The sequence below is a fragment of the Halichoerus grypus genome, chromosome X, assembly GCF_964656455.1.
Source record: "Halichoerus grypus chromosome X, mHalGry1.hap1.1, whole genome shotgun sequence".
Lineage (NCBI taxonomy): Eukaryota > Metazoa > Chordata > Mammalia > Carnivora > Phocidae > Halichoerus > Halichoerus grypus.
In genome coordinates, this window is record NC_135727.1 from 16636848 (window position 1) to 16779044 (window position 142197).

General features: G+C 48.3%; 3 protein-coding genes, 1 long non-coding RNA gene and 1 other non-coding gene across 20 annotated transcripts; 2 read left to right on the forward strand and 3 right to left on the reverse strand.

The window, feature by feature from the left end:
• Positions 1-11893: 11893 nt before the first annotated feature.
• LOC118527981 (small integral membrane protein 10-like protein 2A) lies at positions 11894-14120 on the reverse strand. The gene is made up of 2 exons (XM_078065035.1): positions 13402-14120; positions 11894-12526 (listed from the first exon to the last, which is right to left on the reverse strand). Exon 1 carries the CDS (start codon positions 13999-14001, stop codon positions 13765-13767), a length of 237 nt encoding a protein of 78 aa, XP_077921161.1. The 5' UTR covers positions 14002-14120; the 3' UTR covers positions 11894-12526; positions 13402-13764.
• Positions 14121-28584: 14464 nt separating this feature from the next.
• On the reverse strand, positions 28585-55131 carry ZNF449 (zinc finger protein 449). 2 transcript variants are annotated; one of them, XM_078064280.1, is made up of 5 exons: positions 55078-55131; positions 52339-52787; positions 50352-50556; positions 31985-32098; positions 28585-31786 (listed from the first exon to the last, which is right to left on the reverse strand). In XM_078064280.1, exons 2-5 carry the CDS (start codon positions 52690-52692, stop codon positions 30903-30905), a joined length of 1557 nt encoding a protein of 518 aa, XP_077920406.1. In that variant the 5' UTR covers positions 52693-52787; positions 55078-55131; the 3' UTR covers positions 28585-30902. The 2 variants fall into 2 exon arrangements, with proteins under 2 accessions (XP_077920406.1, XP_077920405.1); XM_078064279.1 differs by lacking the exon at positions 55078-55131 and adding an exon at positions 54655-55029.
• A 450-nt stretch (positions 55132-55581) lies between these two features.
• On the forward strand, positions 55582-61770 carry LOC144380419 (uncharacterized). 4 transcript variants are annotated; one of them, XR_013444556.1, is made up of 3 exons: positions 55582-56927; positions 58184-58302; positions 59089-61770. It is a non-coding gene; the product is annotated as an uncharacterized LOC144380419 (long non-coding RNA). The 4 variants fall into 4 exon arrangements; XR_013444554.1 differs by lacking the exon at positions 55582-56927 and adding an exon at positions 57098-57758 and having other exon boundaries at positions 58802-61770; XR_013444555.1 differs by lacking the exon at positions 55582-56927 and adding an exon at positions 57098-57758 and having other exon boundaries at positions 58805-61770.
• Positions 61771-68009: 6239 nt separating this feature from the next.
• On the reverse strand, positions 68010-119825 carry ZNF75D (zinc finger protein 75D). 12 transcript variants are annotated; one of them, XM_078064274.1, is made up of 10 exons: positions 119573-119825; positions 117578-118104; positions 115984-116176; positions 115181-115272; positions 114720-114846; positions 75807-76011; positions 73256-73291; positions 72792-72949; positions 70154-70270; positions 68010-69867 (listed from the first exon to the last, which is right to left on the reverse strand). In XM_078064274.1, exons 2-6 carry the CDS (start codon positions 118022-118024, stop codon positions 76004-76006), a joined length of 867 nt encoding a protein of 288 aa, XP_077920400.1. In that variant the 5' UTR covers positions 118025-118104; positions 119573-119825; the 3' UTR covers positions 68010-69867; positions 70154-70270; positions 72792-72949; positions 73256-73291; positions 75807-76003. The 12 variants fall into 12 exon arrangements, with proteins under 12 accessions (XP_077920400.1, XP_077920401.1, XP_077920402.1 ...); XM_078064275.1 differs by having other exon boundaries at positions 72792-73126; XM_078064276.1 differs by lacking the exon at positions 72792-72949.
• LOC118550671 (U6 spliceosomal RNA) lies at positions 95114-95220 on the forward strand. Its single transcript, XR_004924691.1, has one exon. It is a non-coding gene; the product is annotated as a U6 spliceosomal RNA (small nuclear RNA).
• Positions 119826-142197: the final 22372 nt, after the last annotated feature.

Consider the following 142197-nt stretch of genomic DNA (forward strand, 5'->3'; position numbering starts at 1 on the left):
ACCTAGGGCACCTAACTCCAGATTATAGTGCCGGAAGGCTGTGCTCTCTCTATGAAAAGCCCCCAAAGCCTAGAAGAGTCAAGACATTTGCACTACATTATAATATGATTCTGTAGTTACTATTGAGCTTTCACATAATTGGGGTAATTATCTGAATAGAATTTCAGAAAATTCTTTCCCAGGTTAGGAAAAAAAAGCAGAAGACAAAAGATTCTAAGCAATACTATTGTATGCTGAAAGGCAGTGCGGGAGTGTGGTCTGAAAACCATGTCGACAAGGGTGTTATGAGCTTATGTAAAATCCTCCAGGCCAAACATTTTGAGAAATAGATGAGAAAAATTTTGAAAAGAAAAAAAAAAAACATTAAAACGAAGTTTCCTACTGTTGGCCAACATCTATTCCCTCTTCTGAAAGTGTCTAATTGGTATGATTTTTTAAATTTTTTTAGAAAAGGTTTTTATTTATTTGAGAGAGAGAGAATGTGAGAGAGAGCACAGGGAAGGGGGCGGGGGCAGAGGGCGAGGGAGAAGCAGACTCCCTGCTGAGCAGGGAGCCCAATGTGGGCTCTATCCCAGGACCCTGGGATCATGACCTGAGCCGAAGGCAGCCGCTTAACCGACAGAGCCACCCAGGCGCCCCTTGAATTGGTATTTTACCTGCTTAAAATCAATTCACTTACATATTGTTTAGGATTTGTGCTTTACAGCTTGGTGTGCTGGACAAATCTCTGTTCACTTACTACCACCTAGTTTTTCTGGGCTTCCTTTTCCTCATCAGTCCACTCTTGTGGTCTAAGACAGGGCTCCACAGTTCATAAGAGCTTTCCCATTTATTATCCAAACTCACAGCCCAGGAGTTAAGTAGGCTTGAGTGGAGCTGAAGTTTAGAATCACTGAAGCACTTAACCACGGTTCCTCAAGTACAGGAATCCATATCTGGTTCCCCTTTCCATCAAGCTTAAAGGCACCAGGAAGTAGCACAAAACCAGGTGAAGAATCACTGTATGCTTAAGGAAAAGGGGGAAAAAAACCCAGTGGGATTATCTTGATCATCATTAAACCAATATTTATCAATCACTGGTTACGTGCCAGTCACTGTTTTAAGTGCTGGGAATAGGGGCGCCTGGGTGGCTCAGTCGTTAAGCGTCTGCCTTCGGCTCGGGTCATGATCCTAGGGTCCTGGGATCGAGCCCCGCATCGGGCTCCCTGCCCCGCAGGAAGCCTGCTTCTCCCTCTCCTGCTCCCCCTGCTTGTGTTCCCTCTCTCACTGTGTCATTCTCTGCCAAATAAATAAATAAAATCTTTAAAAAAAAAATAAGTGTTGGGAATAAGTGGGAGGTAGGACAGATAAGGACACTGCCCTCCTGGGGTAAACATTCTCTCGTTGAGAGACCACCAAGAAGCAGGCGGGGCACAGGGTGGTCAGCAACACCTCTTTGAGATGTCATGTTAGGTGGAAGTCCAAATGTCAAGAAGGAGGACCCATGAGATGATCAGGGTGAGCTTCTCCATCCAAAAGGGACAGCTCCTCCCAAGGCACATATGGGAGGATCACTGGCAGAGCACAAGAGAACAGCAGAAGGAAGGGACCTGCTGCGTGGTCTAAGTGCCAAATCCTAGGGCTTAAGGCAGGGGAAGAAACGTGCTTTCTGGTGTTTTGTTTTGTTTTGTTGATTCAATTAATTAACATATAATGTATTATTGGTTTCAGAGGTAGAGGTCAATGATTCATCAGTTTTATATAATACCCAGTGCTCATTATATGCTTTCTGTTTTAAAAAACTCAGCCTTGCCTGCTGTGTATAGGACAGAGGGGCAAGCGTAGAAGCAAGCAGGCTTCCAGGTTGGAGGCTGTCGCTGTCCCCCAGGCAAGACATGAGGGCAACTTGGACTCAGGAAATGCTCTAGGAGATGCCTGTAAAATGCCTTTCCTTGCCTGCTCCATTTCCTCCCCTCTATGCCTTCTGACCATCTTTCTGGCATAATTTTAACTGCATTTACTCTATTGCTTTGCTTAAAACCAGATTTGAAAGATTGAGGGGAGGGATGCCTGGGTGGCTCAGTCGGTTAAGCATTGGACTCTTGATTTCGGCTCAGGTCATGATCTTAGGCTGTGAGATGGAGCCCCAAGTCCCACACCACGCTCAGTGGGGAGTCAACTTGAGATTCTCTCTCTCTGCCCCTCCCCCCACTCATGTGCTCTTGCTCTTTGTCTCTCTCTCTCTCCCTAAAATAAATAAATATTTAAAAAAAAAAAGATTGAAGGAAAAAAAGCTTTCAAGATTAAAAACAAAAGGGCTGGGGGGCTCAGTGGGTTAAGCATTTGCCTTCAGGGCCTTGTTCCTCTTCAGTGTCCAATAAATATTATTAGTGATGATGATCAAACCAAACCAAACCAAATGAAAAGCAACAGCAAAGGAACATAAAGATTATCTTTGGTTTCCGAAACGCTGGGAGTCCCAATTCTTCCCACTACATAGAAGGCCAACTCGAGCGCCTGGCGGGGCTGGACACACCAGTGGGGAATAAGCGGGCCGGGTGCGGGGAGCTCTCAGGAACCAGGAAACTGCGATGCAGGACAAGGCGTGCTTCTCCCCCGCAGGCCAAGTCACAGGAATGAACAGAGTCGGGGCAGGGATGTGGCCGGGCTCTTGTGCTTCGGGGCTCCCAGGGGCGCTGGCGAGACAGACAGACAGACAGACGGCACCAAGAGGCTCCTGCTGTGGCTGCTGGGGCCAAACGGCGAGGCGCGCGAGGACGCAGGCCGTTCCCAGCAAAGCCGGGCGCAGAGGGGACCCGGGAGCGTCGGGGACGTCCCTGCGGCCCGGAGCTGCAGGCCCCCCGTCGGAGTCACAGGCGGCTGTCTTTCCCGAAGCCGGACACACGCGGGCGGATGGAACCCCCTCCGTCTCAGGTTCTCCTTTCTCTCCTTTCCCACCCCTGCTGCGCCCCCACCCCGCCCCGCCCCGCGGCCCCCGAGCGCTGGCGGAGGAGGGGGACCGGACAGGGCGCGGACACGGCCGAGGGAAGGAGTCGTCTCCGGGGCCCGGCGCGCGGTGGACGGCGCTCCCGGGGTGCAGGGCGCCCCCGCAGCTGTGCCGTACGCGGCCCTTGCTCGGTGCCCGGCAGCCCCGCAGCGCGGCGGCGTCTGGTCCCCGGGACAGCCTGCCGGGGGCACGCGGCACATGCTGCTTGTCGCGGCCACGAAGCTGGGGCTCAGGGAGGCCCGGGGCTCTTCCCACGGCCCCTGGGGAGGGGTGCAGCTGCTGGGCCCAACGACGAAGTCCGTGGCCGTGACACCGACACGGGGCTGCCTTTTGGCGCCGTCCGGGACACGGAGCAGCCTGAAGGACGAGCTACGAAGGAAGGCTCGGAGCCAATAAAGACGAGTCCTCCTTTACCGACGGCTGCCACGTGTCGGGCTCCGGGCTCGGCGTTCCGTCCTAGACGTGCGTGGCTTCCCCGACTGCGCACGGGACCTCGGAATTACGAATCCCCGTGCACACGAAGAAAGTGAAGGGCAGACAGCAAGGATGAGGGGCCTGGCGCCCGCTCCTAAGCCGAACAGCCGGGCTTCCAACCCAGCTGCTTCCCCCTCCCAAGCCTGCGGCAGCCGCCCGGCGCCGCGATCCAAGAAGGCGCTGACCATCTCCCGGTACTAATGGTGTTCGGAACAGACCCCGGGGACACGGGGGCGCCCTGCTCCCCCCGCCGTGTTTGAGCATCACGGTTGGAGCATGCATGTCAGCCGAAGCACATCATCCGTTCACGGGTCTTTGCTCAAGATCTTGCACCTCGGGTACCTCGAAAACCTGTGTGTCTGATCCTCGTGGTCGACCCATTTACAGGAAGCTAGTTCCGCCCAAGCTGGACGGAAGGCTCTTTGCTCCGCCCCGGTCTGGCCTGCGCTGTGGGAGCAGCGCCACCTGCTGGCGACTCCCCTGAACTACACCAGACAGCCCGGCGGGGGCGTTGCTCGGGCCTTCCGCGGGAGGGCCGGTCGGCCCAGCAGGGCAGTTTTTGATAAGGGGGAGGGAAGGAGGTCTTGGGGCACAAAAAGGCGGTGGGGGGTGTGGGTGTCAAGGTGAGCGTGCAGGGCATCTGCGTTAGCCGTTTCGCTGTGATTCCCGGGGTGACAGGGTCTGACTTTTTCTCAAATTTGACATCGGGGAGAAGCCCGCCCAGCCGCTGAGCTGAGAACTGCAGTCCCTGCAGGGGCGTAGAATGTGGTTTCGTCTCTGACATCTTTCTCATGGTTTTGAGTTACTTTTTGTATGTGATGCGAGCTTAGGGTCAAGTTGCGTTTCTATGGGCATGCTTTTCCGATGTTTCCAGTACTATTTCTTGAAAATATTATCCTTTCTCTATTGGATTGCCTTGACGCTTCCGTCCAAAGTCCATCCTCCGTGTAGTTCTGAGTATATTCTGAACTCTCCGTTCTGTCCATTGATCTCTATCTTTCTGCAAGAGCACAAGGCCCGGATGATGGCTGTAAGTCTTGAAACTAGGTAGTCAAAGTCCTGGAACTCGGTTGATTTTCAGAAGTGTTGGGCTGTCCTCAGCCTCCTGCATTTATGTGTAAGCGTTGGAATCACCTTGGTAATCTCCTTCAGAAGTCCTGCTGTGAGCTTATTGGGAGTGCCCTGAATCCATACGTCGGTTTTGTCGAGTTGACCCATAGCAATACCGAGTCTTCAAATCTATGAGCATGATACAGCTCTGCATTTACATTTGTTCTTTAATTTCTTTTGAGGTTTTCGCGGTACGGGTCTTGCACTTCTTTGGTCAAATGTATCCCCAAGTACGACTCTTTGTACAAAGACCTACAAATGGCCAACAAGCAAATGGAAAGAGGCTCAACATCCTTAGTCATTAGGGAAATGCAAATTAAAATTACACTGAGACACTACTTCACACCCACTAGGAGGACCATCATTTAAAAACAGGAAAAGAACAAGTATCGGAGAGGATGTGGGGAAGTCAGAAGCATCATCCATCACTAGCCGAAGACAGTGGTGCGGCCTCCGTGCGGAACAGTGTGGCGTTTCCTCAGGAAGTTCAACAGGGGATAACCATGTGATCCAGGAATTCCACTCCTCGATATGGACCCCAAAACTCGAAAGCAGGTGTTCAAACAAAACTTGTTCATGAATGTTTACCGTAGCAGCACTATCCATAAGATCCGAAAGGTAGAAACAACCCAAATGTCCATCAGCGTGTGAATGGCTAAACAAAAGTGGTCTATCCGGACGATGGAGTAGAATTCACCCGCTCAGAAGGAACAAAGTGCTGACACGGGCAACCATCTCTCCGAACCTCCAAAACCTTTTGCTCAATTAAAGAAACCAGACACAAAAGGTCACATATTGTATGATTCCGTTTTTATGAAACATCCAGAAGAGGCATAGAGACAGAAAGCACATTTTTGGTTGCCAGGGGCAGGAGTAGGGAAGGAATGGGGAGCGAGAGCTTAATGGGTATGGTGTCCCCACTGTGAGGTAACGAAAATGATCTGGAACGTGACACCGGTGACAGATGCGCAATATCGTGAATGTGTTCCATGCCACTGGGTTGTAGCCCTTAAGTGGTTAAAATGGTAAATTTCATGTTCTGTGTATTTTGCCACAATAAAAATCAATCGATCATATATGTAGGGATTTGTTTATACTCTCTCAGTCTGTTCCACTGATTTATACACTTATCTTTGCACCGACACCACACTGTCTTCATTACTGTGGTTTATACTAAGTTTTGAGATACGTATGGTAAATCCTCAACTTTGTTTTTCAAAATGTTTTAGATATTTAAAGTCATCTACATTTCCACATACATTTTGGGATCAGCTCGTCAATTTCGACAGGAGATTAAGCTGAGATTTGGATAGAGTTTGTGTTCAATCTCCAGATAAATTTGGGGAAGATTGCCATCTTGACAATATTTAGTCTTCTAAACCATGAAATGTCTCTATCTATACCCTCTTTTAAAAAATATTTATTTATGTATTTATTTATTTATTTATGTATTTATGTATTTATTCGAGAGACAGAGACCAAGTGAGCACGAGCAGGGGGAGGGGCAGAGGCAGAGGGAGAGAGAGAATCCTCAAGCAGACTCCCTGCTGAGCACATACTCCCACGCAGGGCTCATCCCAGGACCCTGAGATCATGATCCGAGCTGAAATCAAGAGCCTGCCGCTAAACCAACTGAGCCACCCAGGCGCCCCTCTATCTAGAGCTTCTTTAAACTTTCCCAGGAGTGTTTTTGAAATTATTTTATTCCATTTTTGAATTTTTGTTGCTAGTATATAGAAATGCAGTTGCTATTTTAATATTGATCTTGTGTCCTGTGGCCTGTGCCAGATACACTTACGGGTCTACTGCCTTTTTGTCTATGTGTATTTCTTGGGATTTTCTCCATATACGATCATCGGTGAATAAAGATAGTTTTATTTCTGCCTTTCCAATCAGAATGTTTTTATTTGGCGGGGGGGGGGGGGGGATGAGGAGTTTATTCCACAGGCTAGGATCTCCTCTATAATGTTGAATAGAAAGGGCAAAAGTGCACATCCTGCATTGGTCCCGATGTGTAGAGAAAATCTTCATTCTTTCACCATTGAGTGTTATGCGCACTATAAGATTATGTAGACACGCCTTACTAGGTTGAGAAAATTCCTTTCCATATACCAATTTTGTTGAAAATCTTTATCATGGACGGGTGTTGGATTTTGTCAAATCTCTTTCCCGCACCTACTGTAATGGTCAGGTTTCCCCCTGCTTATGTTAATATGGAGTAAAACATTGACTTCAAGATGTGCAACCAACGTTGCGTTCCAGAGAGAAATCCCACTTGCTCCTGGTATGTATCTCTGGGGTGTTTGGACCAGGCCCTACCTGGTCTCCCCACTTAGGCAGAGAAAAGAGAATGGCACTGTCGGGGGCGAGGAGCATGTTCTAGGGCTGGAGCCTTGCTCAAAAGCCTTCCACGACAGGCTCTTATCTTCCCAAGGACCTCACCGAGGAGCCCGCTGTCCCCCTAAAGCACACACGGGGGCACCCGCCCCGGCCCATTGCTCTATGGCCACCATATTGGCTGTCTCACCCGCGGTGGGAGGAGACCGGACCTCCTTGCCTCCACCTCTTCAGGGCGCACGAGCCTGTCTGCTGCCTCCCCGTTGGCTCGATGGTGGCAGGGGAGGGCCCTACATGGCCCGCGCTCCGAGGTCCTGAGCCTGGGGCTCCTGCCGGCTCCTGCGAGGGCAGCAACGATCCTCGGAGGGTACGGAGGCCGAGGCACAGAAGCAGGAGGTGCGGGCCCTGAGAGGCTGCTGTGACCACAGAGCATCCACGAGGCCGAGGCTGTGAGCCAGGCAGGCCCTTTGCTTTGTTTTGTGTGGTGGGCCACCCAGGTGGTGGTGACCTCGGGACCTTGCTCAGCCTTGGGACCAGGGCTGTGGCCGTCTTCCAGAGGAAGGTGGACTCTGCAGCAGGGGACTGCCTGAGGCAGCTCGGTGCCCTGCCAGGGGTGTCTCCGTCCCTCTGTCCCCCGCGCAAGGATCCTCTCCAGAGGGGCTCCCCCACTGCTGCTCCCGGCTGCAAGGGTGGCTCCATCTCGTGGGCATGGGAGGCCGTGTTCCCAAGTCCCCGGCAGCTGGGTCTGCATCCAGCTAAGCCCCAAATTCTCCTGACCCACCGCAGTGGTGACAATGCCCGCAGAGAAGCCTGGGGGGGGGGGGGGCTTCTCCTCCCCTGCATTTCCCCAGCAGCACCCCCAGATTCCTCCCTGAGCTCCCGTTTGCTGGATCCCACTGATTTGAGGGTGCATTTGATTGCGTTTCCCAAACACGCGTGTATCTGAAGCCAAGTGGCCAAGTCCTGGGTCTGTCGCTGGTAGGAGGACACGGGCCACACTGAAGTGGCTCACCTTTGTATCCTGAAATCCTGCCCCAGAGTCTGGCACTGAGGGGGTGACTCAGGGGACAGTAGGGCAGGCATCGCTGTGTCGGGGGCACCGTGAACACTGAGAAGGTTCGCTGCGGTGGCCGGCGGGCCTGCTCCGAAGCATGGATCTAAGAGCCCTTGTCTGTGCGGAGCATTCCCGCCACGTGGTCCTCAGAAAACCCCGCAGGGAGGCGGGAGTGTCGTCGGGTCCCTGTTACAGCCGGGGCAGGGGGACACGCGCAGGGGAGATTGGGCACCCGGCTGGTGTCGCCCAGACCCCGAGGCCCGGCAGCCATTCCCTGCCGTGGGGCCCCCGCCTCTGGGGCGCCTCCTTCTGCAGGGTGAGTGCACGGGGGGCTCCGGAGCGGAGAAGGGTCCCGTCTGTGGTCGGCGTCATCCTCCCAGCAGTGCCCCGGCCTTCCTGGTGCCCGGATCGGCCCGCAGCTCCTCTGCCCGGGAGAGTGAGGCCCGCAGGGGAGGCCGAGTCTCAGTGGGCTGGGCCGTGGAGAGCTGCTTCTTAGTCTCTCCTCTCCCTTCCTCCATGGGGGGGGCAGTGCCCCGAGGGGAGCCAGGAGGGGGGCTGCAAGCCCGCCCAGAAAGGGTGCAAAGGTGGCCGGGGGAAGCCAGGGCCCGCGGGAGGAGGGGGCGAGAGCAACCCACAAAGGCTGTCCGGCCGCAGCCGAGGGTCCCCAGCACGACGGTGGGAAGCAGCCAAGAGACCGAGGACAGGGCGGGAGGGCTCCCCAGGTGGGAAGCGAGCGGCAAACCCGGACGGGTGGAGACAGAGGGGATCCTGGGCTGACCCCTGTGCTCCGGATGGGAACAGCACGGACCGTGTCCTCTCCTGGTTTGCAACAAACACAGGAATGAGATCTTCTAAACTCTCGAGTTTCTCCAGTAAGAGGGGCCGCAGAACCTTGGAGGAACGGCTGGAGCAATGGCATTTCCCATTTGCAACAAAATAAACCGGAGAACCACACATGGAACATGGCAAAGAGGGGCTGTCGACCCTGGGAAAGCCTGGGCACCGGGGAGACGTGCCGTCCAAGCCCCCCGCGGGCAGCTGGAGTAGGGAGCGTGGGGAGGAGGGCGCCGAGCCGAACCCAGGGACGGAGCGCTGCGGACGGGAGGGAGGCAGGGGCACTGCGCCAGGGAATTGACCCGAGAGGCCTGTCTGGGCGGCTGCCGCATGGGGACGTGCCCACACACCCACCTGCCAGAGTCACGGGTCTGTACGGAGGCCCTCACTGGGTGCAGTCCCACATGCTGTCCAGACGGGCCCAGCCACACCTCACTCTCTCCAGGCTGCGACCTGGGGACAGCTCCTCGTGGGGCGATGGTGGGTGGAAGGTCCACTCCAAGGACAGGGCAGGAGGTGAGGAGCCTCCACTTGCTCAGGTCAAGCTTGCGGCTGATGCGGGGCCCAGAGCCTCGCCATGACCTCCTCCGAAGGTGGCCGTGGGGATGATGGGGAGGTTCCGGGAACAAAGCAGGCGGCAGGGCCCCGGACACTGGGCAGGCTCTCCACACCTGCCAGTTCCCTTCGCTGGCTTTCCTCTCCTCATAGAGACGATGTGCTCCGGGTGAGGCCGGAATAAACGTTGGGCAGCCACCGACCGCTGAAGGGCCACGGCCACACCGAAGGCTCCCTCCTGGCGACGCGAGAGTGCCCGTGGCCGGCCTGGGGCCACACGGTGGTCCGTGGAAGAGCTGGGCTCAGGAGGCCGCCCTGAGCCAGAGCGGAAGCTGCCTGCCTTCCTCGGTGGCACGGAAGGGTGGTCCTCCCTCTCCAACGTGCCTGGGGCCCCGAGCTCCGGTCTGACCCTCCCCTCATGGTGGCACCAGGCTGCGTGATCCCTGGGCTGGGTTTGGGACCAACAGGGACTGAACGCGACCATCTGGACAAAGCGGGGGGAAGCTCAGGGTGCTGGCAGGGACCGGGGTCCATCCCTCTGGGTGGCAGGTGCCCGAAGGGTCTGTCTTGTCAGGGTGCTTTGACCCCTGGACGTTCCCAGCGGGTGGAGCACACCCAAGGCCCTTACCCCAGGCTGTGCTCCTCAGGGGACCATGACCCTGCATCCTCAGGAGCCTCCTCCCCGCGGACTGTGGGCCTTCCTTCTTCTACCTCAGCCACTGAGGTCCCCAGGCGCCCTCCACCCCCCCTCTGCCTGCCTGCCCGCCCTCAGCCCTACAGCCCTTGGAGCCCATGGCCAGGCTTCTCTGGGGAGTCACTAGGCTGGGGCTCTGAAGGGACAGTTCCGGTCTCGGGGGGCCGCGGGGGGGGAAGGACAGCAGGCTTCCAGTCCCCATGGTTTTATCTTTTCCAAAACTGGGCGCCCACCTGGCTGGCAGGGAAGCAAGGGGGACCTCGCCACCTGCTGTTGTGGACAGGTCTCCAGGTGACCCAAAATGATGTGCAGGGAGCCTCTTTCACCCCCCCCCAGCCCACCCTCAAAAGAGAGAAGACCTAGGTATCAGGTCATCCAAATAAAGGTTGTGAATGGGACAAATTGCCACCTCTCTGGCCAGGCCCCTGCCGCCACCTTCTCCAGGGGCCCTGGCCCCGCAGGCCTCCACCCCTGCAGCCTTCCGCGGCCCTCCCAGGTGACTTCACAGCCGACCCCCCTCCTCTAAGCCTACCGCACCACACCAGAAGAGGAGGCCTCCAGTTTTCTTTTACTTTATTGAACTCAGGGAGGGTTTGTTTTTTTAACTTAGAGTGACAAGATTTGACAACACCAGGAACGAGACCATTCTCTGAGCAGCAGGTGCTGACCAGTACAGTTAATCACACACAGCAAAGTGACAGTCATCTCCAGCCCGTGTCTCGGATTCTGTAGAAGCTCTGCTGCCTGGAAAACAGACTGCAAATAAATAAAGTGCATCGAGAGCCTGTCAGGCAGCCAGGGCCCAGTGCGGGCAGAGGGAAGGTGGGGTGGGGAGAAGCTTGCTAACTACTCAAGGCCAAACCGGTCAGAAAAGCAGAGGCAGGACCACAGGCCGAAGAAGGGCAGCCCCTGCCCAGGCCCTCGGGGGCTGTGCGGAGACTTCCGGGCCCCCGGGGCAGGGCAGGCACTGACCGGGGCGCCCCGCAGGGCAGGGGTCTCGGGCCAGGGCCCTGAGGCTCCCCCCACCCCCTCCCTGTGGGCAAGAAGTGTCACAGGCCCCAGGCAGCTCCAGCTGAGCCACAAGGCCGCAGCTGGGGAGCAGGTCACCCCAAGGGTGAGACGGGGCCTTGCAAGGGGCACATCTGCGGATCAGCCCCAGGGAGGCCCCGCGTGGCTCTCACACGCTGTCCCCGGACATCTGTGGACGGAGTCGGCAGGCCGGCAGGCTCCCAGAAGTGGGCCTGGGTGGAAAGGGTTGGGGTGCGGGAGGCGCCACCGGGACCGGGGACCCCAGGACACTTGGCACAAGGCAGGAAGCCATCGCACCCTGTCTGTGGGAAGCTGCAGGGGACACACGGCGGCCTCATCCGGCCTCGGTCCCCGGGGTGAGGCGGGCACAACTCTTCACTCAGGACCCGGCCTCCAGCGTGGCGGCTGAGGAGGGCAGGAGGTGTGACACTGGGCCACCGTGTCCCTGGGGCTGGCCAGCCTGCTTGGGTTTTCAGTCCCAGGAATTCGGAGCCTGGGAGCCGAGAGCAACCAGTGACAGAGCGGCCGTGGGACCGGGGTCCTTCCTGGCCCGCCTCGGGAACCACGCCTGGCCATCCTGGTGCGCCAGGGAGCCGCACACCTGGGGCCTCCAGGGCCACTTCAAGCCCATCCAGAGGAGGTTCTCCTGTGGGATCCTGGGCTTGGAGCTGGGGCGGGGGACGCGAGCCTGGGGACAGACAGATGAGGTCGTGCGTGGGTCCCAGCCCCATCCCAGGTTTATCCCTTCACCCTCCTGGTTCCGTCCTGTCCCCAGCAGCCACGCCACCAGCCCACCCCCACCCTGCCACCCAAACTGAGAGGCTTGTGCCACTCAACTGCCGAGGAGCCCTTGGTCCAGCCTGGGGTGGGGCGGCAGGGGAGGCCAGGCTCTGTGGGTAAAGACCTCCACTCCGCAAGGCGTTCTAGGACTCTCTCCTGTGTCCATCTCAGCGCTGACGGTCTTCCCTGTGACCTCCCACACCACTCCAAGAAAAGCCAGTTTCCCACATTCCCTACCCTGCACCTCTCTCTCTCTCTCCCCCTAGGTCCCCCAGGGGGGGCCTTGAGCTCCCCTTCCCCACCCCACCCGTGCCAGGTTTTCTCAGATTCAGCCCCACCCCTTCTTATCTGTAGGACAAGGACACATCTCTCCCTGTCCCAGAGCCAGCTTTTCCAAGCATCAGGTGGGGAGAACAGAAGGCCCTCAAAGTGTTGCTAGGAGATGCAGAGCTGAGGTGACAGGGTGGCGTCCTTCCCCATGCCAGAACGGGACCACTGGCTACCCCAGCCCTCGGGGCCTCTGCCTGGAAGGTCCTTTCTCTCCTCCTGGGCCAGGCCCTTTGCCCAGCTGCTCCCCTGGCAGCTCCGGGGCCAGGGGCGGCCCCTGGGCACGGATTTGAGTCTCTTGACAAGGTCACGGAAGGGGTGGGTCACCACCTACAAACCCCGGTTCCTGAAAGACAGAAAGAGATGGAGACTTCACAGTGGCCTCCCCACGGAGAGTGGGGCCCGTGCGCCCAAGGGCTGCCTCCTCGCAAGCCGCTTCCGCACCCGCTCTCCCCACCCCAGCCTGAGAGCTGCCCCGGGCTCCAGGAGATCCCCACTTCCCCGGCTCCTCTGGGCGCACGGGGGCTGCTGCCGGCGGCATTCAGTGGCACCGGCAGGGCAGCCGTGGGGGCCGGAGGGCGGGCGGCTGCGAGGGCGCGACAGCGAGACTGTGGGGGCAGGGACAGGGCGGAGCGGCCTTCCCCCTCCCCCGGGTCTCCAAATGTCCAGGCGCCCAGCGCCGGAGGGCGCCCCCAGAGCGGGAGGGGGGCAGTGGGCACAGCAGGAGCAGGTCCAGAGCAGTCCCCCGGCCCCCAACACAGGGCGGGAGGCAGTTCGGCCACGGGCCGGAGGGAGATGCCCAGAGCCCAGGGGCCTGGGGGCTTAGAAGGGGCCCGACCAGGGCTTTGGCCAAGAACACAACCACCCTCCCTGTCTGGCCCCCCAAGGGGGGTGAAGGGTGGCAGCATCTTTTCCTTCTAGAGCCTTCCCCGGCGCCTCCCCAGCCCATCCCCTCCACTCCCTGGGGTTCAGGTGGCAGCACCAGGGCCTCTGGGGAAAGCGGGGCGGGGACGGGCTGACCCTCCGAGATGCCCGGGCCGCCGCCGCCCCTCACCCCCGTCTGGGAATGAGGACCGGGGAGTCCGGGGCGCCTGCGGCCCCCCGCCTGGCCAGCTCAGGGGCTGGCTTCCAGGGCTCCCGTCCCCAGTTCCCCCTGTCCCCGAGCTGTCACGGCAAGCGCCGCCGCCGGCCCGCACGCACGTCCAGCCTCCGGCCTCTTACCTTGCGGACCCGGGCCAGTCCAGCCCCTGCTGCGGAATTTGTCCTTGCTGCTTCCCGGGCTCTGGCCGACGTGAGGCAACAGGTCGGCCGCACTCCAATCGGGTTTTGTTCTTTTTTCTTTCCTCTCGAGCCCGACGGAAAGGGTCCGTTTGCAGAGTTTCTGTGCAATAGGTCACCCGCCGCGCCGCGGGCTGGGAGGCGGGCGGCTCGTGGCCGGGGCCGGGCCGGCTGGCCGGCGTCCTCCCGCGCAGGTCTAGGGCCCGGGGGCCCGGGCCGCCCGGCCTCCTGCCCCCGCCGCGTCCCGCCGGCCGTCCTCCATGCCGGCGCGCGGGACCCTCCGGCCGGGGCTGCGGCGGCGCCCGCTCACTCGATCCGCACCTGCAGGCGGACGTTGAGCATCACCGAGGCCACCACGTAGAAGTAGGGGAAGTTCATGCGCAGCCGCCAGGCCAGGTCGAAGAAGGTGATCAGCGTGCGCGTGAGCCCCTTGCAGAAGGCGCCGTACGAGCCGCGGGCCGCCGCCGAGCGCGACAGCCGCACCGCCAGGCCCGACAGGGCCGCCGCCGCCGCCGCCGCCGACAGAGCCGCCGACGCCGCCATGGGCGCGGGCCGCCGCAGGCCCCGCAGACCCAGGGGAGCGCGAGCGGCCGGGCAGGTGGACGCGAGGCCTGAGGCGCCCCGCCGGCCGCCGGTGCCCTCCCGCCCCGCCCCGCCCCGCCCCGCCCTCGGTCACCCCTTCCCTGGCCCGGCCGGGGACGCAGCCTCCGCGGCCGCCGCCACCGCCACCGCCCCTCCGGAGCAGCCTATAGACAGCTCCGCCCCTCGCCGGCTGCCGGGGCGGCCGCCGCTAGCGTAACCCCGCCCCGGGTGTGGCCACGCCCCCTCCCGGGCGCCACGGAGCGGCCGCCGCCGACACGGGACCGCCCACGGGACCGCCTCGCCGGCAAGCCCCGCCTCCCCCTGGGCGCCCAAGGGCAGAGCCCGAGGGAAGAAGGGATTGCGAGGCGGTATCCCCCCGGGATCGCTTTGGGGGCGTGTCCTTGAGCGGAGCGGGCGGCCGGGGGTCTGGACCGCTCTACGGGTTCCGTGCGGACGGCCTACCGGGAAGGCTCCGCCTGTTTACCTTCTCCCCCTTCCCCACTGTCTCCACAGAAAACCCGGCCAGGCGACCCATTGTACCTTTCTTTCATTCGCATTTCTCTGCTAACTCAGCAGCACTGTAGAGTTTCACCACACGCACAGGCGCATTTTTTTTTCTTTTTGCTATATTTGCTGGTCATGTGTATTTCTTTATTGGTGAATTGCCCCGTTACCCGCATTGTCTTAACCTTTCACTCCATAGTGATTTCTAAGTACTCCTCTTAAGTGTATCTTTGCCCTGGATACTGCACAAGGTCTTCTCAGGTTTTCATTTGCCCTTGTTCATGGCTGTTTTCCTTGCTGGTGGGCTTAAAAGCCCTTTCGTGGTTTCATCTTATCTTTATTCCAAACCAAATCCAACCCAAACCCGACCACGTTTTCAAGACGATTGAAATGATCAAACTTCATTATAGTCATGACTTCTTAAAAGCTGTCTGCAAGAAATAGATTCACCATGACCTCATCCCTGTTTTCACAAGGAGGGCTAGCCTGAGTATTTAGGCTCTCTCAAAATGCCTGTTCACCACCGCACTTGAAACATGTGTTCCATCTCTATAACCGAGGAACTCAGCAGAGTTATATACCCTGGTTGAGCAACTGTCATACCTACATGGTCATGGAAAAAAAGATAATTTCTTTTTTTTTTTAAGATTTATTTATTTATTTTAGAGAGAGAAAGAGAGCATGAGCAGGGGAGGAGCAGAGAGAGAGGGAGAAGCAGACTCCCTGCTGAGCGTGGAGCCCCATGAGGGGCTGGGTCCCTGAACCCTGAGATCACGATCTGAGCCAAAATCAAGAGTTGGATGCTTAACCGACTGAGCCACCCAGGCGCCCCAAAAAAGAGAATTTCATAAACATTATGTTATTGTGTGGCATCATGACTTTATCCACAATATAACCATGCATGGGTGTGAATGCATAAAAAATGCCAGCGCAGATATATCAAATTACTCAACATTGTTTACATCTGGTTAAGGCAGTAGGAAGGAAGATGCACTTTTTACTCTCTGTATATATATGTATATCCATTTGTATATTTATATTTGTGTAATGCCATGAAAAAATTAATCATTTGAAAAAGAAGGGGCCACAGAAATACAGGCTTAAGCCACATAGAAACCCTTTGTTCCAGACTGGATCCAGCCTCATTCATTTGCATCGCTTGTTTCCTCTAATCATTTCTGAAACCCTTCCTTGGCCTCATCTCATTTATTTTTAACATTTTATTTTGAAATAATTATAGACTCACAGGAAGTTGCAAAAATAGTACAAAAGAACCTTGCGCCTTCACCCAGCTTCCTCAGTGGTTACCATTTCTTTAGATGCAGTATATCAAAACCAGGAAATTGACATCGGTACATTACTTTTAAGTAGACTATAGGCCTCATTCAGCTTTCACCATTTTCCTAACCTGCATTAATGTGTGTGTGTGTGTCTGTGCGTGTGTGTGTGTGTTCATTACTCTAGCCATTTCATCCCATGTCGGGATTCCTGTAATCACCACTACAATCAAGATACAAAAATATTCCTTTAGCACAAAAGAACTCCTTTGTGCTACCTCTTCATACTCACTCAGCCACCTGTACATATTTTGCTAGAGTCATATCTATTTCATTTTATTTGGAGTGACTGTAAGTGGTACTATGTGTTTAATTTTGGTTTCCACATGTTCATTGTTAGTATATAGAAACGCAATTGAATTTTTAGTTTTATTTTGAGATAATCATAGACTCACATGCGGTTGTAAAACAAAGTACAGAGAGATCCCATGTATTTTTACCTAGTTTCACACAGTCATAACATCTCTCAAAACTGGTACAGTATCAAAATCAGGATATTGACACATCTATCTCTCTTGTTCAGATTTCCCCCAATTTACTTGTTGGAGTGTGTGCATGTGTGTTTAGTTCTATGCAACTTTATCAGATGTGTAGGTCCATGCATCCACCACCACCGTGGAGATACAGTATATATATATAACATATAGTTCATTTCTTCTTTTTAATAAAAAGCTATAGTTTAAGGATTTATTTATTTATTTGAGAGGGAGGGAGAGAGAGACAGCATGCACAGAGGGAGGGGCAGAGGGAGAGAATCTCAGGTAGACTCTCAGCTGAGTGCAGAGCCCCTCTGTGGGCTCCATCTCACAACCCATGAAATCGTGATCTGAGCCAAAACCAAGAGGCCGGTGCTCAACCAACTGAGCCACCCAGACACCCCTATAGTTCTTTTTTTTTTATTGCCAAGTAGTGTTCTTTGGTATGGTTACATGATAGTTTGTGTGTCATTCACCCATGAAGGCCATCAGGGTTGTTTCCAGTTTTTGCCATTAGGAATAAAACTACCGTGAGTATTTGTTTATAGGTTTTCACGTGAACAAAATTTTTTATCTGGATAAATGCTCCAAAATTCAATTGCTGGGTTGTATGGTAGGGACATGTTTAGTTTTGTGACTCTGCCAAACTGTTTTCCAGAGTGGCTGTAACATTTTACATTGCCATCAGCAATTTATGAATATATCCAGTTTCTCTGCATCCTTGTCAGCACTGGGTTTATCATTGTTTTTTTATTTTTGCCATTCTCATGGAGCGATCTTTCATTGTGGCTTTAATCTGTATTTCCCTAATGGCTAATGATGGCAAAAATCTCTTTATGTGCTTATTTTCCATCTGTATTTCCTTTTCAGTGAGATGTCTTTTGTCATTTTCTAATTGAGCCGTTTGTTTTTTATTATTAAATTTTGTGAGTTCTTTATATATTCTACATATGAGTCCTTTGTCAAACACATGGTTCGCAAATATTTTCCTCCCAGTCTGCAGGTTGTCTTTTCATTCTGCTTTCTCGGGGCTAAATTTTTAAATTTTGAATGTGGTCCAATTGATTTATGCATTGTGGTTTGGGATCAGATGTAAGAACATTTTTTTACCAGGCTTTAGGTCCCAGTGATTTTCTCCTGTGTTTTCTTTTTAAAATTTTATTTTTTTTAAAGATTTTATTTATTTATTTGAGAGAGAGAGAATGAGAGAGCACATGAGAGGGGGGAGGGTCAGAGGGAGAAGCAGACTCCCTGCCGAGCAGGGAGCCCGATGCGGGACTCGATGCAGGACTCGATCCAGGGACTCCAGGATCATGACCTGAGCCGAAGGCAGTCGCTCAACCAACTGCGCCACCCAGGCACCCTCTTTTTAAAATTTTAAAGTTTTATTTCACATTTAAATCTGTGGTCCATATGGAGTTAATTTTCTTAAAGATTTTGTTTATTTATTTGACAGATAGAGACATAGCGAGAGAGGGAACACAAGCAGGGGGAGTGGGAGAGGGAGAAGCAGGCCTCCCGCCCAGCAGGGAGCCCGATGCAGGGCTCCATCTCAGGACCCTGGGATCATGACCTGAGCCGAAGGCAGACGCTTAACCGACTGAGCCACCCAGGTGCCCCCATTTTGAATTAATTTTTGTATAAGGTTTGGAGGTTGAGGTCTAGGTTCGATATTAAACAAGAATGTCCAATTGCTAGAGCACAATTTGTCAGGAAGACTATTCTTCCTTCATTGAATTTTTTTCCCATCTTTGTCAAAAATCAGTTGAGCATATTTCCGTGGATTGCACCATACTCTTATGTGTCTATCCTTTCTTTAATACCATACTGTCTGGATTACTGTAGCTATCTAGTTTGTGTTAATATCAGGTAGAGTGATTCCTCCCACATTCTTTTTCTTTTTCGACGTTTCTTTAACAATTCTAGGGCTTTTTTTTGTCCATATATATTTATGTGTTTAGAAAACCTAACCTATGCTAGAAATAGTGTTAAACTTACAGACCACTTACAGGGAGAATTGACATCATTTTTGTTTTTAGTCTTCCAATCCATGAACACAGTGTGTCTCTTTATTTATTTAGATCTTTGATTCCTTTCATCAAAATTTATAGTTTTCTGCATTCGATCCTATACATGTTTAATAAATGTATTCCTAAGTATTCCTTTTCTTTGAATTAATTATAAATGATACTTTTTTAATTTCAGTTTCTACATGCTTATGGTTACTATGTAGAAATTTTGTAGAATTAATTAGAAGTGTGTTGTTTATTTTCCACATGTTTGGATATTTTCTGATTAATTTTCTGCTATTAATTTCTAGTTTGATCCCGTTGTGATCAGAAATCGAACTCTGTATGCTTTCAGCTCTCTTAATATTTTTAGATTTATTTTATGATTTTAAGAAGAGCATTACTCTGTCATGTCTCCAGAGGAAGCCAGTGTGGGTGATAAGAGCACTGGATCCATGTCTTGTGAAGAACGATTGAAAGAAATGTTCATAGTTTGGAGAACAAAAACTTATATAGGAGATGTGGCAGCTCTTTTAAATACTTGAAATTTGGGGTGACTGGGTGGCTCAGTCGGCTCAGAGGCTTCTGCCTCTTCCCCCGCTTGTTCTCTCTTTCTCTCTCAAATAAAATAAATAAAATCTTTTTAAAAAATCACAGATGTCAGGGACAGCCTGCTTCTCCCTCTCTTCCCTGCTTGTGCTCTCTGTTGCTATCTCTGTCTCTCTCTCTCAAATAACACTCAAAAAACAAATAATCAAGTCAAAAAATGGGCAGAAGACATGAACAGACACTTCCCCAAAGAAGACATACAAATGGCTAACAGACACATGAAAAAATGTTCATCATCATTAGCCATCAGGGAAATTCAAATCAAAACCACACTGAGATACCACCTTACATCAGTTAGAATGGCAAAAATGCACAGGGCAAGAAACAACAAATGTTGGAGAGGTTGTGGAGAAAGGGGAACCCTCTTACACTGTTGGTGGGAATGCAAGTTGGTACAGCCACTTTGGAAAACAGTGTGGAGGTTCCTCAGAAAATTAAAAATAGAGCTACCCTGTGACCCAGCAATTGCACTCCTGGGTATTTACCCCAAAGACACAGACGTAGTGAAAAGAAGGGCCACATGCACCCCAATGTTCATAGCAGCAATGTCCACAATAGCCAAACTGTGGAAAGAGCCGAGATGCCCTTCAACAGATGAATGGATAAAGAAGATGTGGTCCATATATACAATGGAATATTACTCAGCCATCAGAAAGGATGAATACCCAACTTTTCCATCAACATGGATGGGACTGGAGGAGATTATGCTAAGTGAAATAAGTCAAGCAGAGAAAGTCAATTATCATATGGTTTCACTTATTTGTGGAACATAAGGAATAGCATGGAGGACATTAGGAGAAGGAAGGGAAAAATGAAGGGGAGCAAATCGGAGGGAGAGCTGAACCATGAGAGACTATGGACTCTGAGAAACAAACTGAGGGTTTTAGAGGGGAGGGGGGAGGGGGATGGGCTAGCCCGGTGATGGGTATTAAGGAGGGCACGTACTGCATGGAGCACTGGGTGTTATACGAAAACAATGGATCGTGGATCACTACATCAAAAACTAATGATGTATTGTATGGTGACTAACATAATAAAATTTAAAAAATAAAATAAAAATAAATAAATAAAATCTTTATAAATAAATAAATGAATGAATACTTGAAGGTCGGGGCACCTGGCTGGTTGGGTCGGTAGAGCATGTGACTCTTGATCTGGGTGGGGGGAGGTTGGGGGGGGTTGTAAGTTGGAGCCCCACGTTGGGTGTAGAGATTACTTAAAAATAAAATCTTTTAAAAAATACTTGAAGGTCTACTCTGCTCAAAAGGGATTAAACTACTGCTTTACTTCCATGGTTTAGAATTTAGGCCAATCAGCTGAAACTGTTCTTGGCCAACATAAGAAAAGGACAGCCCTGAGAAGTAATGAGGCTCCCATCATCTTAAGTGTCCTAGAACCACCTGAAAATTAATTACTGGTCAGGGATATTGTTAAATTAAGTTTTCTATGATGGAGCCATTAAACTTCAGTGGCCTGAACAATCCTTTACAATTCCAGGCTCTTTTGCTTCCAAGTTCACTCAAGTTTATGTTCATTATAAAATTAAGTAACTTTATTTTGTAATTTATTTGGAAACATTTTTTTTTGTATAAGAAGCATAAAACTATGCTTAAAAGTGAATAAATCTTTAATGTAAAATTTGAAGTGATGTTCTTGTAGACAGCATAGAGTTGGGTGATGTTTGTAAAAAAAAAAAACTATTCTGCTAATACCTTTTGTCATTCTTACGCCAGTTACATTTAAAGTAATTACTAATATGTTAGAGCTTAAGTCTGTCATTTTACTGTTTTCTGTTTGTTCATTTTGTTTCTCATTCCTCTTTCTCTTGTCTTCCTGTAGGATACTTGAGCATGTTTTAGGAATCCCATTTTTATTTATTTATAGTGTTTTTTTAGTATATCTCTCTGTATAGCTTTGTGTCATTTTGTTTTCTCTATTTTGTAGTTTTAGTATTTATTTTATAGTTTTTCAATGCAATATACATGTGTACCTATCACAGTTTACTGGTATCAGCACTTACACCCATGGAGTGACATAGAAAAAATTTACTTCCATTTAGGTCCCTTTATCCTCCTCCCTTTTAAATAGAAATAGCTTAGCTATTTCCTCTATGTACACTGAATCCACATCAGATGATGTTATAGCTTTTGCTTTAACCGTAAAACAGGACCTTAAAAACTCACAAGGTGATGGTGATTCTATTCTGTTTACAGCTACTTTTTCTCACTCCATTCGTCTGTCTTCCTGCCTGGAGTGCCTTCCTCCTTGCCTTATCATTTCCTTTTCTGATTTTAGGGGACTCCCTGTAGCCATCCTTTAAGGGTAGGTCTGCTGGCAACCGATTCTCTTAAATTTCCTTCGTCTGAGACTGTCCTCGACTCGCCTCATTCCTGAAGGATATAGTTGCTGAATATAGAATTGGTGGCTGACAGTGGGTGGGAAAGCAGAAGCCTAGTCCTGCCTGTTTTCAGGAGGGGGTCGTGGTGGGGGGATTGAAAGTCGGCTCCCCACCCACCCTGCTGAAACTGCGAAGAGGAAGGTGGGTATTGTCCAAAAGGTGTCCCATGGGGGTGGCCGGGTGGCTCAGTTGGTGAAGCATCTGCCTTCGGCTCAGGTCAGGATCTCGGCATCCTGGGATGGAGCCCCGCCTCGGGCTCCCTGCTCAGTGGAGAGTTTTCTTCCCCCTGCCCCCTCCATTTGTGTGCTCTCTCTCTCTCTCTGTCTCTCTCTGTCTCTCTGTCTCTCTCTCTCAAATAAATAAATAAAATCCTTAAAAACAAAACAAAACACAAACGATGTCCTATTCTGTTAGGCCACCCTTTTCCCGGCCTTGGGCCAGGGGAGCAAGCTGTTCTTGCAGCTTTTCGTTGTTGGTGATTCTGGGCTGCTGGCATATAGGGCGGGCGAGGGCCAACCCGGGAAACTCATTGCCGTGTCCTTCCTCGAGTCCCAAGCGCTAGTGTGAGTCTTCTTAATTTTAGCCATCCTAAGGGCTGTGTACTCATATCTCACTGTGGTTTTCTTTTGCACTTCCCTTATGACTAATGATGCTAAGTATCTTTTCGTATGCTTGTTTGCTATTCAATATCTATTTTCTCCTAAAGTGGCCATCCAAATCTTTTACTCCCTTTTAAAAGTTAGGTTGTAAGAGGCCTTTATATATTTTAGATACCAAGCCTTTCTGGGATCGATGTTTTGCAAATATTTTGTCCCAGGCTGCAGCTTGCCTTTTATTTTTTGCAATGTATTTCTGTCATGAGCACACTATGAAGGCGCACACGTGGCTTGTGTCTTTCCACAGTGTCCGCTTTATTCAGTCCTTGAGCAAAGTTAACATAATTATAAAACAGGTTCAGGATCCCAAACTCCATGACATTTCACCACGTGTTTCACTTGGCTTCTTACAGGGCGCACAAAGCAAAGCACAAGACAAGTCACACAACAAACAAGATAGAAGGGGGGGTGGGGGTAGGAAGTTAAGGAACCAAAAGGGAAGTGAGTCTATGGGTGCGCAGCTGAGATAAGGCTCGGTCCGGTCCGGGTCAGCTCTCGGCACTCACCGCTTCTGATGTCCCAGCAGCCAAGGATCTCAGGTCTGTTGACCGAGATCAACGGGGCAGAGCCTTGGGCGGCACATGCCTTTTTGAGGTGGTCAGTTCTGAGTGTGTCACCTGCTGATGCTGGTCTCGTGATGTCTGGTCTTAGCTGCTCCATCACTGCTTGACAGGAGTGACTCCATCTTGCTCTCGACGGTTTCAAAGACCAGAAGTTTTCAATTTTGATAAAGTTTCATTGATCAGTGTTTTCTTTAGGGTGCATGGTGTTTGGTCTTATGTAAGAAATCTGGGCCGGTCCCAAAGTTGCCAAGATCTTCTCCTATGCTTGATTTTAGAAGTTTTATAGTCTCAGTGTTTCACTTTGATCTGTTACCCATTTTATTCTTTTAATAAAGATTTATTTATTTATTTGAGAGAGAGACTGAGAGAGAGTGTGTGAGTGGGGGCGGGGGCAGAGGGAAAGGATCTCCAGCAGACTCCCCACTGAGCATGGAGCCCAACAAAGGGCTCAATCCCACCACCCAGGAGATCACCACTTCTGGCCCCCAGTGCAGAGAACTGTCAAGAGAGTGGGAGGATGGAGCTTCCAGAAGCGTCTGCACACAGGCAGAGAACTTTCCTGCTCTGGTTGAAAAATAATAATGTTTGTGTACGTCCTGAGATAAGAGACAAGGTTCATTTCATTTATCAGACACCGTTATTGAGGTGTAATTGACACCCAATATATGGAGCATAGTTAACGTGTCTAATCGGTTTTGTCCTCTTGAAACCATCTTTTTTTTTTTTTTTAAAGATTTTATTTATTTATTTGAGAGAGAGAGAATGAGAGAGAGAGAACACCTGAGAGGGGATAGGATCAGAGGACAAAGCAGACTCCCTGCTGAGCAGGAAGCCCGATGCGGGACTCGATCCAGGGACTCCAGGATCATGACCTGAGCCGAAGGCAGTCGCTTAACCAACTGAGCCACCCAGGCGCCCCTCTTGAAACCATCTTGAAGCCTGTATATCCTCTTGAAACCATCACCGTGCTCAAGTGAATACACCCATCACCCTTGAGTCTCCTCAGGCCCCTTTGTAATTTCTTCCTCCCATGCTTTCCTACCTCCCACACCTAAGCAACCACTGATGTGCTTTCTGTCATGACAGATTCAGAGGAGGAAGGGCCACTCACCAGAAGCTACAACTGGGGACGGACATAGCAATGATAAGTCAGGGTTGTGGTAGGGAGTAAAGACCTTGGCCTGTCTCCTCCCATCCTTGGATTTCATGAGGTTGCTTACCCTTGGCCAAACCCAACTGCCAGCCTGAGGGTGACCTTAGGAGGGTAATGCAGTCTGGGAGTTGCAGGCTTCCTGGGCACATAGCATATAGAGATAGTCATATGTACATGGCACGTCCAACAGTCATCTTTTTCAGGAACAGTTGGAAAAAGTCCAGCACTGGTCAGCCTCTGGGCTGAGGAGAGTGGAGCCAGAACTGACTGCCGAGACCAGCCAGACAAGTAAGTACATCTCTGTGTAGTGAGAGGCGAGGGGCAGTGGGCAGAGGGTAGCCCCTCTCTCCTGTCCCCTGTGCCATCATTAAAGATGGTGTTGAAATCCCTTCTCCGGGTCTCTAGAGACAGGAACTACCAGCAGTGGTAGGGTCACTACTGGGCATTTCTACGATCTGCTTTTTTACTATGTGGTGACATCTTTTTCCAGTTCTTATTCGTGTTCCTCTGTCCATTGTGGGTGCCATTGTTATAGACATCTTGACTTTATTAAATGGTTCTCATTTAAAAATAAACCTAAATTTGACCTTTTAAGCACCCAAGTTTTGTTTTGTTTTATTATGTTCAATTAGCCCACATATAGTATCATCATTAGTTTTTGAGGTAGTGTTCAACGATTCATCAGCTGCATATAACACCCAGTGCTCATCACATCACGTGCCCTCCTCAATACCCGTCACCAGGTCACCCCCTCCCCCCACCCCCTCCCCTTCCGCAACCCTCAGTTTGGTTTCCGGAGTCCAGAGTCTCTCATGGTTTGTCTCCCTCTGATTTCTTCCCCTTCAGTTTTCCCTCCCTTCCCCTGTGGTCCTCTGTGCTATTCCTTCACACCCAGGTTTTGATCTTTATTTTTCTCCTTTTTTCAGAAAGCCTTGCCACAGCCAGAAGCAGCAGGAACATGGGCTCTGGATGGGATTGTGGGAATGCTGCTCAGGTGCCTTTGTTGTAGGGGTGAGGATGTGGATCCGAATGTTCTTTTTTATTATTATTTTTTATTTGAGAGAGAGAAAGAGTGAGAGCACGAGCAGGGGGAGGGGCAGAGGGAGAAGCAGACTCCCCACTGAGCAGGGAGCCCGATGAGGGGCTGGATCCCAGGACCCTGGCATCATGATCTGAGCCCAAGGCAGACGCCCAACCGACTGAGCCACCCAGGTGCCCCCGAATGTTCTTCAAAGCCAGCTCTATCTAGAAGAAAGGGAAAAGATGGGACCCGTAGACAGAGTGGAGAGTGGCGGTCTGCCCAGTCTCTCCCTGCAGTGGTGGTGTGGGGTGGGCACTGCTGGGGGTCTTGGAGGCATAGGCCGACAATCAAAGTAGTAAGTACATTAGTATCACTCCAATCTTCACCTTTGATAGGTCATCCTTTTTTTTTCTTTTTTTTTCTTTCTTTTTTTTTTTTTTGCTTTGCAGACATTGCTGGAACCACAAACCATGTCTTATTCACAAGTGTCCCGTGTCCGAGTCTGGAAGCCCCTTGGCTCATTCCCAGGAAACCTCAGCTTCAAGCATGAATTTCCTCAGCCACGAAATGGGAATCGCGCTTTGCTATGAGGAACATTGCGAGGACCCTGTGTGCTTATCTTTGTAAAGAGCCCAGCACGCAGGAGAGAGTCAAGGATTTAGTAGCCCATATCCTTAATCCATATTTGGGGGCAGCACATGAATGGTGCCTGATTGAGCATTTCTTCCCACCCGGTCTTCTTCCTGCTCCCCGCCTCCCACCCCCTCACTCCACATCCAAGCTCTTTACACTCGGTCATCATTTCCTTTCATTGTTTCTGTCTTTTCCCAGGGCCAGCAAGTTTCCTTGGGGATGCAGTGGGCTTCTCTTCGGAAACCACGCTTCTATAATCTTGCTCTGAAATAAGAGGTGGCCCAGGACCCCAGGCTTTTCCTCGCTTTTGCAGATCATGTTGACATTGCAAAGCCTTTAGATTTATTACCGTAATTGATTAAATAATGGAAAAATCTGGGCAGGTGGGGATCATTGTTATTTTCTACCTGTGAAAAGCTGAAGCCTTATGTATTTAGAAAAAGTTTAAGCCTAAACCACTCATGTGAACTGTAGCAGCCAAGTTCTTGTACCAGGTGACTTGACAGTGACCAAGGGCCAGTCACCACCCAGATTTATCATCGGTTCTTGACCAAAATGTTGCTTATTTGTTACAGCAAGAAAGTTGTGAAAGAGAAATATATCTATAAAACCAATCTTTTACCAGGAACTTGGGTGGCTCAGTCAGTTAAGCATCTGCCTTCGGCTTGGGTCATGATCCCAGGGTCCTGGGATCGAGCCCCCCATTGGGCTCCCTGCCCCGTGGGGAGTCTGCTTGTCCCTCTCCCTCTGCTGCTCCCCCTGCTTGTGTTCTCTGTCTCTGTCAAATACATAAAATCTTAAAAGCAAACAAAAAATCTTTTAACTTAGAAATTCAGTCCTCTTGAGTGCCTTTATTGTAGGCTGGGGAAAGGCCTCCCTGAGTTATTTGGTTTAAGGAGCAATCCCACTGAGAACTGGCATTTAAAAGAGGGCAGGGGCGCCTGGGTGGCTCAGTCTCAGCTTGGTGCGGAGAGGCTAGGTCTCTCTGAGGTCCTTTGGCCTCCTGCTTTTACTGCCAGCCTTGATAGCTCGGCAGCTATTAATAATTGCTATATGACATCCAGAATGTATTCCCAAAAAACCTCGCACCAAGGGAACAGGGGGTCCAAAAATGCAGGGAGGCAGAAGGGGAGCAACCTAACCTCTTCTGTGCCACTGCCCCTTCCCAAACACCAAGGACACCCCATTAAAGTAACTGAGAGCTACACGACTGTATTCTGTGTCTGCCTTACATCTAGAATCCTTATTTTCTAGGGCTTTAGGATACTTAACCAAATTTTATCACATATACCTCTTTAAAAAAAAAAAAACTAAATGGGGGCACCTGGGTGGCTCAGTCAGTTAAGGCACCCAACTCTTGGTTTCGGTGCAGGTCATGATCTCAGGGTCGTGAGATCGAGCCCCGCGCGGAGCTCCATACTCGGCAGGGAGTCTGCTTCCCCTTTCCCTCTGCCCCTCCCCCACTCTCGCACCCATGCACGTGCACGCTCTCTCTCTCAAATAAATCTTTTTTTAAAAAACCTAAATGAACTTTATTTTTTTCCTAAATGAACTTTAAAAGCAGAAATAGAATGAACCTCATTTTCTAATCACAATGTGGCAAAACGAAAAGTTAAAAAAATGGCAATATCATATAGCTTTGGATCAAAGAGGAATTATAATGAAAACTGCAATTACGAATAACTTTGAAATCATCAGTAATAACACTGTCATGATTAATTTAATGTGCCAACTTGACTGGACTAAGAGATGCCCAGATAGCTGGTAAAACATTATTCCTCGGCTTGTCCGTGAGGGTGTTACCAGAAGAGATTATTAGCCTTTGACTCAGTGACTGAGTAAAGCGATCTGCCTTCACCAAGTGGGTGGGCAGCACCGAACCTTGAGGGCCTGAACAGAACAAAAAGGTGGAAGAAGAGCAAATTCCCTGGCTCTCTTCTTGAGTTGGGATGTCCTTCTGTTCCTGCTCCTGAACACTAAAGCTCCTGGTTCTCTGATTTTCAGACTCTGGGACTTACACCTGCAATCCCCCAGTTCTCAAGTCTTCCACCTTGGACTGGGAGTTACAACATCAGACTAGGAGTTAACGTGTCCCAACTAGAATTGAATTATATTACCAGCCACTCTGGCTCTCCAGCTAGCAGATAGCCGATTATGGGACTTCTCAATTCCTGTAATCAATCTCTCTCTCCCTCTCGTTTTCTACACACACACACACACACACACACACACACACACACACACACCATTGGTTCTGTTTCTCTGGAAAATCCTAATATGGACATTATGTATAAAACTATAGAATGGGGGGGCGCCTGGGTGGCTCAGTCGTTAAGCGTCTGCCTTCAGCTCAGGTCATGATCCCAGGGTCCTGGGATCAAGCCCCGCATCGGGCTCCCTGCTCAGTGGGAAGCCTGCTTCTCCTTCTCCCACTCCTCCTGCTTGTGTTCCCTCTCTCGCTGTGTCTCTCTCTGTCAAATAAATAAATAAAATCTTTAAAAAAAAAAAACTATAGAATGGGATTAAAGCCATATTTAGAGGATAATCCATAACTTAAGTGCTTTTATCATTAAACAGCAAAGAATGAAAAGACAATATCCTGAATATTTATTGAAAAGCTTACACTGTGTCAGGCCTGGACAATACATATTTCATTTAACCTTCAGAGCACTTATGGGATGGCTGCTGGTTTTTGTCCTTCAAAACGCTAAGGAGGTAGGGACTGTATTTTGCCATTACCTTTTGGAAATGTTCAGAAATATAACTACGCACATCCAATAGGATCCACTAGGCACATCCACTGGGATATATGTTTCCAAGAATTATTTCACATATTTCTTGACTCAATGCCACAAATATTGATTAGTGCCTGTTACATACAGGACAGTAGAACAAAGAAATAGATAATAGATGTCTTCTAAGCTGCAAAATCCAGTTGTGCGTTTATGCTATAGATGGGGGGGCGGGGAGGATGCAGCTCGTATGATGACGGCAACTAAGCCTCCTAGCTAAAACTGACTGTATTAAATGCTCAGAATGATGCATAAACCCAGCACCATGCGTGCAGGGAGTAAAGTGATTGCAACGTAGGGTGGGAGCAGGGGTCAACTGTGGTGCTTGTCGCCACGGCTCAGGGAAGCGGTTCTGAGTTGCGCAAACCATTATTAATGTGATCGAAGCAGGACGAGCATACACATTTCCACTTTATTAAAATATTGCATAGATACAGAGCAGTTGGGCACATCCTTTCTAAGGCACTGTCCTGGTTTGAATGCAAGTCCACAAGAGAGAAAAGAGAAGCCATTACATTCCGTATTGTTCATCTCTACATTCAGACTCCTCCCACGTTACATGTTTATTGCTACTGGGATCTCAACGTTAACCCCACACTGATAGCAGCATCTTACAGGGACCCGGATGACAAGAATTAAAGACACACCCTGGCTCTAGCGCTTCATATGATTTGGCACTTAATTCCAAACTCTCTTGCATTGTTCTCCATGTGTTTCCCAACTCTTGTTTAACTAACGATATTATAAACTCCTTATGCACCTGACTCACAGATTAATGTCTTTACTGGTTTCCATTAAGCCTAGAACAGGACTAGTTGGGCACATCGTAGTTGCCCCCGAAATATTTATAGTCAATATCACTTCCGAGAACTTCAATGGAAGAGAAAAAAAATACATACTTTCCGTAATTCTAGGTTAGGGAAAGAACGACTGGTATCTTCAAAAAGGGAAAATACTTGAATGTCCTACCTCTTGTATTTCACAACAAGGAACTAGGCTGAAGGAATATTTTCAGGTATCAACAGCTATAACTGACAAAGAGAGTTCTTCCCTTGTTACAGGACTTTGAGTCATTACCACGATTACATGAGAATGTTTATATAAGTAGCAATATGTGTGTGTGGTTATAAGTAAATTTCAAAGAGGCTGAGAATCACTGAGCGACATGTAAATTATCTCAATTAGTGACCCTCACACCTCCTTAAAATGATGTGTGTGTGTGTGTGTGTGTGTGTGTGTGTGTGTATTACATAAAAAAAAAATGTATATATGTAAAGAACTTTTCATAACACCCTTGAAACAACTGGAGATAACTAGGCTTGGGAGCGACAAGACTATACTGATAGCTATAGATATATTCGTTAAAGACAGTGTGTTCCAAGGAATATTTGCAGAATACTGGTTCTCTGGGTTATCACTGGGTGTACATGAAAAGGGGTTCTGGGGTCAAATAGGTTGGCAAAACATTGAGCCAAAAGAGGTGCTCTTGCCACACCTTTACCGGAGGGCGTCTCAGACATCCTCATACGCTGATGGGCACCGTGAATCTAGAAAGTGGAGACAGCAGGGAGTCCCGAAGTTATTTGTAAAGTATCTTGTAGAACTAAGTGCTCTACGACACATAGTTAGGGGGACACTGGATTAAAGAATGGGTAAAATTTTAAAAGCACTGAGAGACACAGGGGTGAATACCAAAGGAGTACAAAGCAACATACACTGGTTCCTCAGTCTAAATTAAATCAAATTCTACTTGGATGACATCAACTGTCAAACGGATTCTTCCACAAAGAGCTTACTTATTCTGTGAACAAAAGAAATCCTCAAATGAATACTCGGCTCTAAGCAGCATCACCCCAGACCGCCGACCAAACAGACTAGCCAACTCTGCACAATTCATAACTAAAGGGTAAAAATCTTAATTTCCTTAAACATAAAAACTTTCTATGGAACTAACCCCGTTCTTACCAGGCAAATGTGTTCCCGACACATTTTTATTATTTGACAAAATACACTGTCTCCTTTCTTGCTAGTTACGACACATAAAGCTTTGAACGAATATAATCGCCTTTAATAATGACAGCAGAGGGGCGCCTGGGTGGCTCAGTCGTTAAGCGTCTGCCTTCGGCTCAGGTCATGATCCCAGGGTCCTGGGATCGAGCCCCGCATCGGGCTCTCTGTTCAGCGGGGAGCCTGCTTCTCCCTCTCCCACTCTGCCTGCTTGTGTTCCCTCTCTCACTGTCTCTCTCTGTCAAATAAATAAAATAAAATCTTTAAAAAAAAAAAAAAAGAGTTGCTGTTTAAAAAAAATAATAATAATAATAACAGCAGAATAATTCTGGTGCTGCTATAGGAGATATGTTGGTGGACACGATTATCCATCATATTAACCCCACCCTGAAAAGGATTGTCATCCATTATATGCTTTATGCTTTATATCTATGATACGGTTCGCCCAGGACACAAAACATTTCACTGTCATAAAAAAAAAAATAAGAGACAGAATAAATCGAATCTGGGAACATTGCAAGACTAGATGGATACTCTAGAATTCATATACTTTGGAAGACGGGGTTTTAAAATAGTTCTTAAAACCTGTTCTCATAAGCTCAAACGAAAAGATTCTTCCAAGACAAACAGGCTGCTGTCGGTTAAGATTTTTTTTTTTTTTTTGAGTGTCAATTTCTGTAGGAGCCTGTTGCCTTTAACAATTCTCAAAGAAGTCCTCTAAAGTGAGTGACCTGGTGCATAATAAGGCCTGCCCTCTGCCTGAAGCTTTTAGAACAATGACTACACTTGTATGGCTTCTCCCCTGTATGGATTCGTAAATGAATAACAAGGCTTGGTCTCTGTCTAAAGCTTTTCCCACAGTAAGTACATTTAAAAGGTCTCTCTTCTGTGTGAGTTCTCTGATGCAAAGTTAGAGCTGTCAGTCTACTAAAACTTTTACCACAACTGTGACATCTGTGAGGTTTTTCACCCGAATGCGTTTTCAGATGTCTTTTGAGACTCGATCCATGACAAAAGCTTTTCCCACACTCCAGGCATTTGTACGTTTCTTCTTCAGAATGGGTTCTCTGGTGGCCTATCAGGTGTGACCGCCGAGTGAATCGCTTGTTACACACGGTGCACTCATAGGGTCTCTCCCCTGTGTGAAGCCGTTGGTGTCTATAAAGGTCTGAACTACGGAGGAATCTTTTTCCACACTCAGGGCATTTATGGGGCTCCTCTCCTGAGTGAATTCTCTGGTGCCCCGTAAGTTGTGACTTCCGAGCAAAACACTTCCCACACTGAGGACATCGGTGAGGTTTGTCCCCTGGACTCTTTTTCTTCTGGGGCCTGGGGTTAAGAGGTTCTTCCATGTTGGAATTTTCAGGTTTCTCTCCTGCCGGGGGGTCCTGATGATCTACCAGTTTTGTTAAATCTGTCTGTAAATCCTCTGGGGGGCTCTCCCATTGATTCTCCAACGGTACATAGTCCTTCTGCAAGATGGGCCCGTGGAGAGCATTCCCCTCTAGAGTAACAATAAATGGGTACATGTTCTCCAGTTTTTTCTGTTTTGAAGTATCATCTTCGTTTTCTATCCCGATCTCAAAACCTGAGAGAAGAGAGAGAAATGGCATCTGTCACCGTGTCCCACGGAGAAAAAAAACAAAAACACGAGGGAAAGTGAAGAGTTGTATTAAACCACCAGTAGGAAAACAGAAATTCCTATGGAGAATCCCAAACTCTCTCTCCTGATCAAGGCTGAATTTTTCTTTTCTCTCTTCTGTGGTATCAGTGAACAATTACTTACCTATCTTGGAATCAAGTAATTGCTTCATTTCTTTGGAATCTTGTAGTTCCTTCACCCACGCTTCTTCCCGAGGCTCCAATGGAAAGCTCACGTCAAGCTTTGGTATTGGATATCCTGGCCGTAAGAAAGACAAGAAGCATAATAGGTTTTTCCTTGATGATATCCTGGACATGCGGCCGCTTAGTGTCTACTTCCTCCCCAGTTAGAATGACTCCACCCGGGACTTCTTACAAGAGCCTCTCTTTTTTAAAGATTAAGAACAAAACATAGGGGCACCTGGGTGGCTCAGTTGTTAAGCGTCTGCCTTCGGCTCAGGTCATGATCCCAGGATCCTGGGATCGAGCCCTGCATCGGGCTCCCTGCTCTGCAGGAAGCCTGCTTCTCCCTCTCCCACTCTCTCTGCTTGTGTTCCCTCTCTCACTGTCTTTCTCTCTGTCAAATAAATAAATAAAATCTTAAAAAAAAAAAAAAGAACGAAACATGAAATTTAAGGCTACTCTCCTCTAATCAATGGAAGGGGAGTGAATGTTTCTCTGTGTTGAAATCAATGCACTAAATGATTTCTGTATCTAGTTTGATGTTCGATTATTCAGGCTAGAGCCAAAATAGGAAGTAAATCTTCATAAAGTTTTGGCAATATTAAAACTGAGAAATGCTGCTACTGAGTACCAAGTGAAGAGAGAGCTAAAAGTAGGGGTTAGGAAACTGTTTACTAGAATCATTTCCATTGAGATTTTCCAATTAAAATGGAAAATGACGAAGCTGGCCATGAGCAAAAGCCGTTTGCTTCAGCCCAAATCTAGAAGTGCACTCTCTTGAAATTAACCCAAACAACTCTCAAAGTGTTTCTCACTGTCAATCTAAGAACAACTAGGACAAGAGAGCGCCTGGGTGGCTCAGCCTGTTAAGCGGCCGACTCTTGGTTTCGGCTCCGGTCATGGTCTCAGGGTTGTGAGATCAAGCCCTGCATCATGCTCTGCACTGAGCCTGGAGCTTGGTTAAGATTCTCTCTCTCTCTTAAAAAAAAAGAACTAGGACAAGATTCGACACTGCTGTCCCCTGTCCCCTGTGTCCTACCACCCCTCTCCCCCCCCCCCACTGAGAGCTGCTATGGCTTCCATTCTCCTTCCACGACCCTTCCTCCCCTTCCTCAGCTCCGGCTAAGTATATTGGTCTGCAATAACGTGTGGGAATTGCTGATTTTAAGTCTAGATACAGGGGCAGCTCAGTTAGTTAAGCATCTGCCTTCAGGTCAGGTCATGATCCCAGAGTCCTGGGATCAAGCCCTGTATCAGGAGGCTCCCTGCTCAGCGGGGAGCCTGCTTCTGCCTCTGCCCGCTGCTGTTCCCCCTGCTTGTGCTCTCTCTCTCTCAAATAAATAAAATCTTTTAAAAAAAATAAGATAAATCTAAATGCAGGATGCTGTTTAAATATTAGCATTATTTTCTTAAATATTAGCATTATTAAAATAACATTAGCAAGTTAATGAAAATTTAAGTTTCAAAACATGTCAAAACAGGAAGGGGACTAAGATACCTTATTTTATATTTTCATGGAAAAAAGATCTTTTAAGATTAACAAAAATGTATTTCAAATAAAATTCTGTTTAAACTCACTGTATTGTTTTTGTTTAGATTTCAAAACTACAAGTGGGCCCAAAGGGTAACATGGCACAGCCCAAACAAAACTGGGGGTCACAGACGGAACGAAGGCTACCATGAAGGAAGAGCGAGAGCAAACGAAACTTGAAATAAGCAGAGTAGCAAAGGCGGAGGTGTAAAATACGGATTTATGACCTAAACACAGCAGGGGAGACGGACTTCCAGCATGGGACCATGAGGGGCTCTGCAGACTTCCCTCCTGGGGAAACTGGGGAAAATTATTAAAAATAAAAAAAAACAAACATTGGTCCTAAGGGCCTATAGCAAACTAGGAAACATCTATTTTCTTAAATCTGCTAAAATTCACAGATAATAGGGAGAGTCTTAAGATTTTATTTTTTTAAAGATTTTCTTTCTTAAAAAAAAAAAAAGAAGATTTTCTTTCTTTATTTAACAGAGAGAAAGAACACAGGCAGGGGGAGTGCAGAGGGAGAGGGAGAAGCAGGCTCCCCGCTGAGCAGGGAGCCTGGAATCGGGGCTTGATCCCAGGACCCTGGGATCATGACCTGAGCCGAAGGTAGATGCTTAACCAACCGAGCCACCCAGGCGCCCCTCAGGCACCCAGAGTCTTAAGATTTTAAACCACAACAGTTCTCTTTAGTGCCTCTCCCAGCTCCAGGCTAGATTGGCATAGCTAAGGGCCTGGGGCAGCCGCTCCCCCAGCTCCCTTTCAGAGGGCTAGCTTCCTGGGAGGGGCAGGACGTCAGCATTTCTCATCCTACCCCCAGCTAACCATTGTTGATTCTAAAGTCCAAGCAATTTGGCTGAGAGGTTGGGGGCTCCTTTTATCTACCCAGTCCCTACTGGTGGCATGAAGCATCTACCCTGGGTGTAGTACTGCTGCGAATCCTAGAGGACTCCCTGATTGCCCTCGTAAGGCAATTGTGATCGGAAGGCAGCAGTTCTGTGCCTGCAGAGGCAACCCAAGAAGATCTGACACCCACACCTAGTGCTCAGCTCCTAGAGTAGCAACGTCACGCAGAGATAAGCACACCACTTCGCCTACCTCCAGAGCGAGGTATCAGAGATTTGGTCTGGGGGGGCGGGGAAAGCAGACCTTAAAACAGGTAGCTCCTAATGTATTCGCACAGAAACTGATTCATTTGCAACAGAGAATGGAAACAGTCAATCCTAAGGATACTCTCAAAAAGAGCAGAGGTTATAATGCAAGGCAACTGGAAAGAATTTGATAGATTTATTGACTATACACCCTAAAGCGTAGGCTGACTAGTTTGCGGGAGAGAACTGGGGGAAAAGACAGCTAGGAGGAGCCCTCCTGGGATCAGAACAAATCTCAGAAATTGACCTTAGGAATTAGCCCCAAAAATGTGTCTGGAATTGACTGGATTCATCTGCAGAGAAATTATGCTCCAGAGCACTGTTGAAAACAATAGAGCAATTAGCTGGCAATTAATGGCTGGCTCAGGTCAGAGAAAGAGACAGCCAAAGAAAACCCTCTAAAAAGTATTGTCATTCAAGGGTGACTGTGTGCACACCCAGGGCTGTGTGCTCCCTGAGGAGCAACATCAAATGCTTAACATTTAGGAGTGGACTAGACTTCACTAAAATAATGCAGCCATTTACCAAACAAATAAACAAACAAATAACAATAACAAGCCCTGGGGAGAAGAAAGAAGAACAGAGAGTTGCTACAATATATTATCTAAAATGTCCAGTTTCCAACAAAACATGATGAGACACGCATGTGGACAGGAAAGCATGACTCATACACTGGAAAAAAAAGAGCAGGCAACAGAATCTGCCTATGTGAGTGACTACATACTAAATTCAACAAAGACTTGAAAGTAGCCATCATGAGTATGTTCCAAGAATGAAAGGAAACCATGATTAAAGAAGTAAAGTAAAATTATGATGACAAACATCACATCACATCAAACAGAGAGTATCAATAAATAGAAAGTATAAAAAAGCATCCAATGGAAATTCTGGAGTTGAAAAGTACAATAACTGAAACGGAAAATTCATTAGAATAGCTCAAGAAGAGATCTGAACTGTCAGAAGAATTAGTGAACTTGAAGATAGATCAAAAGAGATTATACTATCAGAAGAACAGAGAGAAAAAAATGAATGAAGGGAAATGAATGGAACCTCAGAGAAAAGTGGGGTGCCACTCAGTGTACTAACTGATATATAATGAGAACCAAGAGAGGAGTGAGAAAAAGGAGCAGAAAAAAAAATGAACAAATAATGGCCCCAAACTGCCCAAATGTACTGATACATTCATCTACACATCTAGGACGCTCAATGAGTTCCAAGTAAGAAACACGAAGAGATCTACAAACAGATGTATGATAGTAAAACTCCTAAAAGTCACATAAAAGGAAGAAAACCTTGAAAGAGAGCAGGAGAAAAATGACTTGTCACTTACAAGGGAACCCAAATGAAATTAAAAGCTGAGTTCTCATCAGCAACAGTGATGGCCAGAAGACAGGAGGATAGCATATTCAAAGTGCTCAAAGAAAAATGAAAAATGCCAACCAAAATCTTATAACCAGAAAAGCTATCTTTAAAAAATGAATGTGAGAGGCACCTGGGTGGCTCAGTCAGTTAAGCGTCGGACTCTTGATTTCAGCTCAGGTCATGATCTCAGAGTCGTGAGATCAAGCCCCGTGTCAGGCTCTGCACTGGGTGGGAAGCCTGCTTGAGATTCTCTCTCCCTCTCCCTCTGCACCTCCCCCCTGCTCACACCTTCTCTCTTTCTCAAAAATAAATAAATAAATAATAAAAAAATGAATGTGAAATAACATTACTGATAAGCAAAAACCGAGAGAATTCATTGGTAAGCACTCTTGCCTAACAAGAAATACTAAATAGGGGCGCCTGGGTGGCTCAGTCGGTTAAGCGCTGGCCTTCAGCTCAGGTCACGATCCCAGAGTCCCAGGACCAAGCCCCACGTCGGGCTCCCTGCAGGGAGCCTGCTTCTCCCTCTCCCTCTGCCTGCTGCTTCCCAGCTTGTACTCTCTCTCTCTTTCTCTCTGTCAAATAAAATTAAAAAAAAAAAGAAATACTAAATAAAGGAAGTTCCTCAGTCTGAAAGCTAGTGATTCCAAATGGTAATTTGAATCCACACGGAAAAAAAAGGGCACAAGTAAGGGTGATTACGTAATTATAAAAGATAGTATAAATATTAATTTGTTTTTTTTCTCTTAAAAGATTTTAAAAGCAATTGTATAAAACAATATATATGTAGTGCATTGTTGGGCAAATAATCTAGACATGTAATATATGTGCACAAATGAGGTGGATGAGAGCAAAACTGTACTGGGCTAAAGAAATGACTCCAAGGGCGCCTGGGTGGCTCAGTCATTAAGCGTCTGCCTTCAGCTCAGGTCATGATCCCAGGGTCCTGGGATCGAGCCCCGCATCAGGCTCCCTGCTCAACGGGAAGCCTGCTTCCCTCTCCCACTCCCCCTGCTTGTGTTCCCTCTCTCGCTGTCTCTCTCTCTCTCTGTCAAATAAATGAATAAAATCTTTTTAAAAAAATGACTCCAGGGCGCCTGGGTGGCTCAGTTGGTTAAGCGACTGCCTTCAGCTCAGGTCATGATCCTGGAGTCCCTGGATCGAGTCCCGCATCGGGCTCCCTGCTCGGCAGGGAGCCTGCTTCTCCCTCTGACCCTCCCCCATCTCATGTGCTCTCTCTCTCTCATTCTCTCTGTCTCAAATAAATAAATAAAATCTTTAAAAAAAAAAAATGACTCCAGTTAATAACTAATCTACAGTAAAAATGAAGAAAACCAGAAATATAAATAAGGTTAATACAACAAAAGTTGTAATATCTATTTGTATTCCTTCTCCCTCTAGCTCTTTTAGAAGTGTTAAAATTATATAAACTAATACCTTTAACAATATACAGTTGAGTTTCTAACATTTTTAATGTAATATGTGTGAAAGCAATACCACAAGAAGGGAGAAAAGAGAATAAAACTATATAGGAAAAATATTTCTTTTTTTAGAGGGGGGAGGGGCAGAAGGAGAGGGAGAGAGATAATCTTTTAAGATTTTATTTACTTATTTGTCAGAGAGAGAGAGCACAAGCAGGGGAAGCAGCAGGCAGAGGGAGAAGCAGGCTCCCCGCTGAGCAAGGAGCCCCACGTGGGACTCGATCCCAGGACTCCGGGATCATGACCTGAGCCGAAGGCAGACACTCAACTGACTGAGCCGCCCAGGCATCCGGAGAGAGAGAATCTTAAGCAGGCTCCACACCCAGTGCAGAGCCCAACAATGGGCTTGATCTCACACACCTGAGATCATGACCTGAGCCAAAATCAAGAATTGGACACTTAACCAACTGAGTCACCCAGGCGCCCCAGGAGAAATACTTCTACATTTCACTAGCATTAAATTAATATAAGTCTAAAGATGATTATGTTAAGATGTACATGCTAATCCCTAGAGTAACCACTAAGAAAATAACTTTAAAAAAATGCTGAAAATTCATTTACGTAAAGTGTTACATTCAAAACATTTACTTAGTGCTAAAAAGAAATCAGCATGAAGGAAAGAGAAACAAAAAAGATATGAGACATATAGAAAACAAAAAGTAAAATGGCAGATGTAAATTACACTGTATCAAAAATAAGATTAAATATGTATAGATTAAACAATTCAAAAGGCAAAGACTGTCCTACTAGATTTTAAAAATCCAACTATATGCTGCCTATGGGAGACACTTTAGATTCAAAGATACAAACAGACTGAAAGTAAAGGGATGGACAAAGATGTATCATGTAAATAACCACAAGACAGCCAGAGTGACTGACTACACTAACAGCAGACGAAATGGACATCAAAACAAAAGAAGTTACTAGAGATAAAGAGGATCATTTTATAATGATAAAATGACCAATCAATCGGGAAGATGTAACAATTATAACCATATGTGCACTTAAAAACACAGTACCAAATACATAATTACAAAAACTGACAAAAATAGTAAAAGAAATAGACAATTGAGCAATGATAGTTGGAGAATTCAAACCCTCTTTATACTGCTGGATAGAAAATTAGGCGGAAGATCAACAATAGAAGACAAAAAATTATAAACCAACTAAATGTCACAGACATTTATAGAACACTCCAACCAAGAAGTGCAGAATATGCATTCTTCTCAAGTGCACATGGAAAATTCTCCACGTCAGTCAAGACGCTATACCATAAAGAAAAATGTTCAAGAATGTAAAAGGATCACAATTACAACTTACATTCTCCCAGAAAAGTGGAATGAAATTAGAAATAAATAACAGAAAGAAATTTGGGGAGTTCGCAAATACATGGAAAATAAACAACACACTCTGATGAAAATGGATGCAAAAATCTTCAACAAAATACTAGCAAACCAAATCCAGCAACATACAATATGAATTACACACCAGGATCAAGTGGTATATATCTCAGGAATGCAATGTTGATTTAACATTCAAAAGTTAAGGAAATAGGGATGCCTGGGTGGCTCAGTGGGTTAAGCCTCTGCTTTCAGCTCAGGTCATGATCCAGGGTCCTGCCACATCGGGCTCCTTGCTCAGCGGGGAGCCTGCTTCTCCCTCTCCCACTCCCCCAAAGGAAAAAATCAAAAGGGAAATTAGAAATATTTTGAAATAAATGAAAATGAACATACAATATACCAAAACTTAGGAAATACCTAAACCAGTGCTTAAAGGGAAATTTATAGCTATGAATGACTTTATTAAAAAGAAAGAAAAATCTCAAATTAATAACCTAACTTTGCACCTTAAAACACTAGAAAAAGAAGAGCAAATGAAACCTAGAACAACGAGAAAGAAAATCATAAAGATTAGAGCAGGATTTAATGAAATATAGAACAGTAAAACAATAGAGAAAATCAATGAAACCAAGGTGGGTTCCTTGAAAAATATTTAACAAAATTGACAAAACTTCAGTAAATTGACCAAGAGAACAAGAGAGAAAACTCAAATTATTACAATCAGAAATGAAAAGGGAGACATTACTACTAACCTTATGGAAATAAAAAGAATTATAAAGTAATACTATGAACAACTGTATGGAAAATAAATTAGATAAATGAAATGTACAAATTCCTAGAAACATACAAACTACCCAAAATTGATTGAAGAAGAAATATAAAATTGGAATAGACCTATAACTAGTAAAGAGACTAAATTAGTAATCAAAACACTTCTCACAAAGAAAAGCCCAGGTCCGGATGGCTTCAATGGTGAATTCTACCAAACACTTAAAGAATTAACACTGAGGGGCGCCTGGGTGGCTCAACTGGTTAAGCCACTGCCTTTGGCTTGGGTCGTGATCGCAGGGTCCTGGGATCAAGCCCTGCGTCGGGCTCCTTACTCAGTGGGGAGCCTGCTTCTCCCTTTCCCTCTGCCGCTCCCCCTGCCTGGGCTCTCCTGCTCTCTCTCTGTCAAATACATACATAAAATCTTTGAATAAATAAATGAATAAATAAATAAATAATTTACACTGATTCTACATAATCTCTCACTGAATAGAAGAGAATGCAATACTTTCCAACTCACTTCACTGGCATACGGAAAGAAAAATGTATCAATGGAAAAGAATCAGTATTCCAGAAATATCCTTGACATTTATTGTCAATTGATTTTTGATAAAGGTACCAAGAAAATTCAATGGGGAAAGAACAGTCTCCTCAACAAATGGATATGCACCTGCAAAAGAATGATGTTGGTCCCATTCCTCACATCACATACAAATGTTAATTCAAAACGGATCAATGACCTAAATTTAAGAGCTAAATCCACAAGATTCTTAGAAGGAAACATAGGTATAAATCTTCATGACCTTGAATTAGGCAACAGTTTCTTAAATATGACATCCAAAGTATAAACAACAAAAGAAAAAATAGAAATCCTTAACACTTCCAAAAACTAGAAAAGGAGGGAAGACTTCCCCACTCATTCTATGAAGCCAATATTACCCTGATAACAAAATCTGATAAAGACAAGACCAAAAAAACTACAGACCAGTATCTCTGATGAAAATGGATGCAAAAATCTTCAACAAAATACTAGCAAACCAAATCCAGCAACATACAATATGAATTACACACCAGGATCAAGTGGTATTTATCTCAGGAATGCAATGTTGATTTAACATTCAAAAGTTAAGGAAATAGGGATGCCTGGGTGGCTCAGTGGGTTAAGCCTCTGCCTTCAGCTCAGGTCATGATCCAGGGTCCTGCCACATCGGGCTCCTTGCTCAGCGGGGAGCCTGCTTCTCCCTCTCCCACTCCCCCTGCTTGTGTTCCATCTCTGACAAATAAATAAAATCTTTTAAAAAAACAGTTGGGGTGCCTGGGTGGCTCAGTCATTAAGCGTCTGCCTTTGGCTCAGGTCATGATCCCAGGGTCCTGGGATGGAGCCCCACATCGGGCTCCCTGCTCGGCGGGAAGCCTGCTTCTCCCTCTCCCACTCCCCCTGCTTGTGTTCCCTCTCTCGCTGTCTCTCTCTCTGTCAAATAAATAAATAAAATCTTTTAAAAAAAAGTTAAGGAGGGCGCCTGGGTGGCTCAGATGGTTAAGTGTCTGCCTTTGGCTCAGGTCATGGTCCCAGGGTCCTGGGATCGAGTCCCGCATCGGGCTCCCTGCTCCTTGGGAGCCTGCTTCTCCCTCTGCCTCTCTCTCTCTGTCTCTGTCTCTTATGAATAACTAAATAAAATCTTTAAAAAAATAAAAATAAAAAAATAAAATAAATAAAGTTAAGGAAATATACCATTACAAAAGAATGAAGAGTAAAAACCACATGGTCATCTCAATAGACACCTAAAAAGCATATGACAAAATTCACCAGTTTCTTGATAAAAACACTCAATAATCCATGAATAGGAGGGAGTTTCCTCATGCTGATCAAAGGAATCTATGAGGGGCGCCTGGGTGGCTCAGTCAGTTAAGTGTCTGCCTTTGGCTCAGGTCATGATCCCAGGGTCCCGGGATCAAGCCCCGAGTCGGGCTCCCTGCTCAGTGGGGAGTCTGCTTCTCCCTTTTACCCTCCCCCCTTCTTGTGCTCTCTCTCTCTCAAATAAATAAATAAAATCTTCAAAAAAAAAAAAAGGAATCTATGAAAGACCCACAGCTAACATCATAAATAATGACAAAAGACTAAATACATTTCCCCTGAAATAAGGAACAAGACAAGTCTCACCATTTATGTTCAATATTGTACTGGAGGTTCTAGCCAGGGCAATTAGGCAAAAAAAAAAAAGAAAGAAAGAAAGAAAGAAAGAAAGAAAAGATATCTAGGGGCACCTGGGTGGCTCAGTCAGTTAAGCGTCTGCCTTTGGCTCAGGTCATGATCCCGGGGTCCTGGGATCAAATCCTGAGTTGGGCTCCCTGCTCAGTGGGGAGTCTGCTTCTCCCTCTGTCCCTCCCCCTGCTTGTGCTCTCTCTCTCGCTCACTCTCTCTCAAATAAATAAAATTTTTTTTAAAAAATGGAACATGAGAAATAAAACTATCTCTTTTCTCAGAAGACATAACCTTTGATATAGAAAGTTCTAAGGAATCCACTAAAAAACAATTTGAACTAATAAACAAGTTAAGTAGGATTACAGGACACAAGATCAATACACAAAAATTAATTGTAATTCTGGGACGCCTGGGTGGCTCAGTGGGTTAAGCGGCTGCCTTCGGCCCAGGTCATGATCCCAGGGTCCTGGGATCGAGTCCCACATCGGGCTCCTTGCTCAGCAGGAAACCTGCTTCTCCCTCTCTCTCCCTCTGCTTGTGCTCTCTCTGTCAAATAAATAAAATCTTAAAAAAAAAAAAATTAATTGTAATTCTATATTATTTTTTTTTAAGATTTTATTTATTCATTTGAGAGAGAGACAGAGAGAGCACAGGCAGGGGGAGAGGCAGAGGGAGAGGGAGAAGCAGGCTCCCTGCTGAGCTGGGAGCCCGACGTGGGGTTCGATCCCAGGACCTGGAGATCATGACCTGAGCTGAAGGCAGACGCTTAACCATCTGAGCCACCCAGGTGCCCGTCTATATATTTGTAATGAACAACCCAAAAATGAAATTAAGAAAACAATTCCAGGGACACCTGGGTGGCTCAGTCAGTTAAGCCTCTGCCTTCAGCTCAGGTCATGATCCCAGGGTCCTGGGATTGAGTCCCATATCGGGCTCCTTGCTCAGCAGGGAGCCTGCCTCTCTCTCTGCCTGCCACTCCCCCTGCTTGTGCTCTCCCTCTCTCTCTGATAAATAAATAAAATTAAAAAAAAAGAAAACAATTCCACTGACAATGCTATTAAAAAGAATAAAATTTAGGGGCGCCTGGGTGGCTCAGTCGTTAAGCGTCTGCCTTCAGCTCAGGTCATGATCCCAGGGTCCTGGGATCGAGCCCCGCATCGGACTCCCTGCTTGGCGGGAAGCCTGCTTCTCCCTCTCCCACTCCCCCTGCTTGTATTCCTGCTCTCGCTGTCTCTCTCTCTGTCAAATAAATAAATAAAATCTTTAAAAAAAAAGAATAAAATTTACTTAGGAACAAATTTAATAAAAGCAGTTTAAAACTTATACTTGGGAAACTATAAAATATTGTAAAAACTGAAATAAGATCTAAATAAATGGAAAAGCACCCCGTGTGCATGCATCACAAATTTAATATTGTTAACACGGCAATACTCCCCAAATTGATCTACAGGTTCAACACAACCCCTACCAGAATCCCAGCTGACTTCTTTGTAGAAACTGACAAGCTAATTCTAAATATCACATGGAATTGTAACAAACTCAGAAAAGCCAAAACAATCTTGAAAAAGAAAAAAGTTGAGACCCCTCACGTTTTCGTATTTCCAAACATACTACAATGCAATAATAAAGACAGTGTGGTATTTCCATAAGAATAGACATAAACATCAATGGAATAGAAATGACTGTCCAGCAATAAACCTATATACCTGTGGTCAACTGATTTTTGACAAGGGTTTCAAGGCCATTCAATGTGAAAAGAATGACCTTTTTAAAATTTTTTTTTTTTTTTTTTTTTTTTAAAGATTTTATTTATTTATTTGACAGAGAGAATGAGAGAGAGAGCACATGAGAGGGGGGAGGGTCAGAGGGAGAAGCAGACTCCCTGCCGAGCAGGGAGCCCGATGCGGGACTCGATCCAGGGACTCCAGGATCATGACCTGAGCTGAAGGCAGTCGCTTAACCAACTGAGCCACCCAGGCGCCCAAGAATGACCTTTTTAGCAAATCATGCTGAAACAACTGAACATGCAAAAATATATATAAATAGGGGCGCCTAGGTGGCTCAGTCGGTTAAGCGTCTGCCTTTGGCTCAGGTTGTGATCCCAGGGTCCTGGGATCGAGCCCCATGTCAGTCTCCCTGCTCAGCGGGGAGCCTGTTTCTCCCTCTCCCTCTGCCCCTCCCCACTGCTCATACTCTCTCTCTCAAGTAAATAAATAAAATTTTTAAAAATATATATATAAATATACATATTATTTGGACCGTTACTGTGCAACTTATACTAAAATTAATTGAAAATGAATTAAAGTGTTAAATGCAAGCTGAAACTATAAACTCTTAGGAGAAAATTTAGGGGTAAATTTTCACGACCTTGTGTTAGGCAATGATTTCTAAGATATGACATAAAAAACACAACCAACAAAAGAAAAAATATTTAAATTGGACTTCATCAAAATTTAAAAAAACTGTGCTACAAAGAACACTATTAAGAAAGTGAAAAGAAGGGCACCAGGGTGGCTCAGTTGGTGAAGTGTCTGCCTTCGGCTCAGGTCATGATCCCAGCCAGGATCCTGGGATCGAGACCCGCCTTGGTCTCCCTGCTCAGCAGGGGTCTGCTTCTCCCTCTTTCTCTGCTCGTGCTCTCTCATTCGCTCACTCTCTCTCAAATACATAAATAAAATCTTTTAAAAAAGAAAGTGAGACAGACTTATACCTCTGAAACCAATAATACATTATATGTTAAAAAAAAAAAAGAAGAAGATAGTAGGAAGGGAAAAATGAAGAGGGGGAAATTGGAAGGGGAGACGAACCATGAGAGACTATGGACTCTGAGAAACAAACAGGGTTCTAGAGGGGAGGGGGGTGGGGGATGGGTTAGCCTGGTGATGGGTATTAAACAGGGCACGTACTGAATGGATCACTGGGTGTTATACGCAAACAATGAATCATGGATCACTACATCAAAAACTAATGATGTAATGTCTGGTGATTAACATAACATAATAAAATTTAAAAAAAAAGAAAAAGTGAGAAGACAAACCACAGAACATGAAAGAATATTTACAAGTCATATATCTAGTAACAGACTTTTATCTAGAATATACAAAGATCATACACAACTCAATAATAAAAATACACATAATCCAATTTAAAAATAGGCAAAAAATCTAAATAGGCATTTCTCCAATCAAGGTATACAAATGACCAATAAGCCCATGAAAAGATGCTCAACACCATTAGTCTTTGAAGAAACACAAATCAAAACCTCGATTAGATAGCACTTAACACCTACTAAGATGACTAGAATAAAAATGTCAGATTCTTCTCAAGTGCACATGAGACAGTTTCTGGGATACAGACCATATGTTAGGCCACAAGTTAGTTCCAATATATTTAAAAATACAGATATCATTCAAAGTACATACTCCAACCACAATGGGATGAAGTTAGAACAGAAGGAAAACTGGAAACTTGACAAATTTGTGAAAATTAAATAACACCTCTTAACCAATGTATGCAAGAAATCACAAAGAAAATTAGAAAATACTTAGAAATAAATGAAAATGAAAATGCAAAGTACCAAAACTTATGAGACACAATGAATGCAATGCTAAGTAGGGAATTTATAGTTATAAGTACTTACATTAGTAAACAAAAAAGATCTCAAAACAATAACATAAATTTATAATTTAAGGAACTAATAAGAAAAGAAAAAAACTAAACCCAAAGCTAGCAGAAGGAAGGAAACAATAAAGAATAGGCAGAGATAAACAAAATAGACTAGAAAGACAATAGGGAAAATCAATGAAACCAAAAATTGGTTTTTTGAAAAGATCGATGAACTTGAGAAACGTTTAGCTAGATGCACTAAGGAAAAGAGAAAGAAGGCTCAAATTATTAAAAATAAAAAGGAAAAATAAAGTAAGATGAAAATAGAGACGGAGGCAAACCATAAGTGACACTGAACTCTAGGAAATAAACTGAGGGCTGCTGGAGGGGAGGTGGGTGGGGGGATGGGGTAACTGGGTGATGGGCATTAAGGAGGGCACTTGATGGAATGAGCACTGGGTATTATTTGCAACTGATGAATCACTAAATTCTACCTCTGAAACTAATACAGTATGTTAACTACATTGAATTTAAATAAAGAATTAAAAAAATTAAAGTGGTGGGGGCGCCTGGGTGGCTCAGTCGTTAAGCGTCTGCCTTCGGCTCAGGTCACGATCCCGGGGTCCTGGGATCGAGTCCCACATGGGGCTCCCTGCTCGGCGGGAAGCCTGCTTCTCCCTCTCCCACTCTCCCTGCTTGTGTTCCCTCTCTTGCTGTCTCTCTCTCTGTTAAAAAATAAATAAAAAATCTTAAAAAAAAAAAATTAAAGTGGTGGTATTACCAATGATTCTACATAAATAAAAAGAATTATAAGAGTACTATGAACAATTGTACACGAACAAATTGGATAACCTAGATGAAATGGATAAATTACCAGAAACACAAAACTTACCAAGACTAAATCATAAAGAAATAGAAAAATCTGAATACACCTATAACCAGTAAAGAGATTGAAGCAACAATCAAAAATCTCCCAACAAAGAAAAGCCCTAGACCTGATGGCTTCACTGGCAGATTCTACCAAACATTTAGAGAAGAACTAATACAAACTGTTCTTAAACTTTTCAAAAAGGCACACCTGGGTGGCTTAGTTGGTTAAGCATCTGCCTTCCGCTCGGGTCATGATCTCAGGGTCCTGGGATCAAGCCCCGCGGTTGGGCTCCCTGCTCAGTGGGGAGCCTGTTTCTCCTTCCCCCTAAGCCCCTCTCCCTGCTTGTGCTCTCTCTCTCAAATAAATAAATAAAATCTTAAAAAAAAACTTTTCAAAAAAAAAATGAAGGGGAGGAGACACTTCATAACTCATTCTCTGAGGCCAACATTACCCTGATACTAAGCCAGAAAAGACACTATAAGAAAATAACACACCAATATGCCTTATGAACACTGATACAAAAAAACCTGAAAAAAATAGCAAATTGAATTCAGCAGCATATTAAAAGGATTCTATACCATGACCATGTGATATTTGTTCCTGGAAAGCAAGGATGTTTCAACATATGAAAATCAGTCAGTGCAATGCACATTAACAGAATGAAGGAAAAAAAACACATTATCATCTCAAATGATGTGGAAAAAGCATTTGACAGAATTCAACACCCTTTCATGATAAAAAAAAAAAAAACATTCAACAAAATAGGAACAGAAGGAAATTGTCTCCACATGATAAAAGCCATATATGAAAAACCCACAGGGAACTTTATACTCAATGGTGAAAGACTGAAAGCTTTCCTCTAAGGTCAGGTAGAAGGCAAGGATGCCTGCTTTGGCCACTCTATTCAACACAGTACTGGAAGTTCTAGCTAGAACAATTAGGCAATAAAAAGAAATAAAAGGCATTCAAATTGCAAAAGACGAAGTAAAATGACCTCTATTGGCAGATTATATGATCTAATATGTAGACACCTTGAAGATTGCATTAAAAAATCGTTAAAATTCATAAATGAATTCGGCAAAGTACCAGGATACAAAATGAACTTGCAAAAATCAGTTCCATTTCTATATACTAACAATGAACAATGAAAAATTCTGGAAACTATGAAAACAATTCCATTTACGATAGCATCGAAAAGAATAAAATACTTAGGAGTTAACAAGTATGTGAAAGACTTGTACAATAAAAATTACAAAACATTGGTAAAAGAAATTAAGGAAGATATAAATAAAGGAAAACACATCCCATGTTGATATTGTTAAGATGTCAATACTACCAAAAGTGATGTACAGATTCAATACAATCTCTATCAAGACCCCAATGAGTGGGGCACCTGGGTGGCTCAGTTGTTAAGCGTCTGCCTTTGGCTCAGGTCATGATCCCAGGGTCCTGGGATCCAGCCCCGCATTGGGCTCCCTGCTCAGCGGGGAGCTTGCTTCTCCCTCTCCTGCTCCCCCTGCTTGTGTTCTCTCTCTCTCTCTCTCTGTCAAATAAATAAATAAAATCTTTTAAAAAATAATAAATTAAAAAAAAACCCAATGATACTCTTTTTTGCATTAATAGAAAAGCCCAGGGGCACCTGGCTGGCTCAGTCAGTTAAGCGTCCAGCTCTTGATTTTAGCTCAGGTCATGATCTCAGGGTCATGAGATCGAGCCCCACATCAGGCTCCGTGCTGGGCATGAAGCCTGCTTACAATTCTCTCTCTCCCTCTCCCTCTACACCCAACTGCTGCTCACTCTCTCTCTTAAAAAAAAAAAAAAAAAAGTTTAATAGAAAAATCCATACCTAAAATTTATATGGAATCTCCAGGGATGCCCAAACAGACAAAAAAAATCTTGGAAAGGACAAAAAAAGCTAGAGGTCTCACACTTCCTGATTTCAAAACTTAATAAAAAGTAACAGTAATCAAAATAGTTTGTTACTGGCATAAAGACAGGCATATAGACCAAAGGAATAGAATAGAGAGCCCATAAATAAACCTTCATATATATGGTGAAATGATTGTTAACAATGATAGCAAGCTCATTCAACAGAGAAACAATATACTTTTCTTTTCTTTTTTTTTTTTAAAGATTTTATTTATTTATTTGAGAGAGTGAGAATGAGAGAGAGAGAGAGCATATGAGAGGGAGGAGGGTCAGAGGGAGAAGCAGACTCCCTGCTGAGCAGGAAGCCCGATGCGGGACTCGATCCCGGGACTCCAGGATCATGACCTGAGCCGAAGGCAGTTGCTTAACCAACTGAGCCACCCAGGCGCCCAGAGAAACAATACACTTTTCAACATATGTTGCTAGAAAAACTGGATTATGCATGTGCAAATGAATGAAGTTAGAACCTTACATAAGAGCACATGCAAAAATTAACACAAAACAGGGGCGCCTGGGTGGCTCAGTCGTTAAGCGTCTGCCTTTGGCTCAGGTCATGATCCCAGGGTCCTGGGATCGAGCCCCGCATCGGGCTCCCCGCTCAGCGGGAAGCCTGCTTCTCCCTCTCCCACTCCCCCTGCTTGTGTTCCCTCTCTCGCTGTGTCTCTCTCTGTCAAATAAATAAATAAAATCTTTAAAAAAAAAAAAATTAACACAAAACGGATCAAAGACCTAAAATTAGGACCTAAAATTATAAAACTCTTAGAAGAAAACAGAGGGAAAGCTTCAAGGCGTTGAACTTGGCAATAATTTCTTGGCTATGACAGCTAATGTACAGGCAACAAAAGAAAAAAGTGGACACAGAGTACTTCACGAAAAATTTAAAAATTTATCAAAAGCTTCAACAGAGTAAAAAGGCAACCCACAAATGGGAAAAATATTTGCCAATCCTATCTGATAAAGAATGAATATCCAGAATATACAGAGAACTCTAAAATTCAACGACAAAAAGCAACCTGATTTTGCAATGTGCAAAAAAGAACATGAACAGACATTCTCCAAAGAAGATATCCAAATGGTCAATAAGCACATGTTCAACACCATTAATCACTCGGGAAGTGCAAATCCAAACTACCCTGAGATGCCACCTCACACCGATTAGGAATGCTACTATCACAAAACAGAAAGCAACAAGGGTTGGTGAGGATGTGGAGAAACTGGGAAGGTCATGCACGGCTGCTGGGCATGTAAACTGGTGTAGCCGCTGTGGAAACCAGAGGGGCTGCTCCTCAAACAATTAAAAACAGAATTCCCACGTGACTCAGCAATTCCACCTCTGGTCATATGCCCCAGTGAAGTAAAAGCAGGGTCTCAAAAAGATATCTGCGCACCCATGTTCATACAGGCATTATTCACAACAGCTAAAACATAGAAGCAACCCAAGTACATGCTTATGGAAAATGGATAAACAAACTGTGGCACAGACACACAGTGCCATATTATTTGGCCTTTACTTGGATGGAAACACTGACCCTCACTACAACCTGGATAAACCTTAAGGTCATTCTGCTAAGTGAAATAAGCCAGTCACAAAATGACAGATACTGTATGATTCCGTTTATATGAGGTACATAGAGGAGTCCAATTCAGAGAGACAGAAAGTTGAATGGTAGTCTCCAGGGTCTGGGGAGATGCGAAGTTATTGTTTAAATGAGTATGGGGTTTCAGTTTTACAGAACGAAAATAGTTATGGAAATGGATGGTAGGGATGGTTTCACATTACGAATGTATTCAATACCACTGAACTATACACGTCAAAATGATTACGATACTAAATCTTATGTGTGTTTTACAACAAAAAAATTGAAGAGAGAAAAATAGGCTTTTTGAGCGGGGTCATTAGCTGAAGGGGTTTTGAATCCCATGTGATGTCCCGCGCTTCGTTCCCAGAGAGGGATCCCTCCTCCTCCCCTTTATCGCAGTGGTCCGCTTCCATCCAGTACTCGGTGTTTCTAACCCACCCCCAAGGCTGGGGAGCTCTCCAGCTCTAAACTACGAACCGCAGAAAGGAAGTCAACCCCTTGCCTTACCAGGGTCCAGGAAGGGCCGGCAATCCTCGGCAGCACCGTAGCCCAGCTCCGGCAGCCCCGCCTGGGGCATCCAGGCCTCTGCCACGGGGGCGTCCGGGGCGGGTCCCATCACTTGCAGTGGGGGCGACTCCAGGTGGACGTTTGGTGGTACGTGCGCCGGTCCCACTGGTACCAGCTCCTCCAACAGCATTTCCTGCCTATCGATCTGGGGGAAACGGCACAACCCGTCACTCTCCAGGCTACACCAGCACTGCCCGGTGCCAACAATGGGCGGGAGCCACCCACGTCGTTTTCATTTGCCAGGACCCGCATAGAAAAAAAGAAGACACTGGTGAAGTCAGTCCTGACGACACGCGTGATTCCACCCAGTACGGCTGAGATACCACACTTTCAGAATGGGATCACTATGAACAAGTATTCACGAGACAGCTCACCTACTTTATCTTTCGTACTCAGGCTTCTGACTGTGATGAGCATCTTACACTTGGAGCACATCTCAGTTGGGACGAGCCACATTTCTAGAGCTCAAGAGCCACGCTGGGCTGGTGGCTACCACACTGGGCAGCGCCACGATTAGGCCACAGGCAGATAAAATCCTACAGAGCAAGCCAAACCCAGGAGACAGAGAAAGGAAGGGCGCACCATAAATTCACTCTATCCTGGGGGGTGGGGGGAGGCGGCAGGAAACTCTGGAAGACCCTGCTTCGGGCGGGCTCCCTGCAGAGCCCTATCAACACCCAGTGCCGAAGCCCCTTCTCCCTTCTGCCCGAGGTTCTGCCCTGTGACAGGGGCTTCCGAGCAGGGGGCCCTGGCGCCGCCAGCCAAGGCGGATGCGCCACGATGGCAGGTGGCTGTCAGAACCCGGCGGGCGCAGACAGCAGTGGGTATCATTCCCGGGGCGGAACTGCTCCGGGTCCCCACCAACTCTGCGGTGCCCCCGCAAACTGGCATCTAGGGAGAAAGAACCTGTCAACCTCACCCTGGGGCTCGTACAGACACAAGATAGTTCTGCATGATTTAGCACGGCTTGATACTTCTAGGAAAGCCCGCCTTTGGAAATCAAGCAACCACTCTATTGCTCAGATTTACTGACACGTGTGGCCACTTTGGAAAATCACAGAGCAGCCGTGCCGGTGGCTGTCGCCTTCACAGTGAGTCTCTGCACAGGCGCGAGCACGTGACAACCTCGTGAGGTCTTCCAGCGCAGTCGAGCCCCAACGTGTGTGTTCACATGGCACTCCATGATGACAAACCACATTCCCTTTCCTTTATATCCTTTCTGGGCTCCCCTTGACTCGGGTTGGCAACATTTTCTTAGAAAGAGTCAGATAATAAATAATTTATACTTTGTGGGGCATGTTGGTTTACTGCCTACAGTTCTTGTATTAACAACCCTTTAAAAAGGTAATAACCAGGGATGCCTGGGGGCGCCTGGGTGGCTCAGTCGGTTAAGTGTCTGCCTTTGGCTCAGGTCATGATCCCAGGGTCCTGGGATCGAGCCCCCCTTTCAGGCTCCTTAATCAGTGGGGAGCCTGCTTCTCCCTCTGCCTGCCACTCCCCGTGCTTGTGCTCTCTCTCTCTCTCTCTCTGACAAATAAATAAACAAAATCTTTTAAAAAAATAAAAAGGTAATAACCATTATTAGCTCACGGGCTGCAGAAAACAGGCCATGAGCTCCATTTGGCCCTTGGAACACAGAGCACTTCTTAGAGCAATGTTTTTGATTTTGCGTATGTAAGCAGGTTACATTATACATCAATTTCATTTCAGGATAGTAGAGGAGGCAGTACGAAATATCTGGTACAGAACACGAGTTGTGTTTAATAGCTGAGAATTGCTGGGCCATATGTGCTAATTCCAGCAGAAGGGAAAAATGAAAATCACTTTAGGGAAAGCATGGAGCTCAAAACGAAACGTCTGATCTAGTATAAGATGTCTCTGCCACTTCTGTTTGTCTAATTACCAAGATCCCAAACTCTTTTCTCACCTGCTGCTCTGGTATGTCCAGTTCTCTCTGTAAGTCTTCAATCAGTGACACAACTCTTTCTCTATTCTCTGGGCAATGTTCCCTCACCCAGGTCTCTATCTCCGCGGGCAGAATGGTGAGGAACTGCTCCAACACCAACAGCTCCAGGATTTGTTCCTTAGAACGCAGCTTTGGCTTCAACCACTGACAGCAAAGCTCCCAGAGTTTGTTGAAAGCTTCATGAGGCCCGGCCGCTTCTTTGTACTGGAACTGCCTGAAGCGCTGACGGAAGACTTCACAGTCAGCATCATAGTCTTGAAACACGGAGCCCTGATTCAACGAGGCCTGGATCGCGCAGCCCAGGGCCACCGCCATCGCCCCGTTCTGGTCCTGTACACTTTCTCTGGGGCCTGAAGTCTCAGATTCCAGTCTGTTTCTCTGTGGAGGCGTCAAGGGGGAGCCACCCACAGCTGAGGACAGGACAAAACAAGAAAGGAAACAGCAGTGGTTACCCCAGGCCATACTCACTTCCCTTAACTTGCTTACATTCCACCAAGCCCTAGAGCAGCAAACCTTAATCTGCTTTGGTGATTTTGAGACTCCAATGAAGGCCATGGAATCACTTCCTAGAAAAATACGCAGACACATCTAATTCTGCATCCATTTTCCAAAAATTTACAAAATGTTCTAGAGCATACACGGACCCCGTTTCAGTTTAAATTCATTGAGGGGCGCCTGGGTGGCTCAGTCGTTAAGCATCTGCCTTCGGCTCAGGTCATGATCCCAGGGTCCTGGGACCGAGCCCTGCGTCAGGCTCCCTGCTCCGCGGGAAGCCTGCTTCTCCCTCTCCCACTCCCCCGCTTGTGTTCCCTCTCTCGCTGTCTCTCTGTCAAATAAATAAATAAAATATTTTAAAAAAATAAATTCATTGAAGTTGCATTCAGTTTCTCATTCAAATTAGCCACATTTCAAGTGCTCCATAGATAGGATGTTATTGTAGAAAGTTCTACGGCACAGCTCGGCTCTAGAATTCCATTGATCCAAGGCTAAGAACCTCTTCCCGTAAATAAACCACCACAGATGTGCTGGCCTGTAACCCCACTCCCAGTTTAATACAAGCTGTCTTGTGTCTCTGAATATACACAGGCACTGATGAACAACCCTGAAAGTCCATGTGGCTCTGAGTCACCCTTGGTCACCTGCGGCCACGGGCATCTTAGGTAGTTAGAGCCTTGCCTCCAAAGGCTACAGATCCACAACCCTCCATTCTTCTCCACTCAAGGGCTGTGTACTTCAGCCGACATCAGCCTGACCCTCGTCCTGCGATGGCATGTCAAGTGGCTTTCTCATGAGAACGATACACTGCCTCAGGGCGGGCCACCAGCCATCTGGTCCGCATGAGTAACCAAGGACACTGATCACGTTCATGGCACTGTGTCCACGTGCTGTTTGAAGTCTCCCGCATATGGCAGGTCACGTAGCCCTCACCCAGAGCGAGGACGTGGGGACTAGTACGATGCCCTGAGTACAGAGGAGGGGACCGAGGTTGGAGGCTCAGGAGCACCGAATGACTTGTCCCAGGTCACACAGTAAATACCAGAGGGAAATGGTGAGAAGGTTGGAATGAACAGATCTCTGCAACGCTCATGTCTCAAATCATCCAAATGTTCTTAGTGCGATCTCTGAGGTCACAGACATGGTCACATGCAGGTCTCAATATCGGTACCCACCTTATGCTACAGATCCTCTCTCTGTATTTGCCCAGATACCTCATGAACCTGTCCTCTTCCCTGCAGCGGCACAAGTTAAAAAATACTCATAATCTTCCTACCTAGTCATCCCAAATGTACATTGTGACCTTATCATCCTTTATCTTGATGGTAACCTGAACTTCAGGAGCAGACCCATCCACGTGCGATAACCTGCTCGCTTTGTGACCCTGACACCCAGTGCTTCTGTCTGTAACATGAAAATAATCATAGCATCGATTCCATAAAATTTCCTGTGGTGGATCCAACTGCGTGGAAGCCAACGGCAGCTGCCTGGCCTGGCACAGAGGAAGCGCTCAAGCAAGGCTACTGCTCCCCACCACTCGTTCCTAGAAAGCTTCCACGTCCCCCCCAACCCCACCCCAGGCATCGAACCCTCCTCCCTGGATGGCATCCAGGAACCCAGCCGCTTGGGCTGTGGAACCGCCCTGACCATGCTCAGCCTCGCAGCTGGCCGCCCTCCCCAGATGGGCCCCAACCCTCCACCACGTCCAGCAGGGCCCTGATTGTCCCGCCGTCCCTCCACCCGCCCTTCCGCAGGGAAACCTCACTGCATCCCAGGACTCACGGCTTCTCCCCAGATCGGCCCGAGCGAGCCCGCGCTCCCACGGCCCCCGGATAAAGAGGGTGTGTGCAAAGCGGGCACTCGGGGAAAGGCGAGGAGAGACACGTCGCGGGAACTTCTAAAAGCCGGTTACAAATCGGCCGCCCGGGGCGCGAGCACGGCCCCTGCGCGCTCCCCACGGGATGTCCCGGCGCCCCGACGGGCGCTCCGGGCCCCGGACAACCCCGGGAAGGCCCGGCCGGGGCGCAGGGAGCGGCAGCGGGGACCCGGCCGGACAGGGGCCCGCCGCCCGTCGCTCGTCCACGCGCTCGCCGCAGGGTCAGGGCTGGCGGCAGCCGGTTGGCGTAGCCCTAGCGGGATGGGAGCCCCGCCGCCCGCGTCCGCGCCCCAGGGACGGCCACGCCCTCTGGCCGCTCCGGGACTCACCGCCTCGGCGCCCACGGCTTTCCCAGGCTCCCCGGGGCAGCTGCGCAGGACGCAGGCGCGCGGCCGCCCTGAGGACTACATTTCCCGGCAGGCCCCGACGCACGCGCCCCGCCGGCTGGGCCCGAGAGCATGCTGACGTGGGAGGGACCGCCACTTCCTTGGCCTCCTAGGGGCCTCCTGCAGCCTTGGAAGCGTTCCCGTTTCCGGTCTTCAGCGCTTCCAGAGCCCAGGGGCTTGGGTGGGACGTCCCCGGTTCCTGATCCTAGCAAGGGCTTCTCTTCCATCCGCCCCAGAGTAACCCGAGTGGTGGGGACCTCCTTTAACTCTTTTATTCCTGGGTCGCCGATTCTCCAGCCTCTCAGTGCAGGAAGAATTTCTTGGGAGGCCCTAGTAAAACTTCAGATTTTTGGGCCCCTCCCCGATACCCTGACGCACCGCATCTCGCATGAGCTGGAGAATTCACATTTTATTTTATTTTTTTTAAGATTTTATTTATAAGAGCGGGAAAGCACGAGCACAAGCGGGGGGGAGGGGTGGGCCTTGGGCGGGAAGGGCAGAAGGAGAGGGAGGAGCAGACTCTCACTGACCAGGGTGGCCCCACGGGGCTCCAACCCAGGACCCTGGGATTATGACCTGAGCCAAGCAGCCCCCCCGACCCCCCGAGAATTGGCATTTTATTTTATTTATTTATTTGAGTGAGAACACAAGGGACGGGCAGAGAGAGGGAGAAGCAGACTCCCTACCGAGCAGGGAGCCCCTCTCGGGACTCAATCCCGGGACCTCGGGACCACGACCCCAGCCCAAGGCAGAGGCTTAACCGACTGAGCCACCCAGGCGGCCTGAGAACTCGCATTTTAATAAGCTTTCCTGGGCTTATGACTCTGGTCTTGTTCTCGCGGGTCACATTGGCCTTGAGCTACCTTTCTAGTTTCCTTCTTGAAGACCCGAGCTTCGACCTCGCGCCGCCCCGTGCGCGCCTCTCCGCCCTCGGCCACCAGCAGAGGGCTCGCGGGTGTTTGGGTCCCCCCCGCGGCCCGCCTCTTGTCTTCCAAGTGGCCCCGCCGCTGGGGTCACGTTTTCCCTCCCGGGTGAGTTGGCGCCAGGCCAGAGACGATGCTGTCACTGGGGAGACGTCGTCCTCACATTGGTCCCCAGCTGGTGCCGTTGGTGTTGGGACACCAGACTTTAGTGCCGGGACTTCCCTGGTGGGAGCAGGACAGAGAGGAGAGAGCCGCCTGCGACTGTGCCTCCCAACCCCGGGCGGAAGCGGGTCGAGGGGCAGGCGCCCCAGCGCCCCGAACGCGCAGAGGCCACGGCCCTGGAGACAGCTCCCCCGGGCTGGGGTTGGGCTGCTGCGCTGGGACCCGGAGCCCGGGGCACGCCGATCCCGCTGTTTTTGCTTGCCCGGGGCGCCTGGCGCCTTCGACGGCCGTCCCAGCTGGTTTCAGGGTCGGGAGACCTAGGAACCCGACCCTGGCGTCCGGCCCAGGCTCCCAGGAGCGCAAAGGCTCCGACGAGACCCCCCAGGAGTTAGTGCGCCTGCCGCCAGGCGCGGGCCCGCCTCCCCACCTCCGGGGCGCAGCCTGGTGGCCTCCCGCCTGCTCTTGGGGCTTTTGCCGCTGGGCCCCGGGAAAGCGTCGGGCGGCTCCCGGAGCTTTGCCACCGCTCGGTGGCTTCGGCCTGAGATGCGCACCCTGGAGCGGGTCCTAGAGCTGTTGGTGTCCGAGCGGTTCCCGGCCTTCCCGTCCCAGGAGATCCACAGCCCGGTGCAGGAGCTGCTTCCGCAGAGCTGCGAAGAAGCCGTGCCTCGTGCAGCGTCTACGCGGACAGCTTGCGGGATGAGGGAACAGGTGAGAGAGACCGCGAGAGCGGGCTTTTATCTGGTTTGGGTTGGTCCGGAAGACGGAGACACCGCGGGCTCTCAGTCCCCGTTCGGGTTTTCTGCATCGCCCTGGGTAGACCTCACTTGGGCCAGTGACTTTCTGTAGATTGGTCTGGAACTTGGACCCTCCGGATTTCCCGCGGGCGCAGAGCGAGCGGCAAGAGCGCCTGTCCCCACCGGGAGGGGTGTTGCGGCTGCCGGCGTCGGGGTCCGCTCGCCCTGGAGCCGAGGGGTTCCGATCCTGGCTCCGCTCGCTGCCCACTGACGGCGGGACTTTGGGCAGCTTCCTGTCCCCCCTTGGGCCTCCCTTCCCCGTGGCTCAAAGGCCCCTGGGGTGGTTTTGAGGACGAAGAGGGGAGCAGCGTGTACGTGTGACGACACTGCTGGTGCGTCGTAGCCGGAGCTGGAGACGCGGCTGGCCTGGCGTGGTGGCCGCGCCCGGAGTGCCCGCGACCCGCGAGGCTGAGGCGGGAGGGTGGCGCGGGCCCCGGAGCTCTGGGCCGGCGTGCGCTGTGCTGGTCGGGGTGCGGGCTCCGTTCGCAAGGTCGCCGTCCCTCTGGCGAAGCTTCCAGAAGCGGGAGGCCGCCAGGGTGCCCGAGGAGCGGTGGGCCCGGCCGGGTCGGAAACGGAGCGGGTCCCGATCGGCGTGGGGCCCGCAGTGGGCTCGTGCCCGTGCAGAGCCTGCGCCTGCAGCCTGCGCGACAGAGGGACACCCGTCTCTAAACCAACCAGCGCTTCGCTGTGCTTCTGTCCGGGTCAGCGGTCCGGCCTCGTCCGCGGAGCTGGGTCTCAGTTAATGGTGAGGTCAGAGAAACTGTTTGGCCCCGAGGCTCTGAGGTCAGGCTCCCCGGCCCCCCAGGTTAGCCGACCTAGCGGTGAGGCATGGGGGCGACCGGAAAAGGGGGGGAGGGAAAGAGGGAGTGCAGAACTTCAGGAGATCTGTGCGGGACAGGTGTGCACTGGGAAGGGGGACCCCCCGTGCCCCCCACATACACTCACATACTCACATTTTCACTCAAACCCCTGTAGCTTAAGCCATTCTTTTTCTCTTGTTGTGTCCGGAGTGACTGACCATGGTCTTCTGTGGACTCTGCCTTCAGATCCTTGTAATAATTTCCCTTGCCTTGTTGGGCCCTTTTATGATGGTAAGTGATGGCAGGGTGATTTTAGGTCACAAACAATGGGCTTAGAACAAAAATGCTTTTAAAGCAGCCTTTGCTTCAGGGAACAGCATGCAAGTCGCTGAGCTTCAAGCCGGAGCCCGATGACACTCAGGGAAGCCCCCGCTGCATTAGCCACGAAGCCTCAGCTCCAGAAGAACCCACAAGCAGTAAAGGATGCAGGTGAGGAACAGAATGGGCAGCTGGGAGGAGAGGAGGGCTTTGGATGGCCTCCCTGACACCAGCCCATAGAACATAGCTGCTAACAAGAGGGAGTTTCTGAAGTCAGTTTCTGGAAGGACCTCAGAAATAGTGGTTTGGATTTTTCTGGAGAAGGAGGAATTTCTTAGTAGTGTCCCTCTTTTAAATTAAAATTTAATTTTGACATTATTATAGATTGACATGCAATTGGAAAAATGGACAGGTATCCTTTACCCTTTAGGTAGTTTCACCAATGGTAACATCTTGCACAAACTATACTACAATCCAGGATATTGACATGAATACAGTCTGGATAGAGAACAGTTCATCCCTGCAAGAATCCCTCCGGTTGCTCTTTTAGAGACTCAAACCCAACCCCGCCTCCTCCTGCCCATCCAGCTCTTTTATCCAGTCCCTGATCTCTGGCCCCTGGCAACCACTTATCTGTTTCCCTTTTTTTTTTTTTTTTTTTTTTTTAAAGTAGGCTCCAGCCCAGGAGCCCAATGCAGGGCCTGACCCCACGACCCTAAGATCAAGACCTGAGCTGCTATCAAGAGTTGGGCACTCAACCAACTGAGTCACCCAGGTGCCCCAGTCTGTTCTCCCTTCATATAGTTTTGTCATTTCAAGAATGTTTTATAATTGGAATCCTATCATCTGTAACCTTTTGAGAATGGCTCCCCCCCACCCCCCACTCAGCATAATTCCCTGGAGACTTTTGCAAGTCATTCTGTGTAACAGTATTTGTTTCTTTTTATGTTTGTATAGATAGACTGCAGTTTGTTGAAACAGTAACCCGGTGAAGGACATCTGGGTTGTTCCTAGCCGTTGGCTATTACAAAGAAGCTGGTATGAACATGTCATTGCTATTTTTATGATCGATGCTTTATCCGATAATTCTGACATCTAATTAATTTTGGAGTTAGAGGCACTTGATTGTCCTTTCTCATTCAGGTTGAGAATTTCCTGGTTCTTTGTATGAAGGATGATTTTCCATTGTGTCCCGGACATTTTGGGTATTATGTTAGGAGCCATTGGGTTCTATTCCAACTTTGTATTTTAGCAAGCAGTCCTCCTGTATGGTTTGGCCTGCAGGTCCTGGGCTACTCCTGAGGGCTGTGGCTGTAAGGACAAGATGATTTTCAGAGCCTCTGTGGTGCTTTTTTTTTTTTTTTTTTTTTAAGTAATCTCTTCACCCGGTATGGGGCTCGAACTCATGACCCAGGGATGAAGAGTTGCATGCTTCGCTGACTGAGCCAGCCAGGCGCCCCTATGTGGTGCAATTTTGGTATGCTTGCTTTATGCTGCTGCTGGGACTTCCACGTGTGCCTGTGGATCTTGCTTGAGGAAATAGAAGAAACCTATCCAGGCCAGCCTACCTCATGATTCTCGGTGGGGAAGGGAGCCCACTGCCTTCAGAAAAAGCAATGTTTCCAGTGTTGGGAGCTTTGGGAGGCAGGATGCCCTCTGCCAGTGGAAGGTGGGGAGCATTCTGGTCCAAGCCCTTGTTGGGGCCCGATCCCCTGTGCTGGGGCCTCCCGGCAGCAGAGCGTCTCGGGGTGGGCATTTTCGGGCCCAGCGGTGAAGGAGAGGGTTGCTGGGCAGGCTCTCTGTTGTGGTGGGATTCCCCCTTGCTGGTGTCCCTCGGTTTCAGGGTGCCTGTCTGGGAGTGGGGAATCTCAGGCTGGGTTGAGAAGGAGAGTGCGTCCTGGGCTGGGTGCTGGCTGTGCTGGCATGTCCCTCGCTCATGCCCCCGTGACAAGGTATCTCTGTGTCAGGAGGGAGCCTCGGACAGGGTGGGGCATAGAGTCCTTTTCGAGGTTGGTGGAGGGCCAGCTGGATGATAGGAGGCTTGGAGCACTGCAAGCCAGCGGGGAAGAGAGCTGTTATTCCTTTCCTGTGTCCCCATCATTTCAGATATTATTATTTTTTTTTTTTTAAAGATTTTATTTATTTATTTGACAGAGAGAGACAGCGAGAGAGGGAACACAAGCAGGGGGAGTGGGAGAGGGAGAAGCAGGCCTCCCGCGGAGCAGGGAGCCCGATGCGGGGCTCGATCCCAGAACCCTGGGATCATGACCTGAGCCGAAGGCAGACGCTTAACGACTGAGCCACCCAGGCGCCCCTCATTTCAGATATTATTAACCCCCAGTTGCCTCCTCTTTAGAGTATTTAGCCCTGAGGAGCAAGGGCCAGGTTTGGGGGAAGGCAGACCATGTGGTAATAATCCATAGGATGCCACAGAGTAGGGATGCTGTTGTCATTGGGATTTCTCTCACCGTCATCATTATCTGTCCTCTGACTTCTCTCCCCCGCCAGGGGGCCACGGGAGACAGGATGATGGAACCAGGTGGTATGGAAGATGCTACTGTGTTCCCCCCACCCAGTGCCCTTCCTCCTTGCTGCGTGCTCCTCTCCTAGGGGCTCTTCCTGCCACCTGCAGAGGGTTCTTTTGCTTGAGATCATTGACATGTCTCACCCCCACCCTCCACATTTTCCTCCCGCCAACATCTCAGATGTGGCCCCGCTCCCCTTCTCCCCCATGAAACCTGTTCTCAGCAAGCCCATATTTGCCCCTTTTGTGAAAATGAGTAATGGGAAACCTCACTAAAACGGAGTCAGGAGGCTTTGGCAGAGGGACCTCTCAGCCCCTTCGACTCTCGGTCAATTGCAAACCTAACAAGAACAGCCGGACTTGACCATACATGGACTTGAACTTGCACATGGATACCACTCTAGTATTCCAGCCAGAGGAAGAGATACTCTCCTTATCCCCCTCCCCACAACAGCTCAGGCATCATACTCGGAACCACCAGTTTACTCCAGTGGACTTTTAGTTTATAACAGCCTTCCCAATTTACCCCTTTTCTCCTTAAAAAAGCCTACCTCTCGGGTCACCTGGATGGCTCATTCGGTTAAGCGTCTGCCTTCGGCCCAGGTCATGAACCTAGGCTCCTGAGATCGAGTCCTGCATCGGGCTCCTTGCTCAGCAGGGGGCCTGCTTCTCCCTTTGCCTGTCCTGCTCTCTCTCTGTCTCTCTGACAAATGAAAAAAAATCTTAAAAAAAAAAGCCTACCTCTCCTTTGTTCCCCAGACCTGCCTATGGCTTTACCACAGCTTGTTTGCCCTGGATTGCAATTCTCTGCTATTCCCAAATAAACCCAACTTTTGCTGGTAAAATAACCAGCAGTTTTTATCTTTAAGGTTAGCACTCTATTCCATGGCTCTGCGAAGAGGCATCCCTTGATCTCACGTTGCCTTGTCTGGGAGCAGCTCCACATCGGCCACGTGGCGCAGTAGCCTTGCTCTCAAGCCTCAGCTGGAAGAGCTTAAGTAAGGGAGGCTGCACCATAGTGGACGCCCTATGGCAGGTGGAAGGAGTAGAATCCAGTGATAGCCCCCCCACACACACAGGATCCATCTCAGATACTGTGCTTGCTCTAAGTTGTTTTTGTTTTTTTTTTAAGATTTTATTTATTGGGCACCTGGGTGGCTCAGTCAGTTAAGCGTCTGCCTTGGGCTCAGGTCATGATCCCAGGGTTCTGGGACTGAGTCCTGTGTCAGGCTCTTTGCTCAGCAGGGAGCCTGCTTCTCCCTCTGCCTCCCTCTGATTTTATTTATTTATTTGACAGAGAGAGAGCACAAGCAGGGGGAGTGGAGAAGCAGGCTCCCCACTGAGCAGGGAGCCCGATGTGGGGCTCCATCTCAGGTCCCAGAGATCACGACCTGAGCCGAAGGGAGACACTTAACCGAATGAGCCACCCAGGCGCCCCTCTAAGTTTTTTTTTTTTTTTAAGATTTTATTTATTTATTTGACAGAGAGAGACACAGCGAGAGAGGGAACACAAGCAGGGGGAGTGGGAGAGGGAGAAGCAGGCTTCCTGCGGAGAAGGGAGCCCAATGCGGGGCTATCCCAGGACCCTGGGATCACAACCCGAGCCAAAGGCAGACACTTAACGACTGAGCCACCCAGGCGCCCCTCCCTCTAAGTTTTTGACTCCTCAAAATTTCAAGGTACTTTTTTTTTGAATTCTCTTATATATCTATTCTCCATTAGTATCGTTAGACCCTTCTGTAATGACAAAAATTTCAGGGGAACTGGCTCAGTGTTCCAGCTTATCAGCTGTCCTGTCATTTGGGAAGGAGGGTCTGTGTGCTCAGGGATTTTCATCAAACATTCCTTATCATTTTGGAAATTGGGAACCAAGGGTTATATCCAAAACAGGAGATTGTCTAAATAAAGTACGATGTGTCAGCGCGATGAACTATTATGCAGAAATGTAAAATAGTGCCCCTAAAATATGACAAAAAGCTAATCGCTGGATTTTGGTGGAGGACATACAATGTGCCTTGCCCAATGTTTCCAGCTTTTCTGTATGTAGCAGAGTCCTCATGAGAAACAGCTGGGGAAAGTCTTAACAAAAATCATGGTTCATGCTCACCCAGGGATGCAAAAAAAAGGGGGGAGAGGGAACCCCATAAAACAAGACCTATGTGCCTTACGATCAGAAGTGCATCGAAGCACAGGGAGGAAGGAATAACCCTTCCATTTGCTTGCATGCATCACGTACAGGAAGTGAGTCACAGCTGTGAAAACCATCATCACTAATTCTGCCAAGGGGTCACGGCCCCTGTTTCCTTTGCCCGGGACGGTCTCCACTGTCTCCACGTCACTCTTCAGCCGCTGTGCTGCCCCAAGTCGAGCCCAGCCCCTTCGGGGGCCGCCAGAGACAGACAGGAGTCCGGACCCCCACCTCCCGGCGCCGGGCTCGTCGGAGTCTGTGGACGGCGGAGGCAGGGTTTCCTGCCGCTCGTGGCGGGGCACCTGCCGCTCGGGCTGTGCCTTCTTCACTTCATCTTCCTCTGGGCCCCAGATCCCTTTCTGGCTACCCATCTTTTTTTTTCTTTTTCCTCTCCTTCTGGAGTTTCCCAGTCACCTGTAGTTCTATTTTATATCGACGCATAAGAATTAGGCTCTTTTTTATCCTATTAAACCCAGGTTTCAGGGTGTCACCCCCCCCTCCACACTGTAACCTCCCCCGGGCGGATCTGCCCGGCTCATCAAACCGCTGTTGCTCTTCCTTGAGGCATTGCGCCTTGAGCCCAGGACAGTGAGCAGCCCCGGACACTCGGGGGCCACTAGAAAGGCACCCCAAGGGGAGCCCTCGCCCAGCCCCCAGTCTTGCGCCCCTGCTGGCAAACGTCCCAGGCGGAGCTCTTGTCTGCTGCTTGCGTGAGTTGGTGCTACACGGAACATCACGGGTAAAACACCCGGCACAAAAAAAATAAACACAAAATAAAATGAAATATAAAGCACTCAGCGCAGAGCCTGGTGCACACGTGCGTGTGTGCCGACTGGGGGCAGATAAAGCTGGCCCAGCTCCTTCCTTGTAAGTCCCTGCGCCTGGGGTCAGTGTGAGGTAACACTGGCAGGGCCTTCGGGGAATCACCTGCCGTGGGAAGTCAGGATTGACGACCTCCCATTCTCTCCTGGTGGTATTTCAAACAGCAGGTCCAAGCCCCTTCCTCCAGGATCCCGTGAGGTCACGGCAAGGGACAGCTAAGTTTTTTATATTCCTACTTTTACATCACATACTATACACTTTTTTTTTTTACTTTTATGCTCTGATATTCCTGCAAAAGAAACCGGAACAGAGTTCAACTGGTTTTATATACAAGTGAGGTCGATGCCGGGGACAATAAAGATCCCTGGCCCCTAAGACCCCGTGGAGACAACAGAGTGTCTGTGACACCGGGACCCTGCGCGAGAGCCATGCCTCCTCGTGGCTCAGGTAGCCGGAGAGGCTATTGGGAGGCTCTCGGGTAGAGAATCAATCAGGACCACATTTATATAACAATGGAAACAAAGTCCTAGTACCAGACCTAGGGTGTGAGGTGAAAGAAGTTTTATAACAACAAAAATCACTGAATTGTTTGATTTTTTCAAGAAGTCGCTTTATCTAAAAATTTTTACTGCAGCAATTAAGGAACGTATGGATCCAAACATCATAATCAGAAATTTGAGGTTTTAGGGGCACCTGGGTGGCTCAATTGGTTAACCCGCTGCTTTGGGCTCAGGTATGATCCAGGAGTCCCGGGATCAAGCCCCACCCAGGGTTGGGCTCCCTGCTCAGTGGGGAGTCTGCTTGTCCCTCTTCCTCTGCCCCTGCCCCCCTGAGCGTGCACATGCATGCACTCTCTCTCTCAAATAAATAAATAAATAAAATCTTTAAAAAAAGAAATTTAAGATTACTGTCGAATCACTGTATCCACACACACAATTTTAGAATGCGCAAAATCACCCCTGCTGGTTTAAGAGTTACAACTTCTCCAAACATTTTACAAGCCTTTGAAATGACTAAGTCTTAACATATATTACAGGAAAACCTACTAGCAAATTTCTTAACAATAGAAGAATTCCTAACTCTGAATATCAGGGGCTCAAGAATATCAAGAACAGCTGAATGGGGGAAAAAATGCATGTATTTTGAAACATATTTGAGCCTTCAATCTAGCTTGCGAGCACTTTTAATAAAAATTCACTTCCAAAGGAAGTCTCATTTCTTTCTGATAATATTATTTCTTACTAAGAATGGATTACATACATTTCTTCCACAAGAGAAAAGGCGTAAGGTTACCACTCGCCTGACAGTGACACACAGTAGGTGTGCAGAGTACGGCTTAGTGAAATTCAACAGTGTCACACGATTGTTGCTGATGAAAAATATTTGGACTACACCAAAAAGAAACCTGATAAATCTTCCAGTGAACATTAATATCCTCAATTTATTCCTTACCCTCATAAAGAATATCTGTGAAAAACCCAGAGCTTAATGGTGAAAGAATAAATGCTTTACCCCCATGATCAGAAACAAGACAAGGATATTTTATAGATTTCCCTATTCTGTAACAGAATCATATAAAATGTGGCCTTTTGTTTCTGGCTTATTTCACTTAGCACAATGTTTTCGAGGTTCATCCATGTTGTAGCATGGATCATTACATCATTCCTTTGCATGGCCAAATAATATTCCATTGTATGGATATACAATTTGTTTATCCAATAATCTTTTTTTTTTTAAGATTTTATTTATTTATTTGAGAGAGAGAGAATGAGAGAGAGCACATGAGAGGGGGGAGGGTCAGAGGGAGAAGCAGACTCCCTGCCGAGCAGGGAGCCCGATGCGGGACTCGATCCAGGGACTCCAGGATATCATGACCTGAGCCGAAGGCAGTCCCTTAACCAACTGAGCCACCCAGGCGCCCTATCCAATAATCTTTTGTTGGACATATGGTCTGTTTCTTCTGTTGGGCTATTATGAATAAAGGTAAAATTTACATTTGTCTGCAAGTGTTGGTGTAGACACGCTTTCATTTCTCTTGGGTATATGCTAGGCCATTGGTAATTCTGTTTCTTATTTGAGGAACTGCTGGACTGTTTTGCAAAGTGTCTGCACTATTTTACATTCCTATAACGTATGAGGGTTCCACAGTGTGGAGGTTCCTTAAAATTTTTAAAATAGAGCTACCCTATGACCCAGCAATTGCACTCCTGGGTATTTACCCCAAAGACACAGATGTAGTGAAAAGAAGGGCCATATGCACCCCAATGTTCAGAGCAGCAATGTCCGCAATAGCCAAACTGGAAAGAGCCGAGATGCCCTTCAACAGATGAATGGATAAAGAAGATGTGGTCCATATATACAATGGAATATTGCTCAGCCATCAGAAAGGATGAATACCCGGGGCGCCTGGGTGGCTCAGTCGTTAAGCGTCTGCCTTCGGCTCAGGTCATGGTCCCGGGGTCCTGGGATCGAGTCCCACATCGGGCTCCCTGCTCGGCAGGAAGCCTGCTTCTCCCTCTCCCACTCCCCCTGCTTGTGTTCCTGCTCTCGCTATCTCTCTCTCTGTCAAATAAATAAATAAAATCTTTAAAAAAAAGAAAGGTTGAATACGCAACTTTTACATCAACAGGGATGGGACTGGAGGAGATTATGCTAAGTGAAATAAGTCAAGCAGAGAAAGTCAATTATATGGTTTCACTTATTTGTGGAACATAAGGAATAGCATGGAGGACATTAGGAGAAGGAAGGGAAAAATGGGGGGGGGAATTGGAGGGAGAGATGAACCATGAGAGACTATGGACTCTGAGAAACAAACAGGGTTTTAGAGGGGGGATGGGTTAGCCCGGTGATGGGTATTAAGGAGGGCACGTACTGCATGGAGCACTGGGTGTTATATGAAAACAATGGATCGTGGATCACCACATCAAAAACCAACGATGTATTGTATGGTGACTAACATAACATAATAAAGTTAAAAAAAAACGTATGAGGGTTCCAGTTTCTCCATATTCTCTCCAGCACATGTTAATTTCTGTTCTGTTTTGTTTTTTGGCTAAGCCTAGTGAGTGTGAAGTGATACCTTGTTGTGGTTTGGATTTGCGTTTCCCTAGTAACTAATGAGTTGAGCATCTTTTCATGTGCTTGTTGGCCATTTGTATATCTTCCTGGAGAAATTTCTATACAAGTCCTTTGCCAGTTTCTATATTGGGGTTTTGACTTTTTGTCATTCAGTTGTAAGAGTTCATTATATATGTGGGCTATTAGAATAATCAACTGATTTTTGCCAAAGACACCAAGACAGTTCAGTGAAGAAAGGAAAATCTTTTTAACAAATAATCCTGGGACAGCTGGGTAAGCACATGCAAGAGGATAAAAAAGGACTCTTACCTCACATCATATACAAAACTTAGAATGGATCAAAGACCTAAATGTAGGTCCTAAAACTATAAATCTCTTAGAAAAAAACATAGAGGTGAATTTTCATGACCTTGGATTTGGCCCTGGTTTCTTACCTACCATTCCAAAAGCACAATTAACAAAAGAAAACAAATAGATAAACTGTGCTGCATCAACAATTTCACAATTTTTGCACCAACGGACACCAGGCGCCCCTGGGAGAGGCGCGGTAGGCGGTGCGCGAAGCCGCCCCTCCGGGGACCCCGGAGGCCGAGTCAGATGGCGCGCGGCGAGGGGACAGGCCCGGGGAGGAGGTGACCGGACGTGGAGGGCTGCAGCGGTCCCGCTTCACCGGCGGCCGGAGGGGCGGGGAGGATCGGGCGCCCCCAGATGCGGGCAGGCGGGTTGCGGGGGTAGGTGGGGGTGGCGCAGGACCGTCCCCGCCCGGCAGGGGGCGCAGGGACAGGCAGCGGCCCCACCGCCCGGCACAGGCGTGCCCGCCGCTGCGCTGCTCCCCCGGCTCCGCCCGCGCCCGGGTCCCCCGGTCGTTACCCCCCGCCCCCGCAGGCTGGCCGCGTCCCCACAGCGCCTCCCCTCGGCCTCGGCCCGCTTCTCCACGCCGCACGTCCTCACTCGCGTGCCCACTTCCCCGACGGCCTGTCGCGCCCCGCAGCCTCCCGGGGAGGGGGGGGGCTCTGTCCGGGGAGCCGGCGCCCCAGTCCTGCTGAGACGGGCTGGGGCCTTCAGTCCCGCACAGTGTCCGCAGCCGCCGCCCGCCCGGCTTTACCCCACCCCGCCGAGGGGCCCGGCCATGCACACTTCGGGGGGCAGTGCGAAGAGCCGTTACCTTCAGGGGGCTTGGAGGGTATTGGTACCAGACGGAGAACCGGTTCCCAAGTCAGGTTCAGCTGCTCGCCAGTGAAAAAGCAATACTCGAGAAACAAGTGATGGTGGGAAAGGAAAGGTTGCTTTATTCAGGAGGCCAGCAACCTGGGAGGATGGTGGGCAGAGGTCTCAAAGACCATCTTCCCCGTGCAGGGGGAGCCTGGGGGTTTTAAAGGGGAAGGCTCGGGAAAAGGGGGGGGGCTGTGCACAGGAGAAGCAGGTGCCCAGGTGGTTAGTCCTGTGTTGACATGTCCTTGGACAGACTTGCTGACATCAGCGGGGGCTGTTTTCCAAGGCACTCAGGCCTTATCTTCTGGGAAAGTCTAGTCCTTCACTCCTCAAGGCCAGTGGGCTGCAAATCTCAAGGAAAGTAGGTTAGTTCCACTACAGACCAAGGGACTTAGGTCAGTAAGCAAGGAACACCTGAGCTTAAAGCAAGTTCACTCTTGGGCTCCTGGGTGGCTCAGTCGTTAAGCGTCTGCCTTCGGCTCAGGTCATGGTCCCAGGGTCCTGGGATCGAGCCCCGCATCGGGCTCCCTGCTCAGCGGGGAGCCTGCTTCTCCCTCTCCCACTCCCCCTGCTTGTGCTCCTTCTCTCTCTGAAAAATAAATAAATAAATAAAATCTTTAAAAAAAAAAAAAAGTGACTGTGACCCGTGATGTACCTGGGAGTCAAGGGAAGTGCTCTTTGCCACTGTTAGGGAGGCATCTGCGTGTTGCTCCAACACCCAGTTAGTGGGAACAAAATAGGAAGAGCGTACGTCTCCACGTGACTCAAATGTCTCATAAATACAGGTCAATGGGACGCATCCTTGTTTACTGGGAAACTGGCCCTAAATCTGGAAGGACTGCTCCTCACTTACACCTACGTCATGATTGGCGTTGGACAAAGACATTTTCATCATAACAATTAAACAGATCTAGGACAGTGGTAGGAGTCGGTGAATACTCTAGAATTTGCATGCCTTGGAAGATGGGTTTGAAACAGAGTAAAACACAAAGCTGTCCTTAGGAATAAGGTCTGGCAAAACTGTTCTTCCGAGATAGCCTCGTGCAGGTGAAGGTTTTATGAATAGCGTTGACTGATGGGGTGTAGGAACTGTTTCCCTCAACCTTTTGTCGGAGGATTCTTCTCTCAAGTGAGCGGCTTGGTGCATCGTAAGACCTGCTTGCTTTACAAGCTTGTAGAACCATGACTACACTTGCAGGGACTCTCCTTTCTGTGTTTTTATAAAAATGATTAACAAGGCTTGATCTCTGTCTGTAGCTTTCCCCACAATACTCGCAGATAAATGGTCTCTCTTCAGTGTGCGTTTTCTGGTGCAAAGTGAAGACCCCTCTGCCGGCTAAAACTTTCTCCACTACTGGGATATTTATGGGGCTTTCCTCCTGCGTGGATCTTCTGATGTCTCATAAAACTTGATCTATCACAAAACCTTTTCTTATAGTCAAGGCGCTGGTTCGTTTCTCGCTGGGGATAGGCTCTCTGGTGCGCTATGAGTTGGGACCCCTGAGTGGACGGCTTGTTACACACAGAGCATTCATAGGGTGTCTCCCCTGTGTGAACTTGATGGTGCCTAAAGAGGTCTGCTTTACGAAGGACTCTTTTCCCACTTCCAGGCACTTATGAGGGAGCTCTCCCCAGGGAATTTGCAGGTGCTTATTAAGTAGCTTCTCTTTAGCAACACATTTCCCACACTGCATACGCTGGGGTGGCCTCCCTCTGGGACTGTTTTGCTCCTGGGCTGTGGGGCTGAGAGGTCTTTCCTGCTTAGAGCTCTCGGCTGTCTCTCGAAGAGACAGGTTCTGACGGTGGACAGGCATTGTGCAATCTCTGGGTAGCTGTTCTGCTGGGTTTCCCAGTGGATTCGTTAGCCGTTCGGAGAATCTGGGCACATTGGGACCAAGAAGCACATTTCCATCTAAAGAAACAGAAAATGGATACATGCCCTCCAGTTTTTTTTCTGCTTTGACATCTTTTCTTCATTTTCTCCCCCCACCCCCGCTCCCCGTTATCAAAATTTGAGGGAAGGAATAGAAATCACAGATGTCACCCTGTTCCCAGGAGAGTGGACATGGGGACTAAGAAGAGGTCCTCGGCAGTTTGTGGGAAGACAGAAACTCTCAAGTGGCACCCTGAACCTCTTTACCCCGGGATTAAGGTTGAACCTCTCTTTCTTCCCGAGCGCCCGATGAACCCTCGCCCACCTATCCTGGGGTCTTGGAACTGTTCTTTCACTTCCTTGGAATCCTGCAGTTCCCGGCACTTCGGCTCTTCTCTGTGCTCCGCTGGGCACCCCGGGTCAGGCTTTGGTCTTGGCTCTCCTGGGCAGAGACGGGAGGAGGGGTGCATGGAGTGGCCACGGGTTTCTCCCGAGTCCGGGCTGCTTCCTGGCCACATGGCCTCTCAATAGCTACCTATTTCCTTCTCACAGTTGCCTCACCAGGAGCCTCTGACATGTCATTTTTGTTGTTTTGTTTTTGTTTTTTAGGATAAGAACAAAACCCAAGTGGATGGAACTAGAGGGTATTATGCTAAGCGAAATAAGTCAATCAGAGAAAGACAAATACCATATGATTTCACTCCTATGTGGAACTTAAGAAACAAAACAGGATCACAGGGGAAGGGAGGGAAAAATAAAGTAGGACGAAATTAGAGAGGGAGACAAACCGTAAGAGACTCTGAACTCTAGGAAACAAACTGAGGGTTGCTGCAGGGGAGGGGGTAGGGGAAAGGGCTAACTGGGGGATGGGCACTAAGGAGGGCATGTGACGGAATGAGCACTGGGTGTTATATAAGCCTGATGAATCACTAAATTCTACCTCCGAAACTAATAATACACTATATGTTAATTAATTGAATTCAAATTAAATTAAATTAAATTAAAAAAAAAAAGAACAAGACCTAAATGAGGGGAGGGGAAGATCCCACTGTCCTCCAGTCTGTGGAAGGAGAGCGAACCAGTTCTGGGGTGATGTGAATGCACATCATTTTGAGAGTGGATTTAGGTGAAAGCCAGAACACGAAGTGACTGCCTACAGAGCTGGCTGACAAAAACAGAACCACTGGCTTGCTGACTGCCACGTGAGGGAAGAGCAAGGCCGGCTCCTGACCCTGTCGTCAGTTTGCGTCCCCCAGCCTGTGCTCACAGCCCCTGTCAGCTAAGGCCACTAACCATCCCCTCCGGCCCGTCCCCCACCCTCCTGACCTCAGTTCCATCCTCTACTCTCCTACCTCCCATAAAATACCATCAGGAATGCTGAACGAACGTGATGCTTGTTAAAAAAGGTGTGCACAGAGAGCAGCCCTCCTTCTGTCTGCCAACCTGGGGAAAACAGCCATGGCGCTCGTCCCAAGACAAAGCTGGTGAGCGAAAGCAAGCAGAAACTGGCTCTCTCTTATGTTGTGCTGGGAGCATAAATGGACACAATCATTTGGGAGGACATGTGACCGTATCTATTAAAGTTTTACATGTATATGCCCACCGACGAACTGTTCCTATTCTAGAAATTTGTCCTACCAACACAGGCCCATAGAAGGATGCTCCCTGCGTTTTATAGCTTTGGCTCCAGGGTATTTTGGTCAACAGTCAGAAGTCATGGCTCTATGCCTACTTCTGTTGGTGAGTCTCTTCTCCTCATCCTCATCACCAGCCAGTCTGGGTTACCACATAACCAGCCACCAGATGGGTTGTTCTAGAAATGAGCCTAAGTGCACAAACGCACCCTCTTGTATTGGCCCCTCGGTTGTTCATTTCTTCCCCGCAGGCTGAGATTCCTTAACTCAAAAGCCTGCTGTTGGTGCCAAACTCAAACTCTCACACATCCAGTGATTTAAAAATTAGCCCCCAGGGGCACCTGGGTGGTTCAATCGGTTAAGCGGTTAAGCGTCTGCCTTCGGCTCAGGTCATGGTCTCAGGGTCCTGGGATGGAGCCCCATGCTGGGCTTCCTGCTCAGCGGGGAGTCTGCTTCTCTTTCTCCTCTCCCTCTGCCCTTCCCCCTGCTCATGCTCGCTCTCTCTCACGCGCACTCTCTCTCTCAAATAAATAAAATCTAAAAAAAAAATTAAAATTAAAATTTACCCCAGAAGCACACTGTTAGCCATTTAGACCCTGCCTACTTTGCATATCGCAGAAAACTTCACCCCCCGATCTGCCAGCCATTGAAAAGATGGAGCTTTTTTTGTTTTGTTTTGTTTTGTTTTTTGTTTTTTAATTTCTTTTTATTAGTTAACATACAGTGTTACATTAGTTTCAGGTGTACAATATAGTGATTCCACAATTCTATGCATTTCTCAGTACTCACCACTGTAAGTGCACTCTTTTTTTTAATTTTATTTTATTATGTTATGTTAATCACCATACAATACATCATTAGTGTTTGATGTGGTGATCCACGATTCATTGTTTGCGTATAACACCGAGTGCTCCATGCAGTACGTGCCCTCCTTAATACCCATCACCGGGCTAACTCATCCCCCCACCCCCCTGCCCTTTAGAACCCTCAGTTTGTTTTTCAGAGTCCATCGTCTCTCATGGTTCGTCTCCCCCTCCGATTCCCCCCCTTCATTTTTCCCTTCCTGCTATCTTCTTTTTTTTTTTAAACATAGAATGTATTATTTATTTCAGAGGTACAGGTCTGGGATTCATCAGTCTTTCTATAACCCCACGCGTCTGCAGCCCTTCAGAATTCTCTGGCCCATCAACTGCCCGGTGTGCTACTGGGCTATAAGATCATGATAGACACAAGTCCCCTCTGTGAGCCCTTACTCCCTGGGGAGTTCCCTTGTCCTTCCTTTGGGACTCCGGACTTCTCCAGCAAGCAAACCCCACGGATGCCACAAACCTTGTGCTCACTACTGCCACCTCCTGGTCATATCTTTTTCCTTGCTCCGTCCCCAGATCTCTCAGACCTTCTCCAAGCGGTAAGAAGGATGGGATTTTGGTGATCGGGAGGTAGACATGAGGACCTCCCAGTCAGTGGGATGAAGCATATTATATCACCTTAAACAGCGATGAGAGAGGGGTCGTTGCCTTTGTTGCCACTAGGTGTATTTTATTTGTTGAATTCATCCTATATCTTGTTGAATATACTGGACCTTCCTGTGCTCTAGAGAGCAAAGTATTACAGCCAAGAACAATATTGCTGCTGGGCATCGTATGTGATCTTGGTACTTGGCGCTGTTGCTAAGAGGAGCAAATTAGCATGGGGAATGGGGATGCACATGCAGAAAGATTTATATTTAAATATGACTGGCTAGGTTCTGCCCCTGGTCGCAGGCATATACACAGACCCCAGATTTTACATACCTTGACGACAGACCAGAGATGTAGGTCAGGCAAAGACTGGAATATAAATAACAATATTTTATATAGTTTGGCTTTGACCATAATAGATACACATACGTACTTGTGGGTTTTTCCTCTGTCACCGCTATTTTTTTTTAAGTAGGCTCTACACCAAACGCGGGGCTCGAACTCACAACCCTGAGATCAAGAGCCACATGTTCTCCCATCTGCATGAGCCAGCCACGCGCCCCCCTCTCTCACCTCAATTGAAAACGAGACAGAGTCCATGTCTTCTACATCCCCAGGACTCGTTAGAGTAAGCTACAGAATACGGGACCTGGACAAACTGATTAACTGTAGAAAGGGGCACAAAGTTGTCGCCAAGCAGCCCACCGTAATGGTAGCAGTTGAATTCTGTGGGAGTTATGGCACTGCATAGACAGCGTAAGTCCTAGTGTTGGGTGTGCAAGGACCAAGCCATTGCCTCCAAGGAGAGCGTGGAATCCCGCCTGTGCCTCCCCCATAGTGGGCCAGGGACCTGGAGAAGAGAGGTGGCACTCCGAACAGAAACCAGAAGAGATGGGGGGGGGGAAGCCAGAGGTAAGCACCGGAGGGAGAATCATCTGTTAGCTTCAAGAGCAAATGGGTCAGAGTGTCTAGGAGATGTTCTCAGGTGGCCAGAGAGGGCCCTGGAAAGCAGGGAAGCCAGACAAAGTCACTGCAAGTTTGAGAGAGCTTTGAATCCACATAAAATAGTCATTTCTGACATGTTCTCTCCCAGGCTGTGCCCAGAGGACCTCGTGCTTTCTTATTCTACACAATCCCCCAAAGACCTCGACCATCTTAGAAGCTTCTGTCACCTTCTCTAAGCCTTTGGCTTGCACATCTCTATCCCAAACCCCAATCTCTCTCCTGAGCTCTGATTCCACATTGGCCACCTGAAGACCCATAAGCCTCTCAAATTCCTCACGTTCAAATCGAAAGTCACTTTGACCCCCGCCCCCCCAAATCTGACTCTCTTCTTGTGTTCTACCCAGTTCACGAGCCAGAAACCTGGATGCTGTTCTCAACGCTCTCTTCTCTATCACCCGAAGCCCAGCCGAGCACCAAGTCCTGAATTTTACACAGGCCACTGAGCTTTTGAATTGGTCCCACTTTTTTCACTCCATCATCATCAACACGATCCTAGTTTAGAAAATCATCCTCTCGCCTGTGGTGATTGCAACGACCTCCCAAATGGTTCCCAAAGTTGTTCGTGACCCAGGACGCTGCTTCTCTCTCCAGCCTCTTGAGGGCCGCTCAAGCTCCTCTGTGCCCCTCTCAGCACACATGCTGAGCATTCTGCCCAGAGCCCTCTCCCCTCCCCATTTCCCCCAGCCAGCCGCTTACTCCAACTCACCGCGTAGGTTTCCCTTCCTCCAGGACAACTTCCCTGTCTGCCCTGAGCTGGTCAGGCAGCCCTCCTATAGACCCCCATAGCATTTGCCAGTCCTACTTACACCACGTACAGGACCTACAGTCCTATTTACATATCGGAGCAGTGCCTAGTTCTTTTTTTCTTTTTCTTTAAGCAGTGCCTAGTTCTTAATACGTGCTCGTGGTCGAATGAATAAACGTTCAGATGTGGAAAGGGACATGGTTTCAAAGCCCAGGCACTGGGCTGGTTATGGATCGACCAGATACTAACGTTTTGTAACTCGGACTATTCTCGGTATGTTCATTTTTTATGTCTCTTTGTTTTCTCAGCATTTCAGTGTCTTAAAAATGCCAACATGTTGAAGCGGTGCCTGAGAGAGTTAGAAAGGAGGTTTCTGGCCACACTTGGGCCAAAGTTCATGGGGGCAGGGAGAGCAGAGTGGTGTTGGGTAGAGACAGGAATTGTTGGTAGCACTATGGGAGAATCCCCAAAGGGAAGGGAAACGCAGGGACACAAGAGCTATGAAGTCCAGCTGCCTTTCTCTGCCTGGACCTTCTCCTTCTAATATAAACTCTAGGAGGGTCTGCAGCAGAGGTTCTCAGACTGTAGTGCATACGGGTCCCACCCAGAGAGCTTGAGAAAATGCACCCCAGGTGACCCTGATACACAGAGGCTGCTTGCTACACTTGGAGAAATGCTCTCGTAGGTTCTGATCGAATGAGCTAAGTATTAGCTTTATACTCTGGTACGTGATTAAATCGTCTTCAAGGATCTGAAGCGAGTATATTCATACAGTACCAATCTGAACGAGGCTCTTAGGCCATAAGAGCAACTGAGGAACCCACAACATCACAGATCCCATTAATTAAAATGTGCTGGCAAAATCAGCCTTATCCAGAGTATCCATACTCCCCAGGGTTTCCTGCGTAACATTCTTCGTCAAAATGTTCCTGAGCGGGGTCATTAGCTGAAGGGGTTTTGAATCCCATGTGATGTCCCGCGCTTCGTTCCCAGAGAGGGATCCCTCCTCCTCCCCTTTATCGCAGTGGTCCGCTTCCATCCAGTACTCGGTGTTTCTAACCCACCCCCAAAGCTGGGGAGCTCTCCAGCTCTCAAACTACGAACCGCAGAAAGGAAGTCAACCCCTTGCCTTACCAGGGTCCAGGAAGGGCCGGCAATCCTCGGCAGCACCGTAGCCCAGCTCCGGCAGCCCCGCCTGGGGCATCCAGGCCTCTGCCACGGGGGCGTCCGGGGCGGGTCCCATCACTTGCAGTGGGGGCGACTCCAGGTGGACGTTTGGTAGTACGTGCGCCGGTCCCACTGGTACCAGCTCCTCCAACAGCATTTCCTGCCTATCGATCTGGGGGAAACGGCACAACCCGTCACTCTCCAGGCTACACCAGCACTGCCCGGTGCCAACAATGGGCGGGAGCCACCCACGTCGTTTTCATTTGCCAGGACCTGCATAGAAAAAAAGAAGACACTGGTGAAGTCAGTCCTGACGACACGCGTGATTCCACCCAGTATGGCTGAGATACCACACTTTCAGAATGGGACCACTATGAACAAGTATTCACGAGACAGCTCACCTACTTTATCTTTCGTACTCAGGCTTCTGACTGTGATGAGCATCTTACACTTGGAGCACATCTCAGTTGGGACGAGCCACATTTCTAGAGCTCAAGAGCCACGCTGGGCTGGTGGCTACCACACTGGGCAGCGCCACGATTAGGCCACAGGCAGATAAAATCCTACAGAGCAAGCCAAACCCAGGAGACAGAGAAAGGAAGGGCGCACCATAAATTCACTCTATGCTGGGGGGTGGGGGGGAGGCGGCAGGAAACTCTGGAAGACCCTGCTTCGGGCGGGCTCCCTGCAGAGCCCTATCAACACCCAGTGCCGAAGCCCCTTCTCCCTTCTGCCCGAGGTTCTGCCCTGTGACAGGGGCTTCTGAGCAGGGGGCCCTGGCGCCGCCAGCCAAGGCGGATGCGGCACGATGGCAGGTGGCTGTCAGAACCCGGCGGGCGCAGACAGCAGTGGGTATCATTCCCGGGGCGGAACTGCTCCGGGTCCCCACCAACTCTGTGGTGCCCCCGCAAACTGGCATCTAGGGAGAAAGAACCTGTCAACCTCACCCTGGGGCTCGTACAGACACAAGATATTTCTGCATGATTTAGCACGACTTGATACTTCTAGGAAAGCCCGCCTTTGGAAATCAAGCAACCACTCTATTGCTCAGATTTACTGACACGTGTGGCCACTTTGGAAAATCACAGAGCAGCCGTACCGGTGGCTGTCACTTTCTCTCTGCACAGGCGCAAGCACATGACAACCTCGTGAGGTCTTCCGGTGCAGTTGAGCCCCAATGTGTGTGTTCACATGGCACTCCATGATGACAAACTACATTCCCTTTCCTTTATATCCTTCCCTGGCTGCCCTTGACTCGGGTTGGCAACATTTTCTTTTTTTTTTTCTCTTTTTTATAAGATTTTTTATTTATTTATTTGAGAGAGAGAATGAGATAGAGAGAGCATGAGAGGGGGGAGGGTCAGAGGGAGAAGCAGACTCCCCACTCAGCAGGGAGCCCGATGCGGGACTCGATCCCAGGACTCCAGGATCATGACCTGAGCCGAAGGCAGTCGCTTAACCAACTGAGCCACCCAGGCGCCCCGGCAACATTTTCTTAGAATCAGACAGGAAACATTTTAGGCTTTGTGGGCCACATTCAGTCTGTATCTTACTGTCTTTCATCCTTGTTTTAAAAAAGCAACCCTTTGGGGGCACCAGGGTGGTGCAGTCAGTTAAGCATCCAACTCCTGGTTTTGATTCAGATCCTGATCTCATGATCCTGAGATCAAGGCCCACATCAGGCTCTACGCTTAGCGCAGAGTCGGCCTGAGATTCTCTCTCCCCTGCCCCTCCTGCTCGTGCTCATTCTCTCTCTCTCAAATAAATAAATAAATTTTTTTTCAAAACATTTTCTTAAAGATTCTATTTATTTATTTGAGAAGAAAGAGATTGAGAGCACAAGACGGGGAGAGGCAGAGGGAGAAGCAGACTCCCCAGTGAAGGGGGAGCCTGACAGGGGCTCCATCCCGGAACTCCGAGATCATGACCTGAGCCAAAGGCAGATGCTTCACCCATTGAGCCACTCAGGCGCCCCTCAAATAAATAAATCAATCTCAAAAAAAAAATAAAAAAGCAAACCTTTAACAGGTTAAATCTGCTCCAGCTCGCGGGGCGTACACACACAGGCCGTGGCCAGATCTGGCCAGCACCCCGCATAGCATGATATTGATGTTATTGGAGGATGGATGTGGGTAGGCTGTGCTCCCTATGAATTCCATTCCAATGTATTTAAGGGGACACGACAGACTATTTGTTATAGGAGGGGACTGGGTCTGATACCCGGAGAAGCAAGCCATACACTGATCCGAGCAGAAGACAAATAGAAAGGACCGGGCCGAGATCCTGGGGCCGAACAGGACACGGAGACAAACGTCTGACCCAGCGCCAGGGGCCTCCGCTCCTTCCCGGGGTCTCACCCCCAAGACGCCAAGGGCAACGCCCACCCTCGGCTCTGGTAGCCCGGCTTCTGGGCAGAAGTCCTCTCTCACGGACACGACCTTGCTCTGTGCTGCCGGCCCAGCGGCCCCACCGAGCTCTCTGTCTCCGTGGGCAGGATGCTGAGAACGGCTCTGACACCAGCAGCTCCAGGACTGGGTCCTGGGAGCGCGTGTTTGGCTCCAGCCGTGGACACAAAGCTCCCAGAGTCTGTGGAAAGCCCGGCGAGGCCCGGCTGCTTCTTCTTGCTGGAGCTGCCTGGAGCGTGGGCGGAAGGCCTCAGTCCGCATCAGACTCTTGAAACCCAGAGCCCATCTTCAGCGAGGCCTGGATCGCACAAGCCACGGCCACGGCCACGGCCCCCTTCTGGCGGGGTGCGATGGCTCTGGGGCCCCAAGTCTCAGATTCCAGTCAGGGGGAGCCACCCACAGCTGAGGACAGGACAAAAGCAGAAAGGGGGAACAGCAGTGGTTACCCCAGGCCAAGCTCACCTCCCTTCACTCGCTCACTTTTCACTAGAGCCCTAGCGCAGCAGAGCCTGAGCCTTCGGTGGGTTGGAGACGCTGAGGGCAAAGCCATGGACTCACCTCCTAGAAAAGTACACGGACACATCCAATTCTGCGGCCAGTTTCCAAAAGGTTCATAGCATGTCCAAGCCCATCCCCAGGCCCTCGAGCACTGTGCTGTCCAAGAGGGTAGCCACTCGAGCCACAGGGACATTCAAGTCCAAAGTGACTAAAGTACACAATTCTGGTCCTTGCTACATTTCACATGCCCCCCAGCCATCAGTGCAGGACGTTCTCTCGAGCAGCTTGGCTCTAGAATTTCACCAAGGCTGAGAACACCTGCCTTAAGGAGGACCCACCACCCACGTGCTGGCGTGACACCCCACTCCCAGTCTAATATGGGCTGTCTTCTGTTTCTCTAGATACACAGGCCACAGAGGAAATGGGGAGCAATACTGACAACTCTGGTGAGTCACCCTGAAAGTCCATGTGGCTCTGAGTCACCCTTGGTCACCTGCGGCCACGGGCATCTTAGGTAGTTAGAGCCTTGCTTCCAAAGGCTACAGATCCACAACCCTCCATTCTTCTCCACTCAAGGGCTGTGTACTTCAGCTGACATCAGCCTGACCCTCGTCCTGCGATGGCATGTCAAATGGCTTTCTCATGAGAACGATACACTGCCTCAGGGCGGGCCACCAGCCATCTGGTCCGCATGAGTAACCAAGGACACTGATCACGTTCATGGCACTGTGTCCACGTGCTGTTCAAAGTCTCCCGCATATGGCAGGTCACGTAGCCCTCACCCAGAGCGAGGACGTGGGGACTAATATGATGCCCTGAGTACAGAGGAGGGGACCGAGGTTGGAGGCTCAGGGGCACTGACTTGTCCCAGGTCACACAGTAAATGCCAGAGGGAAATGGTGACGAGGCTCCAATGCATAGACCTTGCAATGCCCATGTCTACAAACATCCAAATGTTCTAAGTGCAACGTCTGAGGCCACACTTGTGCTGACAGAGGTGGTCACAGAGGTGGTCACATACGTCTCCACAGGTCTCAAGACCTGTACCCAGCCACGTGCTCTCCCTCTATTTGCTCTCACACAACTCGGGGACCTGGCCTCTTCCCCGGAGGGGATCAAGTGAAAACATCCTCATGACTCTTCCTGCTGGGTCATGGAAAACGACACTGTTCCCATCCCATCCCCGGGCAAGTGTCTGTTCTTGAAAGATTGATTGATTTGAGAGGGGGAGGTGGCAGAGGGAGTGAGCGAATGTCAAGCGGACTCCAGGCTGAGCTGGAGCCTGACCTCACGACCCTGAGATCGTGACCTGAGCTGAAACCAAGAGTCGGAAGCTCAACCAGCTGAGCCTCCCAGGCGCCCCACCCCGCCAAGTTTCTTAAAGGACACCCAGTGTCTCTCCTTGTACATCAGCTTCAGAAAATTTCCTGTGGTGGATCCAACTGCGTGGAAGCCAACGGCAGCTGCCTGGCCTGGCACAGAGGAAGCGCTCAAGCAAGGCTACTGTCCCCACCACTCGTTCCTAGAAAGCTTCCACGTCCCCCCCAACCCCACCCCAGGCATCGAACCCTCCTCCCTGGATGGCATCCAGGAACCCAGCCGCGTGGGCTGTGGAACCGCCCTGACCATGCTCAGCCTCGCAGTTGGCCGCCCTCCCCAGATGGGCCCCAACCCTCCACCACGTCCAGCAGGGCCCTGACTGTCCCGCCGTCCCTCCACCCGCCCTTCCGCAGGGACCCTCACTGCACCCCGGGGCTCCCGGCTTCTCCCCAGATCGGCGCGAGCGAGCCCGCGCTCCCACGGCCCGCGGATAAAGAGGGTGTGTGCAAAGCGGGCACTCGGGGAAAGGCGAGGAGAGACACGTCTCGGGAACTTCTAAAAGCCGGTTACAAATCGGCCGCCCGGGGCGCGGGCACGGCCCCTGCGCGCTCCCCACGGGATGTCCGGGCTCCCCGACGGGCGCTCTGGGTCCCGGACAAGCCCGGGAAGGCCCGGCCGGGGCGCAGGGAGCGGCGGCGGGAACCCGGGCCGGACAGGGACCCGCCGCCCATCACTCGTCCCTGCGATCCTTGGAAGGACAGAGGCGCGTCACGGGTCGCGCCTACTCCCACTGCATCCCACGTCAGGGCGGGAGGCGACCGGGTCCCGCGGCCTCGGGGGACGAAAGGGGCCCAGCTCCCCGGGCAAGCGTCTCTAGGACGCACAGGGCCCGCCAGGAGCCGTCCCTTTCATTCCCGCGCCCAGGGACACACAGGGTCCTGCCTTCTGTTCCTTTCCCGTGTCCGGGGACGCACAGGGTACCGCTGCCCCTTCTATTCCCAGGCTCGGGACGCACAGGGACCCGCCTCGCGCCGCCCCTTCCATTCCTGCTCCCAGGGACGCACAGGGACCTGCTCCCTTTCCTTTCCTGCGTCCAGGGACGCACAGGGACGAGCCCCGCAATCGTCTTTCCATTGTCCGGCCCAGGGATGCACAGGGACCCGCGCCCCTTCCATTCCTGCGTCCAGGGACGCACAGGGACGATCCACGCGACGGTCCTTCCATTCTCCCGGCCACGGATACACAGGGACCCGCCATGCAGTGGCCCTTCATTCCCGGACCGGGGCACGCACGGGGACCCGCCACCCCTTCCACTGCCGGGCCCGGGGACGCGCAGTGGCCCTGTGCTGTCTCTCCTACCCGCTCCGCCCCACGGTCGGGGCTGGGGGCAGCCGTCGCGGGATGTGAGCCACCCAAGGGAGCCCCGCCACCCGCCCTCGGGGAGTCCCGCCACCCGCCCTCGGGGAGTCCGCGCCTCCGGCCCCAGGACTCCCTGCCTCCGGGCTCTCCGCTGCTGGGGCTGGGGCTGGGTCCGCTGCTGCTGGGGGTCAGTCGGCTGGCCTCCGCCTGATGGGAGCCACTGAGGCCGGGCGGGGGAGTCCTGGCGGCACCAGGGCAGGGCCAGCGGGGGTCTGCCTCACGTGCCAGCTCAGCAGGAGGCCGGGAGGAGGAGAGGGGCAGGCCGGGCGGGGGCCCCACTATCTCCCAAATCCGAGCTCAGCACTCTCTACCTTCCACCGGGCCAGGGGAGAGGTTCTTGCGAGAGCTTGTTGAACATTTAGAGTTCTTCACCACACCTGGACGCCCTGAGGCGTTGGCTCTAGCTTGGGCCCCAATATGGGCATTTTAATAAGTGTTCCTGGGGATTTGGTCCATTATTGCGCTCAAATTTGTGTTTTTGAGCTTTTTTTTTTTTTTGGTTTATGAAACATGACCTGAAATTATGAGAAATAATTGAACAGTCAGAATACAGAATGATCTCACTTATATTTGTAATCTTAAAAAAGCCAGGGGCGCCTGGGTGGCTCAGTCGTTAAGCGTCTGCCTTCGGCTCAGGTCATGATCCCAGGGTCCTGGGATCGAGCCCCACATCGGGCTCCCTGCTCGGCGGGAAGCCTGCTTCTCCCTCTCCCACTCCCCCTGCTTGTGTTCCCTCTCTTGCTGTGTCTCTCTCTGTCAAATAAATAAATAAAATCTTAAAAAAAAATAAACTGTTTGAAAAAAAATTTTTTTAATTTAAAAACTGCCAAACGCATACAAACAATGGTATTGGGGGGGCGGGGTTGCAGGAAATAGGAAGATACTGGTCAACAGGGACAAAATTCCCGTTACAAGATTAATTATAACTTTAATAATTCAAATAATTATAATTTTATAGCTCATATAATTTTATAAATTTTATATTATATAGCTTTATATAACTGTATAACTTGAAATAATTATAATTAATTATACCTGAGTTCTGACTATTTCATGTACAGGAGGTTGTCTCTAGGTAACAATACCGCATTATACGAACTTGAAAACTGCTGAGAGAGTAAATCTTAAATATTCTCACCACGGGCGCCTGGGTGGCTCAGTTGGTTAAGCGACTGCCTTCGGCTCAGGTCATGATCCTGGAGTCCCTGGATCGAGTCCCGCATCGGGCTCCCTGCTCGGCGGGGAGTCTGCTTCTCCCTCTGACCCTCCCCCTCTCATGTGCTTGCTCTCTCTCATTCTCTCTCTCTCAAATAAATAAATAAAAAATCTTAAAAAAAAAAAAAAATATTCTCACCACAAAGAATAAGGTAACTATGTGAGGTGACAGAGGTAGCTAATACTATTGTGATAATCATTTCGAAATACGTGCTTGTATCAAATCACGTTGTACACTTTAAACGTATATAATGTTGTATGTCCATTACAGCTCAATAAAGCTGGGAAAAAGAAAGAGGGAAGGGAGGGGAGAGAAAGGGAGAGAGAGAGAAAAAAGTGAATCTTCTGGCGGGGGTCAGAGTCTTACATTTCTGTTTCACAAAAACTTAGCCACAAGTGAGAGGCTTCCGTTAAGGACTGAACCTGGGGGCAACCATGCATGCCCCCCGGAAAAGAACGGCTGGACTGTCTTCAGCAGCCCCAACAAGAGAAACCCTGTTCCTGCTTCTGCCTCTCCTCCCGCCTCCCCCTCCTGTGGGGGACAGGAGCTCCTGTCCCCACCCCAAGCTCTGGATGTACATTTCTGGTCATTCCATTTACTTTTGGTCCTGAAGCCTACCAGGCTCTGTGTGGTTTCCACACCCTTTTTCCTCTGTCTGGGATTCCCCACTGGCCCATGGGGATAGTTATCTCACTTTTAGCTGGGGATAGATCTTTTTTACTTCTTTGTAAAATATAACTCCCATCTGCAACGGCACAGATGGAACTGGGGGGATTATGCTAAGTGAAAGAAGTCAATCAGAGAAAGACAATTATCATATGATCTCACTCATATGTGGAATTTAAGAAACAAAACAGGATCATAGGGGAAGAGAGGAAAAAATAAAACCACACGAAATCAGAGAGGGAGACACACCATTAGAGACTGTTAACTCTAGGAAACAAACTGAGGGTTGCTGGAGGGGAGGACGGTGGAGGGATGGGGTAACTGGGTGATGGGCATTAAGGAGGGCACGTGATGGAATGAGCACTGGGTGTTATGTAAGACTGATGAATCACTGACCTTTACCTCTGAAACCAATAATACATTATATGTTAATTACTTGAATTTAAATTAAGAAAATAAACAATTCTGCATTAAAAAAAAATAAGATGTAACTCCTGTATCATTGCCGTGGACTTTAGGGAGATGGGAGGATTTTTCCTCATTGAAACATGACCATCCTGATATGAATTGACCTTTTCTTCCCTCACGTAACATATCAGAAATCAGGATTTGTATTATGATCGATGACATTTTAGGGAAAATGTGATATAGAATTCTACAGTTTGTTAATATTTGGTTTACACTATTCTATGTATAAATAATTGGCCAGATTTGTAACATTTATCTATAATCCCTTTCAGTTTCGTCTGTTTCAAAGGCAGAGAAAAGCAGAATTCTTTAGCAAAGGACTGATCTGATGATATAAAGGTTGGATTGGTATGTATGTGTGTATATATACATGTATTACAAGGGATTATCTTACAAGATGATGGAGGCTGAGAAGTCCCAACACCTGCAGTCAGCAAGCTGGAGACCCAAGAGAACCAATGACTAAGTTCCAGTCCACAGGAAAGAGAAGACGGATTGTCCTGGCTCAGGGAGTCAGGAAGAAGTTCCCTCTTACTTGGTCTTTGTTCTACTTTGGTCTTCAACTGCTTAGATGAGGCCCACCCACATTGGGGAGGGCAATGTGCTTTACACAGTCTACCAATTCAAATGTTCCTCTCAACCAAAACTGCCCTCACAGACACATCCCAAGGCATGTGTGACGAAATGTCTGCGCACCCTGTTGCCCAGGCACGCCGACGCCTAAAATTTACCATCACACCTTCCTGAACTGCGGTCCTTGCGAAGTGAGTGGTGCTCTTTTCTGTCTTCCTAAAGGATGGGCCAGTTTTAGGAATTGTGAAGAGACAGGCATCAAACAGAAAGTTTCCCTGCCTTGTCCCTCCTAATGAGATGTGCGAACAAGGGAAGGGTGACTGTGTGTGCGCGCGCTCGTGTGTGTGCGCGATCCTGTGTGTACACACGCACGCGCCCTTGCACACGCGGCCTCTGGCACTGCCCGCAGTGCTCTCAGCCTCCTGTGGGGAGGCAGGGCCGGCCTCAGGCACCGGAACCAGGTTGCACTTCCAGCGCCACCAATCCTGCCCTCGGGCCACTTAGCATTTCCCGAGTCCTAGGCTTCCCCAGACAAGGCTCAGCAGTCCTGGCATTCTCTTTTCTTTGAGTGCCTTAAATATGGAAATGCCATTGCAACCTGCAAAATCACACCAGGAAAATAAAATACCAGCCGGCCCTGCCGAATCATCGCTCCTTTAGAGAAGGCGCTAACTCACCTCCGTGTTGCTTTGCCCAAGTCCATCCGTAGCCGTGACTGGGTGATGGCGGTCCCTGTCCCTTCCTCACCAGCACTGTCGCGGGACCCCACTGAGTCCTGAGGAGATGAACTAGCATCCTCCCAAGTTGGACACGTTTGCACAGTTGGCAATTCACAATTAGTTAAATTAGATGTTTGTAATTCTTTAGTGGGTTTTTTTTCTTCTCCATTGCACAATACAGTGTAAGTTCTGTGCGCCTTGCTTGCCCTGTAATGGAGTGTCCGGTACCCATGGTAGGTGCTCAACAGATACTCGGTTTGCACAGACTGAGCCTTTCCGAACACAGATGGATGTCCCACGGAATGTTGATTTCCCACGAGGAGAGCTTTCTCCACAAAATTAATCCACACGAGGTCAAATGATGAGACAAAAAATAACTATTGAATATCATTGCTATCAGTCTGCACATTCCTCTCCCCTTTTTCTGGTTCCCTGTGCTTCTCAGTAAGAAGGAAAACCACAGAGTCTGAACTCCCTTTCTTAACCTTGGCACATTTGGAAAGTGGGTGAGAAGGCAAACTCCATGACCTGATAATGAGAATGGTGGGAATGATAACCTCGGATATTTGTAAACTGATTCGTAATTAAAGTGTGATTTCATAGCCATAAACGCGATCCTAGAAGCCATCCAGGAAAGTGAGTAGAGCGCGTATGATTACTTAGCTCAGAAAGGCAGAAACCCAGGCTCGTTGGAGTAACGTGACTTGCTCCAGGTCTTGCAGGTCAACAGGAAACATGGACACCCAGTTCTCTGACCTTTGACCCTTATTCTAGCACCCTTTCCATCTGGCCGCACCACATCTTAGCACTTCACAGTGGAAGAAGTGAACACAAGTGCTTCCTAAGAAAACCATGCGTATTCATGTGCCAGGGCTACCAGAACAAAGTGCCACAGACCAGGGCGGGGGGCTTACACCACAGAAAGGGACTATGCGATTCATGATGTCAGAGCTACGTACCGAGTTAACACTGGTCTGGCTTCCTAGAGCTCCTAAGCTCGGCCCGCAGGTCTGTATTGTCCTTATTTGTGTCAGACAGACATATAGAGGCCGTGACTTTCTTGCATCGGGACTCTTGATGGCTGACTCCCCTTTAGCTGTCCCTGCCTCTAATTTGGACCCAGGGGAAGGAGGGGCAAGAAGCTGACCCACCCCCTACTGGCTACATGGAGAACATGAAAAGAGTTGGAGAGTAAGAGGAAAAATATGAAAATAGGGCTCTGAGGAGATGAAAAGGAGGAGACCAAGGTATGTGACAAAAAAAGAAAACATTCACAGCCTCATTACAAATCGTTGAGAGCTTGCTTGGAAAAACATGGAGGTGTGTGTTTATTTACCCGGCAAACATTCAATGAGCACCTTCTGTGAGCCAGGCATTGGCTGTGGACCAATGAATCAAATATGATCCTTGCCATCACAACAGACTGAGAGGTCCCACCAAATGAATAATCAATGGAATTCAGTTTCTTTTTTTTTTTTTTCAAACATTTTATTTATTTATTTGAGAGAGAGAGCATGAGAGGGGGGAGGGTCAGAGGGAGAAGCAGACTCCCTGCCGAGCAGGGAGCCCAATGCGGGACTCGATCCAGGGACTCCAGGATCATGACCTGAGCCGAAGGCAGTCGCTTAACCAACTGAGCCACCCAGGCGCCCGGAATTCAGTTTCTTAAGTACATCAGTAGTATTGCCACGTATGAATCATCCATCTTCAATTAGGTAGCAACAAGCAGAAAGTTTCATAAAATTAAATCAAAATAGTACTAGCCCCCACGAACAATTTTGAAAGGAAAGAAGGCACAATTGGTTGTTTGGGTTTAATGGTGGGGGGCCTGACGAGTGCTGGTGTTTAGCTCTTTAAAGCATTTTCTGGCTTTCTCCTATAAGTCAGGTCCTGGGCTAAGTATTGAAGATGAAAACACCAAATAGAACACATTTACTCATTATAAAAGAGCACACGGGGGCGCCTGGGTGGCTCAGTCAGTTAAGCTTCTGACTCTTAATTTCGGCTCAAGTCGTATCTCAGCGTCAGGGGATCAAGCCCCACCTCAGGCTCTGCACTGGGCATGGAGCCAGCTTAAGATTCTCTCTCTCCGGGGTGCTTGGAAGGCTCAGTCGGTTGAGTGTTCAGCTCTTAGTTTTGGCTCCAATCAGGACTCAGGGTCTGGGATCAAGCTCCCGTACTCAGCAGGGAGTCTGCTTCCCCTCCCCCTCTCCCTCTGCTCCTCCCCCAAGCTCTCTCTCACATACATACTCTCTCTAAAATAAATCAATCTTGGGGTGCCTGGGTGGCTCAGACGTTAAGCGTCTGCCTTCAGCTCAGGTCATGATCCCAGGGTCCTGGGATCGAGCCCCGCATCAGGCTCCCTGCTCAGCGGGAAGCCTGCTTCTCCCTCTTCCACTCCCCCTGCCTGTGTTCCCTCTCTCGCTGTATCTATCTCTGTCAAATGAATAAATAAAATCTTTAAAAAAAATAAAAAATAAAAAATAAAATAAAATAAAATAAATAAATCTTAAAAAAAAAAAGATTCTCTCTCTCCCTCTCCCTCTGCCCCTCCGCTGTTCTCTTTCTCCAAAAAAAAAAAAAAAAGAGAGAGAGAGAGAGAGAGAGAGAGCGAGAGCGAGAGAGCACAGTAAAATGAGGCAGGCATGCACACTAGCAAACATACCTTATAAAATGTGTTGTTCAAGAGTGGACCACAGAATGCTATTGGAGCACAAAGGACATTTTTAAAGCAAACTTGGAAGAAGGAAAGGGTTTCCCAAAAGACATGATGACCCTTCAAGTAAGTTTCAGAGGGTGGTGGAAAGGAGTTAACTAGGTTTTATAAAAGGCAGTGAAAGACGAGTGGAGACATTTAGAAAAAAAGAACAGTTCTTGGACAAGGCATAGATATGCAAAATAGTATGTCCAGAAGTTTGTTAGATAGACATTAGATACACTTGTGGCTAAGTGGACAAAGATGAGGCTAGAGAATTAGGCAGAGGCCAGATCAGGAAGTATCTTGTGTCCTAAACTAAGGCATTTGAACTTCATGCTGAAAGCACTGGAGATCTCTTAAAGAATTTTCAACAAAGACTGTTTTCATAACTGCACCCTGTTCTACTCTGAAAAGAGTGTACAGGATGGGCTGGCAGGGGCCAGAGCAGAGGTAAGGAAGTCAGGAGGCTAGAGTAGGCACACACTCTTTGTTCATCATGGTCACCAAAATACCAACTCTCTCCCATCCTAATACCCTTCTCAGCCCACATGACTCAGGTGGGGCTCATATGCTTTCTTCCAACCTCAGAAGTGGACAAATGACCGGAGGCCTGACCAATCAAAATACCTCTTTATCATCTTCACCCCTGCTCACTCTTTAGCCACAGTGACTGGGTTGGGGTTGGGCATGTAGCCCAACCCAAATGATAAAATGGCTTTTGCTGAAGCCATCAAGAAAGATGCTTAGCTCTTTTTTGTAAGGGTTAACCGAAAGGCTTATGGAGGCTGAGGGCTGCCAGTGGCCATCTTCCTACGATGGAGAGCTGCACAGGGTGGGGAACAGAGTCCTGGCAACACGGTATGAACCTGTGCATCCAGGAAAGCCTGAAAAAAATTCTACTCTTCTGACTTCTCAGTTACACAAGCCAGTAAATTCTTCCTCCTCTTTTTCTTTCTTTTTTTGCTTAAGTTAGTGGGAGTCCAACTTCTTGGACTGAAAACCCAGAGTTCTTTTTTTTTTTTTTTTTTTAAAGATTTTTATTTATTTATTTGACAGAGAGACACACAGCGAAAGAGGGAACACAAGCAGGGGGAGAGGGAGAGGGAGAAGCAGACTCCCCGCTGAGCAGGGAGCCCGATGCGGGGCTTGATCCCAGGATCCTGGGATCGTGACCTGAGCCGAAGGCAGACGCTTAACGACTGAGCCACCCAGGTGCCCCAAAAACCCAGAGTTCTGATGTATACAAGGTCCATCACAGTAATCCAGACCAAAAATAGAATTAAAATAGGGCCAAAGCAGGGGACGCCTGGGTGGTTCAGCCAGTTAAGCATCTGCCTTAGGCTCAGGTCATGATCTTGGGGTCCTGGGATCGAGCCCCACATTGGGCTCTCTGCTCACTGGGGAGTCTGCTTCTCCCTCTCACTCTCCCTCTGTGCTCTCTCGCTCTCTCTCTCTCTCAAATAAATAATAAAAATCTTAATAAATAAGTAAATAAATAAAATAGGGCCAAAGCGGGATGAAGAGGGAAAAGAGACACAAGAAAAAAAATAAGGAGGCACAATTTATAGGATCTGGTGGTTGATTACATAGTGAGTGAGGAGAGGTAAGAGTCTTTGATGACGTCATGCTCTTTGGCTTGGAACGCTGTGTGGACAGTGGTGATGTCCAATGAGAAAGCGAGTATAGGTGGCAAAACAGGTCTCAGAGGAAAAACAGCAAGTTCACTTTTGGGTATGTTTACGCAGATAAGGGTCAGAGACTTAGGGAAAGAGTCCAGACTTGGGTTCTAGCTTTAGGAGTGGTACATAGAGCTATCACTGTGGACATGTTCAGCCAGGGCAAATAAAGTGAGTGGAAAGATCACTTTCCAGTGAAAAGAGAGTGTCAAGGACAAAGCCCAAGTGGATGACTGTTCCATCACAGCGAGCAGAGAAAAAGGAGCCACAAAGGAGCCTGAGGAGAAGACACTGGGGAGGCTGTGTGAAAACCAGAGCGTGGGCATCAAGAAGTCTGGCAGTAATTGAAGAGTGAGAGTTTTAAGAAGTTCTGAAGTTCTATTCAGTAGACTCAGTGTAATAAAAAACAAGTGAGGGGCGCCTGGGTGGCTCAGTCGGTTAAGCGTCTGCCTTCAGCTCAGGTCATGATCCCAGGGTCCTGAGTTCGAGTCCCGCATCGGGCTCCTTGCTCAGCAGGGAGCCTGCTTCTCCCTCTGCCTGCCGCTCCCCCTGCTTGTGCTCAGCCTCTCTCTCTCTCTTTCTGACAAATAAATAAATAAAATCTTAAAAAAAAAAAGATTATAGAACACTTGACTTCCCCCCCACCCCGCATCATACCACCACAGTAACAGGGTCTAGAAGAATAGCAGTGGATTATTGGACTCTTATACCACAGTGAGAAGGGCTGCAAGGCCCAGCTTCTTATTTAAGGAGGATTTTTGAGAGATGGCCAAAGACAACAGGAGAGAGACAAACAAGGATGCTGGAGGAAATCGCAGCCTTGGCACGTACAGCTAGACAGCTAGAACAAGCACTGAACGAAGCCCGAATCTCCTAGGCAGATCAACATAAAACCTCACACCACAGGCCTATTTCCTTAGCTCCTATTATCCAGTATGTCGCTCTGGCTTTCAATAAAAAAAAGTAGAGCATATGCTACAAGGCAATAATATACAGAGTCTGAAGAAACAAAGCAAACCTCAGATCAACATTCAGATAGGACATGGATTTTAGAATCATCAAACAGAATTTTAAATAACTGTGACTAATAATGTTAAGGGGCGGGGCACCTGGGTGGCTCAGTCGTTAAGCGTCTGCCTTCGGCTCAGGTCATGATCCCAGGGTCCTGGGATCGAGTCCCACGTCGGGCTCCCTGCTCCGCGGGAAGCCTGCTTCTCCCTCTCCCACTCCCCCTGCTTGTGTTCCCTCTCTCACTGTGTCTCTCTCTGTCAAATAAATAAATAAAATCTTTTTTAAAAAAATAATGTGAAGGGGCATAGTGGAAAAAAGAATGGGCGATGGGCAGGAACAGAGAGGGAGAATACCCTTAGAGTGACATCAGCAAAGATAGTAGAGTAGGGAATCTGAAGGGCCTGCCCCTTCACAGAAACACCAAAAAATGGGCAAAAACTGGTCAGAATTAGTCAGACTCTAGGAAATAAAGATTTATAGCAACCAATAAATGTTAAATAAACACAGAAGACTTAGGAGAGCTTTGTGAGCCTTACCTCACCTGCCTCCCCTCCACGCCAACAGTCTTGAAGACAAGAGCTGACCTTCCTCACATAGGGAGCTTGTTCTGGAGGGAGCAGAGGAGACCTTGTTCCCAAGGAACTGTATTTGTCTACTTTTAGCTGTCTGGGGCTTCCCTGAGGACCGACGCAAGGGGCTTGCCTTTTCTCACCTAACTTCGAACTCTCATGGTGAGAGTGGCTAGATAAAGGCAAAGAGAAAGAGAACCTTGAGAGCAGCAAGAAAGAAGGGGCTCATTAGGTCAAAGGAAGCCTCAAAACGGTTCAGTCAGTTTCTCATAAGAAACCACAGAGGCCGTGGGGCACCTGGGTGGCTCGGTTGGTTAAGCGTCTGCCTTCGGCTCAGGTCATGATGCTGGGGTCCTGGGATCGAGCCCCGCGTCGGGCTCCCTGCTCAGTCTGCTTCTCCCTCTCCCTCTCCCCACGCTCAGCCTACTGCTCCCCCTATTTGTGCTCTCTATCCAATAAATAAATAAAATCTTAAAAAAAAAAAAGAAAGAAACCACAGAGTCTAAAAGGTGGTGGGGGCGCCTGGGTGGCTCAGTTGGTTAAGCGACTGCCTTCAGCTCAGGTCATGATCCTGGAGTCCTGGGATCGAGTCCCACATCGGGCTCCCTGCTCAGCGGGGAGTCTGCTTCTCCCTCTCACCCTCCACCCTCTCACCCTCCTCCCTCTCATGCTCTCTGTCTCTCATTCTCTCTCTCAAATAAATAAAATCTTTAAAAAAAATAAAAATAAAAAAAAATAAAAGGTGGTGGGATTGCCTATTTAAAGCGCTGGCAGAAAAAAAGAAAAAAAAACCTGTCAATGTCAACCAAGAATTTGATATCTGGCAAATCTATGTTTCCAAATGGGAAGAGAAATTAAGACATCCCCAGATAGACAAAAGCTGGGAGAATCTGTTGCTAGTAGACCTGCCTTACAGGAAATGCTACAGTTAGTCTCGCCGGCTACAAGGAAAGGATCCTAAGCATTAAATGGAAGTCATACAAAGAAATAAAGAACAGTAGTAAAGTAACAATACAAGTAACTATAAAGCTACTTGTAACATACTTCTGGTTTGTAATGTCTCTATTTCCCCCATATGACTTAAAATGCAAATGCATAAAACAATACTTATAAATCTACGTTAATGGAAATAATATATAGAAATGTAATTTGTCACAGTAACTACAAAAGTGGGGGGAGAGCTGTATAGGAGCAAAGTTTCTGTATACTACTGAGGCTATGTTGGTATTCATTCTAACTGGATCGTTCAAGTTTAAAATGTTCATTGTAGTCCCAGGGTAAATGCTTAGAAAATAACCTTAAAAATGAGAAAGCAATCAAAATGGTACCTGCAAAAAATCAATTATAAACAAGAGAAGGCAGTATTGGAGCAATTGAGGAACAAAAAGATATAAGATATATAGGGAACCATGATAAAAAGGCAGAAGGCCTTCCTTATCAGTACTGACTTTGTTTTTTTTTTTTTTTCAGTACTGACTTTAAATGTAAATGTATTAAACTCTCCAAAGGCAGACATTAGTAGAATGGGCTTAAAAAACAAACCATGATCGGGGCGCCTGGGTGGCTCAGCCGGTTAAGCTGCTGCCTTCAGCTCAGGTCATGATCCCTGGGTCCTGGGATCGAGCCCCACGTCCGGCTCCCTGCTCAGTGGAGAGCCTGCTTCTCCCTCTCTCTCTGCCTGCCTCTCTGCCTACTTGTGCTTTCTCTCTGTGTCAAATAAATAAATAAAATCTTAAACAAACCATGATCCTTCCATAGTCTGTCTACAAGACTCTCATTTTAGACACAAAGACATAAATAGGTTTAAAGTGAAAGGATGGGGGCACCTGGGTGGCTCAGTCGTTAAGCGTCTGCCTTCGGCTCAGGTCATGATCCCAGGGTCCTGGGATCGAGCCCCACATCGGGCTCCCTGCTCTGCTGGAGGCCTGCTTCTCCCTCTCCCACTCCCCCTGCTTGTGTTCCCTCTCTCGCTGTGTCTCTCTCTGTCAAATAAATAAATAAATAAAATCTTAAAAAAAAAAAATAATAAAGTGAAAGGATGGAAAAGAGTGAGAGTTTTAAGAAGTTCTGAATCAGAGAGACCTGAGGTGGCTATGCTAATATTAGACAAAATAGACTTTATTCAAAACATGTCACAAGAGGCAAATAATGACATTACATATTGATAAAAGAGTCAATTTATCAAGAATTAAATATAACGATTATAGGCATATGCACACCTTACAAGAGAGTCCCAAAATATATGAAGCAATATTTGACAAACTCAAAGGGAGAAATAGTTTTACAACATCAAAAATTTCACTTCTCACTTTCAGTAATGGATAGAACACCCAGACAAATCAATGAGGAAACTGAGGACTTGAACAACACTGTAAGTCAACTTGACGTAACAGACATATATTCCACCCTCAATAAGTAGAACATACATTTTCGTGTGCACATGGACTAGTCTCAGGATAGACTATATGTTAGGTCCCAAGTCTGTAGCACACTTTTTATTAGTTTTTTTGTTGTTAAGTTGTAGGAGTTCCTTATATATTTTGGATGTTAACCCCTTATCAGATATATGGTTCACAAATATTTTCTCTCATACCATAGGTTGCCTTTTAACTCTGTTGTTTCCCTTGCTGTGCAGAAACTTTTTAGTTTGATATAGTCCCACTTGTCTATTTTGGCTTTTGTGGCCTGTGCTTTTAGTGTAATATTTATGAAATCATTGCCGAGACCAATGTTATGAAGCTTTCTCAATATATTTTCTTCTAGGAGTTTTATTTTTAAGTCTTAAGTCCATTTTGAGTTGATTGTTGTGTAAGGTGTAAGATAAGGGTCTAATTTAATTATTTTGCATGTGGATATCCAGTTTTGCCAATACCACTTGTTGAAGAGACTATTACTTCCCCATAGTGAATTCATGGCACCCTCATCAAAAATCAGTTGACCATATATACATGGATTTATTTCCAGGCTTTCTATTCTGTTCCACTGGTCTATGTGTCTACTTTTATATCTGTACCATACCATTTTGATTACTGTAGCTTTGTAATATATTTTGAAATAAGGAAGAATTATGCCTCCAACTTTGTCCTTTTTTCTCAAGATTGACTTCGCTATTCATTGCCTTTTGTGGTCCCATATGAATTTCAGGATTGGTTTCTTCTATTTTTTAAAAAGCCAGTGGGATTTTGATAGGATTGCACTGAATCTATAGATCGCTTTGGGAAATATGGACATTTGAACAATATTAAGTCTTCTGATCTATGAACATGGGGTGTCTTTCCATTTGTTTGGATTTTTAATTTCTTTCATCAGTGTTTTGTAGAAAATGGGCTAAGAACTTGAACAGACATTTCTCCGAAGAAGACATACAAATGGAACAACAGATATATGAAAAAATGCTCAAAATTACTAATCATCAGAGAAATGTAAATCAAAACCATAATGAGATAACCACGTCACACCTGTCAGGATGGCTTTTAAAAAAAAAAGACAATGAGGGTTGGCAAAGATGTAAAGAAATCGGAACCCTTGTATACTGTTGGTGGGAATGCAAAATAGTGCAGTCGTTATGGAAAACAGTATGGAGGTTTCTCAAAAAATTAAAAATAGAATTACCATATGATCTAATAATCCCATTTCTGAGTATTTATCCACAATTACTGAAGTCAGGGTCTCGAAGAGGTACTAGCACTCCCATGTACACAGAAGCACTATTCACAACAGCCAAGATGTGGAAACAACCTAAATGTCCATTGACAGATGAATAAAGAAAATGTGGTATAGGGGTGCCTGGGTGGCTCAGTTGGTTAAGTGACTGCCTTCGGCTCAGGTCATGATCCTGGAGTCCCGGGATCGAGTCCCGCATCCGGCTCCCGGCTCGGCGGGGAGTCTGCTTCTCCCTCTGACCCTCCCCCCTCTCATGTTCTCTCTCTCATTCTCTCTCTCTCAAATAAATAAATAAAATCTTTAAAAAAAAAAAAGAAAAAAGAAAATGTGGTATATACATGCAATGGAGTATTATTCAGCATTAAAAAGAAGGATGCTCATTTCAGCAGTACATGTACAAAAACTGGCCCTTCACAGAGAAGATGAGCATGGCCCCTGCACAAGGATGGCATGCAAATTTGTGAACTGTTCCATATTTTTTGAAGAAACGCCACACAAAAAAGGAAATCCTGCAAAATGCGACAATATGGATGAACCTTGAGGATATTCTGCTAAATAAGGCAGTCACAGAAAGACAAATATATGAGGTATCTAAAATAGTAAATTCATAGAGTCAGAGTGGAATGGTGGTTGGCTGAGGCTGGGGGACAGGGGGAAACGGGGAGTATGCTAATCAATGAGCATAAAGTTTCAGTTAAGCAAGATGAGTAAGTTCTAGAGATCCACTGTACAACATTGTACATATATTCAACAACATTGTATTATACACTTCACAATTCACAATTTTTAAGAGGGTAGATCTCATATTCAGCATTTTACAAAAATTAAATTTAACTTAATTTGGGGCACCTGGGTGGCTCAGTCGTTAAACATCTGCCTTCGGCTCAGGTCATGATCCCAGGGTCCTGGGATGGAGCCCCACATTTGGGCTCCCCACTCAGCAGGAAGCCTGCTTCTCCCTCTCCCTCTGTCTGCCGCTCCCCTTACTTGTGCTCTCTCTCTCTCTCTGTCAAATAAATAAATAAAATCTTTAAATAAATAAATTTAACTTAATTTAAAAGCTCCCCCAAAAAAGTCCCAATAAATTTTAACTGACTGAAATCACACAAAATATCTTCTCTGACCACAACAGAATGGAGCTGTAAGTCAAAACCAGAAGGAAAACTGGAAAATTAACAAATATGTGGAAATTAAACAACACACTCTTAAGAAGAGTCAAAGAAGAAACCAGAAAGGAAATGAAATGTATGAAATTAAATCACAACATAACGAAACTTACGAGATGTAGCAAAGGTGGTGCTCAGAAAGAACTTGAGAGGTGTAAATATATACATTAAAAAAGAAGAAATATCTCAAATCAGTAACCTGACATTACACTTTAAGAAACCAAAAAAAAAAAAAAAAAAAAGATCTAACTAAATACAAAGCTAGTAGAATGAAAGAAATAATAAAGATTAGAGTGGAGATAACGGAAAGAGAGAACAGAAAAATACTACAGTGAATCAACAAAACAAAAAGGTAGCTCTTTGAAAAGACCAACAAAGTTGACAAACATTTAGCCAAAGTAAGAAAAAAAGGGGAAAGACTCAAATCACTAAAATCAGAAATGAAAGTGGCGACCTTACATAAATATAAAGGATTATAAGCAAATACTAAGAATAACTGAACACCAACAAATTAGGTAACCCAGATAAAATGGACAACACTGTACTGGAAGTTCTAGCCAGAGCAATCAGATAAATGAAGAAACCAAAAAAATCCTCAAATCGGAATGGAAAACTGTAACTATATTCACAGATTTCATGATCTGATAGATAGAAAATCCTAAAGAACTCACACACAAACTACTAAAGCTAATAAACAAATTCATCAAAGTTGCAGGATAAAAGAGCAACACGCAAAAATCAGTTGTATTTTTTTAAGATTTATTTATTCTAGGGGTGCCTGGGTGGCTCAGTCAGTTAAGCAGCTGACTCTTGGTTTCAGCCCGGGGCCATGATCTTGGGGTCCTGGGACTGGGCCCTGCATCAGGCTCTGAGATTAGCGGGAAGTCTGCTTGGGGATTCTCTCTCTCTTCCTCTCCCTCTGTGCCTACCCCCACTCATACTCTCTCTCTAAAATAAGTAAACCTTTAAAAATAAATAAATAAAATGGCAATACTACACAAAACAATCTACAAAATTCAATACAATCCCTATCAAACTTCCAATAGCCTTTTTTTTTTTTTAAAGATTTTATTTATTTGACAGAGAGAGACACAGCGAGAGAGGGAACACAAGCAGGGGGAGTGGGAGAGGGAGAAGCAGGCTTCCCGCGGAGCAGGGAGCCCGATGCGGGGCTCGATCCCAGGACCCTGGGACCATGACCTGAGCCGAAGGCAGACGCTTAACGACCGAGCCACCCAGGCGCCCCTTCCAATAGCCTTTTATGCAGAAACAGAAAAGCCAGCCCCAAAATTGAGATGAAATTGCAAGACAAGTCGAATAGCCAAAACCTTGAAAAAGAGGAACAATGTTGGAGGCCTCCTACTTTCTGATTTCAAAATTTATTTATTTTTTTTTTTAAAGATTTTTTATTTATTTATTTGAGAGAGAGAGAGAGCGAGAGAGAGCACATGAGAGGGGGGAGGGTCAGAGGGAGAAGCAGACTCCCTGCTGAGCAGGGAGCCCGATGCGGGACTCGATCCGGGGACTCCAGGATCATGACCTGAGCCGAAGGCAGTCGCTTAACCAACTGAGCCACCCAGGCGCCCTCAAAATTTATTATAATCAAAACAGTGTGGTACTGGCATAAGGATCTATACAGAGAAATTGAATAGAATTGTGAGTCCAGAAATAAGCCTATACATCTAGTCAGCTCATTTTTGACAAAGGTGCAAGATGATTCAGTGAAGAAAAACAGGCTCTTTACAAAACGATGCTGAGACAAGTGGCTAGTCACATGAGAAAGTATGAAGCTGAACCCCTACCTTACAATATATACAAAAATTAGTTCAAAATGGACCAAAGACCTAAATGTTCAAAGAGCTAAAACTTTAAAATTCTGAGGAAAACAAAGGTCAAATCTTCATGACTTTGGATTTGGCAGTGATTTTTTTAGATATGACACCAAAAGTACAATCAACTAAAGGAAAAATAAATAACTTGGACTTCAGTAAAAGTAAAAACTTCTGTGCATCAAGAAAGAGATGCATTTCTCCAGAATGGGAGAAAATATTTGCATATCGTATATGTAATAAGAGCCCATTATTCAGAATATATGAAGAACTATTACTATTCAACTACAAAAAGACAAACCACCCAATTAAAAAATGGGCAAAGGGCTCAAATAGACATTTGTTCAAAGAATATATACATACGGCCAATAAGCACATGAAAAGATACTCAACATTATTAGTCACTGGGGAAATGCAAGTAAAAACCACAAAACCTCACACCCACTAGTATGGCTATAATTAAAAACGAATGGAAATTAACAAGTCTTGGCAAGGATGTAGAGAAACTGGAATCCTTGTACTTTCTGGTGGGAATGTAAAATGGTACAGCTGCTGTGGAAAACCATGTGGAGGTTCCTCAAAAAGGTAAACATACAATTACCAACTGACCCAGGAATTCTACTCCTAGGTATACTGAAAGAATTGGACTTTCAATTATTTTGAAAACTATTTCAATTATTTTGAAAACAGGTATCCAAACAAATACTTGTACATGAATTTTCATACAGTGCTATTCACAAAGTCAAATGATGAAAATAAGCCAAACGTCCTTCAGTGGAAGAATGAATAAACAAAATATGGTATATCTATTCAGTGGAATATAATTCAGCCATAAAAAGGAATGAGGAGGGGCGCCTGGGTGGCTCAGTCGTTAAGCCGCTGCCTTCGGCTCAGGTCATGATCCCAGAGTCCTGGGATCGAGTCCCACATCGGGCTCCCTGCTCAGCGGGAAGCCTGCTTCTCCCTCTCCCACTCCCCCTGCTTGTGTTCCTGCTCTCGCTGTCTCTGTCAAATAAATAAATAAAATCTTTAAAAAAAAAAAAAAAAAAAAGGAATGAGGAACTGATACATGGACCTCCAATGCGGATGGACCTCAAAAAAAGTGTACAATTAAAGTGGCATTTAGTACCTTCACCATGTTGTGCATCCATCATACCTACTTTGAAAACATTCTCATTACCCCAAAGGAGACTCCCATCCTCCCCAGCCTCTGTCAACCGCTAATCTATTTTCTGTCTCTATGGATTTACCTATACTGAATATTTCATATAAATGGAACCATACAGTATGTGAGCTTTGGTGCCTGATTTCTTTTACTTAGCATATTATTTTTTGAGGTTCATCCACCTACATGTTGTAGCATGTGTCCATGTGACAATATTTCATTCCTTTTTTGTCTATATAATTATCCACTGTGTATACCACATTTTGTTTAAGAAGAAAATTCCAGATGAATTTTAGATCTAAATGCATAAGGGAAAATAATATGACTTGTAAATGAAAACATAGGAAAACATCTTCATGACCTTGGCATAGGTGATAATTTCTGCACCAAGACTCCAACAAAGCACTAATGATAAAGGAAAATACTGATGAATCGGAAGACATTACAACTGGGAACTTTTCTTCATTAGGGGACATCAAGTGAGTAAAACAGCAAGTTGGGGAGTGGCAGAAGGTACCTGGAGTACATGCATCCAACAAAGGGCTCAAATTCAGAATCCAACGGATCAGTAAGAAAAAAGAACCCAGTAGATATACGGGCAAGAGACTTAACAGGCACTTGGCAAAAAAGTACATTCAAATACTCACTAATCACGTATTAGACACATGAAAAGGTGCTCATCTTAATTGATCAAGGAAATCGAGATTAAAACCACAATCCTCCTACTCACCAGGATGGCTGAAATGAAAGACAGCCAATTTCAAATGTTGACAAGGATAAGGAGCAACTGAAACCCTCACACACTGGTAGTGGGAATGGAGATTGGTACATTTTGAAAAATATTTTGGCAGTATCTAAAGAAGGTGAACATATATAAACCCTATGACCCAACCATCCCACTCCTAGGGTGCTAATGGTCTTTTTCTTGATCTGGGTGGTGGTTACAAGGATGTTCACTTAGATCACTGAGCTGGACACTTACTACTTGAGCATTTTTCCGTTTGTGTCATGCTTCAATAAGTTTCTTTTAAAGTACATATAAATTGGGGGAAAATGTCCTAAGACCAGGAGACTCTAAGTATCAATGCCTTTCTTTTGATTATTACAAGTATTAAATACTATTGATGAAACAACATAAATGTATTATAAATTTGGGTACTTATAAGCAAAAATAAGTATTTATTGAAAATCCCACTCCTAATGATATAGATGACTTCCTTGAAATTAGTTCATATCATGAATAAATATTAGTTATTTCCAGAATGAGGCCTGGCTCATCACCAATTATATCGCTATTTCTCATTTTAAGAGATGACAGGTCAGTGGGCATGGACAGAATTTTGTTATAGTGGGGTCACCCGAAATTTTAAAATTTCCTTTAGAGTTATATGGCATAAATCAAGTACTGAGCCACTCCCAATTTCTTCCCAATGATCTAGCAGCTGATCAGTTGATTAATAAGTCCTTCTTCAATTCTGTCTAAAGGAAAACACAGGAAACTATTTGATATGCAGGATTCCCTGCCCAGTCATTCATCATTCAGTTTCCCAGCCAGGATATTTTAATGCCTCTTTGGCTCCTCAGACATGTAAAACTCTGGGGCAATGCACCATGGGAAGACCAGAGCAGGGAAGAGCGGTGGAAGGGTGGTGATGAAGGGGAGGGTGGGGATGGAGGACCTCCCTTTGGGTTTTCCTCACAACGGTTTTAGGAAGAACGTATGGAACTAAGGATTCAGAAATAGATTCCTGTCGGGGCGCCTGGGTGGCTCAGTCATTAAGTGTCTGCCTTCGGCTCAGGTCATGGTCCCAGGGTCCTGGGATCGAGCCCCACATCGGGCTCCCTGCTTGGCGGGAAGCCTGCTTCTCTCTCTCCCACTCCCCCTGCTTGTGTTCCCTCTCTCGCTGTGTCTCTGTCAAATAAATAAAATCTTTTTAAAAAAATAGAAATAGATTCCTGTAAAACTATCCATGCCCCCAGTCTCTCTTGGACGGTCCTGACGGACTCCTGCCAGGCACAAGTGAACCTTGGTCACTAAAGGACTCCTCAGAAGTGGCTCCTCAGGGGTGCCTGGGTGGCTCAGTCGGTTAAGTGGCTGCCTTTGGCTCAGGTCATGATCCCGGGGTCCTGGGATTGAGCCCCGCACCCGGCTCCCTGCTCAGCAGGAAGCCTGCTTCTCCCTCTCCCACTCCCCCTGCTTGTGTTCCCTCTCGCTGTATGTCTCTGTCAAATAAATAAATAAAATCTTTACCAAACAAAAAAGAGACTCCTCGGACTGCATCTCCAAGAGACCTCTCTGGGTCCTGAGCACCCAGGCCGCTGCTGACCTACAGGGGCTGGGGAGCTGCAGGCCACAGCGAGGGTGCAGGGCCTACCTTACTGCACCAATTGCCAAGTTCACCTCTGGAGCACTGGATGCTTTTTGCCCCCACCCATCTCCAAAATGAGGAAGGAGTCAGGAGCCCTGAGAGAAAGGCCAATTTCCCTGGAGAGCACCAGGCCCCTGTGCTTCCCTATTGCATCATTTTGGGGCTGCTCGATGACCTCTGCCAAGGTCAGTTTTCAGCGAGGACAGCATGCTGGGTAGGCTGAGCTGCAAAAGGCTGGCAGGCGGACAGGAACATGGGAGGAGACACAGCATCAGGAAGGAGAAAAACCAGTTTGCAGAGATGCTTCCGAGGTGTTTCGGTCAGAGCCACTCCCCGAGGCCACCAGACCCCAGAGGTCTTGAATGCAGCCAGCGTGGGCCCAAGTCCAGAGAGCTGGGGGAGGGCCAGGCGCGCTGGCAGTCCCAGAGGCTGAAACAGACAGCAAGATCAGGGAGACGGGATGGAGGCTTCAAAACTCAGGAAACACCGACAGCCTTTATAGCCACACTTTGTTTTTGGTAGTGATTTGCCAGTTATAGGAGAGTAAAGTGCAGCTTAAGTTCACATTTAACCCTAAAGTGGCCAGCCGCACACGTTCAGGGAGTTTATATCAACATCCAGCCCTGGGCCAGCCGTTGCCAGTTCCTGAGGTTCTAAGACCATCTCTGCACACAAGAGAAAGTACACGAGAGGTGTTCTCAGACAGCGGTTCTCAAAGGGGGAGTGCTGGAGCATCAGCATCACGTGGGAACTTGTCAGAAATGCCCATTTCCTGGCCCTACCCCAGGCCGACGGAGGTAGAAATTCTGGGGGTGAGGCCCAGCCATCGGTGTTTTAACAAAACCTGGGTTTTAAATGCTGTTCTAGGGGCGCCTGGGTGGCTCAGTCGTTAAGCGTCTGCCTTCGGCTCAGGTCTGGATCCCAGGGTCCTGGGATCGAGCCCCGCATTGGGCTCCCTGCTCGGCAGGAAGCCTGCTTCTCCCTCTCCCGCTCCCCCTGCTTGTGTTCCCTCTCTCGCTGTCTCTCTGTCAAATAAATTTTAAAAATCTTTAAAAAAAAAATAAAATAAATGCTGTTCTAAGAGGACAGTCTGTATGGAATGAGTTTGGGGAGCAAAAGGAGGAAGTGATGTGACATTAGAAGGAAGGATCTGGACAGGTCAGGAGGCCCTATTGGGGGCTAAAAACAAAGGCTAACCAAAGGCGCATTAACAGCGTGGCTCAGCATTGGGTCTGTGAGCTGGGGCACAGGAAACCCGAGTAGAGGCAGGACATAAAGGATGTGGGAGCTGGGGGCTGCTGGGAGCTTGAGTGAAGAGTGCCTCAGTGAGCACGGTGTTGGAGGAAAATTCAGGAATATGTAGCGCAGAAGTAAGGAGGTGGGGTGTTCGGAGAGGCTGCCTCTCAGGGGCCGTGCCCCCCACGCCCAGCTCTTCCCGTGACTCTCCTACAAGTCCCGGACCCCTCTGGGCGGGAGAATGGGTAGAAGGGGGATGGCTTCCTGGTCCTAGTCTATGTACAGGGACAAGATGTACTTCTGGAGGACTGGCACCCCCTGTTAACAGGGCAGCTCTTTTGTAAAGAGCTCAGACGTGGAACCTCCCACCTGAGGGGTTATCCTGAGAGAACAGGGTTTGGAGTCCGCCAAGAACAGAGCAGACCATGGCTCAGAAGGGATTTCCTCACCCTGTGGGCGACAGCCAAGAGGTTGACGAATGACACTTCCCGAGAAGCCACTGCCGGGAGCTGAACATATCCTGTCTGGAGAGAGAGGCCTGGGGCTGGGGAGACTACTTCAGTCCCTCCCTCTGCCACAAGGCCCTGGGCAGAGAAACCCCGAGCTCCAGTTGCCTCTTCTGTAACATAAGGAGCGAGGTCTCCTCGGCTTCCAAGGGCCCTTCAGCCCCGGTGTACTACGAGACTGGAGGGAGTAGGGGATAGAGCCCCAAGCGACTGCAGCAGTCACTGCGGAGGGACCCGAACAGGCTCCTGGGTAGCGGCCGTGCCCCGGTTTGCTGGCAGAGAGAAGGTCAAGACCTGGGTCCTGCACAAATGGACCTGGACCCAGACGTGCCCCTGTGCCTCGGCCCCAGCAAGTGGTGGCGCTGTGCTCTCTGAGCCGGGGACAGGAGCACCGACACTGGGATAGCAACTCACAGCCCTCACACAGGCCTCAGGCCAGACTTTGTCTCCTCAGTCCCGTCTCTGCCCGTGGGATCTGAACTGGGAGCCTTTGGCCTCTCGGCTCTGCCCCTTGGATGACTCATCAGCCTGCTTGTCCCAACTCCGAGCGTTTGTGTGCTGTCTTCCTGTCGCGTCCTCAGAAAGGCAGCGGAGCTGAGGCCTCTTAGCCATATGCTGGGGAGGTGGTGGGCGATGTAAAGCAGCAGGACATCGCTCTCCTTTATTCCGTTCGGCCATTTCTTTCCCTAGTGCCCGTTGTCTCTCCTTTTTCTGAGACAGTCAGGGCTGACATGATAGTCAGGATGCTTGGGGAATGGGGGGCCCTGGGAAGCTATGTCAGAGGGCTGAAAGGTAAGAATGGGTACTGATAGGTCAGCCAGGAGCCCCAGGTTCGAAATCCTGTCGCACAACTGCAGGGACGAGAATGTCCTTTCTTCCTGGAGCCCTTGCATGCAAAGGGCAGCAGAGTCTGAATTCAGAACCGGAAGTCCTCAATTCTCTTCCTGTCTCTGCCCACTGACATCTAAAGGCCTTCCTGCCGCTTGCCCCAAATAACTGATCTCTACAATAGGCCCCAGGCCCCCTGGTTCTGACCTCTCCTGGGGATGCCAGTGTAGACGAGGACCTCCGAAATGAGCTTTCAGGCTAACAGGTGTGATAACAGGGGTTGGCAGCTTTACGAAAACGGGAGTGGCCTTTTGCGGACTCATTTTCAGGACCTCTGCTGACTCTCGTAAGCAGGCAGTAACGGCCGGCTCCCCTGATGGAGTACTTCCTTCAGTTTTCGAGTCAGTCTCCTCTTCCTACGTGCTACATGAACGAAGGTCCTTTCAGTGGTGGTATGACAGCAGCCGTCCAGGGTGGTACCGGACGCAGAGCCATGCAAAGAGAGTGCCCTCTGAAAGAAGTTGAATTTCCCCTTAATTCCAAGAGTACAGTCTCAGATAGTTCTAGAAGGGATGGTGGGGCAGTCAGTCTCCAAGCCTTCAGGATCCTTTCCTTCTGGGTCACTTCCTCCTCTGGGCTGAGCACTTGCATTCTTTGTAGTGGCCGTTCTAGTCTCCTCTTTCCTCTCCCACTAGTTTGAGGATGGACACACCTAATAGTGCAAATACTGTCCACAAAAAGTCCACCGCTCGCCATCACTTCCCCACCACACTGCAGGTATGTCAAGTTGGGGCTTCTAGTCTATTTTGGTTGTTACTTGCTAGGGGTATATCTAGCTCAATGGGGGACATTAGCTTATTACTTCACACTGACTAGAGAGAAGTATCTCTAGAAAAGAATGGCATACCAGGCTACCCTTCTGACCACCACAAAGAGGCTTATAAAAACAGCTGGGAATGATGGAAACACCATTAATTAAGGATACTCAACTTTTCTGCCTAATTAATTTTCTTTTTAAAATAACTAGCTGAGGGGCACCTGGGTGGCTCAGTTGGTTAAGCGACTGCCTTCGGCTCAGGTAATGATCCCAGGGTCCTGGCATCGAGCCCCACATCAGGCTCCCTGCTCAGCGGGAAGCCTGCTTCTCCCTCTCCCACTTCCCCTGCTTGTGTTCCCTCTCACGCTGTCTCTGTGTGTGTGTGTGTGTGTGTGTCAATTAAATAAATAAATAAAATCTTTAAAAAAAATTTTTTTTTTAAATAACTAGCTGAGGGAAGCCTGGGTGGCTCAGTCAGTTAAGCATCTGCCTTCGGCTCAGGTCATGATCCCGGGGTCCTGGGATTGAGTCCCACATTAGGTTCCTTGATCGGCAGGAAGCCTGCTTCTCCCTCTCCCTGCCGCTCCCCCTGCTTGTGCACGCACGCTCTCTCTCTGGCAAATAAATAAATAAAATCTTTAAAAAAAACTAGCTGAAAGATGAAGGAAGAATGTTCCAAATGTTTATGGAACACCTACTGTGGCCCATCAGAGTGAGGCATGCTCACACCTCATTTGATCCTCACAGCAGCCAAGAGGATAGAATTATCATCTCCATTTTACAAACCTGATAACAGGTGTAGAGGGGTCCCTTGATGGAAAAAATATCTGGAGATATCTATGCCAAAAAAGTGACTGCCATCTCTGGGTGATTTAGTAACCATGGAGTTTTGTTTCATGTTTAATATGAAACAACATTCCATGTCATTAAAAAAGTTAAATTTTATGAAATGATAAATATATCGAAGCCTTGGCCAACATCTTAAACTAGGATGTGACATAGCTATAAATCCATGTCCTCCAACTTCCCTGCCCTGCCCTTGACATGACATTGTCTTCTCAGGAGATAATCCCTGAGGTCAATGGGGAAGGAAGAGAAAATACCAGTATCACAAGACAGTTTCTGGGTGGCTCAGTCAGTTAAGCACGTCTGCCTTCCGCGCAGGTCATGATCCCAGGGTCCTGGGATCGAGCCCCGCATCAGGCTCCCTGCTCAGCGGAAAGCCTGCTTCTCCCTCTCCCGCTCCCCCCGTTTGTGTTCCCTCTCTCACTGTGTCTTTCTCTGTGTCAAATAAATAAATAAAATCTTAAAAAAAAAAAACAAAAAACAAGACAGTTTCCATCTGACCTAGTTCTCACCGGGGCCATCCCACTAGGCCACGGGCCTGACTCTGCCCTGACACTTCTGGATGTTCCCTCCTGCTATCCAATGTGTGCTGAGGCCACAAGGCCACGGGGCTCACCTTGCCATTCTCAGTACATCCGTTTACAAAACTTCCAGACTTTCCTGCACAGCATCCCAAGTGTATGGGGTTGTGGCTGAACAGCCATAAAAATGGGCTTCCCTTTAGGCCCTGGGGCAGTGTGGCACCAATTTGAAAACGTCTAGTCCACATGGTGAAAAGTCAAAAAAAAAAAAAAAAAAGGCCATTTACCATGGCCCTGGGATTTCTACAGAGAGACAAATCTGTGGCTGAAGGCCCAGACTGCTTCCTTCATCACTTCACTCTATATACCTCAGTGTTGAGAGGATCAGCAGGAGAGACATCAAGTGCTTGCAAGGTCCCTAGGTCTGTGGTGGCATTCAGGCCTTCGCTTGCTGCTTGGAACTCTTTGACAGAAAACACTGTGGTAGCGGGCACTGAGGGGAACAGCCACTGGAATGGGGGCACTTCTCCCAGGGCAAACACTGAATGCTCTCTTCCTGCTGGAGAATAAAGTTCCCTCAGCCCTGGGCTTGGTTGTTCATGTCGACAGAATGATAGCCATAGAAACTCTCTCCAGCTTAGTAATTCTCTCTAAGCTCCCTTCAGAGGACCTGAATACTCTTATTTTCCATCTTTCTTGAGAAAGAATGAGAGTAGGATTCATGGCCATCATGTGTTTGCTGAGCACCTGATACTTGAAGAACCTAGATCACCGAGGGTGGGGAAGCTGAGTAACCAGACAGATATATAGATAGATAGATGAATAGATAACTATAGATAGATGATAGCTATATTTCCACTTTTATTGATCAAGTACTCATTGTGTATCAGTCTTGTGCTAGGCACTGAAGATACAATGCTGAACAAGAGAGACAGCTTAGATTCCTTTCTGTGAAGTAGGACACGAACCCCTCCCAAATCTCCTGTGGGTGACAAATTCCTATCATTGGTGCCTCAGAGTTTTATACTCTTTCGTCACCTCTAGGGTCAAGATCCACATGGTGACTTTCTTCAGACTGGAGATACTGGACAGGACTCCCTTCTCCTGTGGAGTTTCTGGTGTCTAAGAAGGCTTGACCGCCTGCTGAAGTTTCTCCTGCATACGCTACAAGTATACGGCTGCTCACCTGTGTGGGTTCTCTGGTGCTTAATAAGGTGGGAGTTCTGAATGAATCTTTTTCCACATTCATAACATTTAAAGGGCTTCTCTCCTGTGTGAATTCTTAGGTGTGTGTGTAGATTTGTATTGTGACTGAAGCTTTTTCCACACCATGAGCATCTGTATGGTTTTATTCCTTGGTGTGCCATGAAGTGCTTATTAAGATCTGAACTCCATCTAAACCTCTTATCACATTGTTGACATTTATAGGGCTTCTCTTCAGTGTGAATTCTCTGGTGCTTAATAAGGTCAGAGCTAACTCTGAAGCTTTTCTCACATTCCTGACACTTAAAAGGTTTCTCTCCTGCATGGCCTTTCCCTTGAAGATCCTTATGTTTTGGAAGCTCTTGTTTACAAGTTGAAAGTTTCTTTCTTTTCCTCCCTAGAAAAGCTCGGTGCCGTCTCCGTACCCTGCGTGTACCACCATGATTTTCTTTGCCTGTTGTTTTCTGGGCAACTTTCATTCTGGCCTTTCTTAATACTTTGCATCCTGATGCTTGTATTTCTAATGCAGAAAGAGATATAGGTTGGTCATTTCCAGTGTCATTTTTGAGCTTTAACCCTGTTGGAACAAACAGAAGAGTCAGCCGTCTGTGTCCCAGAACAAGAAAACTATAGGAATGGAGAGAAAAATCAATGATGATTGCCTTTAAAAAACACAGAATAAGTGATTTCTGGTCCAATATGGACAAAAGGGCACAGATGCATTTCCTCCTGATCCTCCCTGCTGGGCACAACAAGCCAATGAAAGAATGCAAGCCACAACCAACAGAGAATTCCAAAACGTGGTAAGAAGAAAGCAAAATGGTTTGGGATGCCAGGCCTAGCAGAGTAACACAGCAGGGTGTCCTATATCCCCAGAGCCACCAGGAGAAGGCAACCCAAGCTAGCATCTTCCAACCCTCAACCTAGCAACACAAAGCTACCTAGACAGCCTTAGCTCTAAATGAGAAGCCTGCCAATATCAGAACCCCAGCTAAGAGACACCAAAGTGCGCAGGCGGAACGAGCAAGAGGCACCTAGCCACAGTGGCCTGGCCTAGGAAGCCTCTTCATCCCTGAGGGTCTGAGACTCCCCTTTCCCACTGAGAGGCACTCTGGCCTGTGTAAATACCTTCCTCACCCTCAGGCGATACCAGCAGGGACATATGGGAGCCCTAGCAGTACCACATAAACCAAGGAAACCACAATAACGCCACAAAGGCTCTGAAAATTAAACCGCCACTAGAGGGGCGCCTGGGTGGCTCAGTCGTTAAGCGTCTGCCTTTGGCTCAGGTCATGATCCCAGGGTCCTGGGATCTAGCCCCGCATCGGGCTCTCTGCTCAGCAGGAAGCCTGCTTCTTCCTCTCCCACTCCCCCTGCTTGTGTTCCTGCTCTTGTTGTGTCTCTCTCTGTCAAATAAATAAATAAAATCTTTAAAAAAAATAAAAAATAAAAAAATAAACTGTCACTAGAAGTATAACCCACGAAAGTAGGAAAGAACTATGTGCTAAACTAAAACAGCATGACTGTTAAATTAAAATATTTAAAAAGGACCCAGACTCTTCTAAAATAATAGACAAAATATCAGGATACAATCAAAAATCATCCGTCAGGCCATGAAACAAAAAAAAAAATCACAACTGGAGTGAAAAAAAGCAATCTAATAAAAATGGCATCAGACTGGAAATCAAAAACAGAAAGACAACAGGAAGGGCGCCTGGGTGGCTCAGTCGTTGGGCGTCTGCCTTCAGCTCGGGTCATGGTCCCAGGGTCCTGGGACTGAGCCCCGCATTGGGCTCCCTGCTCGGCAGGAAGCCTGCTTCTCCCTCTCCCGCTGTCTGCCGCTCCCCCTGCTCGTGCTCTCTCTCTCTCTGACAAATAAATAAATAAAATCTTTTAAAAAAAAGAAAAAAAGAAAGAAAATCAAATTCCAGGGGTGCCTAGCCGGCTCAGTCAGTGGAGCAGGTGACTCTTGATCTCAGGGTCGTGAGTTCAAGCCCCACGTTGGGTGTAGAGATGACTAAAAAATAGAATTTGTAATAAATAAATAAATAAGAAAAAAAAGAAAATGAAATTACAATATATCAAAATATGTGGAATGCAGCTAAAGAAGTGCTCAGAGGACAAGGCATAGCCCTAAGTGCTTACAATAGAAAAGGGGAAAGGTCTCAAATCGATAATCTAGTTTCTACTTCAATAAACCAGAGTAAAAAGCAAAATAAGCCCAAAGCAAGTTAAAGGAAGGAAATAATAAAGCTCAGAGCAAAAGTCACAACCAAACAAAAAGCTTGTTCTTCAAAAAAATTAATAAAATTGATAAACCTCTATCACAACTGACAAAAATAAAAGGAGGGAAAATCCAAATCACCAGTATCAGGAAGGAAATTGGATATATCCCTACACATCCTGCAGCAACTAAAAGGATGGTAAAAGGGGCACCTGGGTGGCTCAGCCCGTTCATCTGACTCTTAATTTCGGCTCAGGTCATGACCTCAGGATCTTGAGATCAAGCCCTGCTTCAGGCTCTGCACTCAGCAGGCAGTCTGCTTCTCTCCCTCTCCCTCTCTCTCTGCCCCTCCCCCTGCTCACACACTCTCTAAAAAATAAATCAATCTTTAAAAAAATAATAAAAATAAATAAAAGGATGGTAAGATAATACTATAAACAACCTTATGTTCATGACTTCTAAAAGTTAGGAAAAAATGGACCAATTCTTCAAAACCACAAACTAACAGAATTCAACCAACATGAAATAGATCATCTGAATAGCACTATCACCATTTAAACAAATTGAATTCATAGTTTAAAAGCTTCCCCCCCAAAATCCAAGTCCATATGGTGAGACTGGAGGATTCTACCAAATATTTAAAGAATTAACACCAATTTTACACACTCTCTTCCAGAAAGGAGGAGGAAATACTACCCAACTCATTTTATAAGGCCAGTATTACCCTGATGGCAAAATCATATAAAGACAATACTAAAAAAGAAAACTACTGGGGTGCCTCGTGGCTCAGGTGGTTAAGCAGCTGACTCTGGATTTTGGCTCAGGTCATGGTCCCAGAGTCCTGGGATTGAGCCCAATGTCAGGCTCTGCGCTCAGCAGGGAGTCTGCTTGGGGATTCTCTCTCCCTCTGTCCCTCCCCTCCCACCCCTGCATGCTCTCTCTCTCTCTCTCTCTAAAATAAATAAATCGTTTTTTAAAAAAGGAAACTACAGACTAACATCTCCCGTGAACTTCAATGTAGAAATACTCAACAACATACTGGCAAACAATGTAACAATATGGAAGAATTATATACCAGGATCAAGAAAGATTTACTGCAAGTATGCAAGGCTGATTCCACATTTGAAATCAATCAACATAACGTACCATATCAACAAGCTTTGAAGATCATACACCTATCAAAAGACACAGGAAAGTGTTTCACAAATTCCATATCCATTCATGATAAGAACACTAAGTTAGGAATTATATTGACTCAATAATAGAGTATCAACAATAAAAAAACCATACTAACGTAAATAGGTAATGGTGAAAAACTTAATGTTTTCATGATAAAATTGGGACAAGGTAAGGATGTCTGCTCTTCCCACTCTTATTCAACATAGCGGGAAGTTGGAGCTACTGCAGTTACGGCATTCAAAAGAAATTAAAAGGCAGTGCAGATAATGTGATTATCTATGTGTAAAAATCTCAAGGAATCTACAAAAAAAACCTCTTAGAAATAATAAGTGAGGGGCGCCTGAGTGGCTCAGTCGGTTAAGCAGCTGCCTTCAGCTCGGGTCATGATCCCAGGGTCCTGGGATCGAGCCCCGCATCGGGCTCCCTGCTCGGCGGAGAGCCTGCTTCTCCTTCTCCCTCTGTCTGCTGCTCTGCCTACTTGTGCTCTCTCTCTATCTCTGTTAAATAAATAAATAAAAAATCTTAAAAAAAAAAGAAATAATAAGTGAGTTAGTAGGATCACAGAATACAAGATCAAAATACAAAATGAGGGGTGCCTGGGTGGCTCAGTCGTTAAGCGTCTGCCTTCGGCTCAGGTCATGATCCCAGGGTCCTGGGATCGAGCCCCGCATCGGGCTCCCTGCTCCACGGGAAGCCTGCTTCTCCCTCTCCCACTCCCCCTGCTTGTGTTCCCTCTCTCGCTGTATCTCTCTCTGCCAAATAAATAAATAAAATCTTTAAAAAAAAAATACAAAATCAGTGGCATTCCTATGTAAAAAAACAATGAACACACAGAAACCAAAATTAAAAATAGTACCATTTACAAATGTTCCAGTGAAAATGAAATGCTTTGGCCTATATTTAGCAAAACACATAGAGGATCTATACACTGAAAACTACAAAAAGTTGATGAAAGAAATTAAAGAAGACCTAAATAAATAGACACACACAGTGTTCACTGATCAAAAAAATCAACATAGTAAAGACATCAATCCTCCTCAAACTAATACATAGGTTTAATGTCCTATCTAGCAAAATCCCAATAAAGTTTCTTATAGACATAGATAAGCTTACTCTAAAATTTACATGGAAAGGCACAGGCCCTAGAAGGGCTAAAATAAAATTTTATTTTACAAAAAAGAATAAAGTGGGAAGAATCGGTCTACTTGACGATATTAAGGCTTTGATATTACAAAGCTACAGCAATCAAGACAGTGCAATATCGGCAGGGGCACAAGCACAGAGCTCGATGGAACAGAAGAGATGCACACAAATATACCCAACTGCTCTTTGACAGAAGTGCGAAAACAATTCAGTGGAGGGGGCACCTGGGTGGCTCAGTCGGTTAAGCGTCTGTCTGCCTTTGGCTCAGGTCATGATCCCAGGGTCCTGGGATTGAGTCCCCAGTTGGGCTCCTTGCTCAGCAGGGAGCTTGCTTCTCCCTCTGCCTCTGTTCCTCCCCCTGCTCCTGCGAGCTCTCTCTCTCTCTCTCAAATAAATAAAATCTTTAAAAAAACAAAAACAAAAACAATTCAATGGAGGAAGGACAGCCTTTTCAAGAAATGGAGCTGAAGCAATTGGCCCTCCATAGGCCAAAAAATGAACCTCATCCTAAACTTCACACCTCATATAATAATTAACCCAAAATGGATCATGGACTTAAATACAAGACTATAAAACTTTTAGGAAAAAATAGCAGAAAATTTTAGGGGTCTAGGGTTAGTCCAAGTTCTAGCCTTGACACCAAAAATACAATGTATAAAAGGAAAAAATGAAAAATTGGTCCTCATCAAAATGAAAACCTTTTACTCTGTGGAAGCCCACAGGAAGAGGATTAAAAAGACAATATACAGACTTGGAGAAACTATTTGCAATCAACATATTCGACAAAGTGCTAGAATCTATAATATATAAGAAACTCTCAAAGGGTGCCTGGGTGGCTCAGTCGGTTAAGCGACTGCCTTCAGCTCAGGTCATGATCCCGGAGTCCTGGGATCGAGTCCCACATCGGGCTTCCGGCTCAGCGGGAAGTCTGCTTCTCCTCTGACCCTCTCCCCTCTCATGCTGTTTCTCTCTCTCTCTCTCAAATAAATAAATAAATAAAATCTTTATAAAGAAACTCTCAAAACTCAACAGTTAAAAAACAATCCAATTAAGATGTGGGTGAAAGATATTTCACTGACGAGAAAATAGAGACAGCAAATAACCGCATGAAAAGCTATAAAACATCACTGGCCATTAGGGAAACGCAAATCCAAATCACAACGCGGTAACACTACACGCCGATCAGAATGGCAAACATAAAATGGAGATAATATAAACACTGGCAAGGACGTGGAGAAACTGGACCACTCATCCTTTGCTGCTGGGAATGTGGAATGGTACAGTCACTGTGGAAAACAGTTTGGCAAGTGTTCAGGAAATTAAACCTGTAATTGCCATATGAACCAGCAACTGTACCCTTAAGGCATTTATTCCAGAGAAATGAAAACTTATCTCTACAAAAAATCCTGCACACAAATGCTCCTGATAGCTTTATTCACACTAGCCCAAAACTGAAGACAGCAAAGATCTCTTTTCAGTGGTGAATGGTTACCCAAACTGTGGTCTCTCAACATCATGGCATGCTACTCAGTATTAAAACAAACAAACAAACAAACAAACAACTATTGATACACACAACAATTCAGATCAATTTCCAGGGAATTATTCTGAATGAAAAAAGTTAATGCCAAAGGGTTACACATTTTACGGTTCTATTCATGTAACACTTTTGAAACGGCAAAATATCAGAAATGTAGAGCAGATCAGGGGTTGGCAAGGGTCGGTGACAGGGTGAGGCATAGCGGACATGTGTGTGATGATAAAAGGGCAACAAGAAAGGTCCTTGCGGTAATATAACTGTCCAGTATCTTGACTGCAGAGGTGAACATGCAAACCTACACTTGCAATAAAACTTTACAGAACTAGGGGCCCCTGGGTGGCTCAGTCGGTTAAGCCTCAGACTCTTGATTTCGGCTCAGGTCGTGATCTCAGGGTCATGAGATTGAGCCCTGCGTCGTGCTCCCCACTCAGTGGGGAGTCTGCCGGAGAATCTTTCCCTCCGCCCCTCCCCCTGCGCACGCTCTCTCTCTCTCTCTCTCTTCCTAAAATAAATAAATCTTAAAAAAAAAAACTCTACTGAACTAATTACACACACAGACAAATAAAATGGAAAATATGAAGGTCAGAAGACTGTATCAATATCAATATCCTGGTTGTGACATCATATGATACTTTTTGCAAAAGTTATCATTGAGGGAAACCGGGTAAAGTGTATACAGGTTCTCCTTGTATGATACTTTAAATCTGCATGTGAATCTACAGTTATCTCAAGAAGAAGTTCAGTAAGAAAAACCCAGGAGTAGAATCTTGGAGTGTTAATCCCCTGTGAAGGTCCTCATCAAGGAATATTTCTCTTCTTCCCGTGTATATACTTACCTGTAGGAAACTCTCCAAGACTGTCCTTGAACTCTTGGGGACCTTGGACCTATGGTTCTCTTCCTTGTTCTAAGCAGATTACTTCAGGTTTAGGGGGTAACAATAATGCTCTGAGTATAAAACCTTGAGGTCGTGGGCTGCCATCCTAATTCCAGACTCTTTTTCAGGAAGAGTGAATGACTCTTCCATTTACTCCGAATGTTTAAACGGGCAGAATCTTAGATTCAGCACCTTCTTTCTAGTCTACAGTGATTGTGGGTGGAGACGCAAGGAGGAAGTGGAGAAGGAAGCCTCAGGAGGGCACGTGGAATGGGAATCCAGTGCTACTGAAGCAGACAGGGTCAGGGATGACGGCAGCTTAGACGAGGCTGGAAGAGCAGCAGACGGGGAGACATGCTGGTAAGTCAGGATCTATTCTGAATCATCTGGATATGCCTGGCCTTTCCCCCACACCATCAAGGTGAGACCCAAACAGCTACTGGAACACGGGGACTCTCCCACAGAAGATCGTCTTCCATAAACTGCGGCCAGGTTACTCAACTTCTACACAAAGGAAAGGAAGAATCTTTACCTAGAGAGATGACAGTCTCATAGTTCTCCTGCATTACATCATTGTAAAGGATCTTCTGAGTAGGGTCCAGTAACTTCCATTCTTCCTCAGAAAAGGACACTGCCACATCTTCAAATGTCAACAGGCTCTAAAGAAGAGAATGGGTTTCAGTTCAGTACTTGCCACCACAGAAGCCTTCCTATCACTCATCTCTGAACTACGCAGCAGGCCAGTCGCCGAAGAAGAGTATTAAGATTCAGGGGGGGGAAAGTAAGATGGCAGAAAAGGAAAAAGCCCGAGATCAGTAAACAGTGTGCGAGGGGCCTGGTCCCCACCGTGCCCAGCCTAGTCGCCTAGAGGTGAACATCCGGGGCTAACATGCCTCAGAGCACCTGCCGAGCACTGTGGGTCATGGGCAGCAAAGAAAAGCACAGACAAGGCCAGGTGCAGGCTGCCTGAAAAAGCTGGGAAGTACAGCTCACCTGGAACTCAGGCAAGATGAGCTCAGATGCCATCTTCCAGTTTGGGGGGCTTTTCTGCTCAGAAAAGGCTAGAATCTGTTGAGTAGGCACAGCTGTGGATGGAAAAGAGCCAGAGAAAATGTCTCTCTTTTGTGTTTACAAATACCCTGAGCTGATTTCTAGAACACGGAACCTCAGGAGTCCTTCTTAAGGACAGCTCACCTTCACAAGTGTATGTGTGGTACCAGAGGTGGTCTTCTCATTGGAAATGAGAACCAAGTATCTACCACTCCAAAGAACTGGTTCCCCAGCTGGCTGTTTCCCCCCAGATTTCGTGAGAGAAATTAATGAAAGGAAATCCATTATTTTTTCTTTCCTCTCATAAAATAGTTTACCGGGCTAGGCAAGAACTAGAGGTGACTGAAAATGAAAGACTCAGGTCCTCCAGTGTAGCTGGTTTCTGTCTTTTTTTTTTTTTCCCCCTGGGGCACAATTCTCTCCCCCTTCTGCCATGACGACCCATATCTGATCCCAGTTTCTTCTCTAACATAGAAGGGTGATGACCCCACCTGTCCCTAGTCCATCTTCTCTCCAGTTTCTAAGGAGCAAGGTCCATGGTGTGAATACCAGGGTTCTCTGGTTTGGACATGTGTGCACCCCAGGCTGACCCTCACCTTCACCCACCATTGGCCTATTGTCCTCGCACGTGAGAGACATCCTAACAACTGGCAAGGCTGGGCACCTGGAACATTCCCATGACATTCCAGCTGAACCGATTCCTATCACAGCGCCCAGGAGAAGAGAATTATTATGAAGCTCCTCACCTCTTTCATATACAGGCTGGGTTTCTTTGTGAGTATTCCAGCCCAGCTGTTCCTGTAGTACCCGGTATGTATTCCAACATTCTTTCTGGAACATACCCATTGGTTGGGGCTCTGCTGGCTTCCACTTAAAGCCTGGGGCCACTGCTGTTCCTCCCAAGGGCACTGCCTCCTTTCCCAGCTCATGGGCTGTGACCTAGAAATAATCCCCATCCTCATTAGCACAGAACTTTTCGTTTGGGGGTGGTGGTGGAGGGATGAACAAGAGTAGAGCCCGGATTTGGGAAGTTGTGACATTCAAGGAAGTAATAAAAAAAAACTAAAGAGATATTGTGCCACCATTTCCCCACAAAGAACCATACACATCATCTGGGGCAATCAGACAGCCACAGCTCAGGCCACTGGCAGGGGAGGGGCACACTGCGTCCTGTCATGGTGCCCTCACTGGCTTGCGCTCTTGCCTTGGACCCTTGCCTAAGGGCATTTTTAACTTCTCAGTTTTCTCTAAAACAGAAGGAGTTGAATAAAAAAAAAAGATTCCCAGGGACGCCTGGGTGGCTCAGTCGGTTAAGCACCTGCCTTCCGCTTAGGTCGTGATCCCAGGGTCCTGGGATCGAGCCCTGCTTCGGGCTCCCTGCTCAGCAGGGTAGTCTGCCTCTCCCTCTGCCGCTCCCCCTGCTTGAGCTCTCTCTGACAAATAAATAAAATCTTTAAAAAACATAAAAATAAAAAAAGATCCCCAGCCAGTCAGATTTTCCAATCCTTCCACAGCCAGGGAAGGATTTCATGGAGAAAGGGGACGCAGCGGAGGAAAAACTGGAGGAAAGTTTGAACTCTCACTTCCTTCTATGTGATTCCATTGTAGTAAAACGCCAAAAACATACCCTGCCCCGTCCTCCTCAAAGTGGGCTCCCGAGGAAAGGAAGGGTGCTGCCATCTCCCAAGGGCATACCCTGGTTCCCCACTTCCCAGCAAGGCCAAGAGCAGACCACTAAGGGAGGGCAATGGAGGCTCTTTTCTTCTGGTCCAGAGATAGGCGCTCCCACTAGAGAGGGCCCTACCCCTCTTGGCACCCTGATTCTGTCCACTCCCCTCTTGGCAGTTTTCTTCTTTCCGTATCCTTGCTTCCTTTTTTCTTTCCATTTCTTCTCTTTGTAGTCTACCCAAAGTTGTCTGATTAATACTTCTATTTGCCGCCCTCTCTCTCTTTTGATCTGTAAGTGCTGTGCATCTTTTTTTCAGATTGCCGCCCCCCCCCTTCCCAACTCTGCCTTGCCTTTTATTTCTCTGTTTCTGAGAACTCAAGTCCTCTCTTCCTTGGCCACGCCAGCTGAGGCCCACCACCCCCAGTTTGCCCTGGCCCGAAAGAGGGCAAAATGCATTTCTCTTTTCCAAGGGCCAAGAAAGATGGCCAGGGACTCTGAAACCTGTCATCCAGTACGGCTGCACATCTGTGGCTTCAGATCCTGCCTGGCTGTCCCCAAGGAATGACAGAAGAGTGACCTACTCCACCTTGTTCCTCCACTGCCCCTCCCCACCCAACCTGGATAATTCTACCTTTACCCTAGTTCATTGTCCACAGAAAGGATCTCCTCACCTCATCACTTATTCCATCAGGTTCTCTCTGAAAGCGCTCTACCAGGGCCACAGCCTCTCTGATGCTCTGTGGACGGTACTTCTGCACCCAGTTCTGGGTCTCCCTGGGTAGAATAGTCAGGAACTGCTCTAGCACCAGCAGTTCCAAGATCTGCTCTTTCGAGTGGATTTCTGGCCTCAGCCACTGGTGGCATAATTCCTGAAGTTGGCTGACAGCCTCAAGTGGTCCAGGCGCTTCATGATAATAGAAGCTCCGAAAGTGCTGGCGAGCGCTCTCAGGACCAAGACTGTCCGTTTGTGGGCTGGATTTCTTACTCTCACTGGAGCTCTCTTTCAGAGACCCCTCAGTCCCCCACAAAGCCTCCATGTGTGGGTACAAGCATGCATTCACCTCCAGATGTCTCATCATCATTTGCTCTAGGAACAGTTTTACTCCTATGTGTGACATCCTCCTGGTGCCACCTTTGACAATTGAGGCCTTGTCAGGTTTGGTATAAAACCAATGAGTGGATCTTCTCCCCAAGGGCACTGAGGGAGGGGAGAAAAAAAGTACATGTCAAGAAGAAAGCCACATGACACATATTTACTTGCTATTTATAGTTATCAGAGAAGAATGAACAGAAAAAAACCTGTCCAGTCTACCCTTTAAAATCAACTGCCAAGTATTAGGACACTCACGATGACAGATTACTTGAGGACCTATATTTCTTTTTGTCACTCAGCTTTGAAACAAAGCACAGCTCAGAGAAGACAAATGTCAATTGATAACTTTCCTTTTTTTTTTTCTTAAAGGTCGAGGAAAAGGTGGTGGATGAAAAAACTGTCACCCACTCGCTAAAAGGAGCTTTGAGAATATCCAATATTTAATCTGCGTGCTTCCTGTCCCATCTTCACAAATAGGGCATATCTGAGTTTCTCTAAATTTTAACAGATCCTCGCCGTCTGTTGTCCTTAGTTAGGGGGAAACAACTACTTGCCCTTTCATCCTCTTAAGAAGACTGAAACCTTTACTTCATGGAACATTTGATATTCTCCTTTCCATTGTATTAATACCGGCAGGAGAACTGAGGCAACCACATCAGAAAAGAAGTAAAGCAATTAGGGAAAAAAGTAACCTTATCCCTCTCAGCAAATACCCCCCAACTGGGCAACCAGATGTCAACATTTTGCGGGGGGGGGGGGGGTTCTTTTTGGGAAGATTATCAAGGGCACGGTGCAGACTTGTACCTGTGTATTAACTTTTTGCTTACTTTACTGGAAAGACAAGTTGGCCTTGCGTACCAAATACAATGTCAGCTTGTAAAACATGAGAGAAAGGGTGATCATTAAGGTTCTTCTGAGACAGGAAGGGTCCTAGTAAAGGTAACCCTTCTCCTGACTTTACACTTCCTCGGGGGCACACAGATCTCTACGTAAGGCTAAGGGTGGCCTTGAGAGGCTGCTTTTCCGAGGTATTCCAGCACAAACGGCAACAAAGTTCTTTTGAGGATGCCACGGGTATTCAGAGAAATGCTTGGTTCCTTGCAGCCTGTGCAGGCTCAGAAGGTATCGGGGCGCCTCCTCTATTTCCATGTGGGCAGAAGCTAACGCCTTTGAAGCTGAAAGGCCCCTTTCTCCGGCGACCTGACCATCAGCCAGCGGAAACGGGGGAGTTTCGCCGGGTGCAGCGGGAGACACTGCTGCTCCCCCCCCCCCCGCCGGCCCCCCACGAATCCGCGACGCTTCCGGGCACTCCGCGGGCGGCCGGCCCCCGAAGGTGCCCGGGGAGCGTCCCCGGGCTGCACGTGCACCTGGGGGACAAAGAGGTTGCTGGCGGAGGCTGCACGGGGCGCTCGGAGCCCGCGCCCCCGCCCGGCCCGCGCCGCCGCGGGAGGCTGCCGGCTCCGCCCCCCCCCGCCCCGCTCACCGCCCCGGGGGGCCGCCAGTGGCACGTGCGGCCCGCAGCGCCGGGGGCGCGCGCCACCAAATCCCGGGGGCGACGCGGCGTCTCCATTACCTCCGCCCAGCCCCGGCCTCCGCGGGCGCCACTTCCCTCTTCCTCGACTCGGCAGCAACGTCGCCACGCCTCCCCGCCGCCCTGAGGAGCAAGCGCCCGGTTCCCGCGCCTCTGCGGGCCTGGCGAGGGCAGCTCCGAGCTCGGGAGCGCGGGGACGGGGGGGGGAGGCTTGGAGGACCGGTCCCCCACCTGATCCCTCTAGCTCCCCGAGACCGTACCCCGACTCGCCATTTTGGGGTCGCGGTCTGTGGACCTGGCCCAACCGGAAAAGAAAGAATGCGCTTCCGGCGGCTTCGTGACAGCCACGCCCAGCCCTCTCCCTCTCTCTACCTGTGGCGTCTGGGCGCAGCCCGGCGGGAACCGTGCCGCAGCTCCTCTGCGTCCCGGGGGCGCGGCCTTCTGCTCCGGCCCAGGCCGGGACGCGAACACGCCTTCCCCCAGGCCCGCTGGAGGCCCAGGGGAGCCCCGGAAGCCTCTAGTCGCCTGGCAGGCATGTAGCCCACCGACTCCAGGTGCCGCGATCTTGTGGCCCTGACTTGCCAAGTGCAGATCGTTCAGGTCGCGTTCTGGCCCTTTCTACCGGGAACCCCCCAGTGAGGGCCGCCGCCCCTGAAAGTCGCCACTAGACTTGTCCCGAGCCTCCTGAGTTGGAGGACGTGACGTCCTCAGGGTCACAAGGATTGCCGGTGGCAGTTTTTAGACAAGAGTTGAGGTCTCTTGCTGCTATATCCCTTGCTTTTTCTACTGCATTATGCCTCCCTGGGAGACAAGAACCTTGTTTCATCGCGTAACTCCTGTAATGCTCAGCATAGTCTTCTGGATAAGTCATCTTTCTAGGAACCTGAGTATCTTGGGTTGTCAGCGTCTCCAAATTATCAGTGTTTACCTAATGTTGAGCCATTTGGATGAAAACTGTCCCTATGAATCAAAAGAGGAGAAACTGTGTGGCTCAGTAGGGCAGTGGGGACGAAACTGACATGTTTCGGCAGTCAGTGCAAGAAACTACCCGGCAAGCAAAAAAGAGACCTGCCGGCCTAGGAGAAAAATAAACAGAGCACCTAGCTGACTTTTTACATGCAAAAGCCGAGGAGACTCAAGTTAAGGTCAGTCTTCATTTGAAAAACACAGCTGCCCAAAAGCAAGCAAAAAGATGATGAGGGAGCAGAAGCTGAAGACTAAGCATAAGCTGACACCCTGCAACCTCCCCCAACCCCCCACTCTGGGTGGGACACGTGTGACATTCTTCCAGGGATCCCCCCACTACCTTAATGTTAATACCTTGCTAGAGGGGAAAAAACATTAACTTGACAATGGCTAGACCTCTGGTATCTTGTAGGTATCTAGGAGGTTGGTCATCTTTAGCATATGGAAGTTCTTTTGAAACCTCCCTTTTCCTTACTTTCCCCAACTCCTGAGTATAAAATCACCACTCAAGACCCCGGTTCAGCAGCTTTCTGCCCACAGGTCCTGTCCCCATGCTTTAGTAAACCACCATTTTTGCACCAAAGAGGTCTCAAGAATTCTTTCTTGGTCGTGGGCTCCGGACCTCACTCCACCAAACCTCACCTATACTCCAAAACCCCATCAAAGACACAGTGCATTATCTGTGATATGTAACCCTAGTAAAGATGTTTACCTCACCAGAGAAATGCTTTCAGAATCTTCCTTTCAAACCTCTGTTCCTGAGGTTAGGCATTTTTCAACCTAATGTTTTTTGACAATGAAGAAGTCAAGGCATTGTTACTTCTTTTTTTTTTTTTTTAAAGATTTTATTTATTTATTTGACAGAGAGAGACACAGCGAGAGAGGGAACACAAGCAGGGGGAGTGGGAAAGGGAGAAGCAGACTTCCCGCCGAGCAGGGAGCCCGATGCGGGGCTCGATCCCAGGACCCTGGGATCATGACCTGAGCCGAAGGCAGACGCTTAACGACTGAGCCACCCAGGCGCCCCGGCATTGTTACTTCTGAACAATTCCTGGGCTTATCCTTCAATTGAATCACTAACCACCGGAGTAGTTAGATAAAAGGCATTTTCTATTTCTTTCTTTCTTTTTTTTTAAATCTTATGGTTTTTTACACCATGTGAAGTTTATATATTAATCTGCATGAAGTTATTCCTTGTAATTGTCTTCAATAGAAATTATCTGTAGATTAAACAGTTAACCATTTAGAATGAACATAGAAACAAGTATAATGCTCTCTTCAAATTACTATGGTTTATATGCTTTGAAGAAAAAAATCTTTCTTTTTTTTTAAGATTTTATTTATTTGTCTGAGAGAGAGAGAGCACAAACAGGGGGAGCAGCAAGCAGAGGGAGAAGCAGGCTCCCTGCTGAGCAAGAAGTCCAATGGGGGGACTCGATCCAAGGACCCTGGGATCATAACCTGAGCCAAAGGCAGCCGCTTAACCGACTGAGCCACCCAGGCGCCCTGAAGAGAAAAATCTTTCAAACGACTATAGACTCCAGGGAGACAAGTTGTAATTTACTTAAAACAAATTTCATTATGTATTGTTAATATGGTTACTAGTAAAACCAAACATTGAGCAGTGTTGTCTTTTATAAAACTGCAAAATTAAAGGTTTCTAATTAAACTCATAACACCTAGATGCCATTTATAGTTAAAGTTTGGCTAATATATTTGAAACACCAGAAGAGAAAGTATGTAAAATCTACAGGGCATTTTCCTCCCTTTAAACACTTCAACCTTGATTCACCCAAGGAATCAAGGTGTGATCCTGAGCTGCAAACGACTCTCTAGGTGGAAACAACTTGAAGAAAATCGTAATTTTGAATAAGGTTACAATGAGTAAGACAAGGAAAAAGAGTTTCCAGAATTAAAATCCACAACACAAGAATGTGGAGATTTTTAACTGGGCCAAGAGCTGGGATGGAGTAAAACAAAGAACTATAGCAGCTTCCTAGGAAATCTTTACAGAGAGGGACCTGACTATGATCTGAAAGGCTTAGAAGAGGGCAACTGTAGGGGCGCCTGGGTGGCTCAGTCGGTTAAGCGTCTGCCTTCAGCTCAGGTCATGATCTCCAGGTCCTGGGATCAAGCCCCATGTTGGGCTCCCAGCTCAGCGGGGAGTCTGCTTCTCCCTCTCCCTCTGCCTCTCCCCCTGCTTGTGCTCTGTATCTCTCTCAAATGAATAAAAAAAAAAAATCTTAAAAAAAAAAAGAAGAGGGCAATTGTAGATAAATTCTTGGGAGGGGCGCCTGGGTGCCTCAGTCGTTAAGCGTCTGCCTTCGGCTCAGGTCGTGATCTCAGGGTCCTGGGATCCAGCCCCGCATTGGGCTCCCTGCTCCACAGGAAGCCTGCTTCTCCCTCTCCCACTCCCCCTGCTTGTGTTCCCTCTCTCGCTGTCTCTCTGTCAAATAAATAAATAAAATCTTTTAAAAAATTCTTTTCTTTTTTTTTAATTTTTTTTCTAAGATTTATTTATTTGAAAGAGAGAGAATGAGAGAGAGAGAGCACATGAGAGGGGGTAGAGTCAGAGGGAGAAGCAGACTCCCTGCCGAGCAGGGAGCCCGATGCGGGACTCCATCCAGGGGACTCCAGGATCATGACCTGAGCTGAAGGCAGTCGCTTAACCAACTGAGCCACCCAGGCGCCCCTTAAAAAAAACTCTTGAGAAATACGGAGAATTAGAAGCCAACTTGGAAAAAGACAGGGTGTGGCTAAATGGGAATGAAGAAGAAAAGGCTACCTCCAAAAAGCAAAGTTGCAGTTACAAAGGCAGTTGTTCAGAAAAGAGGAGAGACTAATGAAGAACAGACTGCTGAATTTAAAGTATCATCTATGGGGCGCCTGGGTGTTGCAGTAAGTTAAGTACCTGACTCTTGGTCTCGGCTCAAGTCATGATCTTGAGGTCGTCATGATCTCGAGCCCCGCGTGGGGCTCCATGCTCATTGCGGAGTCTGCTTAGGATTCTCTCTGCCACTCCCACTCGCTCTGTGCGTGCTCTCTCTCTCAAATAAATAAATCTTTTTTTAAAAGTATCTGCTGGGGCGCCTGGGTGGCTCAGTTGGTTAAGCAACTGCCTTCGGCTCAGGTCATGATCCTGGAGTCCGGGGATTGAGTCCGGCATCAGGCTCCCTGCTCAGTGGGGAGTCTGCTTCTCCCTCTGACCCTCCCCCTGCTTGTATTCTCGCTCTCTCAAATAAATACATAAAATCTTAAAAAAAAATAAAAATAAAAAAGTATCTGCTGTATGATGGTTTGGACTACCGCCTTGATTTTGTTGATGCTCCAAGTGAATCTCAAAGGTTTCATTTTGTGCTGAAGGAGATGCAACAAGTAGTAATCAAAAAAGTGGTTGCAGAGTAGATTCCATTCTAACATTGGTAGCTTTTGAAACTGAGGCCTGACTATATTAAAGAGTTATTATTTTTTTTAGTAGGCTCCACACCCAGTGTGGAGCCCAACGTGGGGCTCGAACCCACGACCCCAAGATCAAGACCGGAGTAAAGTCCAAGAGTCTGACACTTGACTGAGTTGCCTGGGCACACCTATATTAATAAGTTATTAAACATGACTCTGACTTCTGGTTCTAGTAATTAGATTTTTAACAGCTTTATTGTGATATAACTCACAAATCATGTGATTCATTCAATTAAAATACACTACAAGTCAGTAGTTTTTTTTTTTTTTTAAGATTTTATTTATTTATTTGACAGAGAGAGACACAGTGAGAGAGGGAACACAAGCAGGGGGAGTGGGATGGGGAGAAGCAGGCTTCCCGCCGAGCAGGGAGCCCGATGCGGGGTTCCATCCCAGGACCCCGGGATCATGACCTGAGCTGAAGGCAGACGCTTAACCATCTGAGCCACCCAGGTGCCCCAGTAGTTTTTAGTATAGTCATAGAGTTGTGCCACCAACATGGCAATTGATTATAGAATATATACATCACCCCCAAAAAGAAAACACCAAACCCTTTACCCATAACTCCTCATTTCCTATAATTCCCTGTCACCTACCCTAAGCAGCCTATCATCTATTTTCCATCTCTATACATTTACCTATTCTGTACATTTCATATAAATGGAATCATACAATATGTGACCTTTCGTGTCTGGCTTGTTTCATTAAGCCTGATGTTTTCAAGCTTCATCCATGTTATAGCATTGTGATGTAGTTTTTGAATGTAGGTGAGGTCCCGAGCCCACGACCAAGAAAGAATTCTTGAGACATCTTTAGTGCAAAAAGGTGGTTTTATTCTATAAAAGCTGGTCAGGACCTGTGGGCAGAAAGAGCTGCTGCACCAGGGTTGTGAGGAGTGACTGATTATATACTTGGGAGTTGGGGGAGGTAAGGAAAAAAGAAGGGTTTCAAAAGAACTTTCATATGCTAAAGAGGACCTACAAGATCCTGGAGGTCTTGCCATTGTCAAGTTAAGGTTGTTTTTCCCTCTAGTAAAGCATTAACATTAAGATCCTTGGGAGATTCCTTCTGGAAGTTAGGTTATTGGTAAGAATGCTTTTTTATTGTAAATCACGAAGACGTTTGTAAAACCGAGGGAGACCCTTGTCCTGCAGGACTGTGATCTCTATCAGTTAACCATCTGCTTTTCCTTCCCTTAGCTTTAGGGCAGCCTGGAGTGCCTGAGAAATGTCACACAGATCCCACCTGGGATTGGGGTGGGTTGCGGGGTGTCAGCTTGTGCTTTGTCCTCAGCTTGCCCTCTGTTCCCTCAATTGCATTTTATTGCTGAATGATTTTGTATAGGTACACTATACCATTGTATGGATACGCCACCTTGTATGAATATACACACTGAACTGTTTAGGAAAAAGAAAATGCCTTTAATTAAAGTTTACATAGTTTCTCCTTTTACTTAGTGTTTCACAATGTGGTATATCCACACAAAGGTATGGATAAAGAACACTCGATCAGTTAAAGGATACTGGGGTTTTTTTCTACCTTTGGCTACTATACATAATGCTGCTATGAACATTCATGTACAAATTTTTGTGTTGACGTGTTTTCATTTCTTTTGCATATATAGGTCAAGGTATAATTGCTGGATCATATGGTAACTCTATGTTTAATCATTTGGGGAATTGCCAGACTGTCTCGCAAAGGGGATACACCATTTTACATTCCCACGAGTAGCGTATGAGGGTTCTAATTTCTCCACATCCTCACTAACACTTGTTATAATCTTTTTCATCACAGTACTGTGACAGGGTGTCTCACTGGGATTTTGATGTGCATTTCCCTGATAACGAATGATATCGAGCATATCTGCATATGCTTATTGGCCACTTTGTATAAGGATATTAATGTTAGCAGCAAGATTTATCAAATATTTTGTGGGCATGGAGATGCCTGGGTGGCTCAGGCAGGTGAGCATCTGCCTTCGGCTCAGGTCATGATCCTGGGGTCCTACTCAGTGGGAGTCTGCTTCTCCCTCTGCTGCTCCCCCTGCTTGTGCTCTCTCTCTCTCTCTCTGACAAATAAATAAATGAAATCTTTAAAAAATAAAATAAAATATTTTGTGGGTGTGATATGAGCAAATTTTCATCAGTAGCCATTATCTAATATTGTTCAATTTCCCTAGGTCACTCCTCCTACTGCTCTTCTCTGTACCTGTGTCAGGCAAGAGACAATCTGAAACTCTTCTTATAGAAGAAATACATATAATCCCTTCTTTGTAAGGACTTACATGATCACAAGGAAACAAGTCTTTTTTTCCAGAATGGAAGTCAGTTTTTATTCAAAAGTGCTTGTAAGGGGCGCCTGGGTGGCTCAGTCGTTAAGCGTCTGCCCTCCGCTCAGGTCATGATCCCAGGGTCCTGGGATCGAGCCCCGCATCGAGCCCCGCATCGAGCTCCCCTGCTCCGCCGGAGCCTGCTTCTCCCTCTCCCGCTCCCCCTGCTTATGTTCCCTCTCTCGCTGTGTCTCTCTCTGTCAAATAAATAAATAAAAATCTTTTTTAAAATGCTTGTAAGCTAGGGGCGCCTGGGTGGCTCAGTTGGTTAAGCGACTGCCTTCAGCTCAGGTCATGATCCTGGAGTCCCGGGATCGAGTCCCGCATCGGGCTCCCTGCTCAGCAGGGAGTCTGCTCCTCCCTCTCCCGCTCCCCTCTCTTGTGCTCTGTCTCTCTCAAATAAATAAATAAAATCTTAAAAAAAAAAAAAAAAATGCTTGTAAGCTAGATTGAAAGATAAAGGAAAAATGCTTCAAAACAAACATTTTTCCTTTCACCGACCTTGATCTTGATATGCTTGAGCTCCTGGGGAGAAAGAAAAGTTAGAAATTCTCTTAGTGCTAGAGGCACCTGCGTGGCTCAGTTGATTGGGTGTCTGACTCTTGATTTTGGCTCGGGTCATGATCTCGGGGTGGTGGGATTGAACTCCTACACTGGGCTCTGCACTCAGCAGGGACTCAGCTGGAGACTTTCTCCCTCTCCCTCTGCCTGCCCCCCTGCTCATGTTTGGGCACTCTCTCTCTCTCAAATAAGAAATAAATAAATCTTTTTTTAAAAAAATAGAAATTCTCTTAGTGCTAATAAATTTGCTAGTTGGTTTTCTTGTAACACATATTTAGGACTTAAGTGTTTCAACCACTTGCAAAAATTCTAGAACAACTGTACCTCCCAAGCAGTGGTGGTGATTTGGCACATTCCAAAATGATATGAATTGATGTAGCGATTCAACTGTAAGCTTTGAAATTCTTCTCCAAAGGATGCTGACTTTAAAACCTCAAATTTCTCATTATGATATTTAGAACTGTATGGTCCTTTATTATTGCAGTAAAAATTTTAAAATGATTTCCTGGGGGAAAAAAAATCAGCTTGGTTATTGTTATGAAACTTCTTCCACCTCCCCCCGCAGGTCTGGTACTAGGGCTTTGTTTCCATTGTTACAAATAAAGATCCCTGGCCCCTAAGACCCAGTGGACACAACAGAGTGTCTCTGACACCGGGACTGACACTGCCCCACATTGGGCTCCCTGCTCAGGGGGGAGCCTGCGTCTCCCTCTCCCTCTGCCTGCCACTCCCCCTGCTTGTGTTCTCTCTCTCTCTCTCTCTGACAAATAAATAAATAAAATCTTAAAAGAACTATGAAGAAGCAACATATCCATGTAAGGGGACATTTTGACTATAAATACCAAGAGTTTGGGAGGACTATCCAAGAGTGTTTGGTCTGGACAAGGCCACACTTTGCTGATCTAAACAGTTCTCCAAAGACTTTGGGGGCAATTAGCTACTGCCACAGTAACGACATCTCTTTTTTCCAACAGTGATGAAAGCCATGCACTGGGCCCTGGGAAGGCCATCTTCTTGCCTAGCAACACGGGTGGCACCACTGGTTCCCTAGCAACCTGCTCTAGCAACAGGGGACTTCTACTTTTGCGCTGGTAGCTGGAGGTCAGCTCTCCATTGGCTAAGTCATCTCTCCCTAGTACCAACTCATATAAAGGTACACCTCAACGAAATCTGGACTTTATTCTTTTCATCTTCCTTCCCTGGAACAAAAGTGTGATCGATTTGGATTGTGATGTTTCTGTATTAGTCTACTGAAACATATTATCCTGTATGCTATTGGCTTATGAAATCCCTAAGCAAACCTGTGTTGAATACATTGTTCAGGGGCGCCTGCGTGGCTCAGTTGGTTGAGCGTCTGTCTTTGGCTCCAGTCGTGATCCCAGAGTCCTGGGATCATGTCCCACATCAGGCTCCTTGCTCAGCGGGGAGCCTGCTTCCCCCTCTGCCTGCCGCTCCCCCTGCTCATGCACACCCTCTCTCTCTCTGGCGAATAAATAAATAAAATCTTTTTTTGAAAAATACATTCTTCAGTCTCTGAGCACAATTTGTCTCCCAAAACAAAACACCCATGCCGTGACCACACGGGATCCTGGAGGAAGGGGCTTGGACCTGCTGTTTGAAATACCACCAGGAGAGAATGGGAGGTCGTCAATCCTGACTTCCCACGGCAGGTGATTCCCCGAAGGCCCTGCCAGTGTTACCTCACACTGACCCCAGGCGCAGGGACTTACAAGGAAGGAGCTGGGCCAGCTTTATCTGCCCCCAGTCGGCACACACGCACATGTGCACCAGGCTCTGCGCTGAGTGCTTTATATTTCATTTTATTTTGTGTTTATTTTTTTTGTGCCGGGTGTTTTACCCGTGATGTTCCGTGTAGCACCAACTCACGCAAGCAGCAGACAAGAGCTCCGCCTGGGACGTTTGCCAGCAGGGGCGCAAGACTGGGGGCTGGGCGAGGGCTCCCCTTGGGGTGCCTTTCTAGTGGCCCCCGAGTGTCCGGGGCTGCTCACTGTCCTGGGCTCAAGGCGCAATGCCTCAAGGAAGAGAAATAGCGGTTTGATGAGCCGGGCAGATCCGCCCGGGGGAGGTTACAGTGTGGAGGGGGGTGACACCCTGAAACCTGGGTTTAATAGGATAAAAAAGAGCCTAATTCTTATGCGTCGATATAAAATAGAACTACAGGTGACTGGGAAACTCCAGAAGGAGAGGAAAAAGAAAAAAAAAGATGGGTAGCCAGAAAGGGATCTGGGGCCCAGAGGAAGATGAAGTGAAGAAGGCACAGCCCGAGCGGCAGGTGCCACGCCACAAGCGGCAGGAAACCCTGCCTCCGCCGTCCACAGACTCCGACGAGCCCAGCGCCCGGAGGTGGGGGTCCGGACTCCTGTCTGTCTCTGGCGGCCCCCCAAGGGGCTGGGCTCGACTTGGGGCAGCACAGCGGCTGAAGAGTGACGTGGAGACAGTGGAGACCGTCCCGGGCAAAGGAAACAGGGGCCGTGACCCCTTGGCAGAATTAGTGATGATGGTTTTCACAGCTGTGACTCACTTCCTGTACGTGATGCATGCAAGCAAATGGAAGGGTTATTCCTTCCTCCCTGTGCTTCGATGCGCTTCTGATCGTAAGGCACATGGGTCTTGTTTTATGGGGTTCCCTCTCCCCCTTTTTTTTGCATCCCTGGGTGAGCATGAACCATGATTTTTGTTAAGACTTTCCCCAGCTGTTTCTCATGAGGACTCTGCTACATACAGAAAAGCTGGAAACATTGGGCAAGGCACATTGTATGTCCTCCACCAAAATCCAGCGATTAGCTTTTTGTCATATTTTAGGGGCACTATTTTACATTTCTGCATAATAGTTCATCACGCTGACACATCGTACTTTATTTAGACAATCTCCTGTTTTGGATATAGCCCTTGGTTCCCAATTTCCAAAATGATAAGGAATGTTTGATGAAAATCCCTGAGCACACAGACCCTCCTTCCCAAATGACAGGACAGCTGATAAGCTGAACACTGAGCCAGTTCCCCTGAAATTTTTGTCATTACAGAAGGGTCTAACGATACTAATGGAGAATAGATATATAAGAGAATTCAAAAAAAAAGTACCTTGAAATTTTGAGGAGTCAAAAACTTAGAGGGAGGGGCACCTGGGTGGCTCAGTCGTTAAGTGTCTGCCTTTGGCTCGGGTTGTGATCCCAGGGTCCTGGGATCGCCCCGCATTGGGCTCCCTGCTCCGCAGGAAGCCTGCTTCTCCCTCTCCCACTCCCCCTGCTTGTGTTCCCTCTCTCGCTGTGTCTCTCTCTGTCAAATAAATAAATAAAATCTTAAAAAAAAAAAAAAAACTTAGAGGGGCGCCTGGGTGGCTCATTCGGTTAAGTGTCTCCCTTCGGCTCAGGTCGTGATCTCTGGGACCTGAGATGGAGCCCCACATCGGGCTCCCTGCTCAGTGGGGAGCCTGCTTCTCCACTCCCCCTGCTTGTGCTCTCTCTCTGTCAAATAAATAAATAAAATCAGAGGGAGGCAGAGGGAGAAGCAGGCTCCCTGCTGAGCAAAGAGCCTGACACAGGACTCAGTCCCAGAACCCTGGGATCATGACCTGAGCCCAAGGCAGACGCTTAACTGACTGAGCCACCCAGGTGCCCAATAAATAAAATCTTAAAAGAAAAACAAAAACAACTTAGAGCAAGCACAGTATCTGAGATGGATCCTGTGTGGGGGGGGGGGGGCTATCACTGGATTCTACTCCTTCCACCTGCCATAGGGCGTCCACTATGGTGCAGCCTCCCTTACTTAAGCTCTTCCAGCTGAGGCTTGAGAGCAAGGCTACTGCGCCACGTGGCCGATGTGGAGCTGCTCCCAGACAAGGCAACGTGAGATCAAGGGATGCCTCTTCCCAGAGCCATGGAATAGAGTGCTAACCTTAAAGATAAAAACTGCTGGTTATTTTACCAGCAAAAGTTGGGTTTATTTGGGAATAGCAGAGAATTGCAATCCAGGGCAAACAAGCTGTGGTAAAGCCATAGGCAGGTCTGGGGAACAAAGGAGAGGTAGGCTTTTTTTTTTAAGATTTTTTTTCATTTGTCAGAGAGACAGAGAGAGAGCAGGACAGGCAAAGGGAGAAGCAGGCCCCCTGCTGAGCAAGGAGCCCGATGCAGGACTCGATCTCAGGAGCCTAGGATCATGACCTGGGCCGAAGGCAGACGCTTAACCGAATGAGCCATCCAGGTGACCCGAGAGGTAGGCTTTTTTAAGGAGAAAAGGGGTAAATTGGGAAGGCTGTTATAAACTAAAAGTCCACTGGAGTAAACTGGTGGTTCCGAGTATGATGCCTGAGCTGTTGTGGGGAGGGGGATAAGGAGAGTATCTCTTCCTCTGGCTGGAATACTAGAGTGGTATCATGTGCAAGTTCAAGTCCATGTATGGTCAAGTCCGGCTGTTCTTGTTAGGTTTGCAATTGACCGAGAGTCGAAGGGGCTGAGAGGTCCCTCTGCCAAAGCCTCCTGACTCCGTTTTAGTGAGGTTTCCCATTACTCATTTTCACAAAAGGGGCAAATATGGGCTTGCTGAGAACAGGTTTCATGGGGGAGAAGGGGAGCGGGGCCACATCTGAGATGTTGGCGGGAGGAAAATGTGGAGGGTGGGGGTGAGACATGTCAATGATCTCAAGCAAAAGAACCCTCTGCAGGTGGCAGGAAGAGCCCCTAGGAGAGGAGCACGCAGCAAGGAGGAAGGGCACTGGGTGGGGGGAACACAGTAGCATCTTCCATACCACCTGGTTCCATCATCCTGTCTCCCGTGGCCCCCTGGCGGGGGAGAGAAGTCAGAGGACAGATAATGATGACGGTGAGAGAAATCCCAATGACAACAGCATCCCTACTCTGTGGCATCCTATGGATTATTACCACATGGTCTGCCTTCCCCCAAACCTGGCCCTTGCTCCTCAGGGCTAAATACTCTAAAGAGGAGGCAACTGGGGGTTAATAATATCTGAAATGATGGGGACACAGGAGAGGAATAACAGCTCTCTTCCCCGCTGGCTTGCAGTGCTCCAAGCCTCCTATCATCCAGCTGGCCCTCCACCAACCTCGAAAAGGACTCTATTCCCCACCCTGTCCGAGGCTCCCTCCTGACACAGATACCTTGTCACGGGGGCATGAGCGAGGGACATGCCAGCACAGCCAGCACCCAGCCCAGGACGCACTCTCCTTCTCAACCCAGCCTGAGATTCCCCACTCCCAGACAGGCACCCTGAAACCGAGGGACACCAGCAAGGGGGAATCCCACCACAACAGAGAGCCTGCCCAGCAACCCTCTCCTTCACCGCTGGGCCCGAAAATGCCCACCCCGAGACGCTCTGCTGCCGGGAGGCCCCAGCACAGGGGATCGGGCCCCAACAAGGGCTTGGACCAGAATGCTCCCCACCTTCCACTGGCAGAGGGCATCCTGCCTCCCAAAGCTCCCAACACTGGAAACATTGCTTTTTCTGAAGGCAGTGGGCTCCCTTCCCCCACCGAGAATCATGAGGTAGGCTGGCCTGGATAGGTTTCTTCTATTTCCTCAAGCAAGATCCACAGGCACACGTGGAAGTCCCAGCAGCAGCATAAAGCAAGCATACCAAAATTGCACCACATAGGGGCGCCTGGCTGGCTCAGTCAGCGAAGCATGCAACTCTTCATCCCTGGGTCATGAGTTCGAGCCCCATACCGGGTGAAGAGATTACTTAAAAAAAAACAAAAAAAGCACCACAGAGGCTCTGAAAATCATCTTGTCCTTACAACCACAGCCCTCAGGAGTAGCCCAGGACCTGCAGGCCAAACCATACAGGAGGACTGCTTGCTAAAATACAAAGTTGGAATAGAACCCAATGGCTCCTAACATAATACCCAAAATGTCCGGGACACAATGGAAAATCATCCTTCATACAAAGAACCAGGAAATTCTCAACCTGAATGAGAAAGGACAATCAAGTGCCTCTAACTCCAAAATTAATTAGATGTCAGAATTATCGGATAAAGCATCGATCATAAAAATAGCAATGACATGTTCATACCAGCTTCTTTGTAATAGCCAACGGCTAGGAACAACCCAGATGTCCTTCACCGGGTTACTGTTTCAACAAACTGCAGTCTATCTATACAAACATAAAAAGAAACAAATACTGTTACACAGAATGACTTGCAAAAGTCTCCAGGGAATTATGCTGAGTGGGGGGTGGGGGGGGGAAAGCCATTCTCAAAAGGTTACAGATGATAGGATTCCAATTATAAAACATTCTTGAAATGACAAAACTATATGAAGGGAGAACAGACTGGGGCACCTGGGTGACTCAGTTGGTTGAGTGCCCAACTCTTGATAGCAGCTCAGGTCTTGATCTTAGGGTCGTGGGGTCAGGCCCTGCATTGGGCTCCTGGGCTGGAGCCTACTTTAAAAAAAAAAAAAAAAAAAAAAAAGGGAAACAGATACGTGGTTGCCAGGGGCCAGAGATCAGGGACTGGATAAAAGAGCTGGATGGGCAGGAGGAGGCGGGGTTGGGTTTGAGTCTCTAAAAGAGCAACCGGAGGGATTCTTGCAGGGATGAACTGTTCTCTATCCAGACTGTATTCATGTCAATATCCTGGATTGTAGTATAGTTTGTGCAAGATGTTACCATTGGTGAAACTACCTAAAGGGTAAAGGATACCCGTCCATTTTTCCAATTGCATGTCAATCTATAATAATGTCAAAATTAAAAGTTTAATTTAAAAGAGGGACACTACTAAGAAATTCCTCCTCCTCCAGAAAAATCCAAACCACTATTTCTGAGGTCCTTCCAGAAACTGACTTCAGAAACTCCCTCTTGTTAGCAGCTATGTTCTACGGGCTGGTGTCAGGGAGGCCATTCCAAAGCCCTCCTCCCCTCCCAGCTGCCCATTCTGTTCCTCACCTGCATCCTTTACTGCTTGTGGGTTCTTCTGGAGCTGAGGCTTCGTGGCTAATGCAGCGGGGGCTTCCCTGAGTGTCACCCGGCTCCGGCTTGAAGCTCAGCGACTTGCATGCTGTTCCCTGAAGCAAAGGCTGCTTTAAAAGCATTTTTGTTCTCAGCCCGTTGTTTGTGACCTAAAATCACCCTGCCATCACTTACCATCATAAAAGGGCCCAACAAGGCAAGGGAAATTATTACAAGGATCTGAAGGCAGAGTCCACAGAAGACCATGGTCAGTCACTCTGGACACAACAAGAGAAAAAGAATGGCTTAAGCTACAGGTGTTTGAGTGAAAATGTGAGTATGTGACTGTATGTGGGGGGCACGGGGGGTCCCCCTTCCCAGTGCACACCTTTCCCGCACAGATCTCCTGAAGTTCTGCACTCCCTCTTTCCCTCCCCCCCTTTTCCGGTCGCCCCCATGCCTCACCGCTAGGTCGGCTAACCTGGGGGGCCGGGGAGCCTGACCTCAGAGCCTCGGGGCCAAACAGTTTCTCTGACCTCACCATTAACTGAGACCCAGCTCCGCGGACGAGGCCGGACCGCTGACCCGGACAGAAGCACAGCGAAGCGCTGGTTGGTTTAGAGACGGGTGTCCCTCTGTCGCGCAGGCTGCAGGCGCAGGCTCTGCACGGGCACGAGCCCACTGCGGGCCCCACGCCGATCGGGACCCGCTCCGTTTCCGACCCGGCCGGGCCCACCGCTCCTCGGGCACCCTGGCGGCCTCCCGCTTCTGGAAGCTTCGCCAGAGGGACGGCGACCTTGCGAACGGAGCCCGCACCCCGACCAGCACAGCGCACGCCGGCCCAGAGCTCCGGGGCCCGCGCCACCCTCCCGCCTCAGCCTCGCGGGTCGCGGGCACTCCGGGCGCGGCCACCACGCCAGGCCAGCCGCGTCTTCAGCTCCGGCTACGACGCACCAGCAGTGTCGTCACACGTACACGCTGCTCCCCTCTTCGTCCTCAAAACCACCCCAGGGGCCTTTGAGCCACGGGGAAGGGAGGCCCAAGGGGGGACAGGAAGCTGCCCAAAGTCCCGCCGTCAGTGGGCAGCGAGCGGAGCCAGGATCGGAACCCCTCGGCTCCAGGGCGAGCGGACCCCGACGCCGGCAGCCGCAACACCCCTCCCGGTGGGGACAGGCGCTCTTGCCGCTCGCTCTGCGCCCGCGGGAAATCCGGAGGGTCCAAGTTCCAGACCAATCTACAAAAAGTCACTGGCCCAAGTAAGGTCTACCCAGGGCGATGCAGAAAATCCGAACGGGGACTGAGAGCCCGCGGTGTCTCCGTCTTCCGGACCAACCCAAACCAGATAAAAGCCCGCTCTCGCGGTCTCTCTCACCTGTTCCCTCATCCCGCAAGCTGTCCGCGTAGACGCTGCACGAGGCACGGCTTCTTCGCAGCTCTGCGGAAGCAGCTCCTGCACCGGGCTGTGGATCTCCTGGGACGGGAGGGCCGGGAACCGCTCGGACACCAACAGCTCTAGGACCCGCTCCAGGGTGCGCATCTCAGGCCGAAGCCACCGAGCGGTGGCAAAGCTCCGGGAGCCGCCCGACGCTTTCCCGGGGCCCAGCGGCAAAAGCCCCAAGAGCAGGCGGGAGGCCACCAGGCTGCGCCCCGGAGGTGGGGAGGCGGGCCCGCGCCTGGCGGCAGGCGCACTAACTCCTGGGGGGTCTCGTCGGAGCCTTTGCGCTCCTGGGAGCCTGGGCCGGACGCCAGGGTCGGGTTCCTAGATCTCCCGACCCTGAAACCAGCTGGGACGGCCGTCGAAGGCGCCAGGCGCCCCGGGCAAGCAAAAACAGCGGGATCGGCGTGCCCCGGGCTCCGGGTCCCAGCGCAGCAGCCCAACCCCAGCCCGGGGGAGCTGTCTCCAGGGCCGTGGCCTCTGCGCGTTCGGGGCGCTGGGGCGCCTGCCCCTCGACCCGCTTCCGCCCGGGGTTGGGAGGCACAGTCGCAGGCGGCTCTCTCCTCTCTGTCCTGCTCCCACCAGGGAAGTCCCGGCACTAAAGTCTGGTGTCCCAACACCAACGGCACCAGCTGGGGACCAATGTGAGGACGACGTCTCCCCAGTGACAGCATCGTCTCTGGCCTGGCGCCAACTCACCCGGGAGGGAAAACGTGACCCCAGCGGCGGGGCCACTTGGAAGACAAGAGGCGGGCCGCGGGGGGGACCCAAACACCCGCGAGCCCTCTGCTGGTGGCCGAGGGCGGAGAGGCGCGCACGGGGCGGCGCGAGGTCGAAGCTCGGGTCTTCAAGAAGGAAACTAGAAAGGTAGCTCAAGGCCAATGTGACCCGCGAGAACAAGACCAGAGTCATAAGCCCAGGAAAGCTTATTAAAATGCGAGTTCTCAGGCCGCCTGGGTGGCTCAGTCGGTTAAGCCTCTGCCTTGGGCTGGGGTCGTGGTCCCGAGGTCCCGGGATTGAGTCCCGAGAGGGGCTCCCTGCTCGGTAGGGAGTCTGCTTCTCCCTCTCTCTGCCCGTCCCTTGTGTTCTCACTCAAATAAATAAATAAAATAAAATGCCAATTCTCGGGGGGTCGGGGGGGCTGCTTGGCTCAGGTCATAATCCCAGGGTCCTGGGTTGGAGCCCCGTGGGGCCACCCTGGTCAGTGAGAGTCTGCTTCTCCCTCTCCTTCTGCCTTTCCCGCCCAAGGCCCCGCACCCCCGCTTGTGCTCGTGCTTTCCCGCTCTTATAAATAAAATCTTAAAAAAAATAAAATAAAATGTGAATTCTCCAGCTCATGCGAGATGCGGTGCGTCAGGGTATCGGGGAGGGGCCCAAAAATCTGAAGTTTTACCAGGGCCTCCCAAGAAATTCTTCCTGCACTGAGAGGCTGGAGAATCAGACACCCAGGAATAAAAGAGTTAAAGGAGGTCCCCACCACTCGGGTTACTCTGGGGCGGATGGAAGAGAAGCCCTTGCTAGGATCAGGAACCGGGGACGTCCCACCCAAGCCCCTGGGCTCTGGAAGCGCTGAAGACCGGAAACGGGAACGCTTCCAAGGCTGCAGGAGGCCCCTAGGAGGCCAAGGAAGTGGCGGTCCCTCCCACGTCAGCATGCTCTCGGGCCCAGCCGGCGGGGCGCGTGCGTCGGGGCCTGCCGGGAAATGTAGTCCTCAGGGCGGCCGCGCGCCTGCGTCCTGCGCAGCTGCCCGGGGAGCCTGGGAAAGTTGTGGGCCCGGACGCAGTAATTCCCTGAGCCGCCAGAGGGCGTAGCTGTCCCGCGGTCGCGGGCGGCGGGGCTCCCATCCCGCTAGGGCGACGCCAACTGGCCGCAGCCAGCCCTGACCCTGCGGCGAGCGCGTGGACGAGCGACGGGCGGCGGGCCCCTGTCCGGCCGGGTCCCCGCTGCCGCTCCCTGCGCCCCGGCCGGGCCTTCCCGGGGTTGTCCGGGGCCCGGAGCGCCCGTCGGGGCGCCGGGACATCCCGTGGGGAGCGCGCAGGGGCCGTGCTCGCGCCCCGGGCGGCCGATTTGTAACCGGCTTTTAGAAGTTCCCGCGACGTGTCTCTCCTCGCCTTTCCCCGAGTGCCCGCTTTGCACACACCCTCTTTATCCGGGGGCCGTGGGAGCGCGGGCTCGCTCGGGCCGATCTGGGGAGAAGCCGTGAGTCCTGGGATGCAGTGAGGTTCCCCTGCGGAAGGGCGGGTGGAGGGACGGCGGGACAGTCAGGGCCCTGCTGGACGTGGTGGAGGGTTGGGGCCCATCTGGGGAGGGCGGCCAGCTGCGAGGCTGAGCATGGTCAGGGCGGTTCCACAGCCCAAGTGGCTGGGTTCCTGGATGCCATCCAGGGAGGAGGGTTCGATGCCTGGGGTGGGGTTGGGGGGGACGTGGAAGCTTTCTAGGAACGAGTGGTGGGGAGCAGTAGCCTTGCTTGAGCGCTTCCTCTGTGCCAGGCCAGGCAGCTGCCGTTGGCTTCCACGCAGTTGGATCCACCACAGGAAATTTTATGGAATCGATGCTATGATTATTTTCATGTTACAGACAGAAGCACTGGGTGTCAGGGTCACAAAGCGAGCAGGTTATCGCACGTGGATGGGTCTGCTCCTGAAGTTCAGGTTACCATCAAGATAAAGGATGATAAGGTCACAATGTACATTTGGGATGACTAGGTAGGAAGATTATGAGTATTTTTTAACTTGTGCCGCTGCAGAGAAGAGGACAGGTTCATGAGGTATCTGGGCAAATACAGAGAGAGGATCTGTAGCATAAGGTGGGTACCGATATTGAGACCTGCATGTGACCATGTCTGTGACCTCAGAGATCGCACTAAGAACATTTGGATGATTTGAGACATGAGCGTTGCAGAGATCTGTTCATTCCAACCTTCTCACCATTTCCCTCTGGCATTTACTGTGTGACCTGGGACATGTCATTCAGTGCCCCTGAGCCTCCAACCTCGGTCCCCTCCTCTGTACTCAGGGCATCATACTAGTCCCCACGTCCTCGCTCTGGGTGAGGGCTACGTGACCTGCCATATGCGGGAGACTTCGAACAGCACGTGGACACAGTCCCATGAACGTGATCAGTGTCCTTGGTTACTCATGCGGACCAGATGGCTGGTGGCCCGCCCTGAGGCAGTGTATCGTTCTCATGAGAAAGCCACTTGACATGCCATCGCAGGACGAGGGTCAGGCTGATGTCGGCTGAGGTACACAGCCCTTGAGGGGAGAAGAATGAAGGGTTGTGGATCTGTAGCCTTTGGAAGCAAGGCTCTAACTACCTAAGATGCCCGTGGCCGCAGGTGACCAAGGGTGACTCAGAGCCACATGGACTTTCAGGGTGACTCACCGGAGTTGTCAGTATTGCTCCCCATTTCTTCTGTGGCCTGTGTATCTAGAGAAACAGAAGACAGCCCATATTAGACTGGGTTTGGAGTTCCAGGCCACCAGATGTATAGGGGTTCATTTAAGGGATGGGGCCCTTAGCCTTGTGCCCATGAAATATTAAAGCCAAGCTGTCCAATAGAACTTTCTGCAATTATGTCTATGGAACACTTGAAATGTGGCTAGTATGAATGAGAAACTGAATTTTTAGTATTAATTAAACTGAAACTGCCACATGGGACTATCATATTGGGCAGCACAGTTCTAGAGGGTCCGTGGATGTTCGAGAACATTCTGTGAACTTTTTAAATTGGATGTGTGTGTGTATTTTTTCTAGGGAGTGAGTCCATGGCTTTCATCAGCTTCTCATAACTACCAACAAAATTAGGATCTGCTGCTTTATGGCTTTGGCAGAAAGTAAGCAAGTTAAGGGAGCTGAGTATGGCCTCTGGTAACCACTGCTGTTCCTTCTTTCTCATTTTATCTTGTCCTCAGCTGTGGGTGGCTCCTCATGATAACCCCCTATGCTGTTTACTTCTTCATAGCAGGCTGGGACCGTTAACCCAAAGCCCACTGATGTCAAACTGAAACTCTCATACATTCAGTTGTTTTAAACAGTCCAAAAAACAAATTTTCAAAGCCATTTGGAGCCTACCTATTTACATACTCCATAAAACCTCACCCATCATCTGCAAACCACAGGTAAGTCAAATACTGGGGTACATAAAAGACCCGAGACTGCTGCTACACTTTGGAACTGTCTGACCTGGGGGCTCCCCACCAAGCTGCTCAGTGTCATTACCTAAACACAAACATTTCCTCTCTCATATCCTTGCCCTATTTCCCATCTGGGGGCTGGCGCCCATGCCTCTGTCTCTGGAAGGTCTCTTGCGGGGAGGGAGTTCCCCTCTCAGACAACCCTGACCTTGTGCTGCCCAAACAAAGCTTGTTACTGCCTCTCATGGTCCTGTGTCTTCCTCGATCACCACCCCCACAGTCCCTGAACTCACCACGAATCCTTATAAGAGAGAGACAGGAGGAGCAGAGTTAGTAGTGGGAGATATTACTATGGAAGCCAGTAGGTGGTGTGATGCCAGGAAGGGGTCATGAAGCCAAGAATGCAGGCAGCCTCCAGAAACTGAAAGAGGCAAGGAAATGGATTCTTGCCTGAAGCCTCCAGAAGGAATGTCACCCTCTAACAACTTGAGTTTAGATTTCTCACCTCCAGAAGGCTAAGAGGGAAAAAAAAAGTTTTTATTTTAAGCCACTAAGTTTGTGATAATTTGTTACAGCAACAGTAGGAAACTAACATAATTTGTATATGCCTACCTGTAAATATTTCTACATCTATCCATCTGTGTCTGCTAAGATAAATATGACTTCTTACCCGCATCTCCAGCTCTGATCCATTACCATGTGGGTCATTCTAGCCTTCCTTTCTTGCTTAACTATAACTGCACTCACCAACAGTGGCTCCCACCATCCGGCATCCATAAACTGAATTTGTTCAACCAGTACACATATAAGGCAGTTTCAGAAATGTTCAGCCAGGGGCACCTGGGTGGCTCAGTCGTTAAGCGTCTGCCTTCGGCTCAGGTCATGATCTCAGGGTCCTGGGATTGAGCCCTGCGTCAGGGTCCCTGCTCGGCGGGAAGCCTGCTTCTCCCTCTCCCACTCCCCCTGCTTGTGTTCCTGCTCTTGCTATCTCTCTTGTGTTCCCTCTCTCGCTGTGTCTCTCTCTCTGTCCAAATAAATAAATAAAATCTTTTTTTTAAAGATTTTATTTATTTATTCATAAGAGACAGACAGAGAGAGAGAGAGAGAGAGGCAGAGGGAGAAGCAGGCTCCCTGCTGAGCAGGGAGCCCGACGCGGCACTCGATCCCAGGACCCGGGGATCATGACCTGAGCCGAAGGCAGACGCTTAACCATCTGAGCCACCCAGGCACCCAATAAATAAAATCTTTAAAAAAAAAAAAAAAAAAAGAGTCTTGGTCGGCCAGAAGAGGCCCGGGATAGGGAGGAAGAAGGCCCAAGTTGTGCAACTCCCGTTATTGGGAGCCACACCAGCATCTGATGTGGCCGTGCCCACAGCCAGCCAGAATCAGTAATACAATGGCCAACATTCAAACACCGAGGAGGAGGAGGGACCAAAGGGGACAGGTCGGTCCTTTTTTTCTTCGATCATTCCGTGTAAGCTCTCTCTGTATCCAGATACCTTCTTGGGGAGGAAGAGGAGTATGAGTCGGAGGGAGTGGAGGAGAGGAATGGGGAAGGGGAAAGAAGAGGAAGAGGAAAAGTAGGAGGAGAGACAGAGGAGTAAAGAAGCCTTCTTGGAGGGGCACCTGGGTGGCTCAGTTGGTTAAGCATCTGCTTTTGGCTCAGGTCATGATCTCAGGGTCCTGGGATCAGATGAGTCCGGAGTAAAGTCGGGCTCCGCTTGGCGGGGAGTCTGCTTCTCCCTCTGTCTCTGTCCCTCCCCCCGCTTGTGCACACGAGCACGCGCTCTCTTTCTCAAATACATAAATAAAATCTTTTTTAAAAAAAGAAGACTTCTTGGAGACTTCAGTACTGATGGACATTGTGCATTACCCATTGAAGGAGATAGTGCAGTGTAGAGATCCCCAGACATCCTGGTCAAGGGATTACTTTGTTTATAGAACACGTACTCATATCCCATAACGCTAGTCCTCCCTGAAAGACTTTGGGAACTATGGCTCTATAATTTAAATTTGTGACCAGTGCATATGGGCCCATGACACGGATGGGAGGTGATGGGGATCCCTAACAGATACGCAGTGAGACGCTAAAGAGACTTCCCCCTCTCAAATCTGCTTTGAGCGCCCCTGGGGTGGACATGGTCTGAAGCCCTTCTTGGGTTTTGTCTCAGAGGGTCATGCCCCATTTAAGGAAAGTTCTTTCCAAGCTCCCAGAGTCTGTCTTACTGTAAACAGAGATTTTACTGGATCTTTTTTAAAGGGAACAACTCTACTAAAGTTAATTCAGAGGGCAAGCAGCTGGGGTCCTCCAGGTCACTAGGGGTCCCCAGTCATTTCCATGATGCCCCCAAACTGCAGCCTGAAGTTGTGATAGCTCTAAGGCATCTTGCCAGTAGTCAATGACTGGGGAAAGACAACAAGAAACAGTGGAGCCGGGCATTGAAAGCCTATCCAAACCACAGCAAAGATCCACAGCTGGACTCCCGCCAAGCTGAAGAAAGCCTTCTGTGGCCACCGGAGACCGTGTTGGTGATGAACTGGAGTCACCCAGAGCAGCATTTCTGAGAACCCCTGGGGCAAGAGGCGCACATGACGAGGATGTTGTGTTGGGTGTGATCCTGGATGAGCATAGTGGGAAGGAGGAGCAGCCTGAGGGGCGGCCCATTCCTTAACACAGAGAGGGTACTAATGGGGATATTTATAAATACAGTTGCAGCTGCCGTGGGAGACCGGGAGGGGAGGTGCGTTGCACTCCGCATGCTGAGGGTCCCCTCCCGCAGGACCGGAGACGTTGCAGCTGGGGCCCCCCCAACTGGGCGGCAAGAACTGAGCCGCTCACGCCGCAGCCCAAGATCCTTA

Excerpts from the sequence above, each read along its gene's own strand:
- ZNF449 (XM_078064280.1), bottom strand. The coding sequence starts at position 52,692 with ATGGCGGTGGCCCTGGGCTGCGCGATCCAGGCCTCGTTGAATCAGGGC. Across the intron at positions 32,099-50,351 it reads CCGGCCCTTCCTGGACCCTG|GATATCCAATACCAAAGCTT; the intron begins GTAAGGCAAGGG and ends TCTTACGGCCAG. Across the intron at positions 31,787-31,984 it reads ATTACTTGATTCCAAGATAG|GTTTTGAGATCGGGATAGAA; the intron begins GTAAGTAATTGT and ends CTCTTCTCTCAG.
- ZNF75D (XM_036115879.2), bottom strand. The coding sequence starts at position 118,024 with ATGTCACACATAGGAGTAAAACTGTTCCTAGAGCAAATGATGATGAGA. Across the intron at positions 115,273-115,983 it reads CCAGCCTGTATATGAAAGAG|CTGTGCCTACTCAACAGATT; the intron begins GTGAGGAGCTTC and ends TTCCATCCACAG. Across the intron at positions 114,847-115,180 it reads TCATCTTGCCTGAGTTCCAG|AGCCTGTTGACATTTGAAGA; the intron begins GTGAGCTGTACT and ends TCTCTTCTTTAG.
- LOC118527981 (XM_078065035.1), bottom strand. The coding sequence starts at position 14,001 with ATGGCGGCGTCGGCGGCTCTGTCGGCGGCGGCGGCGGCGGCGGCCCTG.